Source organism: Rhipicephalus sanguineus, chromosome 4, assembly GCF_013339695.2.
Source record: "Rhipicephalus sanguineus isolate Rsan-2018 chromosome 4, BIME_Rsan_1.4, whole genome shotgun sequence".
Lineage (NCBI taxonomy): Eukaryota > Metazoa > Arthropoda > Arachnida > Ixodida > Ixodidae > Rhipicephalus > Rhipicephalus sanguineus.
The window spans coordinates 35,699,740-35,817,069 of record NC_051179.1 but is presented as its reverse complement, the minus strand read 5'-3'; the positions used below and the strand labels follow the sequence as shown (position 1 = coordinate 35,817,069).

At 47.3% G+C, this 117,330-nt stretch overlaps 3 protein-coding genes across 5 annotated transcripts; 2 read left to right on the top strand and 1 right to left on the bottom strand.

Annotated features, from left to right (window-relative positions):
* Positions 1-5,104: 5,104 nt before the first annotated feature.
* On the top strand, positions 5,105-31,024 carry LOC119389778 (kinase suppressor of Ras 1). The gene is made up of 19 exons (XM_037657169.2): positions 5,105-5,432; positions 7,431-7,571; positions 8,434-8,578; positions 9,559-9,922; positions 12,319-12,467; positions 14,825-14,879; positions 15,000-15,080; positions 15,270-15,367; positions 16,108-16,362; positions 18,361-18,491; positions 18,721-18,822; positions 18,923-19,008; positions 19,628-19,715; positions 19,826-19,914; positions 21,080-21,176; positions 22,144-22,277; positions 23,168-23,305; positions 25,396-25,525; positions 26,402-31,024. The coding sequence occupies exons 1-19, from the start codon at positions 5,274-5,276 to the stop codon at positions 26,552-26,554; spliced, it is 2,595 nt and encodes an 864-aa protein (XP_037513097.1). The 5' UTR covers positions 5,105-5,273; the 3' UTR covers positions 26,555-31,024.
* A 16,787-nt stretch (positions 31,025-47,811) lies between these two features.
* Positions 47,812-66,592, top strand: LOC119391140 (uncharacterized). 2 transcript variants are annotated; one of them, XM_037658816.2, is made up of 3 exons: positions 47,812-48,171; positions 49,956-50,385; positions 65,060-66,592. In XM_037658816.2, exons 1-3 carry the CDS (start codon positions 47,942-47,944, stop codon positions 66,236-66,238), a joined length of 1,839 nt encoding a protein of 612 aa, XP_037514744.2. In that variant the 5' UTR covers positions 47,812-47,941; the 3' UTR covers positions 66,239-66,592. The 2 variants fall into 2 exon arrangements, with proteins under 2 accessions (XP_037514744.2, XP_049270495.1); XM_049414538.1 differs by lacking the exon at positions 49,956-50,385 and having other exon boundaries at positions 64,627-66,592.
* An 18,416-nt stretch (positions 66,593-85,008) lies between these two features.
* On the bottom strand, positions 85,009-108,588 carry LOC119389776 (uncharacterized). 2 transcript variants are annotated; one of them, XM_037657167.2, is made up of 3 exons: positions 107,644-108,588; positions 99,554-99,927; positions 85,009-89,178 (listed from the first exon to the last, which is right to left on the bottom strand). In XM_037657167.2, the coding sequence occupies exons 2-3, from the start codon at positions 99,862-99,864 to the stop codon at positions 87,555-87,557; spliced, it is 1,935 nt and encodes a 644-aa protein (XP_037513095.1). In that variant the 5' UTR covers positions 99,865-99,927; positions 107,644-108,588; the 3' UTR covers positions 85,009-87,554. The 2 variants fall into 2 exon arrangements, with proteins under 2 accessions (XP_037513095.1, XP_049270494.1); XM_049414537.1 differs by lacking the exons at positions 99,554-99,927; positions 107,644-108,588 and adding an exon at positions 98,572-99,181.
* Between the last annotated feature and the right edge of the window lie 8,742 nt (positions 108,589-117,330).

Here is a 117,330-nt window from a genome sequence, read left to right as displayed (position 1 = left end):
TTCAATGATGAAGCGAGATTTCGTGATTGGTGTATATGGTCACAAACCGCTTCCTCGAGGCTGTGAAGCAGTATGGTTCCTTTTAGACCAGATAGCCGCGTTTAGTACAAAAGGTACGATTGTGGAACCTGCAGGCGAATGAACACTTTACTAATTGGGCTCGTTTGCGGACATAACTGTTATTTGCGGACGTAACTGTTATGCCAGTGTTTTTTTTTTTCTAACACGTGTGTCGTTCGGTAAAATGGAAATTTCTTGGCTCTGTGAAAATTTATGAATCTCTGTATACATCCAATAGATTATGTATTGAATTGTGTCATATGCCCCCTTCACCCTATGCCTCTTCGGGGGCCTGTGAGGTATTTCTAAATAAAAAAAATGAAAAAAAAATAAAGTGTGGAGTCATCAAACGCCAGCTCACCATTATTTTTGTAAAGGAAATCATGCAGACGATGTATTCTTCCAGTTGGTGTGTTGAAGGATCCAAATGAAGTTATTTAGTTGTGCTGGTCGTGCAATGTTTAGAGCGGATTTGTCTATCACATAAGCAGAATGGGTATGTGGCAAGTGCAACTCTCTACATAATCGAGCGTGGTTTACTACAAGTATATTTCGGCGCTAAAAATAGTTATGTACCATGATGCAGTCGAACCCGGATATTTCGAATCTGAAGGGGACCACGGAAAAGTTCTATATATATAGGTAACCCGATATATAAAAAGATATATAAAATATACATCGAAAATGTATTCAAGGGGATTTTAGAACTGCTGTAAGCAATAATTCGTTATATTTGGGTTCGATATATGCGGATTCGTCAGTATCATGTTACATGGCTATAACCAAAACCAATTAGCCCAGCTGTCTACGCCCAGTAAAAATAATTTCGACCACCTGGGGTTCTTTAACGTGCCCCTAAATTTAAGTGCACGGGCCTCAAACATTGTCGCCTCCATCGAAAATGCAGCCGCTGCGGCCGGGATTCGATCCCGCGACCTTCGGGTCAGCAGTCGAGCCCCATGACCACTATAGACCACCGTGGCGGGGCAACCGTGGGCGTATCCAGAGGGACAGTGCGCGCGGACCCTTCAGCCTATCGCTTATCAGGGACGACGGCGCTTCCTTGCCGTGTGCCAGCCTACGTCAAAAATGCCGAGGCGCTGCGAAGCCAATGCCTAGAGCCGTGGCCGCTCATTTCGTCAAGGTCCGAGCGCGCCGCGGATGGTTGTTCTGCTCGCAAGCGCATGAGCGAAGTCACGTGGTTTTATTTCATATTTTGCTGGCTTTCTTTACACGCCGGAAAAAATCACGCAGCATGTAGTACGTTGCCACAAAAATTGGATCGGTCTTTGTGGAATGTCCTCTATACAACGTAACGAAACGCCCTTGGTCCTGAAGTGAATATTAAAACTTTAGCATAATTGATCTTAGTTAACTAACTAATCAAGTGCAATATAAAAAATAACCTAACAAGTGCCATATGACGAGAAACCATATTTCGTTGCTTTGATGCAATTGCGGTTAACTACATTTTATTTTTTTTAAATATTTTTTTTGGCCCCGCCACGGTGGTCTAGTGGTTATGGCGCTCGACTGCTGACCCGAAGGTCGCGAGATCGAATCCCGGCCGCGGCGGCTGCATTTTCGATGGAGGCGAAAATGTTTGAGGCCCGTGTGCTTAGATTTAGGTGCACGTTAAAGAACCCCAGGTGGTCGAAATTTCCGGAGCCCTCCGCTACGGCGTCTCTCATATCATATCGTGGTTTTGGGACGTTAAAACCCAGATATTATTATTATATTTTTTTGAAAATTTTTGTTCTTCTTACATGAAACACCATATTGACACACTCCGTTGGAGGAAGTTCTAAACGTTTCGTTATGAAGACAGTTTACTGTATAAGGGCGCGTTTTCTTTTCGAATAGCTTCTATCACCTATCCTATAGCTACGTTCTGATAACTACATCCTCTGGATGTTCACTGCACCAGTGACACTGCACGTGATATTTCTACATAATTGGTCGAGTTGCATCCCGGATGAGCCAACATATTGTTGCACATTTGGGCTGAGTATCGGCGTATTATCTCCGACAGTCGCTTCCATTTTAACTATTTTGCGTTTGCGTCGAAAGGTGGCCTTTTGCCAACACGCTCGCCCCCATGAAGAGTCTTGAAAGATAAAGGTTATTCACGAAGTTGTATTACGTCAGCAGCCTGCGCGTTGCCTTGTTCTTGACGTTCGACAGCCCATTGTCAGGGTTGTCCTTGTTTTGTGACACTCGCTACTACTATACGCTACCCTGGGAAGCGCGGTGATTGCGTGAGTAGGTTCTTACAAAAAAAATTAGCGCAGCTTAAACTAAGTCGCGTAAGACTGGGTCACAGCAGAGCTAGTGGGCCCTTAGCTGGTCCTGGCTTGGCTAGGCTATTACCCTCTCACCTCTCTCTTTCACACTCATTGCTATTGATAGCTTGCACGTGACCACATGGACGCTCAACATGGCTCCAATATGGCGGTTTAGATGACGTCAAGGCAGTATAATCGCGCGGCGATTAACCCGATTCAGTGTGATAACGACGTCGCTGGAACACTATTGGGCCTCTGTGCATGAATAGCCAAGGAACTAGCATGCGATGTACTGACAACACTAAGGTGGCATCACAAAGTTCGCGTCCCACCATGTTGGTGCTCCAACGTGGCTCTTTCAGTGACGTCAGTGCAATCCGTCTATACTATACTATACATGGCTATGCTTGCTCCCTTTTTTTAAAATATTTTTTTTGTGTGTGTTGTTTCTTTCTATAGACACTTTCTCTGTATGTCTCTTTCTTTCAGGGGCGTAGCCAGAAAGGGGGGGGGGGGGGGTTCAACCATACTTTATGTATGTTCGTGCGTGCGTTTGTATGTGTGCGTGTATATATACGCAAGCAAAACTGAAAAATTGGGGGGGGTTTGAACCTCCCCAAACCCCCCCCCCCCCTTGGCTACGCCCCTGCTTTCTTTCTATATTTTTCTATGTTTTCTCTCTTTCTTCCCTTTCTTCCTCTCTCTCTCTGTAGTCATTCTCTCGCCTTCTATCTTTTTATCTCATTGTTTCTATCGATTTATTTCTCTCTTTCGCTGTCTTCTATCTTTTTCTCAGCGCACGTGTTGTGGGAGCGAGGCAGAAGAGGAAGAAGAGCACGACAATGAAGAGGATGAAGAGAGCGCGTGCCGGTTCATGATGATCGTTTTCTATCTACGACACACGGCCAACCTTGAGCACAACAGCTCTGCTGTAAAAAAATTGAGGAGCCTTTCCACCCTGTGAGGGTGGATGACCAACGAAGCTGTTTAACACACGACACGGAGGTGACAAATTTCTAACCTTGGCCGATCACACACCGTACAACTAAATCCGAGACGCCTGTTCAGAAAGTCCCTTTCGAATTTAGCGCTCGCTTCTTTATAGTTTTCCATTTGAGAAACGCTTGCGCGTCTTTTTGCCGCGACGTGCGTCGTCTTGTCTGGCTTGCCGCGTGCGCTTGGCGTGCGTGAGTGAGCGATCTTGAGGAGCCATTTGAGCAGCGTGCGTATTTTTGCCATATCCTTTGTTTCGTGCACTACAGTTGAAACTCGATTTAACGAAGGGATGAAGGCGCTCGAATTATTTCGTTAAATCGGGAAGTTCGTAAAGTCGAAGAAATTATGTTTCGGTCGTTCGAAATCTAACGTAGCGTCACACGACAGCTACCGCGGCATTTTTTTCGCCACTAATACACGCCTACGCAAGTTAAAAGTACGCGAGGGCAGCCCCATGTCCGGGTGATACAGGCGAGGTAGACGCGGCCACGTAGCTACGACAAGCTGCCGATATTCAAAGACAGGGAGAGCGAATGCAGTCAATGTGCGAGCAGGCAGAGCAAGCACGTTCCAAGGAGGCGATCAGCGCGTCTGTTCGCACAAACCAGTGGGAGTATTTGCAGTGACAACAAACCACTAGCGCCCAGCGCCATTTGATATGCAAGCGCTGCCCACTGCGGCGTGCAGCTTCGCCGAAATAAAACTAGCGTCGTGACTGTGTGGCTAGATGTTTTAAAGCGATAGCGTTACAGCGCACGTCCGAAAAAAAGCTGGCTATATGTGAAAATGGGAAAGAATTTAAGTCACTATGCTCATTTATTTCCGGAAAAACTTCGTTAAATCGAGTTCAGGGCCACCTTCGTTAATTCGAGTTGATGACAAGACTGAACCTTGTGGGTACCTGCCGGGGAAATTTCTTCGTTAGATCGCGAAATTCGTAAAATCGGGTTTCGTTAGATCGAGTTTATAACTGTACCTGGTTTTTGCCGCCCGTGCTTTCTTCACTTTTTTTGGCCAGTGGTGAGCGGTGGGGTTTGCCCACTTTCTGTGGCACATACCCGTTCTGGGTGTTTTTGGACACAAACGGATAAAGCCGAGCCACATGCCACTTCTCTGTAGAAAAGTGTCTTGTAGACGAGGCGTTAATCTCGACCTTTGCCGAAGGAAAAATATGAAGCTTTTGATTTCCCATTGTTACCCGGCAGTCGCGCGTACTAGATATGGCGACTGGCTAGCCGCGATCTGTATGTGCCAATATCCTGTGTCTTTTTTCTGTGCGGACGTTACGTTATAAATATTGGGGCAGCTAGGGGATTCACAATGCGGTGGTAGAAGAAAAAGAAAAGAGATTAAGTGTTGCGATGTAAACATAAATATGCCTGGATGAACGAGTAATAAATTGACGAAAAGAACAGACAGACAGCAAAACCTTATGGCCCAGGGTTCCAGGCGAACTGAACACCGCAAAACCAACACTATGAATTCACAAGCGGGGCTTCGGAACGTTCAGCTGACGGCGCGCCCGATAGTATGCCATGTTTCAGTTCGCAGTTTTTCCCGATCGCAGGACCGGCCATGACTTCTTAGCGTGGTGTCATAAGTGTGAATATAATAAACACTGATAAACAGTTGTGTCGAATTGTTGGACTGAACGTGAAACAATTCCTCGAGATCTCTTGCAGCAGGCGTCCTTGAAATCGACAAGGTAGTTTCGGTTTCGATGACGTCATTGGCCAGTCTCGTCAACGCCGCATCTCGTGCATTCTCGCGGCCCGAGTGCTTTGGTAATGGCGGGCATGGTATAGTGGAGTGGGTGACGATGGGAGAACTAAGTGATGGTTACAAAGCTGTCGTACCACCGGGCCCAACATGCTGTCATGATGCGTGGTCGTCCAGTAGCGCAAAGCACTTACAAGTAGCAGCCAAGTCGCCATGGCAGACGCCGAGGCCGAGAACAAAGTAAAAAGTGCCATTGAAGTCTGCGCCACAGCACAAGCGATGATTGATATTAATTCCGAGCATCTCGAAGGTCTTCGAACACGGTGTGAGACCAGCGCAGAATTAACGCAGCACGAAATACGAGCTCTAGAAGTAAGTACAACTGTGGTGCTTTCTTTTTTTCTTCTTTCTCCTTTCCGGATTGCCAGGCGTCGGCCGGAAAGATATCAGCCGGCTGCTCTGTAGACACCCCGAGTTTCCATTGACTGTGAGACAGCCAGGAAAAAAGTAAAGCCGGAAAACACCCCTCTGTAATGAAGTTGAGTGCAGGTATCGCGTGCTTGTCGATTTGCGATTGAGATTGGCTTCGCGTGTTTTTTTTTCTTTAAACGTCCAAGAATCTGGGACGCATTGTTTTCTCGCTGTAGGATAAGTGTGTCACCCGTTTCTGATTCTTTTTTTTTTTTTTTTTCCTGTTGAAAGCAGTACGCCGGGCGTGTTTTCGCTCGTCTTGTCTGTATGTACGTGTTGTTTTTGCCGGCTTTGCTGAAATTTAATCCTTTTCGTATTTGTGTCGTGTTTCGTTTCTGTTGGCGGCGTAGCTTTCGATAGCATCATAGGATGTTGTCATTTCCAACATTCGTCATTGGGGAAGAGTCGGCACGAACGACATTCGTTACGCACCAAAAGTGCGTCACTGTCAGCGCTAAAGTACTGTGCTCGCCAAAAACAAAATCTGACATTTCCGAACCGTGAGCATCGTATTCAGGAGCATTTCAGACGTGCGCTGCGGAGTTTTGACTCATTGCGAACTCCTGGAAAGCACTCGGGAACAGTGTATTTATCGGGTGATAACGGCGTTCGTATTGTGACTCGTGTGGCGTGTGCACCTCAGTGCCGAGGGCATGCTTGATAGCGTTACGAGAAGCACACCGAGTCGTACTGTGGGTCATTCGTGTTGCTGCGAAATGCTAGGCCCTCTTATTCTGTTACCTTCAATACCTGTGCTTTTCGAGAGCTCAATACAGTTTTGCGAAACGTCCCTTGCTGTGTTACAACTTTCAACAAATCGTAACACATCTGGCCAGTAAAGTGGCATTACTATGGTGTCGTCCTTAATGTTGCATTGTTGCCGCTAAACCTTGGTTAAGAAACGTTAAGAAATCATGCATTGTTACACTGCTTTTAGGCATGTTGCTGCTGGAGTACAGTGCCAGACTGTGACTTGTGTTGCATATTTAAACGAACTTTCGGGCTCTTGACACCTTGCAGCTAATACTCAGCAATGAACTCTAACGATGTAGCATTTGCAGGGTCGGAGTAATATGCATATCTCATCTTTTGAAGAATACATGCACATATTTCCAAGAACTAGAAATTATGCTCCACGCTCGTTGCATGTGAAAGGATGTCGCATAACAATATTTCATCTAGAAGCACTCATACACGTGTTTTTCGTTCAACACCACCCAAATTAGTTTATGTTACATGTCGATAAGTCTAGTGTGATAATGCTACTCATAAAATAAGCATGAGTGCTGTGTGTGTTCTTTATGGCTATTCTAACGGATGGAAACTGTGGCTACCTAACAACAAAGCGTGCCAGTGTATCACGATGCATTGGCTTCTTTTGTACCAATACTGAAACTGTTTCCAAGAAGCAGCTGCTATAATAAATTGTTTAGGTGCACTAATAATTTCCTGTGGTTTAAGGGGATTTAACATTCAATTGACTCAAAAAGCGTGGCAACTCTGAAGTGACGTGCCGTGCTGTTGCCCACTTGAAAGGTCTCCGAAGTGTTTTGTTTTTCTTCTCTCTACGTTGTGCATGTGGTTATACAACAACTATAGTAAATCATTCGCACCATAATTTAACTGGAACACCTCGTATCAAGAAAACTGTGGGCAGTTAAAGGTCCTCCCGATGCATGCTCAGCCTCTTCACTGAGCATTTGGGGCTCATATTGGAAACCTTATAATAAATTGCACTCTTTATGCTGGCCACTTGAATTTGTCTGTTAATGATCCAAAGACCTTACCCCATGAGCTCAATTGGTTTCTACACAATTGTCAAAAGCATTTTAGGGGCCCTTTAATGGCTTTGTGTACATTTGCTATGCATTCATGATTTGTGCCAACACTGTTTTTCAGACAAAACTCATCAAGCTGTTCAGCCGCCAGGTACTTGCAAAACGGAAGTGCAGTGACTGCGAAAATGCCTCAGAACTTAAGAATTACCCAAAACTGCTCCTGTGGCTCAAGGTTGTTGGGCTTACACCCAACTCTATACAGGTATGCTTCTTTAAAATGTTCGAACAATGTATAAAAATCACACTCCTTTATCGTGAACACATTCCAAAGCCTTGATTGTGTAGTGCACATACAAGAATGCAGACTTTTTGTAATGACTGGATCATGTATGCTTTGTAGAACAGCAGTTATCCTGTTTCTGCTGTGGATTATTGTCACCTGTCAAGCTAGTTGCAATTCTCATGCCCCCACCATGCTATGCAAAATGGTAACACAAACAGAAGTAGTGTTTTTAGTTTATGCTATAGTAGACAGATCTTACAGTAAGTTTCACTGTGCTTCTGCACAGTAGTATTATTCCTTACTGAGATGATGAGGAAGTGTGTTGCCTTTGTACGATAAGAAATCTGCTCACTACTGAAGAGCAAAAGGCAGGTAGGTTAGCATAGATTTTACAGTAGGAGAGCAGCTGAGCAAGCAAACACCCATAGACCATGTAGGCGAAACAGTGCACAGGACGAGGACTAAGTAGAAAGGCACAAGAAAACATGACACTTGCTTCACCCGCACAGTATGATGATCAATCACCAGCTTGCCCAAGTTTCGACTTTACCGAACTTTACTCAATGTTCCCAACTTCTCCCTAAAGTTCATTGGAAAAAATATGCATTTCCATCAACTTTTTCTGGAAAACATGTACAGCGGGAAAGTTTGCAGGTACTGTCATGACCTGTAGCACCAAGAAGGCTGCTACACATGTACTTTTAACATTGCAGAACTACGCTGCTGCTGAAACTGATTACTTCCTACATCAGCTGGGGATCAGAGACACCTATGATGTTTTACCTGACTTTTGAAAGCATGCATTTTGTCACAGGCTTCAATCTCTTTGCATGTCGTGCAGGGACTGTCCAACAAATTCACAACATTCGATGACATGCTTGAGAAGCCTGAGCAAGAGATCAAAGGCTACCTCAGTGACGTCAGTGCTCGGGAAGAAGAGAAGCGGCGCTTCCTCATTGCCATGCGCAACCTCAAGACCTACACCGGTGAGTCGTTTACGTTGTGCTAGCATTTGTATGTGATATTGTCGATTCAGAGTAGTAAAAAATGCATGAGATTAAATAGCTGCTTGAGCTGCGGCTTGTTTGCAGTATAAGAAGTTGTCATGGAAGAAAAAGCTGTACGTCACTGTGTGAGCAATTGTACAAAGTATGTATATTTGTGCTTCATCACAATGAAAATTTAAATCTAACGAACTTAAAAAAATTTAAATTCAGAACATGATACATTTGTCTACAGTCATAGGTCGGCAAACTCACTCATGAATTGACTCACTCAGACTCAGATCGAGCCGTGAGTCTGAGTCTGAGTGAGTCCGGGGGAGTAATATTTTGGTGAGTTTGAGTCTGAGTGAGTTCGGTTGAGACAAATTTTTGTGATTCTGAGCCTGAGTGAGTTCGGTTGAGGAAAATTTTGGTGAGTCTGAGTCAGAGTGAGCCCTGAGCGCAAAATATATCCCATGAGTGAGTCTGAGTGAGCTCCAAATTTTTTTCCTGCCCTATGTCTACAGTTGACAACTCCTTGAAAATATATTTAAAAAAAACATTTTCTGTGCAAGTCAATATTATTAGTTGCCTTTTATTCAACTCCTTTTTTTTTTTCCTGCTGCCCTTGTACACTGAAGCTGTGCCTTTTCATTGCTATCATTGACTACTGTTATTTCAATATTGCATAAAAGGCCTTTCAGTTTGAGGCACTCCTGCTCAGAACACCGTAAAGCAGGCATCTTAACCACCACACATTGTGTAAATCAAACCACCTTGGCATTTCCGTTTCCTTAAGCTCACTTGTGTATTGCTTTGGAAAGCGAAGTGTAAATGTCAACCTAATGACCTTTTTGTGTGACTCTTACAATGTGTGTTGATTCTGGGGGACTCTGTTGAAGGCTTGTGTTGAGGCACCTGTTTTTCTGCAGTAGCGTACATTAAGCCTGGGCCTAAAATGACGACCACATTTTGGCACACAGAGCGGCAACTTCGAGGAGTGGCGCCCAGTGCCGACACTGACCTGCACTGGGACTCGTGGGATCGGGCCGGCGTGTCTCATCTGCCTCGACGCACACACACGTCAGTGCCCTCTGAGGAGCTGTGCTCTTCTTTCGGTGGCACGCACTTGGCCCCTTCGGGAGGCGCCCTCAGACCTCCGACGACGCCTCCTGCATCTCGGAGGAGAGCAGGTGCCGGTGGGAGCCCCAGTGGAAGCCTCATAGCCCTGCCCGATGCCCTACCACCCCTGACCAAAAGCCGCTCTCACGAGGCACACCTCGAGAACAGACTCGACTTGGGACCGGACCACAACAATGCAACGTCGCGGCAACCTCCCACTCTACCGTGAGTGTAATTTCTCTCAAATTGTATGATGAGGGACCGTAAAATAGATGTGTTTCTACTTGAAAGATTGCTTTAGATATCTTGATGCACATTAAAGTTTTTTAGCACCGCTGGTTTACCGTATGGTGAGTACGGAGATACCGTGCCATCGTGGTCAGACGCAGACTTTTTAATAACTTTTTGGCCACAAAAGTTGCTTATTGCGTACGGTAATTTTATGAGATGATAAAAATCGCTGATAGAGGACTTGAAGAATAAGAAAGCTATGTGTTGATGACGACTGTATGATGTTATCGTACTTACCGCACAATATTACTGTCACTGCTAAAACACCCTGTCTTTACTTAGATACTTTAAAAAACCTTGAATCTATGAAATAAAGTGAAAATTTTGGCTTCTTTAAATGATGCTACCATAGCGCAAACTTCAGAGACAAAGGACGAAAGATTACGACACACACAAGCGAACTTGAAAAATGTGCACTGATCTTCACGACCAAAGATCACGAGAAATAGTCGAAGCAGCAGGAATGGCCAAGGATGGTCACCATTGTATCAGCGTACCGTCCACTGCCCTGTCAAAGAAAGAATTGTGCTTTCTAGGTGCAGCACATGATAGTGCCAGGTGAATTATGTATAAGCTTTCAGTTTTTCACGTAACTGATGCTTTTTATCTTGTAAGCTTGCTGTTATCGCTTTAGGGTATCGGTATTTGTGGGGGTGAAGTGGTGCAGGCATGCGGTTACCATTATAAATATGTGTCTGCATAATGAAAATTCAGTTGAAAGTTAGCTCTTGTGTGTGTCGTAATCTTTCGTCCCTTGTCTCTGAAGTTTGTGCCATATTAGCATCAGTGGATTACCAACTAGCCCAAACAGGCACATTGCTAGGCTATATTTCTTTAAATGACTTTGCCAAACGTTTTGCACATTGAAAATGTTGCTGGTCTGTAGTCAAGGCTCCTGTGAACATGTGTGCTGCAGGGGCTTTGTAATTTCACGTCAGGAACAACAAAAAATTGCTTGCTCTCTCCTGCGCAATGTCATTCCAACTGCACAGTGAGCAAGGGAGACAAGTATTAGCCGATATGAACAGCTTATCGGTAGCCGATCTTGGAGGTCACATGCTGTGTCATGTAGGTATCATGGCTGCCCAGGGGGTGGCACAACATGCCGATGCCGCGCATATTAACAAGAATTTGCGGTCAATATGGTATAAGGAAAAAGGCGATATGCTCAAGGCCATGACGCATGGCGATTTAACTTTACTGTGGCACATCGCCCCTTTGCCAAGACTCTCCAGCGTAGCCATAGATTTTTTCTTTTGCACTTCTGATGTATGTTTCTGTGTGCGTTTGTATGTGTACATACACATATACACATGAAAAACTGAAAATTTTCGTGAGGGGGGGGTGGGGGAAGTTGGGTTTAAACCTGCCCCAACCCCTCTTAGCTACGCCAGTGCTCCCCAGTGTAACTGTAACTTCCACCTTGCTTACGGCAATAAAAGAAGAGGAGTTAACACATTTGTTTATTTTGATAACTCTGCTTATACTTGTGGGATTCAAAAGTTATTGTGGCAGGAGATTTGTGAGGCCGCAGTCTGATGTAATAAGGCTATAAAATGATAACTTGTAAAAGTATTACATTGTCGCTTCGATTAAGTTTTGGGGCGAAATGTAGGTAAAAGACATGTCGCGGGAAGCCTTTGTAGTATTCAAAATGCTTAAGTTTTTCACACATTGCTGCAATAAGTGCGTTTCCATGCTAGTTTGAGATAGGCCACTTCTTTTATGCTTACCTTTGCAGTCTCGATATTGTCAGCTGCCACCATGATACTGTGGTTACGGTGCACTGTTGACCCAAAGGTCGCGGGATCGAATCCTGACCACTGCGGCTGCATTTTGATGGAGGCGAAATGCTAAAGGCCCATGTATAGATTTAGGTGCACGTTAAAGAACCCCAGGTGGTCGAAAGTGATCCAGAGTCTTCCACTACGGCTTGCCTCATAATTGTATTGTGGTTTTGGCATGCAAAAACCCCAGAAACTATTGCGTCTCAATATTATGACCTCAGCATTGATTCTTCAACATGGATCCAGCTGATATCTGGCTGGTCAGCTAACACAGTCTCTGTCCAAAGTTCATTGGTCCTGCAAGCTCACGCAGGCAAAATTGCTATCATTTTCAAATCACTCTTGAATGAACGTCATATTATTTTTTGTGTGTTGTGCGTGTTTTCAGTTTAATGGAGTTTAGGTTGAAGGAAACTGTTCTTGGGTGCCGTGCCTTCGAGTTCGTTAAATCAGTGTAAGACTGTTCGTTCAAGGAAACATCATGGTTCTTGCCCCTTATTACCTCGCAGCAGACTCAAAAGAGAAATTGGCTTTGACTTGCAGGAACGATGGTGGGTTGCGGAGACGGCTAGCCACGGAGCCCGGGCTGGAACTGGCCAACTGCTCACCACTTTCGCCAAGCCGGTCGCCGCCATTTGTATCCCCCGACCAACAGGGAGATGCATGTTTTGTGGATGAGCCCGCCACGCAGCGTAAGTGGTTCCACTCTTTTTGTTACGAACCGAGTGTTCCTTCATGACCAGGGTCATAAAAAAAAAAGTCTTTGTTGAGTGATAAAAAATCGGTTAAGGCACGTTTAGCAAGGGACCTTTAGGGGTGATAGATGGCTCTCCATTCTCCTTGAAAATATATGTATATAAATGCACTCTGCCTAGTGCAAACGTGCAAGGCAAAAAATATGGAGGTTAAATAAGAGCTCGGAGGCTTCACAATTAGTAGCAGAATTGAATAATGAGCATCATAACATTGAGGACTACGATAATGGCAAAATGGTTTAGATAGCAAACATGGGTACATAGTATTCGGCTTGAGGTTACGAAGTATAAATGCAAACTGAGCTGCCTTGTATCAAAGTATAACGGATGCCAAAAAAACAAGGAGGTGTAGTTGATGATGGCAGAAGAGTTGGATGACATAAGATTAGGAAGTTTTTAGTCAAAGGGCAGGGGTAATTAGAGATATCTGGATTGTAACAGACTCAACAGTATTAGGGCTGATGGTGGTGGTGACGATAAGGATATCTTGATGTTTAATTACATTATGTTTGACCCTTTTGCGCATAAAGGTTACGGTAACTAGAAATTGAGTGTATGCATTTGCACTCGTAAGGATGCGAATGAATTTTGTTGTAGTGAATTGGGATGATGGATTTACCAATTGTAGTGATGGATTGTCGAGGTTATTTACCTTATAAAAATGGTCATGTCCTCAGAAGCCCACAAGCTCTTGTTTTAATTATATATTTAGTTGGTGCGCATTATCATATCAGTGCGATATAAGCAGTACTAACCCTAATGCTGGAATGCAAGAAAAGCATCATGCCATTACTCACGATTGAAATGTTTTCTAAGTTCTTAGTAAACTTCTTTAAATGTAGAACAAGAGAGGTAACGATTTAATTGTGTTGCTAAAAATCACTTTGGTTTCTAACTACCTTATTGTACTTATCTCGTATGTGTTTTCCTTTGTTCTTGCAATTACCGTATAAACGCGTGTAAGGGCCGCACTTTTTTTTTTCAAGAAATGAGGGCCAATTTTCAGGGTGCGGCCCATACACGCGACATTTTTTTTAAGTGAAAACGCACCAGTTAGCGAACGAAGAGCGTTTATTGCAGTAGACGACATTTCTTGCGACATACGTGCTCAATCGTCGTCACTCGGCGAGTCCTCAGACTTGGAGTCCGAGATGAGATGGTGTGCTGCGAAGCGCCGTCACCCCACATGCAGTCATCTTCTGTGCCATCCAAGCTGTTAGATATCCCGGCGACTTTAAAACTTCGGGACACAATGTCCGTCGACACCGAGCTCCACGCAGATGGGATCCACCCAAGTACAGTCGCCAAAGCTAGTCCCTTCACACGCAGCATGTCCGTTGTGAGTGCAAGACCATCATTCCGCACTTCAGTCACATAGCGGAGCAAGTCTTCTTCCAAATCGGGAAACTTGCACTGCTCTCCTCGGAAAGCGCGCTTAGTGCTGTTGGTGTTTCGCAAGGCTTCTTTTTGAGCACACCAACGTCGAACACACTTCTCGTCAACGTCGAATTTTCTGCCGGCGGCACGTTTCCCATGCTCGAGAGCATACTCGATCACCTTCAACTTATAGCCAGCAGTGTAGCTATTCAGGTACTTGCCCATCTTGCCAAAACGTGAACGCCGAGTAGAAAACAAGCTAGCACGAAGGTCATCGAACAGTGCAGAAAACTACAGCAAACGGCTGGCTGAACTGCAAAAACCGAACAACGCGAACGCCATGCCAAAGTTGGTGATGCTAATGCCGATATGGATAGCGCCGATAGCGCGTTTGTATAGAGATGTGAGAAGCTAAAGATAAAATCCATGCTTTAACCTTTAGTTGGCGGGTCTATGAATACTAATAAAAAGTTAAAATTTTTAGCCCACTTCACGAACATCTTAACACGAATAAAATCCAGAAATATATATCTATATACTCTGGTGACGATGATGATGGTTGCGTTTTCTTGCGCCATCTATCGACTACGCCTAGAAGCTTACGCGCGCGCGCATTTTGAATACGTATTGGTTGAGGAAAGTGTAGGTGCGGCTCTTACGCGGATTCTTTTTTTTTTTAGAATATGCACTTCAAAAAAAACGGGGTGCGGCCCTTACACGGGTGCGGCTTTTACACGCGTTTATACGGTATCAAATTGTCCGTGAAGCCTGTCTAAACGATACATATCATACTTAGGAGTGGCATGTTCCCATGGAAGTGGCTCTAATAGTCTAGTAGTCTTTTTCAGCTTAGAGGGACCAGATTGCCTTTCTGTCGTGTAAAGCATGAAAGCTTACGGTCACTTTCACGTTTGCAGCCGTTGTTCCCAGGTCTCCAAGGATGCATGGAATGGCCCATGCAATTCACCACAGGTGTGTAATTTCATCATTGAGTTCTCTATGGCTGCAATAGCGTAGCTGCACTTTTACACAATCATACTTCACATGGTTTGACCTGACTATGTGGTGACATAACTCGCATTACCCGTGCAGGTTCACATCTAGCGTCAAAGTCACCACCTGCCAGCAATGTGACAAGGCCATGTTCTTTGGCTACAAGTGCAAAGAGTGCAAGTGAGTGAATCGAGAGCATGGGCAGTGGAGTGAAATTGCAAGCGTTCTCTGTTGATAGGGTGTTTCAGTTTGAAGGCTGTTGACTCTAGAGCCATTAACAATTGGGCATGCGACCGCTGCACTGAGCTTGTAGAGTCCACTGCCAATTTCACGGTCACAAGTCCATCACGGTCCCTGTGTTCTGTTCAGATTTCGATGCCACCGTGATTGTATGGAGAAAGTGCCTCCCTCGTGCGGATTGCCAAACGAACTGGTGGATGTATTTGCAGAGCACATTCAGAAAGGAGGTAAGGGAACAAACACTTAGTTCTTTGTGTCTTTATACTGATAGACATGTGTACAGGGAGGACTAAAGGGCAGCTGTGCCCCCCCTCCCCTCCTTGCACTGTGTTTTGATTGTAAGGGCCTTGGTGGGAGGGGGTTGGGAAGTGGTGGGGGCACTGCTGTGAAACTTCACCCGCTCCCCCCCCCCCCCCCCAATTAAGAACCCTGTACACGCCTATGTTTATAGCACGGTGTAAGAATATACTCAGGTGATGACACTCTTCCCCTAACGCATGGGAAACCGCAATCCGCGCGCGTCCAGATAATGTTCGGGTTCTTATCAGATGACTTGCAGAGGGCGCTACGAAAAGCGGGGCAGTCGTCTCCATAGCAACGCGCATGCTGCTGATAACGTGCATTTTTTGTGCCATTTTGTTGGATAATGTGCAACCGCCAAGCGGCGTCGAGGGGCCAAATCGAGAGAGCAACAGGAGAGGGAACGGCGAGAGCGGCGGCGATGACGCAGCACCACCGTGATTCGGCTACTCGCGGGCGCTCTCCGCCTCAAGCCATTAGATGGCGCACCGCTCAACGGACCGACGACCGAACATTTTCTGGCCGCTTAGGCGCGCGCAGTGTCAACACCTGAATATTCTTACACCGTGGTTTATAGTCATCACCTGGCATCTAGTCTGCCAAGATGGCGGTGGCATCACCACTTACTAGGGTTCTGCTGCGGCTGTCATTCTTTCTTGCCCCGTAGGCATGCAGTCCCCAAACCATGCGGCGGCCCATCTGGGAAGCAGTCCCCTTCACGGGGGCAGCAGTTTACGCTCCGAGGGGAGTCGTGGGGGGCGCCCTGCCATCTGCCTCCCCCCGTTCCATGGTGCTGGGGGCCCTGATTCGTCTTCCTCGTCGTGCAACTCGTCGACGCCCTCGTCGCCGGCCTTCCTTATGGCGGCCTCGCGACAGAACACGCCTTCCTCGGCCTCCCGCCTGCAGCAGTTCCATTTTCCCGGTACGCACCAGGCAGCACTACCCTTGCAAAAAAGAAACCTATTTCTCACTGCTTACTTTTGCTACCACCTCCACTGCTGCCATTTGTTTTGCACTCGCAAAACTTGCAGCTTAACAGCCAAGCACCATTAAGGGGGGAGGTGGGGATCGAAGCTGAAATTCTTTATTTTTTGTAGTAGAACAATGAAATTTGGCATGCTTATTGGGAAGTGCACTGAATGACTATTTACAAAGTTTCATTAAGATATCTTCAGCAGTTTTGACATTATAAATTTTTACTTGCATCATTGTTGTACTAAACTTGCAGAAAGCCTGGCATGACAACAAAACACGGTAAAAGCCCAAAGTTGCCCTTATATTTTAGCCATAGGAATGGTTCATGCTATGACATTCTCCAAATATTTTTATTATCCCCATTTTTTTTTACACGGAACATTACATCCATGTTTGCATAATGCATTCGTTATTGTCATGTCAAATTAGCTAAAGAGTAAAAAAACGAGAGAGTACTTCAAAAATATAGGAATGTCATAGCATAGAGAATTGACTAGGGAATACATTGCATCAGACCTCATGAAAATCCATCAAGCCATAGTCGTGCTACGCTTTCTGCAAGCGGGACAGTCGGGTCAAAACACACTTCTGAGAAAACGGGCCCTAAAGTTGCAAAGCCACTACATGGCCTCAAAATGCCCTGGGGCTGTAATATTTAGTGTATTTGCTTGCAGGGGTTTTCTTATGTCCTTGATCTTTCATTTTTCTGCACTACGTGCTTTCCTTTTTCTTTATTGGTTATTTTTGTCAGCTCTTTGAAGGGTGAACCTTCAGGTTTAATGCCCAGACTTGCACATTACAAGTCTGTGGCATGCCAATTTAGGTGTGCTGTGGCAGTGATGGCCAAGGCACTGGTGGCACAGGAATTTCTGAGTAGTACTTAATGAAGCGAGTTTGGCAGATAAAAATTCGTACACTTCTTTACACAAGTTCATTTGTCACCCCCGCCTTGATACGCTTCATCATTCACCCGGTCGTGGGTGAATGATGAAGTCGGCGAGGCGTTCATTATTTCAGTACATTTACAAAAGCTTGCTGCGATACCATGCACGGCTTGAAGCGCGCCTAAATTACATCGCCACTGAGTGCTTATTTCCCCGCGAAGTGCTCGGCCACGGGGTTCGGGAAGTCTGTGCCCGATATGCTGGGTGGTGGCATTTGCTGGCGATGCGCAATGTGCCAAGCCGCAGCGATGAAACATCGGCTTGCAATATGCTTGGCCTCGCATTTTGGGGCGCCGACGCGCGAAATCGTCGTGGTGCTTCGAGCGATCGCTATGCGACGAACATGGGGAGATCGAGCGGCCGTGGCCGTGGGGTCCGCAGCGCAGCTGCCGATGCGTCAAATGCCGATCAGCGATTCCGAGCTGCCAGCGGGCGATATCATTAGTTGCTTGCAACAAAGCGCATTGCGGATTGTTCACTTTCGCATGTCTGCTAGCACGATGTTCTTCCCCGCAAAGTTCGAATTCGTCGGCGCCGTGAGCGTAGTTAGGCCTCGCCACGACTCCGAGCAGCAAACGCTTTCTTTTTTGCGATTTCCGCGATAATTTTCGCCACCTCAGCGGGCGCAACAATTTTTAATAGCACTTCTACGTGGTTTTCAGCGAAGATATTTTGGAATTAGATAGAAAAAGGGCTACAGAAACTGAAAATGTGATTTTCAGAAAATCGATTTTTTTGCCATTTTTCGCGATTTCATCCCCGTGTCCCCCCTTAAGGACAGCAGCTTGCCTAGAAGCTGTTCGAAGATATGTTGTCCGCAGCCTGTTCTGCAAAGTCTTGTAATGTGTGTCTTGCTGACATCATTGTGCCCTAATCTGCATTTCATCTGTTTGCATCTTTTTTCAAATTAGGTCTGAAAATTTTATTTGGTTATAATAGGTAGCGAGGAGCTTGAAAGTTCTTTATAATCACATTTCACTTCATCTTCTGATTCTCTGCAGAGATCTTGTCTTCTGAAAAGGAATTATCAGCTCCAGTGTCATCACTTGCCCAGTCTGATGTAGTCGAGACAGTCAAGTCTACTGACAGCGACAGGACGGTGTCTGGTACATCAGGATCTGGAAGCATAAGCGTAAGTGATCACAGATCTCTCTCTCACCTGCCTGCAGCCAGTCTCTCTCTGTCTTGAAGCAAAGACCAAGAATGTTACTTCAGGACAGTTTCTGATCCTACGATTCCTGTACGGATCGTTATACTTAGTGATTTGATCACCTTGTGATTCCAAATAATTGTAGTATATGCATGTGATGTGCTTCTCGCACAGTTGCTATTGTGCTTCATATCGGGTCTTGCTCTCTCAGACGGATTCCGAGAAGACGCTAGCCTCGACAAGAGTGGACTCGCAAGACAGTCAAGTCTCGGATTTGGATCCGACTGACAGGCTGTGGCCACGGCAAAATAGTGTACGTCTCTACACTTTTCTCTTTGCTCTCTTCGGTATAAATTGGCACTAGCTGTGTGGTATTTACTGCATAGCTGGTGTGACATGTTTCGCTTTTCCAGCTTTCTTTGCGGGAGTGGGACATTCCTTTTGATGACGTCCAAATCAAGGAGAAGATCGGGGAAGGCCGGTTCGGGAGCGTCTACAAGTAAGAGAATGCAGTGTGGTTTCTCTCAGTCCTCGCTCAACAGAACTCTCGTAATCAGATGCACACTTTAAAGGGACACTAAAGAGAAAAACAGTTTTTTTTTTTTTGTATTAGTAAAGTAATCTTTCACGATACCAGAAACACCATGCTTGCTGTGAGAAGATGCTCGGTTAGCGAGAAAATGCGAGTGGCGACGCTACCCGTTTCCGAACCAGTCGCCGTGACGTCATAGATTTTTACAGTGTCTGCTGGGGATTGCGTAGCTCCTAATCGGTAAAATTGAAGTACATTGTCTTCTGAATGAACCAGGGGCTTACATATCAAGTTTCAGGAAATTTTGTTGAGCCAATATGGGGGGGGGGGGGGGGGCAGAATTTGAAAAACCACTTCGAAATCCGTGATGTCACCATTGGAGATTGCAGCGGGAAATTTAAAGGTCAAATTTTTGTTGTTGATTTTCTAGTCTATTAGTAAGCCTGTCGTGGCAACACTAAGGTTTTCAGAGTATAATTCATCAGTGTGATCTAATTTGCTATTTGACTTTAGTGTCCCTTTAAAACTTGGAAATCTCCGCTACACCCTTCGCACATTCCTACAAACTTTTTTCCTTTGCTTCTAGGGGAAGTTGGCATGGAAGTGTTGCTGTGAAAATGCTCAATATGGATCACATAGATGACAGGAAAACCCTGGAAACGTTTAAGCAAGAGGTAGACTCTCTCCTCGCTTTTTCTCTTTCCTCGCCTTTTCACTTTGAAAGACAAACTGATTATGATAAAATGAAAAAAAAAATGAAATTCGCGATTTGCTTTTGCACTAGGTCGCAACCTTCCGCAAGACGAGACACGAAAACTTAGTCCTCTTTATGGGTGCCTGCATGAAGCCACCAAAGCTTGCTATCATCACGAGGTGAGTGCATTTGCTAGATTTAATTTTTCAATATTTCCATGCATTTGTTGGTCTGCTTGATTAATATTAGCTGAAACCACCTAGTGCATATCTGTTTAGGGTGACGCACTTTAAAGGCCGACAAAAACAGTTAAAACTTACCACACCTTTTTTGTCACACTGGTGCTATAAAAATAAGAAATGCCTCCTGCAGTAAAGAGTTAATGGTTGGAATGTAAAAAGGAAAAATAATCACTAATGTTCTAAATGAGTACGTTATCTTCAGATTTTGTTTTGAAAAGTGGCAACAAATTATGCACCCCTGTGACGAAATGATCGTGGGGCATTGAACTCGTCCAAATGAACTCCTTTGAGCAACTGTACTAAGTCTTAGGAGGGTAGCAGTTTGGGGGGCTGGTTAGCATATTCCATTATGCTTCATGGTTATAGCGTGAAGAATGAGAGACGGTGTCACGAGCAGACTGGGGCAGTACTTGTCTCTGTTTACACTCATTCGTCACACTATAACTGTCAGGCATAATGTGCTAAAGCAGGGGTCGGCAGCCTTTTGAGGCGGAGGGCCGAGTTGCATGAAGCCAACACGCTGGGGGCCGCACGGCGAAGCGGGGGGTGGGGGGCAGCAGTTTTTCATTTCCTTGCATGAAGGTCCTTTTCTGACCTAGTATTTGCACAAACAATTCTTCCCCCTTTTTTGGACCTGTGCAAACAGAGGAAGTAAAGACGTTCTGGCTAAGTGTGAAGATGGGGGACAATGCCAACTGGATGTGATATTTGTTTGTTCCTATCTAACTACATTTAAGGTCAAAACTACATACCATGTTGGCCTTCTGATAGGAAGTGACAAAGGAAGGGGGGGGGGGTTCTGACGTCGTGCCGGGGGCCACATAATACTGCCCGGTGGGTCGCAGGTTGCCAACCCCTGCACTAAAGCAACTTATCGCCTGTGTCACTGAAAAAAAAACAGTTTTTACTGAAAAAGTCGTAAAGGGGATTATGACCTGGCGGGCTAAATTTAGCAACTTTGTTATCAACTTTCCACTGATTGTTTTCCCATAAAGCAGTCCTACCTTAGACTTTTCTTCTTCTAATTGACTTGAATGGTGGTATTGAACGTGTTTTCAGCCTGGTTTCCTGATTGTGTGTTGTCATTGGCCGTTTGTTGCAGTTTATGTAAAGGCATGACACTGTACAGACATATTCATCTCCGAAAGGATAAGTTCAACCTCAACAGGATTAGTGGCATAGCCCTGCAGATATGCCAGGTCAGTGGTGTTTCATTTCGAGGCTACATAAAGCACACCTGAGGCCATTCAGCTCCCACTCTGTAGTGATGCTAGTCATGTTTGTCATTACTATGTGCTGACCAAAGCTAATGTTGTTTGTCAAAATTGTTCTTTTTGTCGGTATGAGATGTCTACGTGGCTTGCATTTGCTGCAGAACTTGCTTTTATATTTTTATCTCGGGGCCCTCAATTCAAATAAAGTATTGTAGAAGAGGCGTTGTATGATGTGTAATCGAGAAATATGCACTGTGTAGCTATGCATTATGCCTAGCTACTAAAGCTTTTCATATATCCTGAAGTCTTCGGGATCACACTGAATTGCATAGCTTCGTCAGTACTGAAGGAGGTCATGCCAATTTTAACACGCACTTTGTAGCTCTTTAAATGATGGGGCTGAGAATTGCACAGGAATGGTGAAGTGGTAGCTTAGATTGTGCCAGGCACAAGGAAATTTTCGACTGCATAGGAAACATAGTTTCAGTTATGAAAGGGATAATTGACAACCACCTGTTTGTAGCACGAAGTCACTAAGAAATCCATATGGATTGCTCAGAAAGGAAATCTTCTAGTGGAAGAAAAATTTGTCCTGGTCCGGGCATTGAACCCAAATCCAACACCTTTCCGAGCTGGTCACTCTATCAGGATGCTAGGAACTGGCAACACGAGGGCGAATTAGTCAACAACTCGAAGCACTGGACTCAGAATATTACAAATGAGCAGAACTCATTTGCAATAGTTTCAGTTAGTGTTGGTTAAGAGCAGCCTCGTTGTAAGAATAAAATTCGAACGTTGTAGTATGAGCGGGTGCCCAAAAGAAAAGCTTGCAGAAATAGACTTAACATGTGTAGAAGTATGGTACCATATTCGTTCATAAAAGAAACAATTTTTGAGTAGGCATGCGGTTTGAGATTATGTTTCTGGGACTAACGTGCTGCTCGTTTACCAGGGTATGGGCTACTTGCATGCCCGCGGCATAGTTCACAAGGACCTCAAGACGAAAAACATCTTCTACGAAAACGGGAAAGTGGTAATCACCGACTTTGGCCTCTTCTCAGTCACCAAGCTCTGCCAAGGAAATCGGTAAGTTGCTCTGTTTGGGGGGAGATACTTGTAGAGTTGACATGTTCCACAATATTAGAAGGCAAATGAAGTCATTCTCACGTGAAAAGAAGCAAATTTGTAAGCGAAAATGTCTCTCGACACCTGCTTAGCAGTGTTGAGCGGTAGCCACACACACATACGTCCTTGTGACATCCGTTCACTGGTACAAGGTCGTACAGCCTCGTCCTTGCTAAGAAAGTTTAAAGGGGAACTCTAGCATATCTTGACCATATTAGGATATTGCCACTTTAAAATGGGATTTTGAATATCAGTTTCAAATAATAAGAGCCAAGGTGGTTTCATTTACAGACTCATCAATAATTTTTAACAACCAAAAACCTTGGTCGAAACCGAAACAGGAATGGGTAGCTACTTCCTGCAACATCTGCAATGACCTCACACACTGATGCCCTGCCATAGTGTAACATAGTACACATGGTTCTGGTGCCTGAAAAGAGAAGTTGGCGATGTCAGTCAACACTGGATCTAGCTGTGCTGGCCTTTCAGAACATGACACCGACTATTTCGGAGACTACTATTTGAGCATGTAAGAATCGCCGTTTTCTTTTTTGTTCGCAGCACTGCTTCGCAGGTAGAATACAAACGTCACAAATGCAGGGTGGCCCACATTCAGAGACGTGATTCTGGAATTGGCTACTCATTTTCAGAAGAACTTAATTACTTGCAGTCGTACTGTTTGGGGCATACCTACTATTGTTATCCGAGCACATATTATCGTGGAACATGTATGACCACTGGAGGATCTGTTTCTGCTTTTATACGTGAATTAAAGCTCAAGGGGCGAGTTAAATGTCATTTGTGGTTTGTTTACGAAGCATCACTCACGTGTACTTTGTGATTGCTTGCAGGAAGGGAGACTGGCTGACAATTCCGCAGGGCTGGCTCTGTTACCTGGCTCCCGAAGTGGTGCGTTGCCTACGGGCGGACAACCAGCATGATGCCGACGACCTCCCTTTTGCCACCGCCTCAGACATTTATGCCTTTGGGTGAGCAGCCTCTGAAAACTCTAGGAACGTGTTCTTAGTTGCCTTGAGAACTTCTCTTACGCTCCCGAGCATACTTGAAAAGCTCTCCAGTGGCCACAACAGCTCCTTCGCTTGATATTTTACCTAAAGTGGTGGCCAGCAGCGTGTGTTAAAGTGTTGGGAACTAAGGCAGGGAATGCTTGGCCGTGTATGCCATGTGGTTTATGTTTTAGGCCAACCAAACATGTGGACTCACTGACAGTGGCACAATGAATTCAATTACACTGTACCAGAGTGATAAGGCAATTAAAACTGGGCTTGTTATTTCCATAACCATTATAATTGTGTGAATAAACAGAATTAGTTCATCAAGCCAACCCTTTTAATAAATACAGTCAAACCTCGTTAATACGTACCCGCTTTAAACATACTAACGGTTAAAACGTAGTTGCGACGAATCCCCAACCGAGCCCCATAGAGCCCAATGCATTTGCTGACCGCTTAAGCCGTAGTGGTTCGCCCTATGCCTACCGGTTAGTGCGTACCCTGCGCCCGAGATAACTTTTTGTGCCATAAAATTTTACTGCACCGCTGAAATTCTCGACGCCACAATGTGCCGCCAAAGGTTTTCCGTCTTTTCTAGAAGTGCGGAGATCAGTCGATCACCGATTCCGACTTCCGCGCGATTGCGGCGACGCCTTTGCACGTAAGCATCGGGAAAGAACGAAGGCTAGGCGGCGGCCACCGACGAGCGCGCCAGCATGACTTATCGCTGACAACCTTATCACAATAAGTATCTTCAGCTATCTGCCCGGGCACGCGTGCAGCACAGCACTACTTTAAGCCTACTGTACACTTTTACTTGGCGACAACCTCAACGTGCTGGGCCGCTGATCGCTGCCGCCTCGTGCGGGGCTGTGTTCAAGCGCGCACCGCTTTGTAGAAACGAAAGCAGATCGCTGTTGCGAAGTTAAGCATTGCGAGTCGCGGACGCCGCGAAACCTCGCTGCATTGACGCTATCACACTAAACGCACGCGTACGGTACAGCAAGCATAGCGCTGTTGTAACCATATTGCACGCTTTTATTAGGCGACTACCCAACGCGCCTCCGTTTGCTGCCAGGACCGCTACAGTGTCGCGCAGGAAGCTCGACATCTCTGCGTTAACCGAACAAGCTACTCGCCGCATCTGTGCAAGGTCTGGAACGCAGTGGGCACGAAGAACAATCCCACGACTGATGCGCGCGTGCGGTACAGCAAGCGGCCCGGTAGTGACGGCGTACGTGAGCCGAGGAGGCGACGCGCTGCACGCAACTACTCAGGAGACGATCGGCTCCACGCGGCCGTATCGCGTGTCAGTTTTCGTTTAGTAGCAGATCGCGGTACAGACGCATACACATATATTGCGGAATGCAGACACTGTCTGTTTTGTCGCTATGTCGGTCACTGCGTATCCCGGACCCTTTAATAGTTTCGAAATGCTCTTTGGCGTGGCCACCGCGCGCTATCAGGCGGTTGTGCGAGAGTGCTAGGATATTTTCTCCACTTTGGCAAAAAGAAAGAAAAGGCTTTGCAATGGGTACTTTAGACAATATTTGCTGTGGCACTCTATTTCTCTGCTGGCGGCGATGGCGTACGCCAGGAGAGGCAAATTTGTACTTGGTGGTTAATGCGTACTACCGTTTAGTGCGTAGTTATGCCGCGTTCCCGGCAGGTACGTATTAACGAGGTTTTACTATGAAAAAAAAACAAGAATGTCTTGAATTTGGAGGATTAACTTATTCTGCAGAGTCTACCTATATAAGAAGCATGTTACCATATGTTTAACTGCCACGCTTGTGAGATCAGCTTCGCATTCAGATACGTTGAGGTTCAGTATCCGTTCTGGCTCACAGTGGTTCAGTTTGTATAAAATTTTTTGAAGACATCAATTAATAACCGATCATATATGCTTGTTCGTGTCATTCATATCATCAAAACAGTCAACACTTACCTATACGGAATCTCTAGTGTACTTAGCTGACAGCAGGTGCTGCTGCAGCTGTACAGTTTCTTTCCTATTGTATGTTGTCAACGTCTATGTCAGTTAGTTTCCCGGTTTGGCGGTGCAGGACTGTGTGGTACGAGCTGTTGTGCGGGGAATGGCCATTCCGAGGCCAACCCTCCGAATCCATCATATGGCAGGTGGCCAAGGGCATCAAGCAGTCGCTGGCCAATATCCAAGCCTCACAGGACATCAAGGTAGTTGATCAGCAGCAGGTTGCGTCCGGCTCGTTTTAATCTCCCAATGTGCCTTTGCTCGGAACTTGACAAAACATGCTGGAATTAAGGGGGTACGTGCCACTGTAAAGCTTCTTTTTTTTAACTCTTGGTCGATCTTGATGCAACTTTCCGAGCTTATGTATACCTGTGTGTTGATTTCGAATATGCAATTTTCTTTCTATGATAAGTACTTTCCAAGATATTACAAACATCCGCTTCATTGTTTAAGGCCTGATTAGCTAATTAACTGCAACCTGCACAGCAACGTACAACCCACAGAATCCATTGACGATGTTCGTAGTGTGCCATAAAGTGTAAATCATTGCTTTGGGCAATTTCCAAGCAGAGTTGTGGGCTGTTGAACCTGACTTTAAAACAGCCCTCAGTTATACTTGAAAAAAAGTTCTATTCGGAACATTATCTGATGAGAGTATTATAACAAAATTTACCTTACGACACATTGCATCTATTTATCTTAGAATTTTAAAAAATCATAATTATAATGCAGATAGAACAAAGGATATTGCTCCTCCATTACAGGAAGGGCATGAAAAATTGTTCACTGTTCACCCTCAATTTAAAGGGCAGGATGCATGTTTTTGGTTTCTTAAAGTGGGATAATGACAGAAGTTGCGCAGTAATGTCAGGAACATGAAGAGATGGTCAGCAAGAACTATTTCTTTTTGGCCGATTTTCGTTCCCGAAGTGCCACGTCCCCCCTTAATTAGTGCCATACTTTTCAAAAACAACTAATCAAATAAGTTGCTCCACCAGTGCTTCTAGCAGTCTTTAGGAGAGAACGCAGTTTTCCTCCTCTGTGCCAGCCCTGGAGAAATACATGCTCTTCACCCGCAGGACTTCCTGATGGTATGCTGGTCGTACAAGCCCCAGGATCGGCCGGCATTTGCCAAGCTGCAGGTGCAGTTGCAGAGGCTGCCCAAGAAACGCCTCGCCCGTAGCCCGTCACACCCGACCCACCTGTCCCGCTCGGCTGAGTCTGCGTTTTGAATGCCGGCTGCGACTAGCACTTCTTCCTCGTTTCCTGCTCCTGGCTACTGTGCTCCAACTTCACGACCTCCTCGTAATTTCACGTCCTCTTAATATCGGTTAAGTTGGCCTTCATAGCTTGATAACAAAATTCGTGGATTGGCTAGTTGGTTCATAATCTTAAATACTGGATAGCGGGAATTCGACACAGGACAAAGAACACAGATAGCACTTGTCCTGTGCACCTGTGTTCCTTCTTTGTCCTGTGTCGAATTCGTGCTATCCAGTATTTAAGAAAAAGTTGACCTTCAGTTAGCTGAGCTGCCCAGACACAACTGTAAGCCTCATTAGGAAGCTTTACTTTAGCAACTGCTATAAGTACGCTAGAATGGAGATAGTTTTTTTTTTCTGGGCATCTTCAGCCCTGATATTGGTTAAGTTTGTTGCATTTCCGATTCAATTCAACGCTTTATTTATTTTTCATTGAACAATGGAAGAAACGAGCAGTCACAAAAAGCTAGTACTGCAGTGAGTAGCTTGAATAGGTGGCTTAATGTAGATGTTTGTCTACCGACGTTGTGAAGCAAATTTCCTTATGGTATACGTTCGACTGGTTGTTTTCAAGTGCCACAGAAGCCTCTGGTGACACATGCCACATTCAGCTTGTCAAAATTGAGTGCTCCGAACACGTTCGGCAGAACTGGCCAAATGTGTTTGAAGCACTGCACTCCGGTTTGGAGCACTCTCACCTTTGACCTCGGAGATTGACTTAAATCTGAATTTCCGGTCACACGGCTCCCACAGCTACTTTTGTTAAGTATTCAAGGCCAGCTAATCGGAATTTGGCTTGCTACAGTTGGTATACTTCAGAAATCTGTCAAATGTGATACGTTTTGATTCAGATTAATGAACCAGTTGGTGTCTAATGAGGGCATTTGTGCATCAAACGTGTATTTCAATTGCAAAATATGAGTTAGCCTCGAGGTAAGGCCTCCATTTCAAGGTAACAGTTGACAGGGCTATAAATGGATGCACTGAACTATTTTGGAAAAATTGCACACTAACTGATTTGACTGTTATTTCATAGTGACGACTCTGAAATGAAGCAGTGTCTAAAGAGGGACAGTTAAACCTCTGCATAACTAGCATGCATGCATTCATGTTTCGTTATAAATCACATCTGTGGCGTAGATATTGTCGTAATGTCTGATACATGTTTCTTACATGCTAATATTACCATGAAGCATTTTATAAAAGGTTTATTTGGCTGCATATAATAACCGGTAATGTTCATGTCTGTTGTGCTTGGTTTGACTTATAACAAATTAACACTTTATAACAATTACCCGATGTGATGAAGTAAATACAAAACATTTCTTGCCGATTTCAGAGTGTAAATAACATCCTATAGTGAATGTTAGGTATGACGAAGGTTTCTTATGTTTTTTTGTTGTTTTTTTTTTCGATTTCGTAATGAAAGGGTTTGATGGTACGAGATCAACAGGACTTGTAAACTTTGTAGCCTGATCAGGCATTTTTTTTTTCCTTGCCTTTTTCATCGTTTCTTGGCTCTTGGACAGTTCTTTCTTATGTCTTCCTGTTACGCTTTTATACTGATGTTGTCATAAACTAAGTGAGGCTAGATAGTTCCGGGTACAGCTACTTTTCTGGAATATTTCCAGCCCTTTGCTGGCGTCAAGGAGGTGGCTTCTTAGCCAATAAAAAAAAAGCAAAAGAATGCAATAAAATGACTTGCTCGTAACCACAAACTATGACGACATTGGGCGATCCAACAGGTGACTCAGTGACCTTTCTTTATCCCTTGTAATGTTTCGAAGTATTCTTTCATGCAGGAAAGTTGTCAGTTTCGTATGACAGTGACGCAAGAACTTCAGAGCAATTCGGTTGCAACCTTCTGTGCAACTAATTTGCCTGGTGACATGAAATAGACTTTGCCTAATTATTCTGGCTTCTAAATTAATAGTCAAGTAAAACTAGTTACCAAGAAGATTAATTCTGTCCTTGCTTGTAGTAGCATTGCTGTGAGATCGTTTTGTCGCGTAGCTGTGCTGCCTCGGCTGTGCCATGGCATCGGAACTGTCAACCATTCTTTCCACGTTGGTAAATGGTGCAGAGTGTAACATTAAACATACGCATCACACACAGCTAGATTTGCGAGTTGAACATGTAAATAGTAATTGCAGCACCGCATTCTGCGGCACATTTCAAGAGGTAACGCATCGAGGGAAAGCTCACTGTGTCTCTTTTTTCTTTTAGAAGTCTTGCACCCATGTGCTCAAGCAGTCGGTGCTCAAACCTTTTTCTCAAATCTGCTAAGTTGAGTGCAACATTGCTTTTCGACTAAAGAAGACACTGCTGCACTTGTGAAAAATCGCTGCTGAGTGTCGACGAACAACAGTGACTATTTTCGTTGAAGGGCAGCTGTACCAGCCACATTCATGGGACTAGCATTCTCGTTTTCCACGGTCCATCTTAAAGAGCACAACGAGCTTTGTGGCTTTCTTGTGTCTCTATTAGGCTTCCTTTTGTTTAATTCATTTTAAGGTTTCTTTAGCGCTCTACAATGCCAGGATCTCGTAAGCTTGTCGTCTTCGGTTCATCTTGCTTCGTTTTTCTGTATTCTGTGAAAAATAGGGAGAGAATCCTGTTCATGTCGTGCTGTTTTTTTTTTGGGTGAGGAGTACAGTTGTCAGTTGCCAGAAACTGAGCACTTTTCCCGAGATGTAATGGTAACAATATTTTCATCAAAAACTGCCTTAAAGGGGTACTGACACGAAAATTTTCAGTTGTCATTTTTTTGCATCAAATGAAAGGCCAAGCTCTCGAAAGCGTAGAAAATGTACTGCCAAGTGTGAGTGCACCCTGAAAAAGTACTTACAATATGTTTTTAAAAGCTAGTTTCGGTTCCTACTGTACCCTGACGTCACAACACTGTATGAGCTTCTTCTCATGTGCTCGCACAAGATATCGTGATGTTTCCACGACCGCTCTGCACCATGCCTCCAGTGGTGACACACAAGTGAATGAATTTTGAATGTTTTGGTGACGCACAAGCATCTATTTTAGAAGCTTTTTACCTGACGTCATCACACCTAGCCAGACTGCCGCATGAATCACGAGAACTAGTACTGTAGCCTGACGTCAAGCGAGTGTCAATGTCTGTAGGTGTGCCACAAGAAAATTTGCTTTAATATCAAAATAAAATATCTTATCAGCATTTGCTGAGCTTCACACTTGCTTAGAGCCGTCTCTGTATACAGGAGATTTGTATGGTAGAGTACACTCACCTTCGAAAAATGGTGTCGGTACCCCTTTAAGGAACCAGAAGCTTAGTAATTTCTCAGTACGGCGATGGAATGTTTTTCCTCCTTGATATTGCGGTCGTGCACTAAAGGAGGCTGTCTCAAGCTGTGCGGAGTGGTGGAGCTCCAGACTCTAGGTAGTTAGCTCCGAAGGACAAAGCAAAAATAACGATGTCCTATTTTGAATACTTTCGTAGCGTCTCCACAAAGCCAGCTTGACGCTGGAGATGCTGGAGAAGTTGCCGAATTTGTGGCCTCCGACTCGTTTGATATTCTGTTCGTCGTGCTTTGGTTGTTCACTACACACCTTGTCGCCTTGTTATGCGTAGACGTGCAGTGTAGTTCTTCTGGCAGTGGCACACTTTACTCTCATTACACTTCTAGGTTCTGCAATAACGTTTTTGGTATGTCGAGCTGTCATTCACGTGCTAGTGCTGCCGCCAGCAGAGTTGCGGGTATTGAAGCACAAGTCAGTGACTGGAACTATAGTGCTCACTAAGAGGAACTATTTCACACTTCTCAGCCATATGCAACACCAGACGCTTTCATGTCGTCAGATGTTTTACCATTACAACGTTACTGCATTTAATGTTGACATCAACCCCAGAACAGTCAGCGAGAGTGAGGGAGTTACAAGGTGATGGTCGTTTTGTGTAAGTGCTTTTGAGCTCAAGGAAGGCGTAGTGTTTCTACGTTACATCTTTTTTCCTTAATCTTTAAGCCCACTTCTTGTAGGTGCCAGTGAAGCTACCGTATTTATTCGAATATAGGTCGACCTTTTTTTCCCAAAAATGTTGCCCATAATCAGCTATCGACCTATATTCGTGACCAAAGAATCTCGACCTATATTCGCGATCAAAGCGACCAAAAGCACCGCACCTATGCCGTTCAACTGCCGCGCCTGCTGTTCTTCAAGCAGTTCCTGCTACATACGCACATTATATACCATAAAATCTGGTATAAAAACCGTACCCGTTCGCCTTTTCCGACTAAGTAACTAAGAAAAAAAAGTTATTTGCGCAATAGCTGCACACCGCCTTTTCAAAGCACCCGCGAAATGCAGCCGCTCCGCCATGTTTGCGCTGGAACCCGTGATTTCCCTAGGTAGGCCGTGAAGTCCCTAGCCCCCTAGCCGTGCTGCCTGCCGACGCGCAGCCGCACTGGCACACGCCTCACTCTTTGTTTGTTGTTTGATCTGACGTGACGGTTCGCATTTGCAAGTGCGCGGTTGCGACGGTGTCACGCAGGGTTGCCGTTGGTGGCTACTTTGCGCCAAATTGGCTACTTTACGACCCAGTCTGGCGACAAAAATTTCAGGTTGGCGCCATGGCTACTTTCTGGCTACTTTGAACCTCTATTTTAGCGCATTCAGTAGCCATTTTTCTCATTATCTGCAGATAAAATACCAAGCAAGCCTGACGACTACCCTTTGTTTCCAAGCTTTTCTGACGCGTCAGCCAGTGTAAGGCGTGTCTATAGTCCCGCCATGAGTCCGGTGCTCATCGAGGCACCTGAACGCAACGCGCGGTGCACCTGCCGAGACGGAGTGATGAAGTTCTTGTTCGCCCAGTCAGTGTCTCACACCCACTATGGGGGATAGGCCATGAATTGGGTGGTTTTATGAATTAAAATAAATATTAAGAAATTGGAAATACAACTTACAAATAAATTAAAGATGAAATTTAAGTACGCCTTTTGGCTAAGATCAAACTGACGAAGTTGCGCGCATGTTGACAAACGCGTGCCTAGCACGCTGTTCACGCTGCCCGCCATCGATGCTGACGCTACGAGCCAGTTTTGTAGTGCTGATGCACGGCGCGTGTTTTCGGGTGAACTTGACAGACACAGAGATCCGCTACAAAATGAAGCTGGACCGGTCATCTTCAAGTGGATATCGCTACTTGAAGCTGGTCGTGCTTGAAGTCGCAGACTTCAAGCACAACCTTCTTCTACCATTAGTATTCCTACTGACTGGTTGGCTGGAATGTTTCAATCTTACTGTCTCTCTGGCAATTACTATATCTATTCTATATAAAATGTATACAGGTGCACGGAACTTATAATCTGTTCATTTATTTGCAACTTGCTTACAGCTTGAAGACCAAGCATGAAGGAGAAAATAACTGTGCTCGTATGCTATTTTATTACTGACACAAAATGGTGTTATATATTGTTCAGTGATAAAACCTCTTTTCATAATACCGCTTTTCTGCCATTTGGCTACAAGTTTGGCGATAAGATTAAAAGACCTGGCTACTTTGGCTACTTTTAGCTTGAATTCTGGCTCTTTTTCAAATCTACCCAACGGCAACCCTGGTGTCACGTCGGTAGCGCTACACAGCTGACTTCAAGCGTCAAGTGATACTTTTTGCCGGGAATTCCAGCAATTGTGCCGCTCAGCGTGAGTTCGACGTAAAAGTTGATTAGGGGTTGGCGGAAGCAGCGGGACCGACTGTTCGCGTGCAATGGATGGCGTCGTGCTTTTCGCGGCCCAGCAACTGGCAGGCATGACGCTCTTGAAAAAGAACTGAGCCTCCGGGCGTCAAGGAGGCCCTGCAGAAGGCCAACAGACCTGGTCGTCATACCGCTAGGTATGACGTCCCGGCTACATTAAGGACCGGGTGGCGAAGAGTTACAAAGAGTGGCTTGAAGGAGGATGCTGCAATGAAACCGACGGGACGCCGCGAGAAGGGCTTCCCTCAATGAAGTTGCGACGTGGGTGAAGGACGCGCGGAAAGACTTGCCAGCGGAAATTATCGTGACTGGCTTTAAAAAAGTGCTGCATTTCCAACGCAATCGATGGCAGCGAAGTCGACGTCATTTGGGATGCCTGCGAAGAATCCGACAACCTTCCTTGCACATCTGACGAACATGACACTCCCGGCAGCGACTAGGGCGCTAAGTTAATTGTAAATAAAGGTGTGCTATGTTTCAATTTTCCTGTTTCTAAAAAAAAAAAAAAAACATGGGTCGACCTATTTTCGAATATTTTTTTTTATTTCTCGTAGAGTGCTATAAGTAGGGGTCGACCTATATTCGTGCCCGACCTATTTTCGAATAAATACGGTACTCTCATTGCATGATCAATTAAGGGATCCCTGCTTTCTTTTTTCTTTTTTTTTTTCTCGGTAAAATTGAGCAAGTACATCATGTGATGAAGTACTCTTCTGATCTGATATTGACCTGCTGTCAGTGAGCTTGAAAAAATGTGATTCACGTCTCTAGCCTCTTCCCATTAAGTTTCCTTGCTGGTGCATCGCTTCGGTTGCCCTTGGCCTCGGTTGAACCATGCGTTAATCTCGGAGCGTGTTGTGTCAGGTTTTGGGATCAACAAACCTTCATGTCAAAGTACATGCCGAGCTTCCTCCCTTTCAGAGTTTCGTGGAGATCTGCTACATAGGCGCAGTTGGTTTGCAAGGGGTGCAGGGTTTCCTCACCTGGTTTGTTGATGTAAACGTGTCATGGGGTCAAGATGTAGTGAGGCAACGTGTCAGAGACATTGCCTGGTTGCCAGTTCCTCTCCTAAATTGATGTCTGTGAGTTTCAGGTGTGCCAACTCTGCTCCTCCTATGTTAGCGGGGAATAAACGTCATTACTTCTGAATATGAAATGCTGCTTTTCTCGAACCCCAGTATTTGTAAGCAGGCCTTGACTGAATGCTCTTTCTCTTCTCCTTTCACTGTTGAGAAGCAATGTCCCCTGGCTTAAACTAGACACTGCTTTTCAGTAACAGTTCTCCACAGTTCCTGGAATGACGAGTTTCTTGAGAAATGTGTTTCCGTACCCATTGTCTCCGAGTTGGCGCTCATACGGCCTCAGTGTGAGGTTTTCTTTAGAGAAAACATGATGAAGTGATTGTAGTAAAGGGCAGCCAAGGAATGGCTCTGTCCCTTACGCCTTGAAGTTGAAGTGCTTTAAGTTGAGAAACAAAGGGAAGCAAGGTGGAAGTAGCTAGAGTGGTGAAGGGCATCTTGAGCTGCATGTTGGCTATCTCTTTCTTGTAGCTTTTTTTTTCTCTTTTTCAGAAACATCAGGCTTCTTTATATGTTCAGTTATGTTCTAATAGGAATATGTCGGCCATGCCTTTTCAATGTCTGATGCTTACGAGGCGTGCAACTGTACGCACTAGCGATTCAAGTTTGATGATGCAAACGTGAAAACGCCATGTGTTGAGAAGACTTCGTTTTGCTACAGTAGCTGAAGTATGTGTGTGACTTGTCTTCTGGTGCAACTCTTAATTTCTGATGTGGAACATCACAACCTTTGTTGTCTCTTTTTTAGCACCTACTGGTGTCTACCACTGAACAGACGTATTTTACAGTTGTTTACCCAGTACTGTGCCGCATTGCTGCCTTGTTGTATCACTGTTCCTTCATTTAACATTCCACCATTGCTTTGGATTTGCCCAGTTAGCACATTGAGGGTATGGAGCTTAGAAGTAACAGGTGAGATCACACTTGGACAGTTCAGGTATGCTCAAGGTACAGCAGACTGCAGTACCTGGCTGTCAAGTTTGAACACTGCTTTTGGAAGTGCGGACTGCACAGTCATTTGTCTAATTCAGTCAGGCTGTTGACGTTTGAAAACTCCTTGAGCTTTTTTTTTGTATTTTTTTTCATCTAGTGGACACATTGGTGGCTCATCGAAACGAAGCCGCAAATGTCAAAAGCTGCGACCAGCTGATGGCAAGGGGAAGATATATTTGATTGACGCTAACAAAGCGGGCAAAATTAGGGCGTGAATGTTTTAGGTGTATTGTAACAAGTACACAGGCACTTCGTTGCTGCATGTAGCCAGTTCATGAGAAGCACTACAGTTGAGTCTGGTGCTTCGAAGGTCTCATTCTTTTGTGTCTGCTGACTAGCAGAACCAGTCTATTACTTATGTGCACTTTTCATGTGAAGTACCTCGTCTGCATCACCTCGTGACTGCACTGAACTAAAGTGAACAGCAAGGTTCTGATTGTGCACTCGCACGTACACACACTACCCCACTTCCTTCATTGCTCTTTCATATACTTGTCCAACTCCTCGCCTAGTCTCAAAAGCTGCAGCTCTTTTATCCTTTCTGCAAAGGCTCTAGAAATGTTTAGAATAAAGTAACGCGTGTGCAACATGAGGACATACAGGCATTCTTGACAGCACTTTGTGTAGACCTTATGTTTCTTTGAGCATAACTTTTCTTTTTTCTTCTTCTTTTTTTTGTCCTGGTAGCTGGAAATGACAAAAAAAGCATTGTTTATAAATGCATAGGCAATGTATTTTTCGCTTGACATTTCTATTTTGTTTGCTTGTTGTACCATCACCTTGAATTATACCTGCACAAAAGCTTGTTAATTAAGTGCTGGTTTATTTGTAGAGTCCATACTTGAGGTCTCTGCTAGTTTAGTGCACTAAATCGGAAAGAGTCGCCGTGATCACTGGTGTGCAATAATTGGGTCTGTGTACACTGCATTAGCTTGGTTAGTTACATCCAGGCAACATGACACTGCTGTGTGAAGCGAACGCAGTTGCAAAATTGAGTTAATTTTTAAGGCTTTTGTGATACAGTGTGGCGAACTTCAGTTATAAATGGCCAGCTCATAGATCTGGTACACGCGGATAGAGACCTGCGTTTTTGTTCTGGCAGTTTTAATAGAAGATTCAGCCCCTACTGTTGCTTGATTTCCGTGCAGATTTTATAACCTTTATTGCATTTTTTTTGGTCCACTACACTCGGTATAACAATCGCTTGCATGGCTCTTCTGGATTGTTGACAGGTAGCAAAGTTTAACATGCTGCAGCTCACCTTGCCAATGACAAGATGCTCCTAAAATGGTGCTTTCTCACGTTTTACTGGACAATATGCAATAAAGCAAAGATAATGCATTTATTGGACAATGTAGAAATGGAAATGTGACGTTGCAAAATTTGATGGAAAGTAGTGTGGTGATAACTGCAGTATCTTCTCTCAACATTGTTAGAACCTAAATGTATGCTACTCTATATGTCAAATTGGTGAACCGGCTGATGAAAAGCTGCAATTTGTCAATTTTGTGGCCAGTTATTTTTGTGCACCTTTTGTACTTGCACATATTGTGGCTGCTTTCCTGCTATTTTACTTGTGTACAAAATTTATGGCAAAGGAAAAATTCATGCCTGTGACCTGAGGTCAGACACTGCTGTGTGTGTGCTTTGTGAATGACAGCGTTATACCCATTTACTTGGTTGCCTAGGGTCAGAGACTGTGAAAGATATTTTAGCAGGGCAGAGCTTTTACCACATGCGCTACGGGAACATGCATTTTAGATTGTGACTGTTCTCAGAGCTTTGCAGAAAAACTGTAGCGTAATTCTTCTAGAGTTCAGCGCTCTGTTTCCTTCACTAACTTGCATTAGCCAGCTCTCAAACTTCGAGGATCGTGACAGCAACATGACTTGCCTTTGTTTTTTTCCTGGTGCAGTACAGGGTGTGACGTTACAAAGGGGAACAACTAACCTTCAATCAAGTAACTCTTGCTTCAGGCGTGTGACCCAAGATATTACTCACTAGTATGTGCTGAGTAGCTCACCTATTGAACAGTGTTTACCTGTCTTGGTTGTCAGTCAGGTGTTCCTTTTCCTTTGCTAGTGTTCCCCTCTGTATATATGTGGTGCTTATATGAGGGTACCTTGCGCTGATGTCAAAACAGCCGAGAAAGACCCGCATTTCACATCGTAGTGTTGTTCCATTTTTGCTTCGGAACATTTTTCTCGCCAAGGTTACTTGCTTTGGGAGATCGAAGAGCCCATGCTCACTGAAGCAGTCCAACACGACTTATTTTCAGAATACTTTGCGTGGGTGCTCTATGTTCCCTTTGACAAGTTTGTGGTCGCATTTCATTGAGGCAGTGATGAAGAAAAATAACTTTCTGTACATAAGTACTAGAACTCTACTGTTGTACCAAATGTGAGATAAAAAAGCGTCTATTTGTAAATATTAATAGACTACAGTTGTGTGTCACATGAAAAAGAAAGTGTTTCTAGTTGTTGACAGAGAAAAAAAAAAGACCTTTTTGTGCTCAAGTTCTTGCCTGTGTAAACAACTTTGCCTACTTTTTCTATAGATTTACCTTTTTTATAATCATTTGTAATATTTTTTAATGGTGCTGCTTGTGTTGTCTCGTGCACGGCCTTACTCGGCAGAGACTTTAAGTTACACGCTTGTGCCGCTGTCGGTTAGGTTTGGAAAGCGAGGTTGAGTCTGGTGTTGCCACACTTGATTTGCTAAGCAGAACGTTGCTGCTGTAACCTACTGAACGTAGTTTCTCAGTGGAATCCTCCATGGTAGACGACAGTGACTTAGACTTAGAACGGCATTACAAAACATGAATGTTACGTCATTTATGGTTGTAGTGAATTATTCACTGTGATGTCCGTGGCTTTTCCTCCTATTTAAAAGGACTTGCAACAGGTTTGTAATGGGCGTGAAGAAGATGTGTGCACCCGTAACTGGCAGCTTTCACGGTGCCTGTTATCTGTCAGGGTTTTCATGTCCTGACAGTGTGGCATCACACTTATGCCTGGGCAGTGTTTTGGAAAGTCTCCCATAAAAAGAAAAGAGGTACAATGCAAGAATGCGTGCATCGTTCTTATGATAGGAATGTGTGCATAGTGCTTATGATAGGATATTTTCAAAGCGCATTTTTTGTCAGCAGCGGGTCGCCAGACAATCTAACCAAGCAGGGAAGGGCATTTTAAAAAGAAGGCTGATTTCTTCCACATTTCCAAACACTCCTTGACTCCACCTAATGGAGCGCAGCATTGATGCTCATTTATAATAATATATAATAATTATTGGGGTTTAACGTCCCAAAGCCACGATATGATTATGATGAACGCCATAGTGGAGGGCTCCGGAAATTCCGACCACCTGGGGTTCTTTAACATGCACCTAAATCTAAGTACACCGACCTCAGGCATTTTCGCCTCCATCGAAAATGCATCGATGCTCAGCTGAAGTAGTCACTGTACTGCAGTAGCACTCTTTCGTTATTCTTGAGTTGCCGTATTGTGATTGGGCACCCTTGGCATCTGCTTAGAGAAACTGGAGCAGACAAGTGTCTCGAGCAACCCATTATTGTTGAAGTCGGAATGTGAAGGAATGTCGTTGAAGAAAGGTGACTATTACTTTAGGTGAGAAATGGCACTACTGCTTCTATTCAGTGAATTTGAGAAAGGTTTTGAAGAAGATGCCATATGTGAATACATTGGTAAAAGGCTGTATCCGCTAGGTGGAGAATTATTCATCCTTATTCGAGCTCCCTCGAAATAGCTGCATGTTATTGCCATGATTAGGATGAAACACAGGGTCACTACATCAGCACCCAGCTGTTAGACCTTTCTAGTACTTTAGGACACTTTCTGTTGCAAAAATTATCCTCTTCAGGGGTATTCCATTCTTCCTCTCATGCTTTCTGTACCAGCCTTTGCATTAAGCCACAAATTCATGTCATGTTCCAGGCTATATTATATGAAACTACCACCTTGCCATTTGTGGGCTGGACATGTTCACTAACATTGCCCATCTATTGAGTCACTACCAAGCGTGGTTGCACGGATGACTTGTTGCTGTGGGCTGAGAAGCGCCCCATCACCAACCTTTTTCATAGCTTTTGTAAGGTTCAGTTTCATCATGCGTGACAGTATACATGTGTGTATGTACGTAAAGCAGGTGACAAGTAACACTATGTGGTAGGCTGTGATGAAAATTACTTGTCCCTTTTTGCCATCCACACTTTTAAGACGTAACTCTAAAGCCAGCACCACTGAAGTAGCACAAGGAACGTGGAACCATAACCTCGCGGAAATGATGACGCAACGTTTCCCTTGCCAAGAATACAAAAACGTGAGAAGATCTTTGCATTTGTCAAGTTTAATGGTACGGATGGTACAGGTTCAGAGCACATACCAGGTGTCTGCCACCTGAAGGGAAAACATTCCCCATAATGTTACTTATGTTCACTGGCAGTGAGCCAAGCATCGAAGACAGGTAGACTTTACGTGCAAATGTTGAGGACGTACTTGGGAAATAACTATTTTTTCTGCGTGTGCATACGGAGAAACCCATAGCTGCACTTAATGTATATAATAGTAAGCAGCATGAAACGTCGCTACGCTGGGTTCAAGAATGAAAGCACGACAGGCTTCGGACATCTATTTTCTTATCCCCCTTTTTGTGTCGCGGAAGGAAAAGCTATTCAGCATACCCTGCAGTCGAGGTTGCAGATCCCTTGCAGTAAAATGCAAAGACACCACGGAAAGAAACTGGATACCCTTGGTGTTTTATTTTATTTAGAACATAATGTTGCCTTTTGCATTCCATTTCTTTAAGCAGCTCTAGCACAGGGTGAACCGCTGCTGACTTGTAATAACAAGGAAAAAATAATAGTGAACACACACTGTCTGGATCGCACATGGTCAATAATCCCAAACGAATTCTACATTTAAGGTGCTTACCCAGTGTATGTTAACTGTATAGGATTGGTTTGACTGTGTTATCTAGAGGTCTTTTTTTTTTTGCACGTGTGTAAGTGTGTAAGAAAAAGAGAAAAGCAAGGAGACCACATGTGTGTGATGGTGTAGTGAAGTGAAACGTATATAAAAACGAGCATCACAATGACGTGTCATGAATGTTTGTACATATTGTATTCTTAAAAGAGGTTTGGATTAAGTATTTATTTTCGAGCATGTGCACGTGTAGGCTTACGCTTAGGGATACGTAGGTTGTATTTCTTCTCCTTCATCTGTCGCAGGGACATGTAACAATGCGGGCATCTGTGTATGCACAACCTACCTGGTGTTTGTTGTGTTGAAGTCATAGCGAGTTATTCGTTGCGTACACATTGAATTTTGTCCGTCGACTCGTAGTTACTGCAGAAAGAGTTCTCCTAGTAGATGTACATGCAAGCTCTACGAGTGCATATGTGAAAAATAAAGGCAAGGATTACGAAATGGTCAAAACTACCTTGTTCATTGCTTGCGCGTGATGCACCTTTCCAGGGCACGTCTGGAGACTCCACACAAACTCCTGCACCACTGCCCACAACAATATTGGTGACAACTCGCACTAACACCAGCAGGCCCTCCTCACTGGCCTCAAATACACCGAGACGGGGAAGCAGTACGCGTCAAAAGGATTCTACGGCAATCTCACTTCGCGCTTAATCTGGCATCACTATGGTGAATGAGATTACCGAACAATGTTCCTCAAGGATTGGCCGCGTTAGGGCCTTTTCTGTTGCTCTGCTTTTGAATTCCGTAGTCCACCGACTGATTACTATCCGCAACACGCCATGATGGTCGTGAACAACTCTTCCAAGTGTTTTACAGAAGACACACAGATGCCCCGGTGCTTGGGACCCACGATGGGTTTGAGGAATTGTTGAACTACTTCGCCCGCTTTGCAGAGCTAATGAGCGAGAGACGTTTCTTTGGCTACGCATGGATAAACGAAATCACCCGCAATACTCTGAATAGCGCCAGGTACGTCGACGAACCTCTTCGGAGACTCCTCGAATCACTACGTGCGTCCGGTGCGCTCGACAACATGGTTCTCGTTTTTCTCGGCGACCACGGCCTGCAGTTCGGTGACGTGGGTTCGACGTACATCGGCAAGTTCGAGGATCGCCAACCGTTCGCTTTTGTGGTTTTCCCGCCATGGTTCCTCGAGCAGAATCCGAAAGCTGCGTGCAGCCTTCTCAACCAGCATCCCCTGACCACTCCGTACGACGTGCACGCTACGCTCGCTGAGCTGCTCGACTACGCGAGCATCGAGAGACCGCAGGCTAAGTACGGCCGCAGCTTGCTGCACGAAATACCGGAGGCAAGGACGTGTTCTGGCGCGCACATCGAACTCCATTGGTGCATGCGCAACGTTCGCAGCGATGCTATCGTAACCAGCACGCTTGCCTTGGCAATGGAAACCAGCTTCTCTCTTGGCTCAATAGAGTGCTAGCGCGGGCAGCGCGCAAGTGCGCCCAGTACCTGCTGCTACGAGTCGTGGACGTTACGGCGTTTCAGGGCACGCTGACAGACGGCGCCCACAACACGAGCCATTATTGGGTTACACTCCAGCTGTCACCAGGCAACGCCGTTTTCGAAGGCACCGTACGTGTCACTGCAGAAACAGTGGTTCTGTTTAATGATATCAGGCGAACCGATAATTATATCAGTTAAGGTGAGCCAATGTGCATGCAGTCATTGGCTTGATAAGTATTGCTACTGTCTCCGTACTTTAGAATAGGTGCTGAGATGAAACTTTGCCCCCCCCCTCCCCCCTCCCCGATGCTGCGGAACTCTGAGCACGGCTATGCATGTACCTGCCATATTTTGAAAGTTAATCACCATATCATTGTTAATGACGACAACCTGAGCGCCACCTGTGGCCAGGGGCCGGGCGGTTATTATGCTGGAATGTAATCGCAGAGATATTTGCTTCGCTGTTGAGGAATTTCTTATGAGTTTAAGAGAATGCCGTGCTATGTTGTGTCGGCTTTAACTAATCCATTGCTCATGCCTGTTTAATTTTGTTCACTATACCGCAGTGCAGAAATTTTAGCACTTCTGTGTAAATGAAAATAATTCTCTAATTCGGCTCCTGGTGGCCTAGCCCGGGCCAGTAATTTCTACTAGGGTACCGATATGGGCTTGTTGGTTCATCTTGAACAGGCTAGTAGCATAGCGCGGGAAGACACACGGACAAAGAAGAGGTACGAGACGAACACAAGCGCTAACTTTCAACAACGAAAATTTTATTTTCAGGATCGGTCATATACACACACATTCTTTCCGCCGGCGACCACTGTATCAGCAAGGTGTCATTGTCATTATCCACCAAAGAAATTGAATCTTTACGCATGCCCGATAGTTAAGGTTGGTTGTCATGTTTAAACGCTGTGTGACGGATAAGATTGAACGCAATTTTCCATGTGCTATCAGTGGTAAACGAAAATATCTCACTGCGGTCGCGTGATTTCATGTGTGTGTATATATGACCCATAAAATTTTCGTTGTTGAAAGTTAGCGCTTGTGTTCGTCTCGTACCTCTTCTTTGTCCGTGTGTCTTCCCGCGCTATGCTACTAGCCTGTTCAGTAATTTCTGTCAGGACCCATAATAAAGTTTTTTACCTACCGTTATAACTCACGTGCACAGAAATTCTTCAACATCAAAGAATCGAAGGAATCTCACGCCCCCGGGAGCCAACCTCAGTAAAGAATCCCAGGTAGCGTGGCCTCGCCTGCAGACACTCCTACCTCAACCCATAACGCACCACAGTACAGGTTCTGCGAGAATAAAACAGCCACCCTGTACCACATCGTTCGGTAATGTGCAGACAATCCATCCATACAACCCAGGACACAACCCAACAAAAAATCTGGCAGATCCCACGCACTGCGGGAATCGATGTAATGCAAAGCAGTCAGCGAGGAGCCGCAGACACCGCATTGTTTGCTTTTGAGGCAAAACAAGGCATTCATGACACGAGCTCAGCTTGAGTGCGGCACCTAAATCATGCCCTACATGACATGCATGCCATGATTTGCGTCTTACGACCTGTCACTTCGTTCTACTCTCTTGTACCTCCAACCAATTTTGGTATATATATCAAACTAACGAAAAATGACCTTGAGAGCACCATGACCGTGGCGGGTAAATTATACCGTATATGACATGCATATCATGATTTTCATGTTACGACCTGCCATTTATGTTCTGTGTACACTTATGTCATACCAATTTTGATACGTATCACACTAACGAAAAGGCCGCGAGCGCACCATGAACCTAGCATGTCAATGATGCCGTACATATGACCTGCATTAATTTTTGTCAGAGACATGTCACGCCATGCAAATTTTGGCGTATGCCAAGCCCGCAAAATGGCCGCAAGCGCACCATGATCGCCGCATGTAAGTCATGCCATACATGACATGCATGTCCTAATTTTCATGTTGCGATCTCTCATATATGTTCGTGAAACAGACATCTCACGCCATAGAAACTTTGGTATTTATCACACTAGCGAAACGGCCGCGAGCACGCCATGAGCGTGGCATGTAAATCATGACATGCATGTCATGTATATGCATGTCATGTATATGACATGCATGTCATGTTTTTCATGTTGCCACCTGTCGTTTATGTTCCTTATACAGTCATGTCCCGCAATAACGAATTTGGTATATGTCAAGCTAGCGAAACGGCCGCGAGCGCACCATGAGCATGCCTTGTAAGTCGTGCCGTACATGACATGGATGTCTTTCTGCTGCCAGCTGTCATTTATATATGTTCATCATAGAGAAGTGTCTCGCCTTACCACTTTTGTTACATATTCATTAAATGAAGCGGCTGCGAGCGCCCTAAGACCATGTCATGTAAATCACGCCGTAAAGTCGCGCTCAATATGACTTGCAACATGGGAGCGCGTGGCCTCATGAGTTCAAAGATTGCGCATGGCTTCGACTTGTTTTCATTTCAGCAACTAAGTGATATTTTCTTATTTCGAATAATCTCCGAGTGCGAGAACAGCGTTTAGTTATGAAAATAAGGGCTGGAGGAAGCCATGAGCAGTCTTTGAACCCGTGAGGCCACGCGCTCCCGTGTTGCAAGTCATTGAGCGCAACTGTACATGACATGAATGTCACGATTTGCACATTACGACCTGTCACTTATGTTCTTCATACACTCTTTTCACGCTGTACCAATTTTCGTATATATCAAGTTAACGATCTTACTTAAAAATTGTAGCGCTACATTAGACGAGGACGAGAAGAAAGGTACAAGACAGGACGGGCGCTGACTCCAACTATTTTTATTGAAACAACCGCACAGCATTTTATAGCCATAACAGACAAGGCACGCATGCGCATTCATGAGGAACAGTGGATGGGGTGGGATTCGTGCACGCTATGACTTTTTGTTTAGTTCCTCAAATTCACTAGCACGCAAAGATATCAATGTGGTGCTGACGCACACGTCGCCTTTCTGTGTGATGAAATACGCTTCTGATAGTTCGCGAGCTAATCTATCTTTACCGCTGCTTAGGATTTTTATTTTCTCAAGCCGTGGTTTACAGTTTCTACAAGCGCTGCAATGGGCGGGTAGATTCTGGAACGACGCTGACTCATCGTCAAAGAGCAGAGTTATGGAGACAGGTCAGACTTTTGCAGGACTGGCTGTCCCTGGCGTGCCTTAGTCAAGACGAAGAATCTGTAGCGAAGAGCAAACTAATTTCCCTGCGACGGCAAGCAGCCCAGACCACTGATGTGTTATGGAGGCACATGTTAAATCAAACGCTCCAATCTACCGTGAAGACCCCCTTAGAAGAGGAAACTAGGCGGCAACCAGTGGTTATAGGCGACGTAACACTGCCAAATGACATAGCGGACGTCCTGGGAAAAGGACCGAAGTACTGCTTTGAACCACACGTTACAATGCACGAGCTGTTGGCTTTTAACCGTCGGGTAGCTAGGAAGGCAGATAAGGATGACGAGGAATGGTGCCTACTCGACGGCGTAGACAGCCTGGCAAGGACCGCACTCAAGAAACCTTCATCGAAAGGAAAAGCTGGGACTGATAGGGTGGTCTCGTTTTGCAGGAGTAATGACTTGTCACTATTGCAGGCCGATAAGGATGGATGCTTCGTAGTCATACCGTCCGGGCTTTACAAGAAGCCACTACAGGCTATCTCAAAGAACTTTGTCAATGTGAAGCCGTCCGCGACACGCATCAAGGGCAAGGCAGTTTCTTTGTGCAAATCCATGAAACTTCAGGACCTATCTAGAGCCATTGTAGATTCCAGAGGGAATACCTTGTCGGTATTTTTTGCTGTTAAAACACACAAACCCGATGCACCTTTCAGGACAATAGTCAGCTTTCAGGCAATAGTCAGCGATGCACTTTCAGGACAAAAAGTGATAGCGTGCACGAATCCCACCCCATCCACTGTTCCTCGTGAATGCGCATGCGTGCCTTGTCTGTTATGGCTATAAAATGCTGTGCGGTTGTTTCAATAAAAATAGTTGGAGTCAGCGCCCGTCCTGTCTTGTAGCTTTCTTCTTGTCCTCGTCTAATGTAGCGCTACAATTTTTAGATAAGAATGTATCACCAACTAGCCCCGCAACGTGTTTTGTCAAGTTAACGAAACGGCCGCAAGAGCACCAAGACCGTGGCTCGTTAATCCTACCGTTCATGACATGTATATTATGATTTTCATGTTATGACCTCACATTTATGTTCATCATACAATTGTTTCATGTTATAACCTGACATTTATGTTCGTCATGTCATGCCATGCCAATGTTGGTATACATCCCATTAACGAAACGGCCACGAGAGCACAGTCTTATATATATATATCTGGGGTTTAACGTCCCAAAACCACGATATGATTATGAGAGACGCCGTAGTGGAGGGCTCCGGAAATTTCGACCACCTGGGGTTCTTTAACGTGCACCTAAATCTAAGTACACGGGCCTCAAATATTTTCGCCTCCATCGAAAATGCAGCCGCCGCGGCCGGGATTCGATCCCGCGACCTTCGGGTCAGCAGTCGAGCGCCATAACCACTAGACCACCGTGGCGGGGCAGCACAAAGTCGTAGGCGGCTGGACAGGCAGGCGGGCGGGCGGGCGGGCGGGCGGGCAGGCAGGCAGGCAGGCAGGCAGGCAGATAGATAGATAGATAGATAGATAGATAGATAGATAGATAGATAGATAGATAGATAGATAGATAGATAGATAGATAGATAGATAGATAGATAGATAGATAGATAGATAGATAGATAGATAGATATGGATGGATGGATGGATGGATGGACGGACGGACGGACGGACGGATGGGATACGCTCAAAATCGCAGAAGTTCGCTAAGAAATGCTTCGCATATAAAACGGTGGGAGGCAGCTCTGTCCAGCTCGGATTCGAAGACCCAAGAGGCCCTCGTGAAGCATGCGAGAACAGCGGCCCGCGCCTATGTGATCCCGGACTAAGTGTCCAACTCGCTGATCTTATAACTGAAAGACGAAATAAACATTTTATTGTCTCTCTACCTACCTGCCTGCCCTCATTTTTTGGCCAATCGCGCGTTGTGCTTATGAGTCACGCTTACTAAAAGAAGAAGAGGAAAAATGACTTTCGGTATCGTTGGACAAGGCCATACTTTTATTTGCAAATCTTTTTCTGTTTTCATTATTGTTATTATTACTTCAAAATGCGACCCGTAGTTCGTGGCCCATCGCTCTTAGTGGGTGCGTGCCAGCAGTAATAAGAGATTATCATCATCACCAGCAACGACCGATGAAGACGGTGTTCCATAATCGTGCACGAGCACCTGTACCAGCGAGCCTGTGCAGTCAACTGCCGATCGAAACACGTAAGAAATGCCTAAACATTTTCACGCTGAGTATTACGCGTAACTACACCTCTGAGTCATATGTTCCAACGCAAGCGTTCTTTGCCGACTTGCCGGTCAACCTCACACAAGACGCGATCATCGGGTTGCGCCCGGGCGTTCCGTCGATGTGGCGTCAACTTGTCACCATTATGTCAGCAATATGTCACCTGAGGCTGGCGTTTGAACGAGCGCATTTCCTATATGTCTTATGTGGATCATTTCTGAAGGGGATTTGGTAACAGGATTCGCGGGACATATCGATGCCACTGTCCAGAAATCATAGTTTGCGCCCGGGTGTTCCGTTGATGTGGCGTCAACTTGTCACCAATATGTCAGCACTGTGTCTCCTGACGCTGGCGTTTGAAGGAGCGCCAATAGAAACAATAAAAACCTTCGGTCCAATCGAGGATCGAACTTTCGCGTGGCAAGCAGGTGTCCTACCACAAAATTAGCCCATTCGGCGATTTGGAGGAGCATTGGCGAGGCCATCAAACTGCGTTCATGCTAAAGACACACACACACACACACACACACACACACACACACACACACACACACACACACACACACGCACGCACGCACGCACGCACGCACGCACGCACACACACACACACACACACACACACACACACACACACACACACACACACACACACACACACACACACACACACACACACACACGCAAGCAGCTCCAAAATGGACAACTATGTCAACCTAGCGGAAAACACATCAAAGAGCAAACATTATAGCCTCCGAGATGGCAAACGCGCCGCGCGCCCGCCAACTCGGAGGCCATGCGACTACAGCAGAGCCCTTGCTAATCGATGAGTGCCGGCGAGACATTCATGTCAAGTAGTCGCTCTCATGTCAGGGTTGTCTTGGAGACGCCGACGCTGGGTCTCCGCTTCTCGAGCTCGAAGTTCTGCGTCATTTTGGCGTCGTTGACGCCTGTGATCGACATCACGACGACGACGCTTCATTTCAGTTTCCCTGGCTCTCAGCAAGGCATCTTCATGGCGTTGTTGGCACTTGACCTCCGCTTTCCTGGCCTGACCAACGTTTATACATAAACGTTGGGCCTGACCACGTCGCACGCGCGTGTGTCTGTGCGCGCGTGCGTGTGTGTGTAAGAACACACATGAATAAGTGTGCACTTAGTGGTTGAAGTGCGCACTAGGGGCCGGATTTCGCTGTCGCGTTCAACTCTTAAAAACGATGCTTAAGGGTCCCCCAATTTTTTCTTCCGCGGTTATGTTTCAACACATGATGACCGCATGCGGTGCCTCACGAAAAAAATATGCTTGAGACCAGCCCCGCTTTTTCGACCAAAGCGTTATTAATCACAATAAGCGAGCAAAAAAATGCGAGTACCATTTAGCAAAGTCCAAACATTCTATTCCTTGTGAAGGCGCGGGCCGCTAGCGACACCTCCGCGGACCGCGTGTTTGAGACCCCATGATTGATCTCCCTTACTGCGTTGCCTATTCAGCTGCAGGGTGAAGTTACACGGACATGGACACCTCGGCGATGGACTTGAAGACCTCCCGCCGGCAGCTTGTGACATGGCGCCAGTATAGTTGTCTGGCGATTCTCGCGGCGTTGTTCATAGTGTGGACACTCAGCAGGCAACCGGGGTTGACTCAGCGTTGGTTCACTGCTCGGCATCCCAGAATGCTGAGCGCACGAGGGATGGTTACGCGGACCACCACACGCCCAGTGCGTCGTCGTACTACACGCGTCGCCACTCGTGTCATGCGACCAATCCCGGTAGGCTACCGTATTGGAACCAAGGGCTGCACGATACCCGAATTCAACGCTTTCGACTCGACCATCAAGCGGCACTATCGCCACAACCCTAACATCAGCTGGTGCCACGGGAAGCCGAACTTCCTCGCAATCAGGTGTGGTTCCACGTTGTGGCATTGCACTTATTTAGAACGACGGTTCCGTCATTGTCAATATAGAAGAAGCTAGTCGCGTATAACAAGTTTGTATACGGAAGAAAGCTTCCTGCACAAGATACATCGATCCAACTCCCCGGAATGCCATTGTGGTCAAGCAGAAGAAAATGTTCGCCATATTCTTTTGGAGTGCGTTAAATACGCGAATGAAAGAGAAAAATTAAAGAAAAAATTAGCAAGTTTGGACAGACGGCCCCTCACATTAAAGAAATTACTTGGAACATGGCCTGAGATGCATCTTCAGAAAAAGGCGAACATCTTCCTGACAGATTTTTTAGTGGAGACCGGACTGGATAAGCGCCTGTGATAGACAGCCAGGGCTTGATTTATATGAAATGTGTTAGTGCATAGACTGATAGTAGAAAAGGAAGGTGTGCGGGTGAACAGTTTATGACAGTGTGAACTGCTGCAAGCAAACTGTGTATTGGTATGATATGTGAAGTGGTTTCAGTGAGTGTTCATGTTTAGGTACCGTTCAGTATTATTTTTTTCGCTGCATAACTTCGTGATATGGAGTAGCCGAGGCAATATGGACCTCAACCTCTCCACAGCAAAACAGTTAGAACAGAACAGAACAGAACAGAACAGAACAGGTCCGTGCATGTAGATGAGGCAGCAAGGCAAACGATAATATTGAATGACTAGGTCCCCTGCGTTACCTTTCGTGCTCTTGTGAATAGGTATAAAATGAACACTTACATCGCGTAGTCGACTCCTAATCCAGGGATATGATCAGTGAAAAATATATGCGAGTAGTTCTTCTGAAGAGAATACATGCTTTGTATAAGTTGAGAAGAGACGCTCGGCAAAACGGTGAAATACGACGGATACGAGACTTGGCAAAAAGAAAAAGGAGTCTTTAAAGGGACACTAAAGAGAAACAATGATTGATAAATTGTACTTTGATAACTATAATGTCGTTCCACATCATAGGCGTATTATTAAAGGAAAAAATGAAGTTCAAGGTTTCATTTTTAAATTTCGCGCCAATATCTTCATGCGTGAGGTCACGGATTTCAAAGTGTACTTGTCGTACTATTCGTCGTATTTACCGTTTAGTAACTACGTAGGCCCTACTAGGCGCCGTCAAAATGTGTGACGTCACGGCGAATGGTGCGGAAACTTCAAGGTGGCGTTGCTGGCGTCGCCACCCACATTTTCTTTTTGCGCGATGTCTAGGTTACTAAGCGTCTTCTCGCTGTAAGCATGGTGTTTTTGGTATCGTGGAAGAGTAGTTTACTAATACGAGAAAAATCATTTTGCTCTTTAGCGCCCCTTTAACCTGTTCAAAACTTAATTGAACACCTTCAGATTCATGCGCATAGCGGAACTTAAACCGTGATGTTCTTCGAATGAAGGTCTGGCACGCCTTAGACGCAATTTTTAACACGATAGCATGTGGCAGAAATTCCGGCGTTGTCCGTGAGAAAAAATCGCGATGGACGCAAGTAATAAAAATATATATGTTCGAGCCGGAGACGAACCGAGGTCTTCTGCGTTGCAGTCCGTTGTCCTACCGGAGGGCCACGCCAGTGCTTGAAACTGCTTCGGAAGAATAAACACCGAATCTTCCTTGGCAGTTGTCTAAGTTATGCGTAAGCGTAGCGTTTTATTGTAGGTTGTAACCTTACCAAAGGCGTTGTTTTCGGGCGGCATCGGCATGGTATCTTTCATCTTTCTAGCGCGCTCGTCAGCGTCCAAAAGTAGACCTCATCTCTGTGCAGGCACGGCTTCGTAGACGTTCTCGAAGACAAGCTTGGCAAGCACAACGTGCTTCCGGAAGACTTGCTGTGCTTCTACCGGGAAATGCAACGAAACCAGTATTCATCGCAACCGGACGAAGTGACCTTTTATGGCAACCGACAGCTGCTTCATTTCGACAAGCCGTTGAAGGAGGAGTTCGTCTCCGTCGAGTGTGCCACGAAACAGTCGCCAAACCGCACCTTTCACCAACAGTACCTGCTCAACGCGGTAATCAAGAAGCATGTCGAAAAGCGCTGCTCAAAGACCAACCGCACGACGCCGCACAATCTCAGCGTTCTTGTGCTTGGACTGGACTCGGTATCGTATCTTCATCTGGAAAGGCATCTTCCCGAGACAGTGAAGTTCGTGCGCGAGAAGCTGGGGGCTTTCGAGCTGCGCGGATACACCAAGGTTGGCCTCAATTCCTACCCGAACCAGCGTGCTCTCGTCACGGGCCTCGACTTCGACGAGACGCTAGAGTACGCGCCGGACGGATTCTACGACAGCCTCGCTTCGCGCATGATCTGGCAGCAGTATTCCGAAAGGGGCTACCGAACGATGCTCGTCGAAGACTGGGCTTTGTACGCTATCTTCAACCACTTCGCTCACGGATTCCGGTTTCCTCCGACCGATTACTATCCCCACAACGCCATCCTGGTTATGGAGAAAGCCTCCAAGTGGATTACGGAAAATGTTCGGGTGCCCCGATGTTTAGGACCGAAGCTGCTAGCTGAGGAAATGTTGGACTACCTCATTCGTTTCACGCAGTTAATGGACGAGAGGCCCTTCTTTGCGTATTTGTGGGTGAACGAAATCACGCACGACGATCTGAACATGGCGGCGCTTGCCGACAAACCTTTCCGGCGACTCCTCGGATCGCTGCTCTCTTCCGGCGTGTTCAACCGCACGGTTCTCGTTTTCGTCAGCGACCACGGCAAGCGCTTTGGCGAATCGCGTTACTCGTTCATCGGCAAGTTCGAGGACCGGCAACCGTTCGCCTACGTCGCCTTCCCGAAGTGGTTTCTCGAGCAGAATCCGAAAGCAGCTCGCAGTCTTCTCGCCAACCAAGTGCGCCTGACCACTGCATACGACGTGCACGCCACGCTCGTCGAGCTGTTGGACTACCCAAGCTCCGAGCAACCACACACCACGTACGGCCGTAGCTTGCTGCACGAAATACCGGTGACAAGAACATGCGCTGACGCGCACATCCGGCCGCACTGGTGCGCTTGCAACGTCCTCGGCGACGTCATCGTAAGCGAGAAAATGGCCTGGTCAATGGGCGAGCAGGTTATTTATCGGTTAAACAAGTTAATGCCGCAGGAGCCGGGGAAGTGCGCCCGGCTTCGTGCTCACAGCGTTTACGATGTGACGGCGTTGCAGGCGGCGACACGGACTGGGGAGGCGCAAGAAGCCGCTTATTACTGGGTCACCGTTCAGGCGTTGCCGGGCAATGGTCTTTTCGAGGGTACCGTACGTGTTAGTGGCGACAACATGACCGCGCTGGGCGATGTCAGCCGTATCGACATATTTACCGGCCCCATCTGCGTGTTTGATGCACACTTTATCGGGCTATTTTGCCAATGTCTGAAGCAATAAAGGCCTCATTTCGTACAGAGGGGTGGTTGGGGATGATTACACACTCCCCCAACCCCGCTGATACTTTTGCACTCTGCATATATGCCGAACGCACACATGCACATACGTATAGGTGTCTCGAACACCCCTCCCCCACATCACCCCCTCTCGAAATAATGTTCTGGCTACGCCACAGCCTCGCTTATTAAGGCGAAAGCCTTACGGGTCTCTCGAGTCAAGAGTCCGGCGAACGCCGTAAACACGAATGACAAAAAAGTACGTCATATGATGTCATGCTGGGACGTCATTGTAGACGTCATCATGTGACGTAATCTGTTCGCGTCATCACATGATTTTAACGCTTGGTAGAAAGTGCGCCGGTCCCGGAGTTAGTGGAATACCACGTAAGGTCCAGAAACTTCAGGGGGAGGAAGGGGGGGGGGGGGATAAGAACAATGCAGTCTACTGAGAACTACGAAGTAATTTAATGAACGTCTCTTGAGAGCAGGGGCTTTCTGCTTTGTTTTTCTTGACGTTGCCCGCATTGCGATCCGTCTGGTAAGGAGGCCATTGTCTTAGCGATCAGCCAACAATTTCGTGGTTATGGTGTCGTGTGCTCTTTGTAATAGGTTTTGGGAAGTTTTTCTTGAGCAGTTCACGAGTAGCCGTTTGCCGATATGATTTGTTAAGTGCCGTCGAGTCGCTGACATCTCCTGCTGGCACCATGCACGAGTATACGCCCAGCAGTGAGACGTATTTAACAATGCCATTTAAACTCTACGGCATGCAGTGCGTTTTGTGTTGCTTGTTAATTGTTCAGCTCGATCAGCCGGTGACAAAGCTTCGCAACATTGCCTGAAATGGCATCTATACAGAACGTATAGGTTGAATTGGTAATAGCGGCTCGTTTTACAAGTTTTGACAAAAACGGAAAGTATCGTAGCTTTGCCAATCCTATCACGATGCCTCGCACATGGATATATAGACAGTTGCGAATTGAAGGAAACGATGTCAACCAAAGAAAAATTAAGGCAGGTTCGCACTATGGGTGCCAGCCTGAAGGAAGTGCGGAGCTGGGCAGCCTTCTTTGTTTCTCTTCGCTTTTCTCTTTCTTTCCTCCTTTCTTTATGTTTCTCTTTTTCCGTTTTTTTTTTCTGTCTCTTTTTTTCTATTTCTATTTATTTCTTCCTTCTCTATCTATTTGTCTTGCTCCGTTTATTTTTCTTCCTATCTTTTCCTTTCTCTTTCTCTGTATTTCTCGCTTGCTTCCTCTTTTTTTATATTTTTATACATGCCTGCGTTACGCCAAGCGATGACAGCATACGACAGCCCGGGCCCCTAAAGTGCTCCGCACTTATCGTCAAGGCGCCTCGAAGATAAAAGGAAGAAGACTTCTCCTTATGACAGATATATTTGTTCGTTTGGCAGTCCGTAGGACTGAAAAACTCGTCGCCAGAATTGTAGCTCTAAAGAATCTGGATTTTTGTTTCTCTCTCATATGTCCTCTAGGTCCACGACCCCCCTTCCTTACATTAGCAGGCATATAGACCAGAACGTTTGCCAGGCGAACTTAAAATTTGAAGCTGAAATCTTTGTCCTTTTTTTTTCTTTTTTCTCATGCGCATTTCTCTCTTTCCGAATAACACTCGTCGCTGTATTTCTTTTCTGGAAATATGGTCAGCGCCTGTTCTACGTCATAAGAAAGCGTAGTTGTGCAGCATCTATTACGTCATTTTGTGTCTGAATTTTAATCTCGGCGCTTCAAGTGTTGTCACAACCTTAGTTGTGTTTTTTATGGCGCTACCAGCCACGGCCGGACTGGAAAGGCGCAAGCGTTACTGCGGAACGCTCGCGCGACTTTCCAGTCCGGCCGTGTTACCAGCTAAGTTATTGTGGAGCATGGACCACTGGCAGCCTAGTCGTGGGCACCAGTAGTAATAATCTTCGGACAAATAAAATTTATACAACTCAACGACAGATTCACTACCGAACGGGGTTGTCTGTAAATTAAAAAAAAAACAAGAAAAACAAAAACAAATATAACACAAAAAAAGATGTGTCAAGGGTTGCATATGATAGATATGATAGAGAAGCATAAGTTTACTGCAGGAAAGGGCCAATTAACCACCCGGATAGTCAAGGTAAGTTAATTAAATGGTGATAGGTGCACATCGAAACTACAGAAACGAAAAGGTTGGTTGCTCTAGGTTTACATAGCAAATTGACGTTTGTTGAATACGTAGCACATAAGCGAATGGCTGCGTAATACACTTCGAATTGTTAAATAACATTAATTAATGGTCTAATTAGACTGCAAAAAACCCTTTCCCAGTAGAGTTCGGAGGACGGCGTTTCGGGGTGTTGGCACCTATCCAACAGCTGACTCATCGACTCATAGTTGACTCCTAGTGTACACCTTTGTAAATGGGGAGGGAAGGATTGACGTCACTCCAGTTGTGTGCGTCCCGCCTCCCCCTCACTCCACGGCGTTCGTGGTGTGCGTGCGCACTCCCCCACCTTTCTATTTTCCTTTTTCCATCAAGAACCTCTTCTCGGTGTTTGCGCGTTGCCGCGCGCCGGCTCCGTGGTGACGTCAACGCCGTGTGGCGGGTAACGTGCGCTTCGCGCGGCGCTCGCCTGGCGGCGCGCCACTGAACTTCGCGTTAAGGTCCCTGTATTTTTAAACGTAGCGACTACACGCGCCCTCTCGAGTGGTCCAAGGAGCAGCGATAGCAGACGACGCGCCGCTCGCTTTCATGCATATTGCGGGCGCCTGAAACCGAACTCGGTGCTCCCTTCAACCGTTAAATTATTAACATAAGTGGCCTAAGATGCTCATCAATTATCAAACTACAGGGACAGTAACTTTAACAAGCACGGATCACGTTAAACATTGAAATAAAAACGCGTGCGTTTCCGAAGCAGGTTCCGAGCGGGTTCCCCACAGCAGCTGTCATGCTGGACATTTATTCTTTTTTCTTTGCATATTTTGACATTCAGCGTTACCTGAAGTACAGGTGGTATTTGGGTGGGCTAAAGTTTTCTAGTTCCAATAAAATAGGTATGTAGTGACCGTACTGCTACTTTCGGAAACCGGCTACCTTTCGGCGTGTCTTCGGCGCCTGGTATTTTTCAGCGAATAATGGACACCATGCTCAAAGATCTCAATGGTGTCGCATGCTATTTGGACGTTATTCTAGTGACCGGAAGGACTAGAGCCGAACACCTACAGAACTTGGAAGCAGTTCTAACCCGTTTGGAAAGCCGGGGAGTTCGACTAAGAGCTGAGAAATGTTTATTTTTTTTCAGAAGGAATTGACCTACTTGGGGCACAAGTTGAGTGCCGATGGCATACATTCCACGACGGACAAGACTGATGCCATTGTAGCCGCGCCAGAGAACAAGCAGCAGCTTCGCTCTTTGCTCGGAGACGTAAACTATTACAGAAAATTTCTACCTCAACTGGCTACGCTGGCCCATCCTCTGTACAAATTGCTGCGTGACGACCAAGCATGGGCGTGGACCAGCTAGTGTCAAACGGCCTTTGATGACATTAAGGCTGCGTTGGCGCCTACGGAAGTTCTGGCTCACTATGATCCTCAAAGACCACTTCAAATGGCTTGCGACGCATCTCATTACGGGGTAGGTGCTGTGCTTTCTCATATTTTTGCTGATGGCACGATTCGCCCTGTTGCTTACGCTTCACGGACGCTGTCCGATGCTGACCAGAAGTATAGCCAGATCGAGAAAGAAGCGCTAGCTATCGTCTTCGGCGTTAAGAAGTTTCACTAATATATTTACGGGCGCCCGTTCACACTGATAACGGATCATAAACCACTGCAGACTATTTTGGGCCCTAAATAGTCTGCAAAATAGTCTGGCATACCAACTTTGGCAGCAGCAAGACTTCAACGTTGGGCAGTGACGTTGTCTGCCTACACGTACTCCTTGAAGTTTCGACCGGCAAATGAAAATCTAGAGGCTGCCTGCTTGTCGCGCTTGCCATTTCGTCAGGAGTCCGCTAATGATGCAGAGGAAACGTTTTACTCGTTACGCTTGCAATCAGTGCCGGTAACACACGAAGATATTGCACGTGCAACCTCGCATGACCAACTTCTTTGCAGAGTACTCGAGCTCACAAGTACGGGGTGGCCTAACTTTACGGACGACGTGGAGCTCAAGCCTTTCTTTGAGAGGCGGACGCAGCTGACCACACACCAAGGCTGCCTCCTGTGGGGTATGTGTGTTGTGGTGCCTGCAAAGCTGAGGTCTCTGGTTCTACAAGAACTTCACGACGGTCATCCAAGTATTGTGCGATCCAAAGAGTTGGCCCGCAGCTATGCTTGGTGGTCTTCAATTGACGAGGTTCTTGTGTCTCACGTCAAAGGATGCAAACCTTGCCAGGAGAAGCGTAGTGCCCCTAACAGTGCTCCTTTGCACCGATGGTCGTGACCAAACATCCCCTTGGAAGCGAGTGCACATCGATTTTGCTGGGCCTTTCCGGCAGCACATGTTCTTAGTTGTGGTTGATGCGCATTCTAACTGGCCAGTTGTGTGCATCATGAAAAACACAACTAGCACGGCAGCCGTTGATCGTCTTCGCGAAATGTTTAGCCGCTTCGGTTACCCGACAACAATCGTGTCTGACAACGGGCCACAATTTAAGTCTGCCAAGTTCCAGACGTTTGTTCGAGAGATAGGAGCGCGCCACGTCACAACAGCGCCTTATCAACCAAGTTCGAATGGCTTGGCAAATCTTTTCGTTCAGTCCCTGAAGACGGCCATGAAGAAAGATTTAAGCACTGGAAACCTGCAGGCCAGCCTTAACAGCTTCTTACTTGCTTATCGGAATACAGCCCACGCTACGACGAAAGAAGCGTCGGCTAACCTTATGTTCGGTCGCCGTCCTCGTTCCAAACTGGACATTCTCAAGCCAGAAGTAGAGGAATTAGTTTGCCACCAAAAATTTATTCAGACCAGCCAATGCAGCTCCAAAGCTCGACAGTTTGCTGTAGGCGACTGTGTTCTTGTTCGAAATTACAGAGGACCACCCAGATGGCTTCCGGGTACTGTGGTACGGCAGAAAGGACCCGTTTCGTATGCCGTCAAGGTACACACGCCAAGGGGCCTGGCCGTGTGGCATTGTCACCAAGACCAGCTTCTCCTGGGTGCAGCTGACGTCTCCAAGGGTGAGGAGAACGAGGACACCTTCTGGGAGTTCTCGGACGCCACTGCAGAGACAGCTACGGCAGTGCCCGCAGCCTCCAAGGCAGCACCACCAGTACGAAGATATCCCGTACGCAATCGACGAGCGCCAGATCGCTACACGCCATCTTAATTTTGTGTAACGGTAGCTCCCCACAATTTAAGCGGGAGGAAATGTGATGTATGCGATAGCGCCACGTGTTGTTGATAAGAGCGACCAGCTAAGCTGCCCAGTAATCATGTGACCCGACTGCGATAACTATAAAGCCGGCATGGCCGTCCTACTTGCGGCACGATGTAGCAACAAATAATAATAATATCTGGGGTTTAACGTCCCGAAACCACCATATGATTATGGGAGACGCCGTAGTGGAGGGCTCCGGAAATTTCGACCACCTGGGGTTCTTTAACGTGCACCTAAATCTAAGTACACGGACCTCAAACATTTTCACCTCCATCGAAAATGCAGCCGCCGCGGCCGGGATTCGATCCCGCGACCTTCGGGTCAGCAGTCGAGCGCCATAACCACTAGACCACCGTGGCGGGGCGATGTAGCAATAAAGTGCTTGCTACTGTCTACGTTCGTCTTCGGGCTTTGGACGTAACACTGCCCAGCTCGGATTCGAAGACTCAAGAGGTCCTCGTGAAACATGCGAGAACAGCGGCCCGCGCCAATGTGCATGATCCCGGACTAAGGGTCCCGCTTGGTGATCTTGTCACTGAAAGACCAAAAAAAAAAAAAAAATATTTTCTCTCTCTACCTACCTGCCTGCCCTCATTTCTTGGCCCATCGCGCGTTGTGGGTATGAATCACGCGTACTAAAAGAAGAAGAAGAGGAAAAAAAAAAGGAGTTACGGTATCGTTGGACAAGGACACATTGTTATTTACACGGTTTTTTCTTTTCTGTTTTCATTATTGACATTAGCTCAACATACGACCCGTTGATCGTGGCCCATCGCCCGTAGTGGGTGCGTGCCAGCAGTAATAAGGGATTATCATCAACATCAACGACCGAGGAAGAAGGAAGCGTTCCATAAGCGTGCACGAGCGCCTGTACCAGCGAGCCTGTGCAGTCAAGTGCCAATCGAAAAACGTAAGAAATGCCTAAAATTTCTAACCCGGAGTGTTCCACATAACTACGCCTCTAACTATTTTAGGTTCTGACGTAGGGGTTCTTTGCCGACTTGCCCATCAATCTCGTACATGACGCGATGGTCAGGTTGAGTCCGGGCAATCTGTCGATGTGGCGTCAGCTTGCCCCGGTATACGCTTCGTGTATATGGGTTGACTTAGCGCGGCGGTATATAGCTGAACTTTCTTAAACAGTTAGGGTTAATTGAAGTTACTTAATCCAGCTTCTCGTTCTAGCTTTCATCAACCATCCTTGTTTGGCAGTGGCAGTTAACGCAGCATTGCACAACGTTGCAGCGTGTTTCTCAGCTTCGGCGTAGAACTGCCTCCTTCCGTTAATGTTACCGCTAGGGCTTTCGCACTTGCTGTTTAGTCCACTCTGAGCGCTTACGCGAAAAAGGTCAGCCAGCTCACGAAAGGCTGGAACAAGTAGCTCCAGTTAACTCTGACGCTTTAAGACTGCAGAAAGTTGAGCTATATATAGTTGGTATAGAACAGCGTTTGGCAGTATCGAAGATGCGTGTATCTTAGATACTATCTTAGATACTGGTTGGGTATCTTGTATCTGTATCGCGATACGTCTCGCAAGACGTGTATCAGTATCTGTATTTCCGATACATTCAATGATATATCGTGTATCTTAAGATGGAAGACACGGCATCGCTACACGACACGCGCGAAACAATTAACGTTGTCTGAACTCAGCTTCTCAAGCTGGTACTGCTGCCACTAAGCCACCTGAATAAAGATAAACGTATAGTGACATTATCTGATCCTTCCGCCAGAGCCCTCTAGCGAAGCCAGGCGACGAGGTCTGCGCGTCCCTATTGGTGGAGCATAGCCACATGGTGTAGCTCAGACCCTCTCGATAAAATCAAGCGCGCGGACGTCTGCGCCGTGCTGACCTTTTTTGTTTTCCTGATCTTGTTTTCCTTTTTAGCTTTGTCAGTGCCGTGACACTTGCTGCGCTGTGTACTCCAATGGGTGCGGCGTCTTTTGCACAAACTTTGAATGTCGCTGTAGACTTGTTACCGGAGTTTCTCTTGTGTGGTGCTTCGTTACGAAGTCTAAAGAATCCAAGAATGGGGTTGCTCTGCGTCTCGTGGCGTTCACACATCAGCGATCTGAAGGATCTCGTGAATGTAATTTTGACCTACATATTCGATGAGACTGACCTATACGGAAATGACGTTCTAGCAACTCTTGCACCACCGCTACCGATGCTAAATGTAATAAAAGAAGCATATACCTAACACAAGATATCTTGGCGTACCGTATCTTTTTCTTCCCGCTATTTTTATTTAAATAGCTTTTAAATTCATTAGTGCTTTCTTGGCTGCCCTCCTTTTGAATGACTTACATTATTTAGGTCTCTCTATTTTTTACCGTCTGTTTACAGTATTATGTCTTTTGTAACGTGTTGCCGAAATAAGCTCTCGGCTTTATTCCTACTTTTAACTGTCTGCGCCATTTCTGCTGCTGTTTGATTATTTACATTCCGCTCGAGTTTATTGCTATGTCAAGGCGATGTTGAGGACAGACATATATTGATACGGGGGTGCCTGGAGTATACAGTAACAAAAATTCTGCTTACGACTTCGTAAAATAGCGAAATTGAGTTTCAGTTATAATAACGGAAATCATTATGAACCATATTGAAGATGTTATGAAGAAGGTTCGAGGAGCATTGTTGTACCAAATCCACAGTTTTTCTCATGAGCGTCCCAACGAGCTGTTTTATGATATTTTCCATAGTCAATGAGTTTTCTGTTGTCTAGCCTTGGCAGGTGAGTTGACGATAATTCATGCCTAATCGTCACAGCTATTAGGTGTGCCACCTGTATCGTGTTTCTGTTCTTATTCAATGTGATTGTTCGGTAACCGCCTTCCTATTTTGGTTAGATGTATATTTGCTTTCCTTTTTAGGTGTCCTCTTTGTTCTTTTTTTGTTTTTGCCGTTGATAACCATGCGATGGAAGCTGTTGGTGGCAAGTAGGAATAGCGACGGTGTCCTGCAATGCTTTCTGCAAATATACAGTACGTCTGAGACGTTTCTGGGCTGCACAATGTTATGTCGTAGAAGAATAAATGTTGAAAGATTGCACCTTATTGAGTATGTCGCTAACGAGCGTTTTTCACCAGCAGATAATTAGGATATGAAAAGTCAGTGTAGTTTTATGTACTCCTACAAAAATCCAGTTATGAACTCTCTTCTAAAATGCATCATGGCTGCTCACAAAGCCAAGCTTAAAATTACGCTCTGCTGGATACCGGGACACTGCAACATAGCCGGAAATGAGGCAGCGGACCAACTTGCGAAGTCAGCTGCACTCCGCAGTTCAGTAGACATAGATGTCTTGCCGTATGAGGACCTGAGGCCACACATCAGAAAGAAAATTCGTAGGCAATGGCAAGAAGAATGGAACACGGCAAGCGAAAACAAACTGCACACAATAAAACCGATAGTCGGACGATACGCTACCGAAAGACGTAACAGACACCAGGAGGTTGCTCTGTGCAGGCTTAGGATCGGCCACACACACGCGACACACTCACATCTTTTAAATAAATCCCCAGCACCGAACTGTGCAAAATGTGGTGATCCGCTGTCCGTCGTTCATGTCTTAATCATGTGTCCGTGGCTCGAACCAGAAAGGAGACGTCACTTCCCAGATGTGTTCACATCCCACATACCGTCACACCCATCCCTTTTTCTTGGTGACGAGCCCATGTTCCCCCGAAAAAGTGTTTTTAACTTCTTAGCTAGCGTAGGCTTCTTACGTTCCATTTCATACTCTCACTAATCTCAGCCTTCTCTCAATCTTGAGGGAATCACTGAGATTTCTAGTTCAGACGTCATGCAGCACGCACTCCTTGTCCTGACAAGGACTGCTGCCGAGGCTGCGTGACTTCGTAAAGCCCACAGCTTGTGCCCGCTTTGAAACTCATCGCACACAATCTTTTCCTTTAATTATTTTAGGCCCTATACACCACAGTTTTATTTTATTCGTCACCTTGAGTACCACACTTTTTACTTCAGTCGACCAATAACCCTGTGTTTGGCGCTCTTTGGCCTGAGTTGCCCTTGCGCCACTAAAACCTACCATCATCGTATACACGAAGCGTCTCAAAAAACGTTGCTGCCAGCGTTGTTGCTGCTGTACACCTACCTATCCGGTGATCCGGTATTGTGGATACGGTAATGCGTTTACGGACAAGGTGCAACACAACGGTATTTGCGCCATCGTGCGGAGCCTTCTTATTGAAGTGCTTGCAACTAGATGGCAACCTCCAGCTGGTCGTCAAGCAGAGCAGCGACTCCCATCAATTACGAAAGCGACAAGCAAGAACCACTGACAGGGCAGTGTACAAACAGCTGTCATGTTAAGCACCTAAAACAACCCCAATAGGTTGTTTCCGAATGAACTAATATACTTTGAGCAAGAAATACAAAGCTTTTGAGATACTAACAGACATTTCGTTCAAATAAAACAAAGTTGGTCGCAGTTAAGAAATTGTTTTTGGGAGTTCATTTTCTTGGCGGACATTCGACGCTTGTCGGAGTTTATTTCTCGTAAATTTCCAATTCTCCTAAATTCGGAGTTTAATTTTGCATTATTCTCAGTGCTCCAATATCTTAGACGAAATGATATCTGAACATGAAAACATCAGAACACACGAAGCTTATTATAGTTGTCAGGAAAGTTTGAACACACAAACACACATAAGCACAAGCACAAATACGTCAATACGAAACACCAACGTTCGTGCATACACAACCGTAAAGCTTCTCGATGCCGAAGAAGGCAGGGAAGGGATTTGGCTTGCGAAGGCTGCACGGGACGAGTGGCAAAGGTTTCACGTTCGCCTCCTCGCATCATGGTTTCGCGCCGCTTCAAAATATTGGTTTTCTCAGCTCGTAATGAACCAATTTGAAAAATTCTTGTGGTATAATGCTCTTCATTGAGCATGCAACAACTTCCAGTGTGTAACTACTATTCCTTATGTGACCTGGTGAGGAGCCCTTTAACGAGCACTGACATCGCAGAGTACACGGACTTCTACCATTTCGCCTCAACTGAAATGCGACCGCCGCGGCCTGGATCGAACCCGTGACCTTCGGTTCAGCAACCGAGCAGCGTAACTGATCTGTGGCGGATAGTTGTAATAGTCGCAAGCACACTTTACGAGGTCATTGTATTCCAAGACGTCTGACGCGCCCCAGTGCCGCCAGGGGACCGTATATCAAGATGTCGCGTCTCGCGCTCCTCCATCCGGGCGCAATAAGCCTTTTGTTAAATGTACGATGGATATATCTGTCGACGAGATACTGCTGACGTGAGGCAAAGTTTACATCGGCCAAACCGGCCGGTGTATCAATGACCGCTTCTAACATGCCCCTTCGATAGAGATTCGAGCAGGGTCATATTGGACCGTTAAAATCGGAGTTTATCGGATAAATCCGAATTGTCAAAAATTTTACCGGCGAGTGTTTATCGCACTTTTTCGGATATATCCGGAAACACTGAACCCTACGTATACCATGCATATATACCAAAGTCAATGCGCCATGTACCCAAGTCCACGGCCGTTGGCTGATTTGAGCATCGTAGCTGCATAGTTATCGCGGCCGCCGTGGGATGTCGCCACGTGCCCGCGCTCGCGCTCGCGATCGGACTGATAGTAAGCCGCGCGTTCGAAGCAGAAATGAAAAGTGCTCAAGGACATGACGCGCACTGATGAAGGGACGCATGTTCTTGCCCTCTTGTCATCCCCCTCCCTGCGTAGCTTTCAGCGCCCCCGCTGGCGCGAGAGGAGAGAGAAAGCGCTTAAAGGCGTATTCACACGAGGGAGAAATCGGCGAGGGACACGGGGGGGGGATTTCGGATCGCGTCACCACGTCGTCACGGTTTAGTGAGTGGGCGCGACCCCCACGCGACTCCTCGGAGGAGACGGGGACCTTTTCCCCGACAGGACAAACGATCCCCCGGCGGTGGGGGATATGGCGGAATTTCGGGCTCTTAATTGTTTGTCCACATTGTTGCACTTGCTCCTGCAGAGAGCGGCAGTGCGTGTCCGGTCTGCAGCTGCACACCCTAGCATGGTCGTCTGCAGCTCGTCGTCAACAGCTCGTCAAACGGGTGGTACAAGCCACCAGAGTAGTCTAGTAACACTGGTCTCCCCCTCCGTTCGCCTCGTCCGTGTGAGTGGGGGACACTTGTGGACACTTCTCCTCGCTAGCTGACGTCACTAGGCTCCGCCTTTATCTCCCGAGGATTTATCCCTGCGGCAAATCTCCGTGACTCCGCTCGTACTTGGCGGATTCCAAAACTTTTGCGGCAGTCGATTCGGCAGTTCTATTAAGAAGTCATTAGACGATTACTTGGAAAAGCGTTGCAGAGACCCTTTATGTGAATTGATACAGAACGGTTTTCATAACGTTTTCAGACGTTAAGAAGCTCGTCACCATACGTGACCGATCTCCCTTATTGCGTTGTCTACTCAGTTGCAGGGTGAAGTTACATGAACACCTCGGCGATGAACGTGGGGAAGACCTCGCGCAGGCAGCTCGCGTCGTGGCGCCAGTATGGTTGTCTGGTGACGCTCACGGCGTTGTTCATAGTCTGGACACACAGCAGTCACCTAGGGCATACAAGAGTGCTGAGTGCTCGGCATCCGAGACTGCTGAACGCACTATGGAGGGCTACGCGTACCACTGCACGACCAGCGCGTCGTCTTCCTACAAGTGTCGCCAGACGTGTCGTGCGACCAGCCCCGGTGGACCACCGTATTCGAACCGAGGGCTGCACGATACCCGAGTTCAACCCTTTCGACTCGACCATCAAGCGGCACTATCACCACAACCCTAATATCAGATGGTGTCACGGGAAGCCAAACTTCCTCAACATGAGGTGTGGCCGCACGTTGTGGCATTCCACTTATTTAAAACGACGTATAGAGCGAGCTGGTCGTGTATAACGAGGTTTGGGGGAAAGTTCCGTATAAATAACGCAGTAAGGCGAACGATAATGGTGAATGACTTAACTCCTCTGCGTTACCTTTCCTGCTCTTGAGAAAGGGTGTGAAAAGAACGCTGCCATGGCGTAGTCAACTGTTAGAGCAGGAGTATGATCGGTGAAAAATACAAGCGAGGAGTTGTTCTTTTGAAAAGAACACATCCTTCAGATTGGTTGCGAAGATACGCTCGGCAAGACGATGAAATATGACGGATAGAGGACTAAAATGCGTCTTTAACCTGTTCAAAACTTAATTGGATACCTTCAGCGTCATGCGCATAGCGCAACTTAATTTACGTTAACCGTGATGTTTTTCGAATGAATGTCTGTCTCGCCTTAGACGCAATTTTTAACACGATGGCCTGTCGCAGAAACTGCGGCGTCGACGACGTTGGTTGTGAGAGAAAACTCTCTGCTCCCCGTGAGCAAAAATCGCGATGGATGCAAGTAATAAAGATATAGGATCGAGCCGTAAGCGAACCTAGGTCTTCTGCGTGGCAGTCCGGTGTCCTACCACAGAGCCACGCCAGTGCTCGAAACTGTTTCGGAAAAATCCACGGTGCGAATTAGTCTAAGTAAGCGCAGTGTTTTGTTGTAGTTGTTACCTTCCTAGGAACGTTGGTTTCGGACGGCATCGGCATTGCGTCTTTCTTCTTTCTAGCGCGCTAGTCAGCGTCCAATAGTGTGGTGCGCTAACTTACGGACCTCGTCTCTGTGCAGGCATGGCTTCGTAGAGATTCTCAAGGACAATCTTCACAAGCACAGCGTGCTTCCGGATGACTTGCTGTGCTTCTACCGAGAACTGCAAAGAAGCCAGTATTCATTGCAACCACCGGACGAAGTGACCTTTTATGGCAACCGACAGCTGCTTCATTTCGACAAGCCGTTGAAGGAGGAGTTCGTCTCTGTCGAGTGTGCCACGAAACAGTCGCCAAACCGCACCTTTCACCAACAGTACCTGCTCAACGCGGTTATCAAGAAGCATGTCGAAAAGCGCTGCTCAAAGACCAACCGCACGACGCCGCACAATCTCAGCGTTCTTGTGCTTGGACTGGACTCGGTATCGTATCTTCATCTGGAAAGGCATCTTCCCGAGACGGTGAAGTTCGTGCGCGAGAAGCTGGGGGCTTTCGAGCTGCGCGGGTACAATAAGGTTGGCGACAATTCCTACCCAAACCAGCGTGCTCTCATCACGGGCCTCGATTTCGACGAGACGCTAGAGTACGCGCCGGACGGATTCTACGACAGCCTCGCTTCGCGCATGATCTGGCAGCAGTATGCTGAAAGGGGCTACCGAACGATGCTCCTCGAAGACTGGACTGTGTGCGCTATTTTCAATCAATTCGCTCACGGATTCCGGTTTCCTCCGACCGATTACTATCCGCACAACGCCATCCGGGCCATGGAGAACGCCTCCAAGTGGATTACCAGAAATTATCGACTGCCCCGATGTTTGGGACCGAAGCTGCTAGCTGAGGAAATGTTGGACTACCTCACTCGTTTCACGCAGTTAATGGACGAGAGGCCTTTCTTCGCGTACTCGTGGGTGAACGAAATCACGCATGGCGATCTGAACAGTGCTGCTCTTGCCGACAAACCTTTCCGGCGACTCCTCGGATCGCTGCACTCTTCCGGCGTGCTCAACCGCACGGTTCTCGTTTTCGTCAGCGACCACGGCACGCGCTTCGGCAAATCGCGTTACTCGTTCATCGGCAAGTTCGAGGACCGGCAACCGTTCGCCTACGTCGCCTTCCCGAAGTGGTTTCTCGAGCAGAATCCGAAAGCATCTCGCAGTCTTCTCGTCAACCAGCTGCGCCTGACCACTCCGTACGACGTGCACGCCACGCTCGTCGAGCTGTTGGACTACCCGAGCTCCGAGCGACTGCACACTGTGTACGGTCGGAGCTTGCTGCACAAAATACCGGAGACAAGGACGTGCGCTGACGCGAACATCCGGCCCCACTGGTGCACCTGCAATGTCCTCGGCGACGTCATCGTGAGCGAGAAAATGGCCTGGTCAATGGGCGAGCAGGTTATTTATCGGTTAAACAAGTTAATACCGCAGAAGCCTGGGAAGTGCGCCCGGCTCCGCGCCCGTGCCATCTACGATGTGACGGCGTTGCAGGCGGCGACACGGACTGGGGAGGCGCAAGAAGCCGCTTATTACTGGGTCATCGTTCAGGTGTTGCCAGGCAATGGCTTTTACGAGGGTACGGTACGTGTTAGCGGCGACAACATGACTGCCCTGAACGATGTCAGCCATATCTCCACATATGGCGGTCGTTTCTGCATGAAACAACATTTTATTGAGCGGTTTTGCCTGTGTCTGTAGCTATAAACGCCTTACTTTGTACAGAGCAGTAGTTGCGGATGTTTACGTTCCGATATTTTCGAACATACGTGCCCAAACACACACATGCACACATATATAGGGGTGTCGACCGCTGCCTATTCCCCCAGCCCCCCTTCCTCCTAAAATTAATGTTCTGGCTACGCCACAGCCTCACTTATGAAGGCGAAAGCCTTGCTTGTCACACCAGTCAGGCAGTCTGGCGACCGCCATAAACACGAATAGTAAAAGTAATTAGCGCAGCTTGAACAAAGCCGCGCAATGCTGGGGCTCAGCAGAGGTGGTGGGCTAGAAGCCGAAGAGGAAGAGGAGAACAAAGATGAAGATAATAAAGGGAGCGCGTGCCGGTTCATAAAGATGGTAGTTTTTCTAAGCCACACGGCAAACTATCTATACTTGCTATACTGTAGTTCTCTCTTTCTTTTTTTAAAGACGATAGTCTTTCTTGGGGAACTTAACTTAAACGCAGAAATTTTGGTCTGTCTTTCTGTCTGTCTGTCTTTCTGTTTGTCGGCACGTCCCTCGATTCAGCCACCCGGCCAAAGTTGAACCACTTGCCCGAGGGCCAGCCATCTTGAACTGGTATGGCTGTTCATATTTGTGAACGTTGTCGATCAAAAAGTAAATATCACGAATATCTGAGGCGCAACATCACTAGGTAAGTATTAGGTGGTGTGTACTTTTAATAGAAAATGCATACATACGCAATTCTAAAGACCCTAGTTTCTTAAGGTGCGCTGAAAATGCGACTGCGCTGAAACTTGCCTAATGCCATGGGGCGCCGCTCTGGCATTCCTGCTTTACCCAGGCGACGTGTAAATAAAAGAGTGTGAGTAGAGTACTCGTTGAGTGTGGACATTTCTTCTGCTTCGGCGCTTTTCGCCAAACCGCGTGTTCGGGCTGGCTGGCGTCCCCGCCGGTCTCGTTGGTCACCGCCGGTCTTCGCCTGCTGCTGCGCCGGGACTACCAGCCCGCAACACAGCACTCATGTTTCCCGACGTATTGCCAGATGGCGTCCATATATATTTCACGCAGCGCCTCTTCTATCGTCTTTAGGCGACATTTGCAGCGAAGCACGCAGATACGCGGCCAAATTTTTGTGTATGTTTTATATATCTTATAAAGTTCCAACGAAAGCAGTTTGCTTTCAGCCATTTTATTTACTTTCGTTCTGGCTTCTTCTACCTCTTCCTCTAGCCTCTTCTTTTCCGTCTTCTCCAACCAGTTCTTTTGGATCACTACATACTCCCAGGCTCCTGTTTCCATCTCTCCGGAGATGGTATGGAAGTATATTTGAGACAGACGCCTCTTCAATCTTGCCGCGAGGTCCCTTGTAATATACTGTCTTCAGTATGCCTTGTTGTTTCGCGATCTTCGTGACGAAGTATGGACCCATAAACGGAGACTTCGAGTCGAGACCTTTGCGCACAAGAATCATGCTTCCAGGCTGCACATCGGGTATCTCTGATCGATGACGCTTATCGAAGTTCCTTTTCACCGTCTGACGATATCGTTGTTTCTTTTCCTCCGCCATGGGTTTTTCCTTGAGAACGATCTTGTCAACCAACCCAAGCTCTTGATCAGCAGGCAATCAGCTTGATTTTCCGAAAGCCGCAAAGTTGGGGCTGCATCCAAGTCCTGCAGTATAGGAGCGATTGTGATGGGATACAGCCGCCTCCAGAGCACACTTCCACCCGCCTTTGAAGTCTGGGTATAAGGACATAAACATCTTCAAGTCCGTAATCATCCTCTCTGCAAGGGAATTAGCTTCAGGGTGGTATGGTGCTGGGAAACGTTATTTAATACCTCTTTCTTCTGCCCATCGTCGAAGCCTAAGACTTCGAAAGGCTGGTCTATTGTCGGCAACTATAACTTTGACATCTTTGAACACATTCCGCTCCAGGAGTGACATCACTGCATTCGCATCTTCACGGCCGGCCTTAGCAGCAACATAGCGTGTACACTCGTCAACGGCAACCAAGAATGCTTGAGTTTTTCGCACGCCTTTGCCTTTCTTCTTGACTTCCGCAAAGTCGAGGTGAAGTACTACAAAAGGTACCTTCGAGTACACCGGCATTGCCATTTTATTCCCTCGTGGCCTAAACTTCGCTTTGAAGAGCTGGCATTCGTGGCATGTCCTAATGTAGTTAGCGACATCCGCTTTCATGTTCTTCCACGTGAATCTTGCAGTGAGCTTTCTGTACGTCCTCCAAAATCCATCATGTCCTCCAGATTCTGGGCTATTATGGTACAGTCTCAGAATAGCTTGCACTTCTGTCGCCGGCACGTGTACCTTTCCGTTCATAAATGTCAACCTTCCTGTACCTTCCCACAGCCTTACAAAGTTCACGTGTTCAGCTTCTGTTTCCTTTGATATATGTAGTCTGGACAAGGCATCGGCATCCTGGTGATTTTGTCCAGGGCGATGAGCTACCTCGAAGGTGTACTGTTGGATCTCGCTTGTCCATCGTGCAATTCTCCCCTTTGGCTGTGCGAGATGAAGTAGATAAGTCAAGGCCTGGTTGTCGGTGAACAATTTAAAACATCTGCCTTCCAAGTATGTCCTGAAATATCTCAAGGCCATGACAACTGCCAGAGCTTCTTTCTCTGTGGTGCAGTAATTAACTTGGGCTTTCGTAAACGTGTACGAAAAATAACCGATTACTTGTAGTTGTCGGGACGCGGGCTCCTTGTCATCTCTTTGGTAAAGAACAGCTCCAGTTCCGTAGTGTGAAGCATCGGTGTAGAGCTCGAAGGGTAACGTGAAATCCGGCAGCGTTAGCACAGGGTCAGAAGAAATGATTGTAATCAGTTCCAAATAGGCTCGTTCACATTCGTCAGACCACATGAACGGGACGCCTTTCTGGGTCAAGGTGGTGAGACACTTCGTCTTTTTAGCGTAGTCTTTTATAAATGCTCTGAAGTGTCCTGCAAGACCTAAAAACACACGAAGGGAATGAACGTCATGGGGCTTTGCAAGAGACCTGATCCGCTGCACACTTTCTTCCTTGGTACTCTTTGTCTTGCCGTCAAATCGCCTGCCGAGAAATACTACGGTCCGGCAAAAGAACTCACTCTTCTTTGCATTAATCTTTAGTTGTGCATCACTGAGCGCTTGCAGCACTGCCGACAGGTGGATCGCATGGTCGTCTTTGGTCCTTGAATAAACTATGATGTCGTCGACGTACACATTACAAAACTTCCCAATAAAATCTTTCAGTGCAGAGTTCATCATTTTCTGGAAAAAGGCACCTGAATTCTTCCACCCAAACGGGAGCCGGTTGTATTCGTACACATCAAATGGTGTAACGAACGCCGTAAACTTCTTCGTGTCTTCCCTCAGAGGTACCTGCCAATATCCTTTACACAAGTCTATTCTGGAGAACCATTCGCACCCGCCGGTCTCATCAATTATCTCATCGATTCTTGGCATTGGGAAAGGAAACAGATCTGTCTGCTGGTTGATGAGTCTGTAATCTGTGCATAACCGGAAAGATCCATCCTCTTTAGGCACGATCGTAACTGGTGACGCAAACGAAGACGTGGATGGTCGAATGATGCCCGCGTCTAGCATGCCTTGAAGCTCCTGTCTTAACCAAGTCTTCTTCTCGTGACTCAAGGCATATGGCTTCTTTCTTACGACGTTTTTGTCGCGTAGTTCGAAGGGAACTTCGATTGCTGTGGTAGCTGTGGGATAAGTGCCAACAGAAATGAGCTCCGCGTACTTCGACGTGACTTCGTCGGCACACTTTACAATTTTAGGATGCGTTCCTCTAATATGGGAGCAACTTTCGACATTGTCAGTTATGACATCGTTCCACAGTATATTTATCTTCAGAAGTTTCATGTCGGGTCGGGACAGAAGAAAATCAAAATTAACACCCGACATTACGAGGCTTTTCACCCGTACTGACCGGCCTCTGAAGTGAACTTCTACCTCGGTCCATTTCGTGAACTCCCTGCAGGTTCCGTCAAAGCTACACACCCCGATTGGTTTTCCTGGACAGATGTCATCTTTAGGTACCATCTCCTCGTTAATCAGGTTCACTGAAGCACCCGTGTCGATCAGCGCTGAAATGTTGGAGCCATTGACAACCATCTCAGCGAAGAGAATGTTTGGGCTTACAATAAAAACGGTCTCTCGCTCCACTAAATGCCCCTGCAAACAATAATGCGATGATTCTCCGAGTGATGTGTCAGTCTCATAGAATTTAAGTGACGGCTGATCTGTCACGCAATTCGCGTGCGGGAAGACACCTTTTCTAAAGGATCCTGCTTCATTTGGTTGCGGTGGTGGATCTTTCAACCCGATTGCATCTGTAGAGTCAGAACTAATGTACTTCAAACCATGAAGCAGCTCCTCAGACGTTACAGGTGCCTTGAGTTCCATTTGCCTCCGACTTCCTTTCTTCATTCCCTGTATTATGAGTGGTACGATGCATGATTCTGGAAGGCTCGGATCGGCGTTATACAGCAACTGTTGTTTTACGAAGAAATAGTCGACTACGTTCTCACTGTTTTGTTCATGCTTGAGGGCTTTATCCCATAATTCTACTGCGTTCTTTCTGAAGGCATTGACACAGCTGTCTTTCCATGACTGCCATGAATCTTCTTTGTGTTGGGCAAAACGCAAGTCAAACCATTGTTTGGCATTTCCAGAAAGGCATGCTCGCATATTTCGTATTTTGTCGTAGTCCGTGTGCCAATGATTCTGCTCACATGCTCACATTCGAATGCGTTTAACCAATAATCTACACCGGAACTGCCGTCAAAGATGTCCGGGTTTACTTTCATGTGACGAGTCCTGTCTGATGCCAGAACCGCCAAGAGTGCTTGCTTGTGCTGTAGTTGCTGCTTTTGCAACCAAGTGAACTGAGAAAGAACGTTCGACCAGCTTGACGTATCTGTAATTGCATCAGAATGGCTCGCCAGTTGCTCCTTAATGGTGTTTTGCTTTTTCCAGGCTTCGAACTCCGAAAAAGGTATATTTACCTTCACAGTACCTCTGGCGATGACGTCGCTGATTGGCTCTTTGGCAATGGTGGCGATGGACTCGATTCGGCCAGGTGTTGTCATCTCTTCTGGCGCCGCAACGAAGTTCTCGCCGTCTAGCTTGTAGCCTGCGATCAGTGGCTCGCCGTCCCGCTGTGTGAGGTAGAAGGTCACCCACATCTTCCGGATCCTGTCAAAGGCTGCGCCAAATATAAAGTTCCAACGAAAGCAGTTTGCTTTTAGCCATTTTATTTACTTTCGTTCTGGCTTCTTCTACCTCTTCCTCTAGCCTCTTCTTTTCCGTCTTCTCCAACCAGTTCTTTTGGATCACTACATATCTTTCTCTCTCTGTCTCTTTCTTTCTCTGTCTTTTAAATGCGAAGCATTTCTTAGCGAACCTCTGGCACTTTGAGCGTTTCTATCTACGTATCTATCTATCTATCTATCTATCTATCTATCTATCTATCTATCTATCTATCTATCTATCTATCTATCTATCTATCTATCTATCTATCTATCTATCTATCTATCTATCTATCTATCTATCTATCTATCTATCTATCTATCTATCTATCTAGCCGCCTACGTCTGGGTGCTCTCATGATCGCCTCCTTAACTTGGTGTAGACCAAAATTTGCATGGGAGGGTAAGAGGATTTGACGAATCTGATTGCCGGGTCATGACATGAATAACGTTAAAATCCTGTCGCGCACGTCATCAAACCCTTTCCACTAGACACGTGTGGCACATACCCGTTTACCACGGGCCGCGGTGTACGGGTATGCGCCACAGGTGATTGACAATTTATATCTACCCATAACGGCGAGAACAGACATTGGTAACTACTTAAATGCTAGAGCGTTAAGGAAAAAAAACCATCGGCAGCGTTGACTCAGAGAATGGAAAGAAAGAAAATTAGGATCCCAGCAGGAATCGAAACCATGCATTCTGCGTGGCAATCAGGTATTCTACCACTGAGCCACGGCAGGTCTATAAACTGGTTTGGGAAAACAGCCTACGTAGGCGTAATATCGGTGCAGCGTCAATTGTGGTTTTGGTGCTGGCTATCTAATTTTACAAGAAAGCAATAAACACTACATGATGCTCCTACGGTGTGTACCCCTACGATACAGGCGTCACATAATATTAATGTCTGTAGTTCCAGTGTGCTTCCGCTTTTATAGCAGTCTCATAAACATTACGTTTGTATTCCTATAATTCAGCAAGCTATATTAAAGCATTGCTCAACCCCGGACGATTACATTAACGAAAGTTACATATGATATCCACATCACCGCACCGTACAGTGCACTTCTTCCAACAGAACGACGCAGTGTCCTCTTCATTTCTTACGAGGCTGGGCGATGGCCTCATGCTGACCGACGACGATGCCAGATTGATTGACAGCCGCTTTGTAGACTAGGCTACGTAGGCCACATACGCCCAGGTAGTCTACAAATGCGACAAACACCATCCACTGATGTTGGTCTACGTAGCACTATCCAGCCCTACCAGCCTCGACGGCCTATACCTCACCAACGCGAAGGGTGACTTCAGGTTCCGATATGTCGCCGGCTCTATCGACAGACAATTTGTCGACGAAGTGACTGAGGCACCCAAGATTTCCAACAGCTGTACTATACCTCATACTTCACTACACATGAACCCCTCGCCTCGGATCCGATAACAAGTCATGACCAGCTGCTGGTGCTCACTGATCACGGTGATGATGCCCTTGTTCAAGAACTGTCAAGAACTTCTTGCACACATGTACACGGGTTCGTGAAACGTGCGTGCGTTCTCGGGACAAGTATAAGCACTACATATCAGCTTTCCGCTTCTGGTTTTGGTAATACCCACGTTGCCATTGGCAGCGTTACGCAACCGTAAACTGGACATATAACACATATGCGGCTCTTCAACATATATATGTGTGCGTATATAAAATTTATACAAATCTTTAGCGTGATTTTGTAACGTGCCGCTCAGTAAAAAAAGTTATGCCACAGTCACCTACCCACCGCATGCTTCGCATAACATCGACTACCACGGTACGTGGGATCTGCCGAATGTTTTTTCACGCTCGCTTCTCTTTCTACTCTTTTTGTCTCTTTCTATGTCTTTGTTTATCTCTCTCTGAGGATGAGCATGTTGCATAGGTTGCCGGCGTATCTAGCCTAATCTATCACTGTGTGTGGCATGAGACCGACTATATCTCTATGTGTGTAGTCGGTCTCATGCCTTGTATATTTCTGTCTGTTTATTTCATCTCTTATTTCTTTATCTCTATCTCTCTGTAGTCGGTCTCTCGCCTTATATCTTTTTCTTTGTTTATGTCTTGCTTTCTAACTCTTTTTCTGTGTGTATATTTCTTTCTCTGTCTTTCTTTTAAATGCGAAGCATTTCTTCGCGAACCTTATGCTCATCTATCTATCTATCTATCTATCTATCTATCTATCTATCTATCTATCTATCTATCTATCTATCTATCTATCTATCTATCTATCTATCTATCTATCTATCTATCTATCTATCTATCTATCTATCTATCTATCTATCTATCTATCTATCTATCTATCTATCTATCTATCTATCTATCTATCTATCTATCTATCTATCTATCTATCTATCTACTCGACCACCCACTCTCCTTTCCCTTCTCCTAAGCCTCACTTCCCTTTCCCACCACCAGCTGTACAGTACTATGGAATGCTATGCTGTGCTCTGCCAGTGTGCCTGGATAGCCGAGTGGTTAGGACGCTCGCATTCGGATCGTGGATGCGCGAGTTCGAATGTCGCCTCGGCAAAAAAAAAAAAAAAGAACTTTTTCGCCTAGAAATACTCTGTTTCTCTTTCTTCCTATTTCTTTCTTTCTCTCTCCTCTCTCTCTCTCTGTACTCGTTTTCTCACCCACCAAGTTATTGCATCGCTCGCCGGACAAATTGACGCATGTCTTCTGATAGCCAAGCAGAAGAGGAAGAAGAGGAATGTGATGAAGACGAGGACAAAGATGGCGCCTGCCGGTTCATGATGGTGATAATTTTCTATCTACAACACACAGCCAGCGTCGTCCTAAACAGGTCTGCTGTAAAAAGTACGTCACATGATGCCATGCTGTTCGTCATTATAGACGTCATCATGTGACGTAATCTGATCACGTCATCACATGAATTTATCGCTTGGTCGAAAGTGGGTCGGTCTCGCAGTTAGTGGAATACCACGTAAGGTCCAGAAACTTCACGGGGAGGAGGGGGGGGAGAGCATTCCAGCCGACTGAGAACTACGAAGTAATTTAGTGAAAGTCGACGCGGCGAAGGGGCAAGGCCTCTCTGTCCCGACGTGGGAGCGGCCCGCTGCGCGCTAATCGCACGCACCGAAGGACCTGAATAAAGTTATTCATCCATCCATCCACCTTGAGAGCAGAGGCTTTCTCCAGGGGCGTAGCCAGGGGGGGGGGGGGGGTTCAACCCCCCCCCCCTCGAAATTTTTCAGTTTTGCTTGCGTACATATACACGCGCACATACAAACAGACGCACGAACATACATAAAGTATGGTTGAACCCCCCCCCCCCCGAAAAAAATTTCTGGCTACGCCCCTGGCTTTCTCCTGTGTTTCTCTTGGCGTTGCCCGCGTTGCGATCCGTCTGGTAAGTAGGCCATTGTCGTAGCGATCGGCCAACATTATCGTGGCTATGGTATCGCGTGTTCTTCGTCCTAGGTGTCGGAAAGCGTTTTCTTGAGCAGTTAATGAGCAGTGATTGGTCGATATATTTGTTGTTAAGCGCCGTCGAGTCACTGGCGTGTCCTTCTGACACCATGCACGAGCGTACAACCATTGAGACCTATTTAACAATGCCATTTAAAAATCTTGTGCGTGAGCGGCCTCCTTTTCTCCTAATTTTTAATTTGGCTAACAACTATTTTCTCTCCGTTGGACTGGTGACTCGCGTGACGTGACCAAACTAAGAAAGTTCCACTAACTTTGATTTGAAAGAGTTGATCTCTCTTATGACAGATATATTGTACGTTTGGCAGTCCGTAGCGCTCTCAAAAAGCTCTTCGCCAAAAGCGTAGCTCTAAAGAATCTGTTTGTTTTTTTTTTCCTTTTTCTCTCTCATATTTCCGCGAGATCCACGACTTCCTCCCTTACATTAGCAGGCGTATAGACCAGGACGTTTACCAGGTGAATTTGAAGTTTGAAGCTGAAATATCTTGTTTTTTGCAATTTTTCTTCTCACACATTGCTCTCTATCATAATAACGCTCTTCGCTGTATTTCTTTTCTGGAGATATGGTCAGCGCTTTTTCTGCATCCCAAGAAAACGTAGTTGTGCAGCATGTATTGCGTCGCTTTTTTTTTTTTTTTTGAGGAGGAATAAATATTTTATTCAAACGCCGAACTGAGCTTCTCGCGGGTGGAGCCCCTATTCCAGGGTCGCACTGGCTCGAACGGCTCGCTTGGCATGGTCCAAGGTTGCCAAGGTTGTCCAATCGTACCTGCCACAAACCTTTCGCATTGTTTTGCGTGTGATGAGGGATGAGTTGACCTCTGCCTGTATTTCCAGGCAATTCAATGTTATGTGAATGAGTGTTGATGTGCCGCGGTATCAAGGGCAGCAGTCAGCGTATTGAGACAGCCGCATTTTGCTGAGAATGTGTATGTTGTGATATGTGTTTGCTTGTAGGCGTCTCCAGTCCCTGGGTTGCCAGTGTGTAAGTTTAGGGTGGGGTGGCGTTATTGTCGGCCAGGGCCGTCTTTGGCTCTCGACGGTTTCTCGCGGTAGCGTAGCTAGGGGTAATACGCCCGGGTCGTCATGTCCACGGCTCGGAAAGTTAGCGCTCGAGCATGTGGTCGGTCCGCCCGTTCGTTTCCACCTGCACATTCACTTGGTTGTTTTTTTTTTTTTATGGCGCTAGCACCCAAGTTCTTGTGGAGCATGGTCCCCTGCAGCCTAGCTGCTGGGCACCAGTAGCAATAATCTTTGGACAAATAAAGTTTATTCAACTCAACCACAGATTCACCACCGGTGGACTGGTAGTGGATTTTCGCAGTGCATTTTTTCTACATTTGTGCAGTGTACCCGTTGTGTGCAGTAAAACCTCGGTGATACGAATCTCGTGGGGTTGCCAAAAATATTCGTATCATCCGAAATTCGTCACGCTGCCGGTTAGCAACCCTTCTGCAATGCACAACTGGCAGAGGTCGGAGCGGGACAAACTGAGCACGTTGATAAGAAAAGCGGCGAAGAGAGCCCTCGGGCTTCTCATGTATACGTGCTCGGAGAGGCTGCTTCACCTCGGCGTGCACAACACGCTGGAAGAGATAGCTGAGTCACAAGAGAGGGCGCAGTTCACGAGACTTTCTACCACCAGTGCCGGGAGAAACATCCTGAAAGAGCTTGGAGTTCACCCGACAGAAATCGATACCAGCTACTGCAGCGTTCCTCGAGAACAAAGAGAGCGTATTACCGTGGCACCCATACCTCGGAATGTCCACCCTGAATACAATGTAGGCAGACGACGGTCTAGGGCTAAAGCCCTCCTGGAGAGTGCCCATGCATGCACATGCCCGGAGTTGCTGTTTCGTTGACGCTGCACGGTACCCAAACGGAAAAGCATTCGTTGCAGTCACCGTTGATAAAGATGGCATTGTTACAAACTCCTCGTCGGTCCGGACCACAACGGCTGAGGTTGCCGAACAGGTCGCAATAGCCTTGGCCCTGCTAGACGACGGGAGAACAATAATATACGGTGACTCGAGATCAGCAGTCCGAGCATTCGGTAGGGGCACCATCTCGGAATCAGCCTTGCGGATCCTGCGAAATAAGGAGGTACAACAACACACAATCGTCTGGTTCCCAGCTCACATGGGACAGATCGAGGGCGCTCCGTCCAACCTCAACGAGAAGACCCACAGAGCTGCGCGAGGAGTCGTCGACCGCGTAGCTACTGAACGGCGTGACGATGAGGTTGTTGACAACAAAGATCCCCCAACGACGTACAATGAACTTTGCAAGAACTTTTATCTGAGGAGGCGAAAGTATCCGCCACCGCACAGTAAACTGAACAGGCCTCAGGCATTGACGCTCAGACTCCTGCAGGTCGGGGCATATCCCAGTCCCGCACTCTTGCACAAAATTTACCCAGAAATTCAGACGTCAAACACATGCGCGCTTTGCTCAGACATTGCCAGCTTAGATCATATGCTCTGGCGGTGCCCTGCGTTACGGGTTCAAAACGTTACATCGTCAAAGTGGGATGCTGCGCTACGCAGTACGGATTTCAGGACGCAGCTATGGGCAGTCCAACGGGCCCACGACGTGGCGGACAGGTTAGGCCTATCTGTCCCGACGTGGGAGCGGCCCGCTGCGTGCTAGTTCACGCCCCGACGGACCTAAATAAAGTTTTTCCATACCATACCATCCGAAATTCGTATCACCAGAAAACTTGGAAAATTAGTATGCGACAAAATAAAGTTGGCATATGTTTGGATTTAGTGTTTCTCAGAGCCGCAGCGATGTCATCAACAGCTCTGAATGATTGTCAGTAAACTTTTTAGACTTCAAATACAATCATACGTGTACTCGTAAATGTACGGTGCGTGCGCACGTGTGTAATTAATTAACCAGATGTGTTGTGACGCGTGACCGCTAGTAGTCCCTTCCCAATCATACTGCGCTTTCCTGCATGACAAAAGAGTACTACGGCGAAAGTAACTTAAGAAGCGCTTTGCACGCGATAGATGAAGGCCAGAAAATTTTAGAATCGCTGACCTTTGTTGCTGTAATTTTCTTATCGCGGTGGTGTTAGCGGGCGCTGTTCGGGAGATTTACGACCGTGCCCGCACGATCGGGAGGTTTGCTCAAAATTTGGGGGTCTCCCGTGCAAATCGGAGAGTTGGCAGGTGTGCGCGTACGTTGCGAGGCCTAGCTCCTTCGCCAAGACCGTTCGCTCGTCTCTTGGGGGTCTTCGTCCATCTTTCATGGGATTTCATGATGGACCCGCAGCCCAAGTTTCAGTCTTATTTCATAGAACGTCTGAATGCGAGGGCATGACTTGCTTCGACGTGGCAGGCACGTGTTAACGCAGTACAAAGACGCTGCTGCCTCGAGCACAGCAGCACGCGTGAACGCGTTGGAAAAAAAAAAAATCCGGCAGATCCCACGCATTGTGGGAATCGATGTAATGCGAAGCAGCCAGCAAAGAGCTGCATACATCGCTTTGTTTATTTTTGAGCCAAATGAAATCAGTCATGCCATGGCATCTAGTTCTACATATATCGCATGTTTGCCATGCACGCGTGCATGCACAATGTGATATACACCAGGCCAGTGAAGCGTATATTCTGGTGTATACACTGCATGACCGGTCATTTATGTTCATCACGCACTCCTGTGATGCCATACCAATTTTGGTGTGTCTCCAGTTATCTAAACGGCGGGAAGCGCACCATAACAGTGTAACGTAAATCATACCGTACATGACGTGCATAACATAATTCGCATGTTAGGACGTGTCATTTACGTTTGTCATACAGTCTCGTCGCGCAATACCAATTTTGGTGTATATCAACCTAGCAAAACGGCCGCGAGTGCGTCATGAGCGTGGCATGTAAATCATGGCGTGCATGACACGCATGTCATGATTTTCATGTTACCACGTGTCAGTTATGTTCGTCATGTCGAAATGTGTTGTCATACCAGTTTTCGTATATATCCATTCATTTAAACGGCCGCGAGCGCCCCGAGACCATGTCATGTAAATCATGCCGCACATGACATGCGTGTCATGATTTGCGCATTAGGACATGTCATTATGTTCGCCATGAATTCTTGTCACGTCATACCAGTTTTGGTATGTATGAAATTAACCAAACGGCCGCAAGAGCCCCAAGGCCGTGGAATGTAAATCATGCTGTTCATGACATACATGTCATGATTTTCATGTTACGACCTGTTATTTATGTTCGTAATACGTTCATGTTATTCCATACCAATTTTGGTATACATCCGATTAACGAAACGGCCAGGAGAGCACAATGTCGTAGGCGGCTAGATAGATAGATAGATAGATAGATAGATAGATAGATAGATAGATAGATAGATAGATAGATAGATAGATAGATAGATAGATAGATAGATAGATAGATAGATAGATAGATACGCTCAAACTCGCAGAAGTTCGCTAAGAAATGCTTCGCATTTAAAAACAAAAAGAAACGCGACGTCAACGCCATTTGTAATCTAAACGCGAAGGCGCCTAACGGCCTCCAAGATTCGGGCGTACAATCTCGGAGGCAAGGTTGATGGTCGGTTGATCTCGGAGGCAAGGTTGATGGTCGCGCAGCACGCATGCCCGCGCCCGCGCGAGACTGCCACGTCTTCCGCGACAGCGCGAGCAGCACCTCTTCGTACCTGTGCGCTAGCGTACGTTCCTATCAAACGTCGCGGGGTGAAAATCGATTCGCAACAGCTGCACACCAATACATTGCAGGCTAATGGGCCTTGGTCGGGACCACAGAAAAATTCGTATCACCCCGAAATTCGTATCACCGAGGTTTTACTGTATTATGTATTGTGGGATTGCTGACGTGTTAAACGTAACATCTCTCGCCCATCGTAGTTATTGCATCCCACGCGGGACAAATCGGCGCACGTGTTCTGGGAGCTAGGCAGAAGAGGAAGAAGAGGACGAAGTTGAATGAGATGAAGACAGCGCGTGCCGGTTCATGAAGAAGACAGTTCTAGGGGCGAAGCATCTTAGGACCTAGCTTTGTCGTCGACTCTCACTGTCCGCTGTCACGGTATTTAGAAAACCGTTGCTATAGTCGAAACATGTGTGTGTGTGTGTTGCGATTACGATTAAGATTATAAAGTCTCGGATAAAAGTTATATGCAGCACGTATGTATTTTACCCGTTACACCTCAGCTATGGTAATGAGTTTTAGGGGCGAAGCACCTTAGGACCTAGCTTTGTCGACTCTCTGTTGCAATAATAATAATAATAATAATAATAATAATAATAATAATAATAATAATAATAATAATAATAATAATAATAATAATAATAATAATAATAATAATAAGTCCAGGTATTTGTGTGGTTTTCCCTAAGCACTTTCCCCATACCTGGCTCGTAGAAGCGACCGCGAAATGGTGTCTATCGTTCGGAATGATGCAAGTACTAGTTTGTGGAACTTCTTGTTTTGTTTTGTTTTGCCTTCTGTTCTATGACACGTACCCACTCTGGGGGATGGGCCAAGAATATGTAGTTGAAGCTTAAAATCTTATTCGAAGAATGTAAAATGGTAAAAAAAAGTAAGAGTAGAAATGGCAATAATACACAAGACATCAAATTAAGACTTCAAAAATTATGCATTGAGCTCGTATTCCAGACAGCCGTGTTAACCTGATCAGAACAATTTTGATGAGATTAGATAGATTTAACCGCATTTTAATAAAGAGCGTTTTTGAAGACAAGATTAAAATGGTACACGTTTAGTGGTTTGCATGAAATTACACACGGCATTGAAGGCATCCCTATGGCAGTATCCCAACCCTGAGACTCCGAAACTTAGTACAATTTCCTAAGTTAAGTTTAAGCCTATTTTTAGCAGCAGAGTAATGAGCAGTCGTGATCTAATAATTGAGTATCTGCGGCATGACAAAAATAAATGTGCATTACTTTCTAATTCTCCGCAGAATTGACATAGGGGCGATGAAACAACTTCTTCTTCTTCTTCTTCTTCTTGTGGAACGCCGCTGCTGCTGATGGTGGTGATTACGTACATCACTGGCTCACACTCACCCTTGCAGGTAGGCCAGGAAACGAATAAATGTCTTAATAAAATGGACACGTGAATCGTATGAATATTGAGAAATTTTACAATAATGAATATAAATTAATAGTAGTAATTGTGGCGTATTCTTCCTTCTCAAGAGAACGACAAGCAAATGAAAGGTGCCGCTGGTTTTGGACGCCATTCCAATTAACATTGCCGAATGCCCTTGACGTGACGCCGCGTTCCATCGCAACGAATGTATAAAAGCATGACCACACGCACGCGTTGCAGTGCGTCAGTGCGTGGCTTGTAGACTCTGCGTCGCGCCCTCTCCCCATGGAGAGAGAGGGCGCGCAGCTTCGTGTAGCCGCGCGCCCTCTCTCTTCATAGGGAGAGGGCGCGGTGCCGCGTCTACAAGCCACGCGATGACGCGTCAACACGTACGTGTGGTCAGGCCACGGTGTAAGATATATACTGTTTAGGTGTGGACGTTACTCGGCTTGCATGCAGAGCGCGTTCGACCAGATAGTCACACGGCATTGAACATAAGTAACAACGGCGCGCGTCTGTTGGTCCGGTGACCGCAGCGGGTATCTAGCGGCGGGAAGACGCAACTTAAAGAGAGAAAATGCTTTCTGCGCCGTTGCTATAGCAACCGACGCAGTCGGCGGCAACGCCGGCGTCCGCTGCATGTCTTGTTTTTCCCTCGTGAAAAACGCGGTATGCGTTTCTAACTTTGAGTTGCTGGCGTGCCGTAGCCGCGTTCGCTCGCGGAGCGCCAGTTGCTACGGGAACGCGTTTTTGTGTTGAAGTTGCGTCATCCTGCCGGTAGGTATCCGCTGCCGTCAGCGGTCCGACGGGATCTCGGCGTTGTTACTTTATCTGGTCGATCGCGTCTCGCGAGTGTCCTCACCTAAAGAGTATATATCTTACACCGTGGGTCAGGCTTTTATACATCCGTTGCGATGGAACTCTACTCGCGGACTTTTCTTGGCAATGAAGGGAAAGCTACGGGGGCGGAGCGTCTCCACATGTACTGCTACGCGAAGTAGTCCGGTTTGGCGCGCGTCTCGTAATGCCGTGGAAAGTGATGGCTAGCGTTGCATTTCGACGCAAACGCTGCTCAGCGTCTAAGGTACGGGTAAAAGGCGCGACTTTTTCACGCACGCAAAAACGCAAAGTGACAACGTATAAAGTAAAATAAGTGCAAATATCTCGCTTGTGTACGCTGCGTTCGGCCTCAAAAAGCTACATGTAGAAAATGAAGGCGTATTTTATATACCTCACGCACAAAATACGGACGCATTTGTGGGACTACATTAATCAGCGGTAGGATACGTGCATTGTGGCTCTGTAGCCTTCGCTTCATTGCCAACAAAAGTTGTCCGCGAGTACAGGGTGCCTTGGTGCGCGTTTTGTCCGGCGCACACATCGAGGCACACTAGGTTTGACCTTTTTAGATGCGAAGTATCTTATGGCGGAGTTCAATCCGGTGGTGGTGGTGGTGGTGTGCGGCGTGACCACCCTTACTGCGCATGTGCATACCCTCTCCACTCACCCTCCCCCTCCCCTCTCCACTTCTCGTCTCACCTCCCCCCTCTCCACTTTCCCTCTTCCCTTCCCCTCCCCCTGCCCCTTTCCACTCTTACTCTGAAGCGCGGGCTAGACCATATTTTTCTAGAGGGTGTTGGCTAGACATGCCGAAATTCTCTCCTGCGCAACGCCGCGATGAGCCAACACCCTCTTTTTCTAGAGGGTGTTGGATGAGCACCAGCGCATGCGCCCCCCCCCTCCCTCTCCTCTCCTACGCTGCCCCCCTCTCGCATGCCCGCCGACCGCGTTCCCCGCTCGCTCTGTGAGCATTAACAGCCAGGCTAGAGGGAAGACAAGACGCGCGTAGCGTTTCTCTTCACGTTCCACGACGCGAGGTCGGTAGCATGCCCAACGAACGCCAACGGAACGCGATCGTGCAAGTGCTCCGGCTTCGCCTCGCCTCATGGTCCCCTTTAGCGGGAAATGGTGTAATTTTTTTACTCTATTTAGCTCGTTCAATATGGGGGAGAAACATAAAGAATACGGACAAGTCTGTAACTGTACATACATACATGTCTCTAAAATTTGTTACTGTGAATTACCTGTGAATACTTTCTCAGTGTCGTTATTTATGCATGTTTTAGTCCACGATTCTCGTTTTGAAAGGGTGTTGTAATATATCGTTTCGGAAACGTTTCCAAAGAAAGTACTGTAATCTGTGACACAAAATTCTGGCAAGAAACTGGAAAAAATGTTAGCGTATGGCCCTCTTTATTTTATTGCGATAGCAATTATGTGGACAGTCTCGACGGGTTTTTGCCGTCACCGTTGCTGTCGCCGTAATGCCCGTCCAGTATGAAGTCCAAATTGATAAGATCCCCCAGCGCATTGTATGTTCTACCGCGGGTAAAAGCGCGATCTCTGCTTCGGCCGCGTTCTTCACGCGGCCGAAGCAGAGATCAAACGAGCCGGCCCATTTCCGTCTCTCGGAGGGTACATGCGATAACATCACCCCGCTCGGGAGGCCTGCCGCCGAAGCAGACAGGAAACGCCCCGCCCGTCTTTAGAGGGACACTAAAGGCAAATAACAATTTATGTCAGAGCGAAAGCTCAGTGTATGACAACTTCTAAAACGGCAATATTATCAACAGCAGTGCCCTGCTTACCGAGAAATTAAGCTAAATGTATCACATGATGAGCGCCACGAGTGGGACATTTTCGAAGTGATCCCGATGACGTATGAGAGTCTGCCTACAATAAATCGCTGGTAATCAAACTAGCAGCAATAAAAAAAAAAACCTTCCGTGCATCAAAAGACGTAATAAAATGCTGCTTGTTCGTTTCCGTTTGATTCATGAAAAAAAGAACCTCTGTGGCGTTGCCATGGGGAACGGCGCGCGTGGTTCAAAGGTTCCGTTTTCGCCGAACTGCGCTTCGCCCGGCTCCCTGCTTCGCTCACGCCGTCGCGTCTCAGTGGTAGTTTCGGGATCGCGTACTGCCGCGTGTGTTTTGCGCGCTCGTGAAAGTCGCTCTGACAGAAAGTTCGACAAAATGCCGCATGCAACGACGCCGGCACTACGAGCCCTAAGCAGCATACCGCGTTCATCGGGGCTCAAGTCGCTGAATTGGAGCCCAGCGTCGCGAGCCAATGTCTCGTTGTCAAGTTCTCCGTCCACATCCATTGCGGCGATTGCGGCAAGCTTCGATGGCCGTTGTTGCTGCTGTGGGTCCCGCTACTTTCGCTCTGCTGCTACTAGTGTCGGCGGCCGCACAGTAAAGGCGGGCAACGTTGGGCACGGCAGCAGTGACGTATGAAAGTCGGATTTCAGGCGGATGATTTGAAGTGCGCTAACGCGACGCGGACCACTAGAATGTGACTTTATTTCAAAATAAGAACTTCCTTGGCATAAAAGTAGCACTACGAGGTTTCTGGACCGCTATTTCAACAATCAACGTCGACTTAATATTTGCCTTTAGTGTCCCTTTAACGACCAAGAAAAGACGCGAGGTGGGGGGCGGGGGTTGTTGCGCGAGCAGCCACTTTTATCTTTGAATCTAAGGTCGCGATCGCTGGCGCGCGCGCTATCTCGAAAGCCATCACAGCGGCTACGTGCTGCGCTCTCAACGCGAAGTGACTATGCGGAGAGCATCTCTCCCTGGAGCGGCCGTATTCTCTTACACCAGCGTTTTGCAGTTACGCAAGATCGGATACACAACAGTTAGCTGCCAGCCTCACTTCGTGTAGCACTACAATTTGTTGCTATCGCATTCATTGCTTTGCCCTTGCGGTGGAACTGTGACTTTTTTCTTCTAATATTCCACCTCGTGTACCGAGAAAAAAGAAAGCTGATAGAACACTTTCATCAGTTTAAACAGATTTGGTGTTTATTTTTGAAGTGTGTTTTTAACGACGGCATGCAGATTTCAGGAAAGAAGAAACGACACAGTTATTTTTCTGTTTTGTTCTTTAATGGCTGAATCGAACTCGTCAAGCAGTGAAGGAATGGTTGAAAAACTACGAATGGTAGATATGGCTACATTAAAAGTGAGCGTTGTTGAAAGAGGATGGCACTCCTGTGGGAAAACAGCTAACGTCATAGTGACAAACCCTATAATTCTCCATTTCACTCTGACCACGCTTGATCAGCGTCGTGGGCATCGATGAAACTTCCAAGGTCACTGAAGAAACAAAGCAGCAGCTAATCGTACACTGACCATAATTTTCTGTAGAGAACGTGCGTCACGTAGTGTCGCATGCTTTGGAAGACTCTTTCGAGACCACAGCAGGAAGACGAAGATAAGTGAGCGGTGTAACCTGTTCTTGTGGCCTCGATGTTATTTTTTCTTCGTTCGCTAACTTCGTAATTTTGCGTTCGTTATGCCAATCCATGCTTTAGAAAGACAGATTAACTACTTCACGTGCTAGTCATTAAATGGAAGTCTTCATTACAACCGTGCCTACGATGCTGATGGATATAGCCTTAGGTATAGCTCTGGTCGGAAGGTACGCATGTACAGTGGCGTCCACTCTTAGAGTGAACACTGCTCAGCGTACCCGCGCTGCGCCAGTGCACCCGGCGCGGCCGGGCATCGAAGCGAAGCGGCGCAGGCGCACAGGGATCCATGCGAGGCGCTCCATGTCGTCAGCTACAGCGCTGGAGCGTGAAACTTATCCATTGCGGAGAAGTACAGCAAGAGCTGCGCGTCCCTGTGCGCCTGCGCCGCTTCGGTTCGGTGCACGGCCGCGCCGGATGCACTGGCGCTCCGCGGAGCGGAGTAACGTTGCGCCGTGTTTACTTTAAGAGTGGACGACCCTGCACAGTGATTCTGCAGATGTTTGTGCGCTGTACTCACAACGAAAGGTCACCGTATTTTCGGCCGCGACATAAAACAGGTATTCTTAAGACGTAGTGCACAACGAGAGGAACGGTTTGAGAGCTTGCATAAAATGCACCGATGACACCTACGTCTACTTTGGCACTTTAGTACGCCGTCTTTGGCGAGGACGCGGGAAAACAAGTCACGCGGTATCTTTGGACTACACGGTATTCGATTCCCACACTTGGGGCCAAAGTAAACCGACAAACGTATCAACAAACAAATGAAATGATTCGGCGCCACTTACGTTGCAAGCTGCATATAATAACAAATATGGCGCAACAATAATGAATCATGGTTTCGCAACCCAAAGGGTTAAATGGGCTCCACTTCGAATGAGCGATTGCGGATGTTTTCAGCGCGTGCCTAGGAAAGCCCCAATGAGCGAAAGTACCGGGACAACCTCCTGTGGTCCACCGGGAACGGAGGCGTAATCTGCCCGTATTGTTCATGCAATTCATAAGTTACGTGGATGACGGCAGAAGCTCTAGCAGCGAGAGCCTGTGACATTGCGTTCAACCACAGCGCGTTAGAAACGCTTTTATGTTGAATGAGTGTCGTCTCCGGACCGAAGACACGTAGTGGCTGTTGGTAACCGCGTAGCCGGAGCCTGGAACACCAAGCACCATCAGCAATTTCTACCTACCGTACTATAACCGAGCATAAACCAATGATCGGCAACACTGGCTCATTCAGTCGCATTTGCCGGCCAAGACATGCGCACCAACCGAGGGAGAAAGTTATTGGCCACGTCACAGATCGTTTACGCCAATGTCCTTAAATCATACGCAGGCCGTCGCACTTGGAATCGTATACACATAACTTAGGATAGGGCGACACATTCCGTTTAAAACAACGCGCCTCACTGAAGCTTAAGCCCATATAGTACGTATATTCTACTCAGCGTCACAAGATAACGCCACCAGCGCTGTGCTCACGTTTGCGTCTTAGGCATTCTCGTATTGCGTAAGTGCTAATGAGTACGTGGACATGCTAAAGGCCCCTGTTCCTACATTACCCCGTCGCGAGACGGCCAACAACGACAGAAACGACTAGATCGCACACGCTTGGTATACCGATAAAAGGAACTTCGCGCCATACATTCACAAAATGATGATTTGATCAAGTCAGGCTTCAGTATTGTGGCCATATAGATTGGTAAGGCTGGATTCTCTTTCCTGCGCTAAGGTACCGAACACTGAAGCGATTCCTACTCCAAAAGAGGGGCAACCTTGCATATCTCGAAGCCAGAGCGGGCAGTATATCAGGCGGTATGAGCTCCCGCAAAACCAGCTCCGGCACGGCACAACCGTCAATGAGAGTTCCATGGCGAAGGCGAACAAGAGAGCTCCCCGATGTCTGTCGTCGCCAAGTATATCACATTTGAAGAACGTCCCGCCTATTTACAACGGAAGCTGTAGCACTAGTAAACCCGGTCATGCAAAACCAACAGCACTGCCGAAGTGCAAGGGAAGTTCACAAAGACAAAGGTAAACAGCGCCGTAGGTGCCATATACCCTCCAATCCGGCAGTGCTGCTGCTTATGCGAATTGACTCCGCGGCTCAGTGATCACTCCCGTCAATAAGCAAATGGGCTACACAAGGACCGCCAACATCAAATCAGCTCTCCAACTGTCCGGCGGCAATAGCAAAACTTCTGTAGCCAGTTGCTGACGCAGTATGACTGGCCCGAGAACCAGTTGCAGCGGCTGATCTCCTTCAGCACCGTCACATTGTCTCCTTGTACACGCACCGTGCCCTCAAACACTGCCGCGCCCGGCGAAAGCTTGATGGTTACCCAGTAGTGGCTCGTGTTCGCCGCACGCTCAGCAGGGGTCGCCCGAAGCGCCGTCACGTCCATGATTTCGAGCAGCCGGTACTCTTCGCACAACCGCACTGCCTGGGCTACCCATCCGTTAATCGTGGCCATGAACTGGTTTGCTAGCATCGAGGCCACCTCACCTGTAACGATGGCGTCGGCGCGGGCATCGCACACGCACCAATGGTGGGAAATGGACGCGTCAGCACACGTCCTTGTGTCGGGTATGTCGTGTAGCAGGCTGAGCCCGTACGTGGAGTTGGGTCGTTCGGCGTTGGGGTAGTCGAGCAGCTCGACGAGCATGGCGTGCACGTCGAAGTGAGTCGTCAGGCGGTGCTGATTGGCGCGGAGAGTGCGCGCCGCTTCTGGGTTCTGCTCGAGGAACCACGGCGGGAAGACGACGAAGGCGAACGGCTGGCGGTCCTCGAACTTGCCGATGTAGGTTGCCCGAACGTCGCCGAACCGCAAGCCGTGGTCGCTGAGGAAGACGAGAACGGTGTGGTTAAGCGTGCCGGAAGCGTGCAAATGTTCCAGATGTCGTCGGAAGGGCTCGTCCGCGTAGCCAGCGCTGTTCAATGAATCGTGCGTGATCTCGCTGATCCAGGTGTAGGAGAAGAACGGTCTCTCTGCAATCAAGTCCGTGAAGCGGGCGAGGTAGTCCAGCAGTTCCTCGAACGGCATCGTGGGTCCCAAACAGCGGACGCGTTGCCAGTCTTGAATTTTCTTTGGCGAGTCGTCCATGGCCATTATGACATGTCGCAGGTAATAGTCAGCCGGAGCTCGCCGGAAGCCCTGGCTGAAGTAATTGAAGAGGCCGTAGAACGGCGACTCCTCGAGAAACATAGTCCGGTAACCCCGTTCTCCGTACAGCTGCCAAATGAACCGGCTACTCAGGTCGTCATAGAATCCATCTGGAGCAGCTTTGGTAGCTTCGTAGTCCTTGAGGCCCAGGATCAGGGGAACCTGGTTCGGGTACGAGTTGTCCCCAAGTTTATTGTATCCGTACAGTTCGAAAGCGCCGAGGTTCTCGCGGACAAACTTTGCAGTCTCCGGCAGGTGCCTGTCTAAATTTAAGTAAGAGACCGAGTCGAGACCGAGGACCAGAACGCTCAGGTTGTGGGGCGTTCCAGCAGACGCCGTGCGACAGCGTTCCTCGACACTATCTTTGATCACCGCATTGAGGAGGAACTGGTCATGAAATGGTCGGTCCGGAGACTGTCTCGTGGCGCATTCCACGAAGAGGAACTCCTTCTGAAGCGGTTCGTCAAACAGAAGCCGTTCTCTGTTCCCGTAAAGGTACTTCTCGTCGGGTTTCTTCAAAGACTCGTTTCGGTAGATTTCTTTGTAGAAGCACACGAGGTCCTCCGGAAGCACACCATGTTCTTTGAGATTCTGGGCAATCACTGTCGGATATCCATCCCTGGAAAAGCACGTCAGAAATGCATATTAGTACCGAAAGGTATTTTCCGCATTGCATACCACGAAAAACAGGTTTCGAAAGAAGCAGAGTAATCGGATTATTCCACGCGAACATTTGCAAGAGACATCCACGTCGTCCTTGTTTCATTAGTAAACTATGACAATATGACACGAACAACCTCAGGCCAAAATATTTTGAAAAAGAAGTGTACTTCACAAGGTCACTCGAATTTTCTTAGATGGTGCTACACGAGCCTGGATGATAAAAAAAGCCAGAAATTGAGTATTTATTTCATTATTTGTCATAAGACCTACATTATTATAGTTCTCTTTTCAGAATATTTTTTCTTTTAACAATTGTATTATGTTGTGTTTCGCGAGTTCCTCCTAACAAAGATGAAGATTTTTCTAGAAACTGTGTGAAAAGGGCAGCTGAATATGAAAGCCAAATTCAGTTTTATACATATATCCATAAATCATGTTATAATGATGTCATTTCATGATCTAGAGAATTCATGGCTTGGTAAGGACGCTCGCTTCACATTCGCCAGGCAGTCAATTTTAATCTTTCAGTAGATACGGGGGGCGTATGCGCGTCAATAACTCTCCTTGGCTTAACTGTCTCTTCGATTCATTCGGTTGTGTCTAACAAAGAATCGAGTCCCTCGAACAATTCCCCATTTATAACCAAGAAAAAATTCGTCAGATCCTGCGTCTTGTGGGAATCGGTTTCATGCGAAGCAGTCAGCGAGTAGTTGCCTATGCTGCATTTTTTGGCTTTGAGCCATGCGCTACGAAGTGGACCGACGTGTTTTTTTAAATGGAGTAGTGTGTGCATATCGTGGGCTTACCAGGCACGTCCACTACACTGGCGTTTAATGGGTAACTTATGATCTGAAGTAACGTCAGCACTCACGTTTGAGCACAGACACCAGTATTATCGAAAGGAAGGCCAATTTACGGTGCGATCACGTGAATACAATGCGTAACTTTCGTTAGCGTATTCCTCCGGGGTCGAGCATAGCTTTAATATAGCTTGCTGAATCACAGCATTACAAATGTAATGTTTTTAACATTCCCATAAAAGCGGAGCCAACACTGGAACCGCAATTGACGTTGACCCGAAATGAGGCCTGTATCATAGCAGTCCATATGTAGTGTTTATGGCTTTGTTACAAAATTAGATAGCCAGCACAGCAACCACAATTGTCGTTACACCGACATTACGCCTGCATAGGGTCTTTTCTCAAAGCAGTTTCTAGAACTGGCCTGGCTCTGTTGTAGAATACCTGATTCCCACGCAGAATGCTTGTATCCGATTCCTGCTGGGGTCCTAATTTTTATTGTTTGCATTCGTCGGGTCAACGCTGCCGATGTCGGTTTTTCTTGGTTGGTTGGTTGGAGAAACTTTATTAGTAGTCCTGAGAGAAGCGACTAGCTTAACGCTCTCGCATTTAAATTACCAGTCTGTTCTCGTCATTCCTTGGTACATATAAACTGTTAATTACCTGCGGTGCACACCCGTATACCACGGCCCGTGGTATACAGGTATGTGCCTCACCTGCGGTGCACACCCGTATACCACGGCCCGTGGTTTACAGGTATGTGCCTCACCTGCGGTGCACACCCGTATACCACGGCCCGTGGTATACAGGTATGTGCCACACGTGTCTGAAGGAAAGGGTTTGACGAAGTACGCGATAGGACTTTAATGTTATTAATGTCATGTCCACACAGCCATATTCGTCAAACCCGCTTAGCCTCCCAGGCCAATTTCGGTCTACACCAAGTTAAGGAGGCGATCGCGAGAGCCCTAGACGTAGCCAGCCAGCAAGCCAGCCAGCCAGCAAGCCAGCCAGCAAGCCAGCCAGCCAGCCAGCCAGCCAGCCAGCCAGCCAGAAAGAAAGAAAGAAAGAAAGAAAGAAAGAAAGAAAGAAAGAAAGAAAGAAAGAAAGAAAGAAAGAAAGAAAGAAAGAAAGAAAGAAAGAAAGAAGGAAAGAAAGAAAGAAACGTTCAGAGTGCCTTGGGTTCGCCAAAAAATGTGCAGATATCGGGACTAAAGAAAACGTGCAGATATCGTCACTGTGCCCCGTTTCCATCATATGTTTCACTGCATAACATGTTTACTTCCCTGCAATACGGCTAGTGCGCTTTACCGCATAGCAGTAGTGTGTTGCGAAAATGATCTACTTTAGAAAACTGGCCCCATGCAACGCATATGAAAATCCTGCGTAGTCGCGGTGCTCGTTGCTACATGTTAATGACGCCACATATTCGCCCTTAGTTTATCTTGTCTTACGTGTGCGATTGGCCGGGACTCTTTAAGCAACATAATTTGAAAGCGTCAACATTTCGAATGTGTGAGAGCGATTGTTAACTTTGTCATTAGATTCAGTGGTCCGGTCCCTTCAGTTACGCTTTTAATTATCTTGATTCACGCGATCGGTCGTCTAGTTACTAGTTTGAGTCATTTCGGAATGTATGCCTTCTCAGTGAAGGAGACACTGTCGAAATCGCTTTACTTTGTCGCAGTGTGGCGACACACTGCGCACAAACCGGCGCAGCCTCCGCCTCGTCACTAGCTAGCTCGGCGTGACACGGTTGCATGCTGCACCACGCCTTCGATAAGGGACAGCGCCACCGCAGCGTCATCGCAGGCTTACGTCACCGACGGTGGCTATAAACCCAAGCTGCCAAGCTCGGAAGTTATCACTGCTTCGCTACCCGGCTGAGCGCAGCGTAGGTATGCTCATTAAAACTTGTTGTTGGGCTAGTTGGTAACTCGTCATATTGTAAGAAAGAAACTTGGCGCAATTTATAATTTCCACAAAGCACTCACAGAATCACACACGCACACACTCAAGGCACACACACCACACACAGCGCTTAGTTTAGATTGTCAACAGGGTGGTTTTACTTCGATAAGAACATCTGTTATTATCACTAATGATACCAGTTGTCAGGTCGAGCGCTCTGGGGGTGATGCTGTTTTTAGTATTTTTAAACAACATGGACTGGACTACGATTCACAGCTGAGGTACCAACAGAGAACTGTCTACAGTTCTTAGACCTCCAGCTACAGTGGAACTTCGGTCACTTCTGTTGGTTTTACCACCCTCGTGTTAAGAAGGGAATCTTACCATTTGATTTGATTCGGCGCACTCTAAGATTGTGAAAAGAAGGATCGCTTTGCTTTGCTTAGAATCTGCGCTGTCAAAGTGGTGCCCACACCACATGCGCACTAGTTTTAATGATCAGATCAGCCGATTGCAGGAGGCGAGCTTCCCTTCGTCGGTCATAACCACGGTCGCCGAGTCACTTCTGCAGAAGCTGAAAAGTGGAACACAAAGGGATAGAGCTGCTTGGGATACTTCGGGTTCCAAGCTTCATGTGATGCCGTACGTGCATAAGCTCTCCCACAACCTTAAAAAGGTGGCTGCAAGGCATGGTGTCTCGCTAGTATTTTCGGCGCCGGAAAATCTCGCCAACCTGTGCCCGCGCATTTGCAATGGCAAGAGACGCGGTTGCCAGAAGAAACATCAGAACTTCAGAAGGCCTTCGTTAAGTGCTCCATGGGGGTTGTATACTCAATTCCTTTATCATGCGGAAAAGTGTACATCGGCCAAACCGAAAGATGCCTTAATGACCGGCTAAGGGAGCATGCTCAAAAAATTAAGAAAAAAGAGGATAAGTACGCCCATCTTGTGGCACATGCTGCCGCATGTGGTTGTGAATCACGGTTTTCAGACACGCAGGTTCTGGGAAGAAGTGTCAAATTATCCGCACGTGTATCTTTGGAAGCATATTTGATAGAAAAGAATAAGGATCGTTGTGTTAGCGAGCCGTCTGTGGTTTTGCATCAAAAGGAAATATCTTTTCTCGAGACAAGCTGTTACTGCTAGCGGGTTATCTGCTTTCGTTTTTTTTCGTTTTTCTACGTTGATGGGTGGTGGCTCGTTCCTGCATCGTTTATTGTTTTCTCGCTCATGCGCATCTTTGTTGGTCATTGCTTTCGCGCTTCAACGTGTACGTATATAAGCTGGTCTGTCATGCACAATAAACAGTTGGTAGTAAGCGCTGTGTGTGGTGTGTGTGCCTTGAGTGTGTGCGTGTGTGATTCTGTGAGTGCTTTGTGAAAATTATAAATTGCGCTAAGTTTCTTTCTTACAATATGTCGGTATGCTCGCCCCGCTGCTGCAACTACGCTAATTAAACAGTAACGTTTTACGTTGGGATGCGTCATTCCATGAACACGGCATCCCACAGCAGCTTTTCAGGTTAGGCTATCCCGACCGCATTTTCTAAACCACCCAGAGTATATTTCGAACTGGTTGAACAGGCAACGAGAAGATAAAGGACACTAATTTGCCGCGAAACCTCGTCTTCTGGGACATAGTGAATGTGGTTCCTGCGCTTGAGAGCTAAGAGCGTCGATAGCTTCAAGATGGTTTTTTTATTTCCAGCAGCATGGTCGGTAAACTAATCTTTACCACAGAGAGAAAGAAAACAAGAAAGGCAGAGAGGGTAGCCAGGTTAAGAGTCCGGCTGGCTACTCTTTGCACTGGGGAGGATGGGGTAGCGGTAGGAAATATGAGAAAAGAAGATTAGGAAAGTGCAGGCACCATAGCTTTTCCTATTCTTTTTCCGCTCAGCTCTGAAGCTTTCGATGAACACACTAGCGAGGCCCGTAGCCAGGGGGGGGGGGGGTGTCCTTGCCCCCCCCCCCCCCTCCGCCCCGAAATTTTGATGAGGGGAGTGTTTTACCGAAATAATGAAAATAGGTGTTTTTCTCAACTAGTCAAGAATTTCAGCAGCAATTGCCGCCCCAAATTCCTGACTACGGGCCTGACACTAGCGCTTTCAGAATAGTTCTGGCCGACGACGGCTGCGACCAGTGAACAGAAAGTTCCAGTTTCCGCAAAAGGACGTATGCCAGTCCTGTTGAGCTTGGCGTTTAGAACTTTTCCTTGTGCACTGAAGTAACGACCATCAAAAAATAAATAAATAAATAAATGTGTGAGCAATTATCTCTTTATATACAGAAGTTTCACATTCTTGGATTTCTTACAAGGACGATTACAGCATTCTGTGGACGCGTATACAAAGAGCCAGAATGCTGTGCTTTCACAATTTAGAGTTGTTTTGCGCGGCTTTCGAATTAAACAAATTATGGCAGATTTTTAATGTGCGATTATACATTAGATACTGCCTAGTATTACGTTTTTTAGCACTGCAGTCCTATCGTTTGGATTTTATTGCCTGCGACTTTGTTGTTTGATGGGCCGCCATGTTCGCAGGCGTATGTAGACATATGCTTGGCTTGGCTGTTCTATTTGTTGCATTTTAAGTGCGAATGCACTTTATAAGCGACCCTGAATCCGCCGTCCCATAGCAACGGCGCGAGGAGCGGAGAGGAGCGTCTGTAGCAACGGCGCAGCGACGTCACGCCCCACGTGACTGCGCGCGCTCCGCCCTCCGCTCCGTGGCTGCGCGCGCCCCGCGCATTGCCTGTGGTGATGAAGGCCGGCGGCGAGACGCCGAACGAAAGCGTGCGAAGCGAGCCGAGCACCCCGAAGCCGATCTGGCGCGGGGACGCGCGATGCGTGAGCGAGCGCGGGCCCTCGAATTCGATCGGCCGGACGCGCGCTTCAAGCGAGACTTCCTGGACCGCAGCTTCGGATATAGCTGCGCGGTGTGCGATCGACTGTGGTTCGACAACAACCTGAGCCCCATCTCGGGCGTGCGCAACGCCGCCAACAAGTTGAACGCGTTGCGGTTTCTTTGGAACGAGTTCGGAAGACAGATCATCATCATCAGTAAAAGTGCTTTGCACTTAAAAACGGCCAGACCTCCGTGGGTCGGCTGGCGCGTGCTCTCTCGCTGCCGTCTCCTTCGCTCGGCTCTGCAGTTTAGTCGCGCGCGCCCCCTCATAGCATCACCCCGTGCTTCGCACTTCCTCATACTCCCCTTCGGGGAAATGCGGGTTTTTTATAACAGATTTTTATTGCCTGTTACTCGCGCCGCTTACCCTTGCATTTAATTTTATAATTCATCAGTCTGTACTGAATAATTACGTTTGAATATGTTATTTATTTGTTGTATATGTAGCGAAGCGATCGAACTTGGTAATGGGTCGTCCTCTCGAACACCTTCTAGTGGGTCGCCCTCTTCGGCTCTTTTCGAAGAGAACGCAACTCGCGCTGAGAGTCGGCCCCGCCTTGACTGTCGCTGTTGAGTATCGTCGCCGCTAATAAACCTCTTTATAATTTGGTGGAGAGTGCTGAGCCTTCACAACAACTTCGGCCCCCGTTCGATGCCCCTGGCTCTTCGATCCCGTACCCTGCCGCCTACCATGTCTCAAGACGCCTCCCAGCAAACGACCCCGCCCGCACCGACATGTCCCGGTGTCCCTCGTATTCGCGACCCTCCAGTCTTCACTGGCGCCGATGGTACCGACGTGGAGGACTGGCTCGCCATTTACGAGCGCGTGAGTGTCCCCAATAAATGGGACGAGGCCGGAAAATTGACTAACCTGGTTTTCTACGTCGCGGGTGTGGCGGGCCTGTGGTACAACAACCACGCATCCGATTTTACGACGTGGTCCGACTTCAAGACCGCCATTATCAACGTGTTCGGTCGACCTGCCGTTCGTAAGCTCCAGGCCGAACAACGCTTACGTGAACGCGCTCAGCAGACCGGTGAATCATTCACCAGTTACATTGAAGACGTCCTCGATTTCTGTATGAAAGCCGACGCCACCATGTCCGATTCTGACAAGATCAGGCACATCATGAAAGGCATCGACGACGACGCCTTCACCATGCTGCTCGCCAAGAACCCCAGCACAGTGGTCGTCAGAGTGCGATGACGCTTTCGCAAAGCTCCGTAGTTTGTTGACGTCTCCTCCGATACTACGCCACTACGACCCTACGGCCCCTACAGAAGTACACACGGACGCCAGCGGTGTTGGCCTCGGCGCTGTCCTTGCGCAGCGCAAACCTGGGTTCCCGGAATACGTCGTGGCATATGCAAGCCGTACGCTTACTAAAGCTGAGACCAACTATACCGTTACGGAGAAAGAATGCCTGGCAATCATTTGGGCCCTTACGAAGTTCCGACCTTATTTGTATGGTCGCCCATTTGATGTCGTCACCGACCATCATGCACTATGCTGGTTGTCGTCCTTGAAGGATCCCTCAGGCCGTCTCGCCCGGTGGGCACTTCGCCTGCAAGACTACGACATCCGTGTGCTGTACCGCAACGGACGCCAGCATGCTGACGCCAACGCCCTGTCCCGCTCTCCCTTGCCTGACGACAACGCCCACAGCTCAGTGTCTCACATAGCTGTAGCTTCAATCGACGTTCACACCATCGCTACCGAACAGCGCAAGGATCAATGGATTGCCTCACTGATAGACTTGCTGACCGATCCATCGGCCACACCATCCTCTCGCGCATTGCGTCGTCAAGCCCATCATTTCGCCGTTCGCGACGACCTCCTCCACCGACGCAATTACGACGGCGACGGTCGCCAGTGGCTACTAGTAATACCCCGCAGTCTGCGTTCTCACATATGCGAGTCGTTCCACTCTGATCCGCAGTGTGCACACTCTGGGGTATCGAAAACCTACCACCGCATTCGCCAACGGTACTTTTGGCGAGGAATGTACCGCTACGTCCAGAAGTTTGTTCGCTCCTGCATCGATTGTCAGCGCCGCAAAACTTCAACGCACCTGTCGCCGGCAGGTCTGCAACCTCTACCTTGCCCTGACCGGCCGTATGGGCGCGTTGGCATCGATTTGTACGGGCCACTTCCTCTGACGTCCGCTGGTAACCGCTGGGTCATCGTCGCTGTAGACTACCTCACGCGATACGCTGAAACTGCTGCCCTCCCTGCGGCTACAGCGAGCGATGTGGCCTCCTTCCTGCTCCACCGATTCATGCTGCGTCACGGTCCACCCCAGGAGCTGCTCAGTGATCGAGGCCGTGTCTTCTTGTCGGAAGTCGTCGAAGCCATTCTCAAAGAGTGCAACGTTGTTCACCGCAAAACTACTGCTTACCATCCGCAGACGAATGGCCTCACCGAACGCTTTAACCGCACGCTCATGCTCTCGATGTACGTCGCCGCCGACCACACAAATTGGGATGCCATTCTGCCCTTCATTACGTACGCCTACAATACCGCCCCTCAGAGCACTACTGGTTTCTCACCCTTTTTCTTATTGTATGGCAGGCACCCGTCGCACACAATCGACACAATCCTTCCCTACAAGCCGGATAGCTCTGAATGTGCGCCTATTTCTGCCACAGCCAGACTTGCTGAGGAGTGTCGTGAGCTCTCCAAGACCTTCACTACGCATAACCAAGAGCGGCAGAAGAGCATTCGCGGTGACACCACCACTTCTACTTCTACGCCACCGTTCCTCCCTGGAGCACTCGTTTGGCTCTCTGTCCCTACCACTGCAACTGGCCTCTCTTCCAAACTACTGCCCAAATGCGCAGGCCCCTACCGTATCGTCGAACGCACATCCCCGGTCAACTACCTGATCGAACCCATAGAACCATCTTCGGACATGCGCCGTCGAGGGCGCGACATTGTCAACGTGGAGCGCCTGAAGCCCTACCACGACCCCCTCATAGTGACAAGTTGCTAGGTCGCCAGGTGGCTCCCTTTTCGTACCCGGGGTAATTTTAGCGAAGCGATCGAACTTGGTAATGGGTCGTCCTCTCAAACACCTTCTAGTCGGTCGCCCTCTTCGGCTCTTTTCGAAGAGAACGCAACTCGCGCTGAGAGTCGGCCCCGCCTTGACTGTCGCTGTTGAGTATCGTCGCCGCTAATAAACCTCTTTATATATAAGATAACATGAACTTTTATGCTGCTTTCACCCCCCCCCCCCCCGCGCTTACGCAATACCTCTGGCGGTATGTAAAGCACTTTCAAATAAAGAAATAAGTACTTTTTAGAGGCATTTGTACGAAGGCCCGAAAAGTAGCGTGGTCATTGTCACAGTTTATGATCGAAATCTGGTGGTTTCGGTTACGACTCTACAGGCGTTAATGGAAGGTCACGCGTGTACGGCACCGATACCTCGGAACATTATCACATCTCTTCAGTTCAGTAGAAAAGCCGATTGTCGAAAATTTGTTGTACAAGAACCGGATAGCTTGTCTTCGGTTTCGTTCAAGTTTGTATATGTTACATTGGGGTGTATGGAATGCCAGACAATACAGGCGTACTCGGGTTTCGGTCAAATTGGGCAATACTATAAACTAGGAGTCTAACAAATGGTAGAATGCAGTTTACAAAAAATAGAGGTATACATATATACTGTTGACATGCACATATCTGTATAATATGCTTATGTGCGAGGTGACGGCAATAGCTGTGCCTTACTTGAGCAAGTCTTCGACAAGATCCGCTGCGGCCGTGGAAGGGAATGAACCAGAGACTGGCAAGAAACAGAAACAAAGGAAAAGTGGCAGAGGAGAATGGCAAGGCAGTGAGAGAGCGAGAGAGATCAGAAGGAACAGATGGTAAATAATGAAAGTGGAGTGCCAAACATATACAACGAAAAAATAAAGGCTAAAGGGGAAAACAAACAAAAAATGATATAACAAAGAAAGACAGAATGCAGCAAGTACTATGCGCATACCTTTTGCGACGCCATTTCAAGGTTGCCCTAGAAGGGGTGTCCTTTGGCTCCGTAACATTGAAGCGCTCTAGGCGCACAAGACGAGGGCAAGGAACAGGCACAAGCCACAGCAGGAGCTCTTGTCCCACGCCTTTTCTGTGTCCCGATCTTATGCACTAAAGCCCTCATTAGTGTCTTACCAACGCTCTAAAGAAATACTTACAGAGGCCTCAGTTTAGCAGATAAACTAATACAGCTTAACTATATCTCCTCGGTGTCCCTTCATGCAGGGCACATGCCCCTGCACGAAGGGACATGACCCTGCCGCAACTGTGGTCCGTCGTAGGACACCTGTCATAAAATGATACTCAACAATCCGCCTTTTCCACGGTGCCATGGCGCATGCGCCCTTTCCTTAGCGGGAAAGTCGAGAAACGGTGTGGTAGGGTTTCCGCACGTCTTTCGATCTCGGAGCCTTTTGTTATGGCAATTCCGGTGGTCCCAGATCACCTCGCAAATCTCCGCCCCCCTACCAAGGCAGCACAGTAAAGTTAAAAAGCCGGAAACCCAGCTGCCCAGCTCCCACATCACTGCCAAAGGCGTAAAAATTCCTAGATACACTGCTACATTCAAGTATGGCTAAACCACAACCTTCAAGCACATAACTCCCATCTAAGAAGTGTCCAGCACTCGCTTCGCTCTCAGGATGATCCTGAAGGCACAGCACATAAAGGATAAGCGAACCTGATTGTAATGAAGTTTGGTCTTCCGCCGCAGCGGCGCGTCTCCGAGCGACGCCGGAAGTACGGCCTCACGGAAGGGTCGAACGGGTCAAATTGGGGCAGCGTGCAGCCCGCGGTTCGAATGCGGTGGCCCACGGGGGTGGCCCGTTCCCAGGCGCCGCCAGCGGAGCCCGAGCCTTCCGCGGACGAAGACCACAGGGCAGCGGACCGTGGCGCCCACAGGTAGTGGCCCACGCTGTACAGGAGCAGCACGTTGAGCGCCGTCACCAGCAGGAACAGCGGCCGGAAACGGGGCAGCCAGGGCGGGCTCATGACGGCTTCTGATGCCGCGGTTGTGGCTGCTCCTTTGGTGGATAGTGCTCAGGTGACCTCATTCTGTGAGTACCGTTGGTGGAGTGTGAGACCCTTGCGATCCCGAAACACTGAGGCTTTTAGCTACAGCTTCACGCTAATCATCTTGTAGGTCATGCAGCGCTCACAGGAACCAGAAACAAGACCAGCACCGGCCGACTGGAGTCACACTTGCAACGGTTGCGAGTCTGCGTTAGTCCTGTTTATTACCTAACTACATCGTACATACAAGTATTCCTAATGTGTTGTTTTACTACTGCATTACTTTTTTGTTGTATCCAAAACGAAAGGCATGAGTCAGGGCTTGCGATGAAAAATTCGTAAACAGTGTTTGCGTACTGGAGCCGACATTTCGGCAAGCGGACTTGTTGCAGCCTTGAAGAAGACAAGTCCGCTTCTCGAAACGGTGGCTCCAGCACTCATACCCTGTTTACGAAGTTTTCATTTCTTGCTGTATATAGCACTACTACTGTTGTACACCATTTCCCGTTTACCACTGCCGTCTGTAATGCCCTCGGGCCTTGGGGGTACAATAAATAAATAAAGTAAATTATTGTCCATTAGCCCTTGTTTCCGTAAGCGCTGCACCGTTTAGAAGATCAGCACGTACCAACTGTGATGATCGTCGCCTAGCCAACAGTCACATTTGCGTCGAGCATTGTGGTTCGAGCGCAAGCTGTCCGCTGTGCTGGCTAACCATTCCTGCATCATGCGGCTCATCTTCAGGCTGACTGCTTAACCATCGTACTCAGACGGTTAAGAGTCAATTCTCAAAAGTTTGAAGGCACTGCATTTGCCTCTGCATTCCTAGGAAGGTTATCACCGACTCGACAAATAAACTATAGCACTGGTGCATCGTGATGTGGTATAGTTAAGCCTGCCATGAGCTCTACGGGCGGGCTTCATCAATTCGGGACGAGCCGTCTCGGGACGGGATCCGCAGCCGTAGGGAGAGGAACGTGCGTGTCACTCTATGGAGCGAGGGGGCGAGTGGGATAGCGCTTGGTCCGAGTTGAGTAATGGCGGCCGCAATGAAGCGAGATCCGCAGATGAACGACCGGTGTGAGTGCGTGTGCGCGCGGAGACCGGTGCTCGGCTCGCTGGTCGTTCGCCGGGTGTCAATCATGCGAGCGCCGCCAGAAAGGACGCCCGTCTCCGACGTGACTCCCAGCTCTCGGGAAGGCATTCGCGACGTTGGCTTACAGCCAGCGCCGGAGTACATCTCTCGAGACATATAAGTCACGTTCTCGCGGGAGGAGGCTGCGGAATGGCGCGAGCGTACTTTACTGCAGTTTATTTTTCCCGGACCACTGACTGGACCACCCCGGGTGTGCTATGAAACGTTTATTTTGGTAATCTATATGCATACAGGTTCGCAGACGATTCGTAAGTGAAACACAGCGAGAGGCAATGATGATGATTATTGCGAGCACAAGCGGCTCTTAGTACAAAAGAGCAAAGGCGTGTTGACAAAGACGCAAGAGAAATCTTGTGGAACACACCAGAAGGTTTTGAGAAATCGAAGTACTGTACGGTACACTGTTAAAGGAAACACTCGAATGAGCACCTTCCATATTGCTAGCCACCTAACTGCAAGTGGATGTGGGAACGTTGCTTGCGCACGGCAGTAGTCTGTCAAAAGGAGTCAAAACTGTCGACCACCAGTATAATGCAAATCAAAGCCACTATACTTTGCCAAAAGAACGAAATCCGCACAAGCCCCGCACAGAATTGTTCCCTTTAACTGTACATAGCAGTGCAATTAGCCAAACTTTTGTTCATTCAAATTTTCTTCCGACCTGCGTTGCAGATTCAGAATTGTAGCCGACGAGTTCGCCAGACGCGTCCACTCGAAATGAACTAGGAGGGCAACAACGCGTTCGCAAAACGTGCGACGAAATTCGTTGTCGTTCCAGTCAATTTTTTCATTAAATGCCTAAAAGGTCGTTTTGAATTTTTTAAAACAAGTCGATAGAATAGTGTATGCTAACCGCAAGTTTGACTGTACTTATCCCGAGATATAATATGCTACCTTTAATATTCGTTCCAAGTGGATCTGCCTTCAGAACTTGGTACGAAGCACGGCTGTGTCACATAAAACGTTCAGGCGTCGTCTACAGGACATTTAGCAGCAGTACATAGGGCGCCCGGCTCATATAACCGTTGCCGCATTCGTAGTCGCGACGACGTCTGTAAGTAGTTTATCAAACATATCATTATCTGGTTGTTGGTCTAGCTGCGCTGTAATATTACATATGATATATGTCACGGTGGAAAAGCGCCAAAACTGAGCAACTAAACGACCAGACAGGACAGAGCTTCAATTACGGTCGTTTCATTGCAGTCGTCAAGATGTAGATAAGAAGTTTACGAAAGGTTTGTAGGTATTATATAAGGTGTCTATTCCGTACATAGCTGTTACAACACCTGTAATCACTGGGATCTTCAATAAGCGGCCCATAAAACGTATGACGTGCTGACGCTCCTCCTTTTCTGGCCGTATCTCCAGACGGTTTCGCCATCTTTTGTACCACAGTACGCCTATAAAACGTCTTTCAGTAGTAGCCCTTACGGAATCTATAGCGCAGTGCACACTGTTGCGGTCTATTTGATAAGCGCGTGGCACCGGCTACTTTCACGCCGCGCTCGAACGCACACACGGGCGCTCATTAAGAAACACGCAATTATCTCCGACGGCGTCGAGATTACGTATATATGCTCCGTGCACCCCGCAAATTTTCCACTCATCTAGCTGCCGTAGCTTCGTGAACTTTTAAAGGCGCGATTCAACGTCGCTTCACGGAGAAGGGCTTCAAAGACATTTGCGGAGGCGTGGAGGAATGTGATTTAGGGCTGGGCGAAACTATAAATTTGGCTAGACTGCGGCCTCGTGTGAAACGGGGCTTCCCGCATGTACGCGGAAGCTGTAGCTGTTCGCGCGTATATAGTCACGAAACAGCCAATCACGCGCGCAGTTCCGCGGTGGCATGCAGTGACGCGAGACCCGTTTCCGTGAGGACATTTCACCATCGCTGTTTCCTCGTTAAAGAAAAAAAAATGAAGTAAAGAAGAAGAGCTAAAGGAAAGTCCACAGAGTGTCAGGCACAATGAATGCCGACACGAGAGAAGGAAAATAGTAGAATGTCAAACCACTTTCATTTTTATTTTGAGCTCATCTTACGTTCTGTTGTGTGTAAACTGTCCTTGCAATCATTGTCCTTTTACGGTGATTGTGTTTGTTTTCTGATGTCATGTTCTGTTGTTCATATGTTTGTTTATATTTCCCCGTTGTTGCTTATATCCTTCTGTACAGTTGTTCCTGCTTATCCTATCTCCATGGTTTTCTTTTACTCTATTTCTTGAGCGATTGGTTATTATTATTATTATTATTATTATTATTATTATTATTATTATTATTATTATTATTATTATTATTATTATTATTATTATTACGTGATTTGAATACTGAAAAAAAGTACTTGAAAGAGAGAAAAAGAAAGTAATGAGCAGGCTGCTCACTGTAACTGGAAGGGACACTACTACGCCTGGTTGTATGTTGAGGTCACGTATATAGTAGCTATAGATAATACTTAAGTGCATGTGATTAAAATGTGATAATAACTATGGGGTTTCGCGAGTCAATATCACTATCTAGTATGACGGACTCCGAAGTGAGTCACTGCTGAACCCGCGTCCTAGAGCTTAGCAGGTGGACACGCTATGTCCACTGAACTACCGTATTTACTCGAATCTACGCCGATGCTTTTTTTTTTTTCGAAAAAACGATGTGCGAAAGTGTGTGTGTGGGGGGGGGGGGGGGGGTCGGCTTAGATTCGAGTACAATGAATAAGTTGTGTGTGTGTGTGTGTGTGTGTGTGTGTGTGTGTGTGTGTGTGTGTGTGTGTGTGTGTGTGTGTGTGTGTGTGTGTGTGTGTGTGTGTGTGTGTGTGTGTGTGTGTGTGTGTGTGTGTGTGTGTGTGTGTGTGTGTGTGTGTGTGTGTGTGTGTGTGTTTTCTGGCCTTGCGAATTTCGGGGGTCGGCTTAGAATCAGGGCCGGCCTATATTCGAGTAAATACGGTATCACGACGGGTAATAGATTATTGTAGCATATAAGTGAGTAGTAGTAGTGATAGCTATAGTTAATACTCGTTTCGGCGTATCTTTCAAGTTGGAGAGAGGATTAACCACGGCAAAAGTTTAAAGTATAGCGCCGTGATAAACTTCTTCTGCGGGGCATGTGAGCGAAGTTGCACAATAATACAGCTACATTGCCCGTTGAGCGCGCTGCGATTCGATGCAACGAGTGAGGCGTGTGAGTCTCAAGAATCGAACTCGATGGGTTCGCCGCAGTATATGCGAGTGAGTCATACGCGACGAGAAACATCCGCCGCCGAAACTCGAAATGTATATGAGTTGCGGCAGTCGAGCATTTCAAACCAGCCAGCCAACAACAGTGAGGCGCCGTCAACAGCGAAGCAAGCCCGGGTGACTTCAACCGGGACAAAAAAGACTCTCCAAAGGGTGCAACTATATTTACACTCTAAGAAAAAATCGAGTATTTGGGGAGTGTTTCTGCGACACAACAATAACCGTCATCAAGCTTGCTCGCGTTTCCTTTCTTGAAAATCCGGCTCTGGTCACTTTCTTATCAAGGATGCTGTGTCACGCTGATTAATCGCGCACCGTTCGTGACCGGGAAGTGCCGGGACCGCGGTGATAACCCGAGGAAAGTACACAAGGTGGATGACGATTATAGTAGTGTGGCAGAAATACTCCCCAAATACTCGATTCTTAAAGTGCAGCATTCTAAACGTACCCTCTAAGAGAAAAAAAAAAGCGAGTAATTAGGGAGTATTCCTGCCGCACAACAATAATCGTCATCTGGCGTGCTCGCGTTTCCTCTCTTGAAAACTCGGCTCTCGCCACTCTCCTATCGAGAATGCTACGTCACGCTGATAGCCGCACGCCATTCGTGACCGGCAAATACCGGCCGTGCGGCAAGAACGCAAGGAAAGCATGTGAGATGGACGACGATTATTCTTGTGTGGCAGAATGACGCCCCAAATACGCCTTTTTTTTTTTTGTCTTAGAGCGTATATGCTGCTCTTTGGGCGCCACCGCTCAAAGCCGCTTGATTCAGTTGATAACATGGAAAAAGGAGGGGGGGGGGGTGTTGCGCTGACCACAGACGAAGCACGAACAGGACGATAAGGCATATAGCGTCGGTGAAGGCGTCGCCACAAAATAGCGGCCCAGCTTTAGGATCAACTCTGAGCATCTTTTACACTTGCTAAGCGCATGTTATCTACCCATGTACCAGAATCGTACGACAAGATTTCTACAGATTCATAAATATCCGTTAGCACTTCCTTAAGTATTCAGAAATATGGTCAAAAGCAAAAGGAAGACGCTGACCAAAAAGAACCTTAAAATAACAGACGTTTCGGCTCCCGTACGGGAACCGAATAAACGTCTGTTATTTTAAAATTCTTTTTAGTCGGCGTCTTCCTTTTACATTTGACCATGAGCATTCCCGACAAGACGAGTTTTCGTCAAACTCTTGATTTTATTCAGAAATATATATAGCTTAAGCTTCCATGGTTTTGAAATTGGAATAGCGGCAGCAACGAACCCAGCACCAACGCTGCATTTAACTGATTGTTTTGTTCAGCGCTACATTAGACACCATTTCGCCTTGTGTTCAGCACACAGTTAGAAGACTTGAAAACGGGAACGCACTTGTGCACATCTTTCTATTTTATTTCTCTAATTAACATTTCTCTGTGAAGAGATTTTCGGTTTCTTGGTTGTTGCGGACTTTCCTCGTGTCTGCACTTTTCACTTCTTTCTCCACGCTTGTGAGGGACTCCAAGTGAGAATGCCATAAATACGCAGACTGGGTTTGTGCATTCTTCTGCAGCTGTAGACGAAAAGGTTATCATTGCTTCGCAAATGACTTGCGGCGTGCTTCAACATAAAAATCATTGTTCCGGCTTCCCAAAGGCCAAGTTGCTTCTATTGTCGATTGATTGGCGGATATATATATATATATATATATATATATATATATATATATATATATATATATATATATATATATATATATATATATATATATATATATATATACGAGAGCGAGAATTCACGCTACGCAGACACAGTTCTATCGGCCATATTAGCAGTATAATTATGCAAATTACAAAGGAGAGTACAGCTAGCCGGCGCTCCCAGCTAAATCTTCATCGGTGGCAGAAAAGGCGTGAGTTCGTGCTGGTAATGGATGTCCATCTTCATTTATAAAACTGCCTGTTTATGGTTGCTCAGTGGATGCACATCGTACTGCTAAGCTCGAGGACGCGGGTTCGTTTCCCGCTCACGGCAGCCGTATTCGAAGTGGCCGAAATGAAAAAAAAAATCCACCCGTATACAGTTCTTTGTAGATTTTAACTGTAGTGAAGCAGTTATGTCATAAATGAAGAGGAATTAAGGTGCACGAAAAAATAACTTGCCGCCGGTAGGGACCGAAGCTACGTTAAAGGGACACTAAAGAGAAAAATGATTTTTCTCATATTAGTAAATCACTCTTTCAGCATTCCGAAATTGCCTCGCTTGCCGCGAGAAGATGCTTGGTAAGCCAGAAAACGCGAGAAAAGAAAATGCGGGTAGCGACGCCACCTTGAAATTCCCGCACCAAATGCCATGACGTCACAGATTATGACGGCGTCTACTAGGTCCTGCGCAGTTCCTAATTAGCAAAAAAAAAAGTACATTGTCCTCTGAGGGGGCCATAGACTTAACATACCAAGTTCCAGGAAATTTCGTTCAACCAATGTCGCCAAAATACGAAGTATACAGTTTGAAATCCCTGACCTCACGCGCGGAGATTTCGTCGCGATATTTAAAAAATGAAGCTTTGACCTTGATTTTCTCCTCTATTAATAAACCTATGATAGTGAAATTGACGACATTAGAACTTTCAGAGTACAATTCACCAATCTAAACCGATTCATTGTTTCAATTTAGTGTCCCTTTAACTCTATTTTGGAGAGTCGTGAGAGGCGCGACTCTGCAAAAAAGAGTTAACGTGTATCTTTAAAGAAAGTTACATACGTGTCAAGTCAGGAGTCGCAAAAAAGAGCAACAGGTAGTCTTTCTTTTTTTTTTTCTTAAAGCAAGAGATAGTGAAAGTATGCATGGTTTACCGACTCCTGATGCCCTATGCCAGCGCAATCGATCCCTTATGTGCCTTCTCGTGTCCGCGTGTCGTTTCGCGCTGCATCAAAGCTTTACAGAGAGTTCGCATCAGCAGTGTTGGGGAAGAGATGGAAAGCGCTTGGATCTGACGGCTGCGGCATTACTTGAGACTCGAGAAAACAGCTGACACAAGACAGCTGACACAGACAATTCGTTCACCATGCACTCGCCGCAACACAACATGCGCTGCTCTTGATCAGCATTCTATACAATTCCAGAATATTGGAGTAACTCCTGTCACTGTCGATCATTCATCGATTCAGCGAAAAGGTTTAATCGAATAAGTCGATAACTGAAAGGTGGACATCGATGACGACTAATCGTTTTGCGAGGAACTTCTCACCAATAAATCGATCAATCATTCATCGATAATGCCATCCCGTAATTGTAAAATCATGAGACTACGCACTCTTTAGAAAGACGCAATTTATGTCGCAGGCAGGCACGTCACTGCTGAATGACAGCATACATGAAATATACACTTACCGCGAAACCGGCGAATGGAGCAGCACGAGTCATCGAATCGCATTGAGTACGACCGCACTCATAGACTGCATAGACTGTTCTCGACGCCTGTGCATCCTTCCCGTTCAGAAGAAGCCTATCCTTTCGTAGACACCGTCACTACGAAGCATCGCTATTTAGATGACTCCTTAGCCGGCTCGTTATCCCACGTGAAGTCAAGCTTGCTGCACTGGCGGCGGTGCAGAATCCTTCACGCCGCCTTGGCGCGGGTACCGGGCGAACTTCGATTGTCGCAGCCGTGTCGTGGCCTCCCCAATTCTCCCCCTGCGCAGCCGCCGCGGGGTTTAGTTAGCGAAGAAGGTGCTCCAAGCAGCTGCACGAAGACCGCCGCCGTCGGCTGGCTGCGAAGGAAAACGCGCGTGACTGACGAACAACTGCGGCTCGTTTTTCTGAGCGAGAAATGAGAAAGGAGCGAGCGAGCGCCAGCGCCGATGTCGGCCACGACGAAAAACGTCCGCCGTCGCGCTACGCTACACCCCCGCGCCGATCGAGTCGCGCCGGGAATCGACGGTGTATTCACGCTGCCTCCGTCGTCATCGTTTACTCAGGCTGCGCTCTCTTTCCGTCGCTCTCGTTAGCACCACCACAAAGGTCAAGGCGTTGTTTCAAGAGTGCCGGTCGGCCTTTCCGCAGAGTACAGTTAGTTGTAAGGCAAGGTTTGATGAGATCACGTTGTTTCTAGGAGCCAGGGTTCGCCGGAACGCGCGCACACGCACTGCTGTTTCCAGCTCCCGAAGGGAAACCGCGCAGCGTGGAGCAGCGGGCATGCGGGCGGCGTGGGCCCTGCGTCGGTGACGGTCCGCACTCGGGTCTGCTTGCTTGCCGCGGTGTCGTGCGTGCGTATGTGCGTGCCAAGAGAGGAGGAGCTGCTCCGTAGTCGTGGCGGTTTCTTACTGCGCCTGCGCAGCGTTTAGCATCCCCGCCGTGGTTATAGCGCTTTTTTTTTTATTTCGGGGTTGCGGGCTCCTCCGCAGAGGGGAGCGAGAGCCCCGGATCGAGGGGATGCCCGGACCCGGCGGAGCAGTCACGCGTCGAGCTGAGAGAAAGGGGATGGGAGTCGGAGTGCGGGAAATGTCAAGTGCCGAGTGCTCCGCTCTGTTATGCGCATGTTTGCAAAGCTGCGCGCCTGCGCGGAGACATCATTCGCTTCTTTTTTTCGTTTGAGGGAGAGAGTTAAAGAAATTATAGAAGGTCAAGGCACTATGGTCAGCCTCGGTTCCCTTGCCGCTACTCTGCGAAGGGGGAAAGATGAGGACATTGAGGAAACTCGGGATTGTCGATTAGTGCAGGGAGCGCGGAGGCGTCTCTCGCTCTCTTCCACAGTGGCGAAAGCGTAAGGGCCACCGCCCTTGGCGCTGGAGCGCGGATTCACCGGTGCGGTTGAAGCTGTGTGGTCCCCCGCCTTCGATGGCACCGCAGGCGAGGGCTGATGAGAGCAGAGCGAAGGGTTGCCGACGTGCCGAGGCTATGCTGATGAGATGAGTGCGGTGACCTGTGAGCCTTTGCGACACGCTGAGCACACTAGAGTTCTCCTTTCTGTCTCCCCTTACCCAGTGAAGGGTAGCATACCGGATATAGTCCAAGGTTCGACGAAAACTCGTCAGGCGAGGGGGATTCATTGGAAGAAATAAAACAGGCACTCGCCTTTTTCAAGGAAAAACAATCATATATTGACGTTTCGGGGCCGCTACGGGTCCCTTGTTCACAATGAAGAGCATGCAAGAGGGCGCAACTATTTATGGTATGGGTGGCGCAGAGTGCGCATGTATATCTCGGGGAGATTACCCCGTGTCCGGTTAATCGCGTTTTTGGTCGTTTGAATGTGCAGTGATTCTAAAAGTAGCCGTGTCGATAGGCGCTTCTCTGTCGCAATTATGCTCGCAGAATCCCAGTCGATGATGTGGTTACTGTTTAAATGATGATCCGCCAAGGCGTTCGAGCTTGCATTGCCTTTCTTTACATTGTTCTGGTGCTGTTGGATTCTTCTATTAAAATTTCCAGTTTCACCTATGTAGGATGCGTCACAATCTTTGCATGGTATCTTGTAGATAACCCCTGGAAATCTTGAGCTTTCCAGGCGGTCTTTCACGCGTACGATTGTACGATTGTTTTTCCTTGAACAAGGCGAGTGCCTGTCTTATTTCTTCCAACAAACCGGATATTTATCGTGTGTTTAACCTTTCGCTTAACCTTCCAGAGCATGCCCAGTGCGTTTATGCGCAGCCCCAGTTAAAAAAAACCGAGGTGCTCACCGCGCATTGATTCAAGTCAAAGGCGGAGTTGTGTGGGCAAGTTTGCTTACAGCTTTCGATATGTTCCCAACATGTCATTTGGCGTCTTCACATGACCTGCGGGTGGCGAAAATGAAAAGTAAACATAGTGAGGACAAGTGATATACTTAGGAAGTACAGAATCCTTATTTAACGGAGGAAGTGGCTACAACAGGAACTGTGCAAGAGAAGGAAAAGAGCAGCACAGACCAGTAGAGCCCTGGACTACAGAGGACCCACTCACTCTTGTCCTAATGCCCCGAAGTAAAGTTTTTACTACTGCTACTACTACACTTCCCGACAACACGTGACGTTTTTTTTTTCTATTTTAACACGAAAGTGTTTTATGCCGGGGTCCACCAAGTACATCCGTCACGGATATGACGTTGATAAAATGGACGCCAACGGGTGAGAAAGAAAAAAACCAAGAAAAAGATACCCCGCTGGGAATCGAACCCACGACGTTGCGGCCGCGACGGCAAGCGCCCGACGCTCTACCGACTAAGCCAACTCGGGAGATGCTAGGCACGGCGCGAACGCGCCTTATTCGCAATGCCCACGAACTATAGGTGGCGCGCCGTGCTTTTCAAGATGGCGCCAGGAGGAGGGTCAACACGTTTGTTAGCATAGGAACAGATAGGACGTGCGGACGTACGGACCGTGCCACTTTCACCGGATGAAGTCATGAGCTGCGCTGAAGTGGATATGAGACTAAAATACTTTCCCAAACCATGAAAAGTGCTAAGTACTCGCCACATAATTATTTGCTGCGAAGTGAAAGGTTATATTTCAGCTCCGTTACCGTGCATAACGATGCTTTGCGAAATCCTGTGCGTGCTACATAAACCTGTATGAACTACAACTGACGTATGAGCTGAACGGCACTCCGAGGTGGTACGTACCGAGCCTACCTGACGGATTTGCCGCTAGGCCGCCAGCGAGTAGCGCCATAGCTGCTGCGCGTGATGATGGCTTGCAAACATAAAAGTGTTCTGTGATAATACCCCGTCGTCATTACCTGCGCAGTCGGAAACGCGGAGTTACGTCTTCAACAGAACACAAGCATTTAACATGCCATTCAGTAGCGCTTGTGTCACAGCCATGCTGAGACTCTAGCCGCGTGTACTTCACTCGCATGTTGCAGATTCGATCAGCACGATCGAAACATGAATATTGAAAAGAATGCACACGTATGCTTTTCGCAACGTCGAAGAAGTTCGCCGAGAGGCGTGGATTGTGGCCGTGACTGTACGTTCCATAGCTCTAACCATTTCGCTTCGCTGGTCGAGCTCGAGCGTGTTGGCGGCATGCGGCCCTCCATAATATCCACAATAATTGTGATACATGCAATGCACAAGAGGAACTATGCTTTTATTATGATCTCGCTCAAGGATATTATACATTAAATACAATCAAAGTGACTTACGAGCGTGAAAGAACATTAACGCACGAGGGGACGTGAAGTGCAACTCGCTCCTCGTGAGTTAGCAGCTGGTGGTTCATCGTCGCTGTCACTCTCAGTGCTCTCACAGTCTTCTACGTCCAGTGAAAAATCCTCGTCGTCAAGATGGTTTCTCTCAACATCACTGCTGAAAGAAATCTGAAGAATTTCCTCCGCCGAACGATTTCGACCACTCCGCGTCACCACGTTTACAATTAGAGAGACGTCTGGGCGCGGAGAACGTTCTGCTCTCAGACCGGTCAACAAGCAAATCGCTTGCAGTGTGCTGCCACCTATCAACAAACGTACAAAAACAAGCGGCGCAGCAGTGGCTATGAAACCCTATGAAACCCAACACACTGGCGAAGGACGGCGTGGATGGAAAGCGTTCGCTCCACGAAAGGCGTCGAGCAGACGCGTCCTCGAATGATTGAAACGTCGCTCGCACGATTCGTAACAGCGCTTTGCTGACAGAGGATAGAGGCCTTATTTTAATGTATCGCCGCCCGCGCGACCTCCCTCCCGCGTACAGTGTTATGGGACTCATGCACTACAAGAAACACTGACCAATTATATATGCAAGTAAAACAGGGTGAGCTTCAACTGAATATGTCAGACGATAACATTTAACTTACGTGTATACGTGGCTACAGAAAGCCTCGCGAAGCTGATAGTATGTGTACACTGTGGACTGGCATTGAAAGCACGAGTTGCCACGTATTTTCACGAAAACTTCGCGACTCGCAAGAACGAATCAGATTTCTCGTGTCACGGAGGGCCTGGTTTGTTCACTGATGCAGGGAACATGCAAAGTCGTAGTGTTCCTTTCTTGCCAACGCGTTAACACTGAGGCTAGCACAGCCGAACAAGGGAGCTACTGCATAGTGCCGCCATTTTGTCGTCTACTAACCCTCCTCGAGAGGACGCTCCTGAATTCCGCTCGGTGGCGCGACAGTCTATGGGCATTGCGAATATCGTTCACACCTTCTCTTTCGCGGCGGGCGGAGCGGGGCGGTGCCGCCGTCTGTGAGAGGTGAAAAGAAGTAATGCTTCACGATCGACACTTACTAGCGCTTACTCCGAGATTGCACGTGATATCGGAGGTCATGGTTAAAGCGTCTCGATACCAGAGAGGTAGACTGGCCGCGCTGGCGTCGCCGAGGCACCCTTGACGCAGTTACGTTCTTTGCCTTTGGATTCGTGTTAGCGTGCGTCGGCTCATCGGAGTAGTGCAGCTTCCACGTGCACGAACGGGATTTCTCTGCCGCCGACTGCTTCAATTGCGAGAGCACCGACTAACAAAACTGCTGCAATATGCGTTGCAGAAAGGACGCGATTTCGACGGGCGAATGTCGTGCCTTGGTGGAGCGAGAGCAGCGCGTGCGAGACAGAGGCCAGAGGGACGCACGCGTTTGCGGCTCAGGCTACGAACCTCTACCTCCCGCGTTGAAGTGCAGTGTGTGTTATGTATGCATGAGCACAGGCGTCGGCTACCCATTACTAGAAAGCGCACACCGTGCCGTTTCTCTCCTTAATTGACGACGCTTTGAAGAAGTGCATACCGGGTACCAATGTTGATTATGAGCTTGTTGATATCATCCTTACGCGGGATTCACGATTCGCTGTGTCCAAATATATGTTCGCACCGTCAGCTACCACAATGGTTTAATCATGATCATGGGCGTTAGTCGTCGCGATAGAGACATGCTGTCAACATGGGTGCATCCACGTCAAACGGTGCTATAGCTGCCAAACACGAATAGACATTGTACAAGCTCTCATATATCATAAGCACTACTTCTGTGAAGACACGTTTCACTTTCGTGTTATACCGATTCCTATGACGGAGGGATCAGCCATGTTTTTCTATCGTGGCAAGCTTGCCACGTATTAGCCTCGAGGCCCACCACTGGAAACGCCGGCGCCACCGTCGGCGTGACGTGCTTGGCAGGATCACGTGGTCTCAGCGGCCGCGTCGGCTGCTTGTGGCGCACTGCCGCGTGCTTTGAAAACGAGTTTCAAGTACCACATGCGCTGCGGTCTGTTCGAATTCGGAAGTTTTCTCTCATTTTCTACTCAACTGAAACCATTGTAATAGGGTGGCTGCCTCCGAAGGCGACGAACATGGGGTTCTACCGCTCGGTGCCGCAGTGCCGCGCTTACGCAAAGGAGCCCAGTGTCAGCCTGCACTGGTAACCGCGGGACAAGAAACAGCGTGAAGCATGGGTTGTAAAGCTAAGAACCGGCAAGCAGCTATCCGCTACGAGTCTTGTGTGTAACAAGCACTTCCGCGACGAAGACTTGTTACTGCGTCGTGCCTGTGATGTTCGGTGAGTAGCAGACAGCGCGCACTTAGACGATGGCTCGCGCACGCTTCCCGCCGGCAAATGATGCTTATCTGCCACAGGATGGTAAAAGCGCTACCTTTTACCACATGCGATGCCATCTCAGAACCCTACAATGCGACCTCTTGATCGTCGGCCCCGTGTTCAGCGTCCACAAAATCGGCTGCAGATGCGCAAGTCATTGTTTAGATACGTTGAATTAAAAAACGCACAGGATCCCTTATGCATTCGTTAAAGATGACTAGAAGGCGAAAGCCACCTTCTTCTTGTCAGTCGATGTACTGATTCTCCCGCGCCCCCCTCCAAAAGCGTTCTGCACCTAACGCGGTTTTGCACGGCCTCCGTGACCGATCACGGAGGCAATGCAAAGCGACCATGACGTATGAATACGTCATCATGTGACGTCACATTATGTGACGTCATAATGACGCTGCATATTTTGGCGATCTGTGACGTCATGATGACGTCATATGGTGACACCATCACGTGACGATTATTTTTTGCATCACTCGTGTTGACGCCGCCGACGCGGGACGCCGACGGGCAACCTTCCCATTTGATGAGACATGCATTGCTTCATAAGCTACATAAATTTTGCATTGCCTCCGTGATCGGCCCACCGGCCAACCCCATGTATTTTCTTGGAGCCTCATTTATTTACGTGGGAAAGATGCCACCCTGTCGGCGTTAGACACGACACTGCTGCCAAAATTGCTGGGGTTCTCGCCAAATAATCACTATCCTGTTTTGCGGCTGCTGGTTGCTGCAATACCTTCTATTTTATTCACCGCTATTTCAAGTTCATGTGGGTCCTAGTTCACAGCCGACGTTTGCAGAACAAGTCCGGCAAACGTTACTGTATTTTCTTTCTTTTCCTGGGCGTCGCATGACATGCTCGGTCTCGTAGACTGGTTCTCCTTCCACCAGCAGTCTCGAAGTGGTGAAGCTTTGGTCTATGAATTTGTTGATGACAGAGAGCGGCAAGTTCACTGGAATGCAAACGGAACGATAATTAAGGAGCATTAAAAAAAGGCGTCGCATTTGCTCAGGTTTTGTGTGAGCACCAAACGAAACAAATGCGCTGAATAAAGAAACAAAAGCAGCGGCATTTGCCCGCTGAGAAGACCGATCAATACGCAGTGCGAGACAACTTGTCAAATGACATTGAAACGTACCGAATTTAGATCGAAAAAGAAAAAAAAAACACTGAATCGTCGGGACGGCAGATCACAAAGTTGCCATGCGCTCCGAAGCCGCAGTAGTAAGGAAATTGTTTTTGAACTGTTCTGATAGCGTCCGCGCAACAGTAGTTGTTTGTTTACTCACAAATTCTCATATTTTCCGGCCTAAAGTTCACAGCGCGGTGCCAAAACGCGCTCGTAGCAAAAGCGAAACCATCAGCACGAACATACATGCAGACGCTCATACATGCAGAGGCACCGTCAGTCGTCGCGAACCCGTGCGATCGCTGGCTTGAGGCTTCTTTCTGTTATGCTCCGTTTGGTTATACAGGCAGTCTACTCTAACGAGATATTTCACATAGTTTGCATTCAGCGAGTGACTACCTTTCACGCAAGAAGCCGGTTCAGGGGTCTCCAACGCGGTGACAGCGTGAAGCGGGTGCTCTGTTTTCTGCAAAGAGACAGCGACTGTAGACTATCTTGTGATTTCAGTTCGTCGAAAATGATTATTTTGACAGTAAAGAGCACAGTTCATTTCGAAAGTACTTACAGAAATGCCCTGGAGGGCTTCCGCGAGGTGTTTTTGTAGAGCGCCGACAGCAAAACCTATGGGGAGCGCGCCGGCGGTATCCTGCCTAGCACGCAATCGAGGCGCGTCCGATAGAGGGCGACTCCGTAACTCCTCGAGGCCAATAATGCGATTGATGCAATACTAACCACACTTTTTGTTTCTGTGTAAGTGAGTCAACGAAACAATGTCAATATATCGGACAATGCAGTGTACCGAAACTAACCACATTTCTGAGAACTTCTGTGCTCCCTTACCGGCTCGAAAATGCCGTAGTCTTGAGAAGGTGCCGATACTCAAATGAACTTGTTGAGGTGACACCAAGACACTACATCAAATCAAGCTGATGAAGTATTGCTTCAAAATAACGCTCTTGTTAATTTCGCTAGAGCACGTACTGTATAAAAGAATGCGTGATTATTCTTCAGGACGCCTGAGGCGCTTGTAAATGGCCTGAGCTCACGGACGAGCATGGTTGGGCGGGGAAAAAGAAGTTCCCGCTGAACACAATAACGGATGTCGATGTTTGCGCTATGGCCAGGGGCGTAGCCAAGGGGGGGGGGGGGTTCGAACCCCCCCGAAATTTTTCAGTTTTGCTTGCGTATATATACACGCACACATACAAACGCACACATGAACATACATAATGTATGGTTGAACCCCCCCCCCCCCCCCCCCCGCAAAAAATTTCTGGCTACGCCCCTGGCTATGGCACTTAAATGACGCTGCGTGAAATAGCCCGATGTTATAGATTGTGTTTAGGCATGCGATGACATGATAACTTTTTACGCGTTTATTGCAGTGACGAGATTTAGCGAAGCTTCATTTCACAATGCTAATGCCGCTCTGCACGCTGTAGTTACACCGTCTTGAATATATTAGTGAAGGGTTTCCCTTAAGACCCTGTACGTGGGACAAATGCAGGAACAGCTATACCACTTGCCGCAACGTGATGAAACCTCAGCGACATCCCCCGACAAGGGCTCGCTGCAGGAACGCGGAACGTAACGCTTCTTTTTCTTTTCTTCGTCCGGCGTAAGATAAGTCAACCACGGCAGGATATATCTAACGGAAGCTCTAACGAAGACGGAGAAAGCACCGCGGGCACGCGATTACACGTGCCGGAAAGGCGTCCAACGTATCACTCTTTATAGTTTTATAGTGAATCAACGAAGTGTCAGAATACACGAGATATTCCTTATGCAGGATGCAACTTGTAGAACCAGCATTCGTACGATCCCCGATTCGCGTGTGTCGGCGCGTATAGCGATCACCGAAGTTGCGAGGCTCAGTGATCAGTCACCAAAGACACGTCATCTCTTGAGCTAAGAGAGGTTCTCGGTTTACGGGGGAGCATTTTCTGTGCATTCTCACGCAACTACTTTTGAACGTTTGAACTTTATTAGGAAGCACTCCTGAACTTTCTTAGAGACGCTGGTCTCATCGAAGATATAAAAAATCCTCGAACAGAGGGTGTCGTTGTAGTCAACGTTTAGACGAGTGTTCTTACCTTCTTCAATGCAGTAACTGTGTACCCCTCCTCCACTTTTGTTGTTAGGAGAGTTGTTAGGCGAGTGTGTACAAGGCATCGGGGGGGCAGGGGGGTTGGAGGGGTTCAAACATAACCCCTTCGAACTTTTTCAATTTTGTATGTCTGTATACAGCGTTTCCCAAATATCACGCAGCACAATTTAAAAAAAAAGAAAGAGGAGCGTCGTTACGCGAAGCACACCCAGTGCATATTATTCCCAGAATATTGTAGCAGCCACTACTGTTTTTTTTTCGTTAATAAGGTTTAGCTAATTGGCCCAATTATGTATCTGACTCGACAAGAACTCATCTA

Coding starts and splice junctions, on each gene's coding strand:
- LOC119389778 (XM_037657169.2), top strand. CDS start 5,274: ATGGCAGACGCCGAGGCCGAGAACAAAGTAAAAAGTGCCATTGAAGTC. Junction 5,433..7,430: donor ACGAAATACGAGCTCTAGAA/GTAAGTACAACT, acceptor ACTGTTTTTCAG/ACAAAACTCATCAAGCTGTT. Junction 16,363..18,360: donor GCAGCAGTTCCATTTTCCCG/GTACGCACCAGG, acceptor GATTCTCTGCAG/AGATCTTGTCTTCTGAAAAG.
- LOC119391140 (XM_049414538.1), top strand. CDS start 47,942: ATGCTGAGCGCACGAGGGATGGTTACGCGGACCACCACACGCCCAGTG. Junction 48,172..64,626: donor CCGAACTTCCTCGCAATCAG/GTGTGGTTCCAC, acceptor GTCTCTGTGCAG/GCATGGCTTCGTAGAGATTC.
- LOC119389776 (XM_037657167.2), bottom strand. CDS start 99,864: ATGAGCCCGCCCTGGCTGCCCCGTTTCCGGCCGCTGTTCCTGCTGGTG. Junction 89,179..99,553: donor CCAAACTTCATTACAATCAG/GTTCGCTTATCC, acceptor GTGCTTTTCCAG/GGATGGATATCCGACAGTGA.